Genomic DNA, 144,179 nt, shown 5'->3' with positions numbered 1-144,179 from the left:
CTTGGCAACGATGCCAGAAGATGTTGTCACTCCGAGAGAAAACCTTGGATTGCTTACAAGACCACTGCATGGGAACATTTAGATTTTGTGTGTCTCAAATGATTCTAAGGAAGATGGAGACATCACACACACACACACACACACACACATATATATATATTAAGAGAAATGGGTTGGTTCATTCATCCAAAGGTGTAAGCCATGTATTTCTAGTACTTCTTCACATACACAGTTCACACAAATATGTGCATAAAATGACGGAGGCCCAGTAGTTCGAGGACTTAGAGTTTTAAAACGATTTTATAGATAAATGAGAGAAGATAAGAAGAAAGAGAAACTCATCACATAGAGCTTAAAGAATCAATAATTCTACTCTTAACACATAGAGCTTGAAGCATTAAGAATTTCTACACTTATTTGAGTTACGGGTAGATATAATGGACAAAACAAAGACTGAATGCTATGATTCATGTAGCCCAATTTTAAATATATAATATCAATAATCCATACGTGAACATGCATGTCAATACAAATGAACCTGTGAGGAAGTATGAAATATTTCTAGCAGTTATGGTTGCATTAATACAGAGAAGAAACATGAACATAATGGCTTTTAAAAGGGAGATAACATACTGTAATACTCAAAGGGGGCATCACCACCATTTATTTGATATTCTGAAAGATCTGTATTATAAAGTAATATAGTCTAAAAATAACATATAGCGTTTTCTTTAGGATTTTTGAACGTTTGTAAAGTGTTGCTTTCCCCTACTTATCTGAAGATGGGGAGCGTTAAACATTCATTATAGAAAAATATCTTTCAGCCAAGTCTTAGTTGTCACGTTGACTAGTTGTCTCAACCAGGGATGGATTTGTGGTCCAAAAAAATACAAAATATTAATTGCCTCATTAAAGGGTGGCACATTACAAGATAAAAAATCAGTCAACAATCAAATGAACACGTTAATAAAATAACTCTGATCCCATCCCTGTGATTGCTTCTGCTTCAGGTTGAATTTTTCTCGCGATATGGCCTCGTGTGTTACTTAGCTGAATCCCATCGCTTCTTCCTATACTGCTTGAACCATTCCTCCTTGTGAGCTCGGAGTGGGAATTATCAGTTTCATGCTGCAGTGCTGAAGCAAAGGACCCCTTGGCGGTACTTCATCTTCCCCTTGAATGGAGGCACCATGCCAGATAATCAAGTCCTCCCACACTACCAAGTCCTTGTTTTCTTCTCTCAGTGTCAACCCTGGTTTCGTGTCACAGAGGACCTTTCTAGATCAGCCCATGTCGGGTATGAATGCTTCATATTCCTTATTAAATGTAAAAATTGTGACCAATAGCGCCTATAAAGTTCTATACTGCCTAGTCATGGAGTTCTCATATCAGGATTTCTCACTAAAAAGCCTTTACAGCATGGGGCCTCCAGATCCACTTTAGCCCTTTTTACCTCATGTGACCTGGGGCTATGGCGAGGTGCTAAGTCCTTAGGTGCTAGGACTATTGGACTTCCCTCCAAGGGCATTTTTCCTTTGTTACATAGAATCCCGCACTCCAGTGGTTTAAAATGATTGTCTTTGATATCTCCCCTTGACCCTTGCAATCACCAATCTGCACGATCAGACCCACCCAGGATATCGCAATCGTAATATGGGAGAGAGTGCGAGGATGAGTTGTTTTTAGAGGGGGGCACAAGCGGTAAGTGGTAAGTGAAGGGGGCTGGTGTGAAATGATATGAGAGGGACACGTAGTGGTAGCGCGTTGTGGGGGAAATCGTTTTTTGGACCCCCCCGCCCACCCCACCCCCCCCCCCCCCCCCCCCCCCCCACGTTGATAAAGGGAAACATGGTGGGGGGCGGAGAGGGGGGAATGCCTACGAGTCATCGATTTGGTGAAGTCAATCTAGTTCGTCCAAGGATTGGGGGTGTTTATTTGATGGAGGATGAGGGGCCATGGAATTGATGATGTCATTAGTGCCACATGGCATGTTCTGAGTGGTGACACGTGTCACCTAGATACACCCCCATAAGACCCCTGAAAATTCCAAATCTGCATGCCACATGTTCTCCATACTACCACATCATGCCGATGTCATGTGATATATGTATTCATTTGGACCAATGGTATTCCACCACATGGCCCCCTGGAGAAGAGAGAAAAGGCCCGCCTCCCTCTGGTTTTGTAACTGATTTCCTTTATAAATCGACATTGGCCCTCCCCTGCTTCTTTAACACTATTAGAGCTCTACCCCTTTGTACTGCGCTTTGAAATCTCATCGATCGCTGGTATGTCGCACCTTGGATCTTTAAATATTGCGATTGCGATATCGGCATTCGCTCCATCATAGGTTGTTGTGTCTTCCCCTGCTGCTACTACTAGGAAACTACGATTGCGATTTGCGATGAACATGACCCTTAGCCATTTTTCCTTTGTTTTCTTGCTTTGAAAGGATATCTTCAATCTTATCTAACTCCTAATTGAGGATTCTGTTTTTGGACTTCCACCTACTATTGGAAGGATTATTCCATACAATATCCAGTGGAGATGGTCTGATTTATATTTAAGAGCTTCTGTGGCTTGGAATATGGAACTAAACCTCTATGTTCTTTGGTACTTTTTCTAGAATTGGAACATTATTTTTAGAAGGTGACAACATAGGGCTAGGGATACCCCTTCCTCTCATTTTATTTATCACAAGGCACTAATAAAACATTTTCTAGAAATCCAGATAAGTAAGATTTGGAGGTTCTCAAACCATCTCCTCTTCTAGTGAGGGTTCTAGCCTCAACCTACCGGCAGGAAAAGAGGTAGATCCCAAAAATATCAAGAGGGTGAATGAGACTCAGACTCAAGTTCCTGTTCAAACTCCCGTCATGTGTGAAAACTCAAAAGCAACATCTAACTTAGCCTCCCTAAAAACTCCTAAGGTCTATCACAAGAAGCATGCTCGGATTCCCAAGCTAGAGCCTACATCATTGAAAAGCATAGAAGCTAATATTAGCCTCAGTACTTCTTCAACTTTACCCTTAGAGAGCACCCCTATAGACACATCTATTCCTAAAGATTTAAAGGGAAAGAATCTGATAAAAGAGGAAAGGGAACTAGCACCTGAGATTCTCAGACTGGGTAATAGGAACACTACGCCAAAAAATAAGCTAAAATGAAAAATCAAGTTTAGAAGCAACCTAAAGTTAACTAAAAATGTCATTGACATAGATTACGTGCCCCTGAAAGACTTAATCATAAATAAGAAATGTGTGAAGTCTAAGAAAATGTCAATACAGTGTAAGAATAAGAAAAACTCATGGTGACTAAAAAGGAAAAGAAGCATATATTAGATGAGTTGGATGTGTTAGTCAAAGCTGATAGTACCCTCAACTAATATGGTAGGGTAAAAGTACCATTTTTTTCCACTTGTTTAAATTAGAAACTTAGTTTTTACATTTCGTTCACAGTCATGCTGCTAGTTTTGTATACAATATGAATTTTGGGAGAGCTAACAATGCTTTTGTCTGCATTTTTGAAAATCTTGATAGTGTGTCTGTCAACTATTTTGAACAAACTCTGCATACTAGTTAGTAAACAAAACCTACACGAAAATGCTGACAGTGTGTGTGTTAGATATTTTTTCTAAAATGAAATGGCGAAAATGAAATCTCTATTGTCAGTGGTATTCAAAAGGATTAACCTCATGGTTGTGAGCTATATCTCATATCATAAAATTAGTGATGCCAACAACCCGCTTGTCAGTGATTTTTCCAGAAAATCTCAAAATAGCAGAAGACATCGAGGGGTAGTGTTGATCAAGTAGACAGAGGGACCTATTTTTTTGAAAATCTATAGGGGGACTTATTCTATTTTCCAGCCAAAGAGTTTACCAAGATGAGTTTATGTTTTCCTAGATTTTAGCATATTTGCCTATAGTTTTCTAAGATTCGTTAGATATTCTCTAAGTATATCTTTTTTGTGCATGAACGTAAACGATATTTTAAAATATATCATTATTGTAATTATGAGGATTCTATTATTTTTGAAACTGTTATGTGAAACTCTATAAAGACAGTTTATGAATAATGAAAAAGGGTTGGAAATATTTTTGAAAAAATTATTATAGTTTGGATATGTTTGAGAAATCTTAAATGTTTTTGCAATGTTTGATGAGAAGGTAGTATAAAAATCATGTATTTAATTTCCGTGTGAGTATTCCTTTGTTATTAATTTTCTCTTCCATGTCTGAAATGTTTGTTTAATGAGGTTGGATTTCATTTGATACTCCTCTCTTAAATTATCAATCATTAAATAATTATTGTTCTGAGCTCTTATAAGCTTTATTTTCTCTGAATCGACCCTTCTTCTAAATATCCAAAATGGTTAAAGGACATGTTACTCCCATTCATTGTGCAATTTTCTCATTAGATCTGTGTTTTCATTTGTTTGATATCTTGACTTCATGCCCAATAGTAGGTTTTTAGGATCGACCAACTTGTACCTAAACCCAAATCTGGCCACATGAACTCAATTGTGAAAACCTTCTACTATAGTGACCATAGATTAGTTAAGTTTTACAGAGAGATCCCCCCCGGGTTGAAGGGTGAGCTTTCAACGTAAAAGTGGTTTGAGGTTACCTCAGGGCTTCTCCCTGCAGCCAAGGTTTTCTCTAAGTGAGAACGCACTCATTGAAACTACTCTAGGGTAAGATTGTATGCAGGTCATGACTGATTATAATTGAGCATCGCATATTTTTTTTTGGAGAAGAAGTAACACATATACACTATAATCTCCTTTTAGTAATTGTACCTCTACACTTAAACAATGTTAAAAAAAATTCTAGACTAGAGTAAGTTTTGAATTTACATGGGAATGATTCTTCCTTGCTTGTGTGAACAATGTTTGGTTTTATTGCAAAGAATTTTCAGGATTGTGAATGTTTTCCTTCTTTTCAACATAGCAAGAAAATATTTCCCTTGTTGTTTATAGAGTGGATTATCAGCTGATGGTTTGAATGAAGCCTGCATCCCCTTGTCCAATGGATAACTGTGGCAATATTTTTGCAGGACTCACTCAACCGAGAAGAGGAGAAAAGAGTAGCATCCCTGTGTGCTATCCTATTTTGAATGTTTTGATTCTTGAGTGATGTCTTTAAATTGTTGGCAAGAGCTTGATTGATATCTCACAGATCTTTAAGGTATTCTTTTGGAATTTACTGTGTTGCGTATTGAAGCTTACGCAACTCAGATTGACATATTAAATGTTTGTATACTAACCCTACAGTTACATCCCCCAACATGATTCATAGAAATTTTTTCTAATATTGCATCTCCATTGTTTTCCCAGTAATGAAAGATAAAAAAATTATATGAACTAAAAAGTGAAAAACTGATTTTCTATAGCTCAAGAGGTGTGTCACAACAACTCCTATATTATGAGGACCAAATTGTACTTCATTCCAATTCTCCATGTTTTTGACACAACCATTGGGTAGGGTTGGGATAACAAGAAGGAAATAAACTTTATGCCATCTACTATATCAACAAGGAAATAACTAATGTAGAACTAAATTATATGGTAAATGAGAAATGATTTCTTTATGCTAGACATGTTATCAACAAATTTAGGCATTGTACCATTGTATGCCAAAATATTTTTCACACTAATCATTTTTCCATTAAGTTCTTAATGAGCAAACTAATCATTAATGATAGGGATACTAGGTGGTAATCATTACTGCGGGAATTGGATATCACCATTGTAAAAATGTTTTGGAGGGATAATGTTGTTGTTGATTTAGTTTCTATATTACCCGATAATGATGATAATATTCGTGTTGAGGATTCTTTTCTAGGTGAATATTTATTTGTAGTTTCCACCTACTCACCTTGGTATGAAGATATTGCAAATTACCTTGCTCTATGGAAACTTTCATATCACCTTTCTCTTACGGATAAATGTAAAATCATTCAACAGAGTTCGCGGTACTTTTGGTTAGATGGATATCTCTTCTGTAATGATACAAATCAAATTAGAAGGTGCATGTGAGAAGATGATATCCATGATATTCCAAAAGTTTTTCATGACGAGCCTTGCGTATGACACTTCATTGATATGAGAATAGGTCATAAAGTTCTCCAGATAGCCTAAATTTTTCCTATCATACTCTGGGATGTAAGGAGGTATTTACAATGCAGTGTCAACTTCTTGAGGATGGGACAACCTATCCAATTAGTTGAAATGCCATTAAAACCTCTATCAATGAGGGATCCTTTTGAGAGATTGACTTTAGGCTTTGTAGGATTGATCAATCCCATATCTCAGTAGAAGTCTTATATTTTATTATGCATAGACTACACCACCAAGTGGGTTGAAGCTAAGGAACTTACCAAGGCTACTGAATAGCATTTTTCATATTTTCTATTTGAATACAACTTTGTCGAATATGGAGAGCCAAAGGAGATAGTTATAGATGGAGGAACAAATTTTACTTCCTTGATTTTATAAAACTTTGGCAAGAAATACAAGATTCATCACAAATTTACTTCACCTTACCATCCATAGGCTAATGGGAAAGTGAAGAGTACTAATAAAGTGCTCAAAGCAATTCTTACAAAATTGTGGTAGGTCACCATCGATATTGGGTTGAAAGTCTTTTGGAGGTGTTGTGGGCTTACAAATATACTTTGAGGAATAACACACGTTTTTCTCCTTATGAACATGTGTATGATTAGAATCTTTTCTTTCCCATTGAGTGTGAAATTAATAGACTCAAAACTACATTTGTTGTGAATCTAGACTTGACAACAACACAATAACAGTGTCTAGACCAATTGAACAAGTTAGGAGAAATGTTCTTAGATGTTCCACAATGTAGTGATATCATCTAATAGTAGCATGCCAACTCTCATCATAGATTAATTAAAAAAAATTGTTCTTCAAGGGTGATTGGGGTCTATTACATGATTCCATATTCAAATATTTTAAGGGGAAACTTTGCACCATGTGGCTAGGTCATTAGGACTTGGACCTTCAACAATGGGAATATAAGATTAATGATCATTGATGGGTCACAAGCATCATTTCTTGCAAATTTACATCATGTTAGATTGTATTATAGTCCAAATTACAAGGATTCATTTATTAACATTGTCTTAGATTCAGACATTGATGTTGTTGGGGCAAGGAAAAACTTTCCTATATTTCCATTGAGTTAATTTATTTTCCCACTATCTAATAATAATAACAAAAAATAATAGATCATAAAAATAGGATAAAATAAAAAATTTCTAATGGTTAGAACTCCTTTGGGACACTATTAGACAAATTAGTGACTAAAAACTAGCTTTTTGGCCATGAGGATATCCCTTCTTTCGCACTTACAGTTCTCTCATCATTTTTCTATTTAACCTATAATTGGTTCACTACTACTAAATATTATATATTGTTATTGACATGAAATATCTAAAAATTTGTTGTTGATATAGAATATTGAGTGTTGTTATTGATACTAACTTAATGCACTAATGGACTCCTAAAATTTTTAGTGGATAAAGACTAGACCAAAACTATACCTACTAATCATTATAAATTATCCTAATATAAAACAAAGTGTACATATACCTAATGATCACTATAATTTATGTTTATACAAATGAGATTGTACTTATACCTTGTGATAACCACAAATTTTCATTGATACAAAATGGATGTACCAAAAACATGTATTATCTATAGTTTTGTGACCCATAGTGGTATATTCAAATAGGGAAAATTACCATGAATTTTCTTCCATGCATTTCAAGATGAGTTAGTAGTTCTCTCATAGTCATTGCATCATCATTATTTATAAGTCTACAACTAGTAATTTTTTTTCATTAAGTTGCATTGTTGTAATTAAGGTTGACACAATAATTTTATTACAGTAGATGAGGATGACCCTCATTTCCATGTCATGCAGTATACTCTAATCATACTATTGTACAACGTGCCTTCACTATCCTGATTTGGCATGTGGCACACTCATAATGTCATTTAATATCGTAGCATTACTACTCCAATGAAACCTAATGTGACTATTTTGGAATCCTTCCCAATATCTCACACCAATTACCAATTATGGCATAAAAAAGCAACTAATATCTTGTCCTAATTAGATCTTACCAATTCCAACGATCTCAACATTTTTATCTCAATAGGCATCTACATGAAAAAGTGTTGGACTTGTAACAATATCTTTGATAATCAACCTTGGAAGGAGAATCCATACTTCATGAATGAGACTCCATTCATGCTTTGATTTCTTATTGAAGAGCTTATGGGATATTCTAGGACATGGGTTGGTTTGCATGTTTCAACATGGATTTAACGAGCATATTTCCTTATAATTTGTATAAAATTTTAACTTACAATGTTTGGTGGTAAGGGGTGTACAAATATCTATTATAGAGGATGTTATTGCTAGAATAAAATCCTTACCTTAAACCAGGATACATTGGTTTCATAGGAAAGTTACAATTTCGATGGCCAAGGCTACATTTTTACAAGAAGGTGAAGAGATAAAGCACAAAGGGAGAGGAGTAGATAGCACTTCCCTTCTGCAACCCTAACAAAATGTAGCTTACCTTATCCAAGAAAATCATAACTTGTGAAGGATTGCTTGGGGTTGTTTTTAACTACCATTTCTAGAACTGGCACACCTATATACTAAGAAATTGATTACTTTGTTGTTGGTGCATGGTGACTAAAAAAACATCAAATTGGGACTCTTCTTTCCACTCAAGATGTGGGGACCAATGAAGATGTGAAATACTTGGGCTTTATGCTAAAGCCAAATAGTTTTCGAAAATAGATTGGCACTCATTACTTGAAAAGATAGAAAAAATAACTGAGTGTAGTGCAAAAATTATCTATCTAAGTCTGGAAAATTAGTTTTCTATAAATGGGTTTGCTCTGCCTCTTTGGCATGGATTTTTATTGGGATCCTTCATAAAATTATACAACTATCTTCTTGATTTCTATGGGATTGGTAGGAAGTAAAAAATAATTCTTTCTACTTTGGGGTGAAATTGCAAATCTAGAAGGCACTAGAAATTTGGGGAATAAAAAATATCCATTAGTTTTCAAAGACTCTTGTAGCCAAATGGATCTAGAAACTCATTTAGAGGAAAAGCCTACATGTTAGAGTCACATACCAAAAATATATAAGCCATGTTACATTAGTACATTGAAAATTCATATGTCACACACAATCCAATTATTGATGTGTTTACCACAGTGGCTATCAAAATAGTGTAAATCACATTCTTAAAAAAAAATCCTTTAATAGTAGGTTGGGGATATATTGTTAGAGAGGAACATAATCATATTTGAAGATAATTGAAAACAATTCAACTAGAAAGGACCCTTCCCACACATATACTCAAATGGACTCCTGCTGGGTTTTTTAGGATGTCCTTGCATAAGGCTCCCCTATTTACGTGGGGCTCGTGAAATTATTTGTATCTAAAATATTATATATTTATCATTTGTGGCAAAGAGTAAGATATAAAGAAATTACTATGCTAACTTAATTGTTTTAAAATTAATCTTATAATTAATAATTTCACAAGGAATAACATCTTTCTACATATAGGGTCTCACAAACAATTCTAAATTGGATAAAACTAGAAACAACAATTTGGAATTACACTCTTGTTCTTATTGTTAAAATAATTGAATAGCAACTATCTCTCATTATATATGCGGGCATAAAAACTCTACTGTATATACCCTATAGAAAATTTGAATCGATAATTGGAATGGATATGGAGAGACACTTTGAAAATCACAAAGAATGAAGAAAGCTAGTAGCATCAATTTATGTTTTTGTTTTTTTTTTTATATGTATATAGTAATATATACATATTTAGTTGGTTTTTTTAATATATTGTATATAATAATATATATATGTCTATTTTTTATTTGTTGCCCCAAGCGCTACACCATAGGGTGATGTGTGATTATGTAGGTGTTTAAAATAAAGTTTACAATTATTCCTTTTAAAATAAAAATTAAATATTCTCTAAATTAAACATAAATGTTGCTCTATTGATATTACAACTCATTCTAAAAGTTTTGTAAAAATATTTCTCTTTTAGGCATAAGCAAAATATTTGTGTATTCATATGAATTAACACAATCTTACACAAATTTTAGAAAGATAAATTAATTAAAAATAAATATATTTCACTTTTGAGTGTGAGAAGCATGTATCATTCTTATATTTTTAAAATATTTCAACAAAATATTTAAATAATATATTTGAATGCCTAATTATTTATTTTAATATTAACTTTTATATATATATATAGTAACATAATCTTATACCAATTTTACGGAAATAAAATAATTAAAAATAAATATATTTCATTTTTTTTTTTAGTATAGAGAGCATATATCATTTTATACTTTTTCAAATATTTAAATAAACTAGTTATTTATTTGGATATGAACTTATATAATATGGAGATTCATATAAAATAACATAATCTTATATCAATTTTATAGAAATAAAATAATTAAAAATAAATATATTTCATATTTCAAACACTTATATATATATATATATATATATATATATATATATTACTCATTTATTTTATATAAGTTGATATCCAAATAAATATATTTAATGAGTATATTTCAATATATCTGATTTAGAATTTTAGCATATTTCGAACTCATATATATATTATTCATTTATTTTTATATATAAGTTGATATTCAAACAAATAATTAATTTATTTAAATACTTTAAATATATAAAAATGATATATGTTCTCTACACTATTTAGTTTGATTTAAGATTTTATTCCTATGCTCAAAAAGCTTGGAGATAAGCCTCTCGAGCTCACTGTAATTTTGACAACGTAAAAGGCTAGGAAGGTCAGTATTGCAACAAATATTTTGAAACTGAGATCTAATGTGGTTGTACACAGGGCACTCTAAGAGGAAGTGATTTTCATCCTCGATGTTCGTATTCTCACAGAGATGGAAGAACCTTTCCATCCATGGTGTTTTAGGAACTGCCCAACGACCCGTTTCACTATGGAGCTCATGAGAGTTCGTTCTAATCTTAGCTATATTAATTTTCTTCTTTTAGCTAGCTAAAACAGAGAGATACTTTTGGGATACGAGATCAGTAGTAAGTATAGCTAAATTCTGGAAGCTTGGTGGATTGGACAAGGAGGCAGAGCTAGGGTTTTGAACAGGGGAAAAATCAGCGAACTGGTATCGATGGAAGGGCTTGCAGGAGGGAGCTCCACTTCCTCCTACAGAAATGTGGTTTCAAACAGAAACATAGAGGCAAGTCTGAGCAATTTTCGAAAACCAACTGAGGTAGAGATAAAATCAACAGAAACTCACAAACACGGAGGAAACAATTCCCAAGATAAGGAAGGGACCCACCTAAAAGCTAGGCAGGAAACAAACCCTGATGACAACAGTCAGAGAACTGAGAAAAACTCTGCAAAGGGGCCCTACAAGCCTAAAGCTAACATTAAACCTAGGGTGGTTTTAAATGATCCTACACTACAGATGCATAGAGAACATATGGCGACTTATGCGGTCATTTGCAATTTTATGGGCATATGGCCCACAGAGAAAGCATTTTACATATGGATAAGAAACAACTAGAAACCGAAGGTGGCAATAGAACTACATCTTTTCTCCAAGGGGTTCTTCATAGTGGTTTTCACTAACCTGGAAGACAAAGACAGAGTCTTCGAAGGAGCACCATACTTCTATACTACTGCAGGTCTATACATGCAACCCTGGGTGATGAACATTGTACCGGAGTGAGAAACGTTCAAATTAGTCCCGGTATGGATAAGATTATACTCCTTACCTTTAGAATACTGGTTGAAGGACTCGTTAAAAGCAATAGGTAACAAATTAGGACATTTCATAAAGATATCAGAGGTGACTCTATGAGGAAAATATACTTCCTTTGCCGGCATATGCGTAGAAATGGACTTATCAGGGGCACTCCCAGATGAAATCATTCTACAAGTTTATGATGAGGAATGGGTACACGCAGTCAACTATGAACACATCCCTTTCAGATGTTGTAAATTTCATGAACATGGGTACCTATTTAGAGAATGCCCACTCAACAAAAGGGAGGAACTTCCAAAACCAAACAAAGGAAAAGACTCTGAGGGTTTCACCAAAGTGGGAAGTAGAGGAAAAGGGGGGTGGGAAGTCCCAAAAGAAACCTAGAAAAAGCAAGATACCAAGTCATAATAGTTTCAAGATTTTAGAAGAGGAAGAAGGAGAAAATGGAATGCACAACAACACAGAGGCCTATCATACAGAGATGGAAAAAGATGACAACATGGAAATCATAAAAGAGAAAAAGGGACAAAAGGAGGACACACTGAGCATCATGGAACCTGGAAGGGACCAAGAGATGACCCCATGTGAAGGAGGAACGGAACTAGAAAAGTTCCTAGAGCAGGGAAACAACATAGGAATATACTCTTTACCATACAGGAGTATGAGAGAGTATAACAGTTATTCCTCCAAAGGTCACAGACAAAGGCTACAGGAGTCGAAAGAAACCATGACAGCCAGGAGAATCGAGGAGTTGAATCAAAGGACAAGATAACAGGAAACTCCACCAAAATTCCAGGAAAGAAATGAGGAAGAAAGAGACAAAATGAATTATTGATAGAATGTGGAAAACTCCTGATTAACTCAGGTAAGATGAAAGATCTCACCAGTTACTCCTTTACAAATCCTTCATTATGAAGCTTACAACCTGGAACATTAGAGGACTCGGCGATAAAAGGAAGCAAAGAAATCTCTATAACATAATCAAATAAGAAAAGCTAGATATGGTGTTTATTCAGGAAACAAAATTCTCATTAGAAAAAATTAGAGAAAAGCACAGTAAATGGATCAATAAATATGAGTACCTAGAAGTCAAAGAAAATAATCCAGTTGGTGGTATTCTCATTCTATGGAACCCACAGAAATTTGAAATCTTGGATGCAGAGGCTTCAAGGAACCACCTCTCAATGGTTATCCAACCTTTGGGGGACAAAGAATGTTACATGATTACAAATGTCTATGGTCCTCAACTTCTGGATGACAAACTCAGGCTTCTCACCTCACTAGAAGAACTAAGGGAGAGACATCCAACAGTGCCCTGGATTCTAGGAGGGGACTTCAATATGATCAGATCTCTCACAGAAAAGAAAGGAGGAACCAGAGCACTAGGAAGAGACTCAATAGCCTTTCATAACTTCCTTAACAACATGAGACTAGTGGATATGGACACAATAAATGGCATCTTCACATGGAAGAACAAGAGAGGAGGAATTGCCCAAGTTGCCTCGAGATTAGACAAATTCATAATCTCGGAGGAACTCCTTCTCACAAGCAATATAATGACTGCTTTTATCCTTCCTTTTGAAGACTTGGATCACTGACCCATTCAGCTGGAAGCCTTCTTTATTGGGACCCCAAGGAACAGACCGTTCAAGTTTGAAAATATCTGGCTTACTCACCCTGATTTCATCTCTAACATTGGAAATTGGTGGGCTGAAAAAATACCCTACCAAGGCACAAAAATGTTCGTCCTGCATCAGAGACTCAAACACATCAAGAGAAAGCTCAAAGAGTGGAATAAAAATGAGTTTCACAACATATTCAAAGCCAAAGGAGCACTGGAAAATTTTTTATAGGAAATTAATCAAATTCTCATCTCAGAAGGCTACACGGAGGAATGGAAGAAGCGAGCAAACTCACTACAACAGGAATGGGACAATAGATGCCAGTAGGAGGAAATATTCTGGAAATGGAAATCTAGAGTGCAATGGATAAAGGAAGGGGAGAGAAATACCAAGTTCTTTCACAAGTCTACCATGGACTACAGGGCTCATAACAGGATAACAAAACTCATTGATCCTAGAGGAATAACACAAAATTCCCACAAGGAAATGGAGGATGTTCTGGTACAACATTTTCAAAGTACAGCAGAGGAGACCATGGAAGAAAAATCTCAATTTACTAAGAGGTTTACTCAGCACATTCCAAAATTAGTAACCAGAGAAGATAATCATAATCTCAACAAGCCAGTAATAGAGGAAGAGGTCAATGAAGTCGTAAAAGAGATGCACATTGGAAAATCTCCAGGCCCAGATGGTTTCAATGTTGACTTCTTCAAAACATGCTGGGAAACAGACAAATATGACATTCTGGAGGTGGTGGAGGACTCGAGAAAATCAAAATCAGTTCTGAGAGCACTTAATGAATCCTTCATCACCTTAATCCCCAAACAGGAAAAAGCTCTGACTCCAGACGGATTTAGACCCATTGCTTTATGCAATGTGGTGTACAAAATCATTTCTAAAGAAATTTCTAATAGACTCAAACCACTCTTACGAACACTAGTGTCAGAAGAGCAGACTGGATATGTGGAAGGTAGACAAATTCTTAATAATATCATCCAAGCACATGAAGTGGTGCATTCCCTCAAGACTAATAAGCAAGCAGGCATGATAATACAACTGGACATAGAGAAAGCTTATGATAAGTTAAGCTAGTCTTACATAAGGGATGTTCTTAAAGCTTATGGCTTTAACCACAACTGGATAAGATGGGTTATGGAACTCATCACCACTACTAGTTGCTCTATACTACTTAATGGCTCTCCTTCCAGAACCTTCAAACCTTCGAGAGGCCTTAGACAAGGAGATCCCCTCTCCCCCTTCCTCGTCATTCTTATGATGGAAGGATTGGGCAGAGAAATCTCATCAGCCAAGCAGGAAGGCAGAATCCAAGGTCTTAAACTCACTCTGAATGGGGAATCAGTGACCCATCAACAATTTGTGGATGACACTATGCTGCAAGGCACTCCAACAGTCAAAGAAGCCAAAGCTTTCAAACAAATCCTAAAGGAGTTTGCATTGGCCACAGGTACTGAGGTAAGCCTCATAAAATCTAAAGGTTTCTTTTTTAATACTAATATTTCAATACAAAGAAATCTCTCCAGAATTCTAGGATTTCAAAGGGATCATCTTCCTTCGAAATATTTGGGAGTACCCCTCACTAACAAACCTATGAACAAAGAAGTCTGGCAGTCTGTTATAAATAAATTGAAGAAAAAAGTCAGCAAATGGACAAACAAATCCTTTAATTTAGTGGGGAGGTTAGTTCTCACAAAGGCAGTACTACAATCCATTCCTATCTATATGTTATCATCACTTCCGGCACCAAAAGGAGTAACACTACAAATTAGGAATATTGAAAGGGATTTTCTTTGGGGTAAAGTGGAAGAGAAAAAGAAATGGGCTCTGGTCGCATGGGACAAGCTTTTCAAACCCAAAACCCATGGCAGATTAGGTCTCCATGACCCAAACATTCTAAGCAAAGTCTTTGGAGCAAAGCTTAGGTGGAGATGGCTAATGGAAGCAAGAAACCCCTGGGCTAAACTCTGGAAACATAAATATGCAATGGATAGGTGAGAAATAGAACATATCAGAATGATAGGCCACATTAGAGGTTGCGATATTTGGAACGAGGCGTGGGAGAATAGAGACTTAGTTTAGAAACACATTTTCTGGGAGTTCACACATGGGAAGATGGTGTGGTTTTGGGAGGACAACTGGCAATAAGAACACAACCTCAGTAGAGAAGAACTGGACCTTATTAAAAATGACACCATTATTAAAGGTCTGGAGAAAGTAAGAGACTACTGGGATCAGTTAAGGAACACATGTAAATTGAGAATTTGGAAGGTACCAGACTACAGTGCAGAGACACCACTGAAGAATCAAGCAAAAGTTCTGGAAGCCATTCTAGAAAAGAGACAAATTTTGACCTCTACCTCAAATGATATTTCAAGATGGGGGAAAGAAATGAGGGCATATTCAACCTAAAAGAAGCAAAAAGAATAGCCACGAGACTTAACTACCCAAGCCCTGATAAGACATGGAAAGACCTATGGAACAACCCACACTAGATGAAGATAAAATTGTTCAGGTGATTGGTCTAGCACAGAAAGATTCTAACTTGGGAAAATCTCAGAAAGAGAGGTTTTGCTGGGCCATCAAGATGCCAGCTATGCAGTATGCAGGAAGAAACGATGGATCATCTTCTCAACCTCTACCCTTTCACCTCCTCCTTATGGAATTGGGTAGCCTATATCTTCAAGTAGATAGATAGGAATGGAAATGACATCAATGGTACTCTAAGGAATTGGAGGAAGAACTTATCAAAAAATGAGACAGTAAACACAACCTGGACTATGATTCCAAGATTCCTGATTTGGGATGTTTGGAAGGAACGCAACAGCAAGATCTTCAAAGATAAATCAAGCTCAGTTCAAAGTATGATAGAAAAAATCCAAAACCAGCTCAAAGAAACAGTCATTGCCCTTCGGACGTAGCCTCCAAAGAAACCCACGGGTCAATGGGATGTTCAAATTCTGGAACTGTTGGGACTCCAGTCTCATGTTCCTCAAGGAACTATTAAGAAAGCAAAGAAAATTTTTGTAGGAAAGGCTTTCTGGCAACCACCTTCACATGGCTTTTTAAAATTCATTATAGATTGAGCCTCAAAAGGTAATCTCGGGGATGCTCATTATGGCGGAGTCATAAGAGATGAAGAAGGAAACATAAAAGTCATCTTTCACAGTCATCTAGGAAGGGCCACTAAAAATATGGTTGATTTAATGGCTGCAGAACAATGCTTAGAGATTTTGATAGAGATAAATTTACATAATACAATTATTGAAGCTGACTTGGAACTAATAATTAAAGCAATGAAGAGGCTGAGTTGAGGCACTGCACCCGACAAAGTCTCGAAACACTAGAGACTTCTACAGTTCTATCACCAAATCCTATCGCACCTAAGAATACTAAGAACTCTTAGTTTTGTGCATGTTTGTAGAGATGCCAACAGAGTAGCAGACTGGCTTGCCAATGAAGGGGTGAGATGCACAAAAGGTAGCAAGTGCTGTGTGTGGGAAAGAATAACCGAAGGGCAACTACAGGAGAATTGCCACACTCTAGCCCTTACAAACAAGGAGAAATATCAACACATGAAGGGGAATCTGCCTGCTGACATGAGCTTTGGCACTATTAGGGCTCTGCAGGTGGGTGGGCAAGTAGGAATATGGTGATGATTAGTTACAAACTACAAGAAATCGGTTCATTTGGGTGGAGCACCAGAATGGATGGATGCAGTGCAGAGAACCAGTGGTTACCAGATAATCAGGAGTCAAGCGGTTTTCGGATTATCGAGAGTCATCAAAACCCGAAGAGGTTTCTTAGAAAAATCTCCGATGCTGCTCAACGAACAACATGTAGCTTATAGAGGAGAGAGAATACCATATTCATTGGGCGGGTATTCCTCTGGCTCCTTCTCCACCCGATTTTACCCTTGACCATTAGATCCAACAACTATAAATCAATGGCTTAGACTCACTGAGCAGGTCTATGGATCCAGGTGCTCCAAAAGCGGACCCAAAATTCTTATTCAAAGGATGCTGTCCCCCACATTGGGTCCACCCAAAGTTGTTTAGGGTTATCAAAAGTCAAGTAGTTTCTAGGTTATCAGGTGTCCTTTAAACCATATATGGTTTTTCAGATTTGCCTCTGATTCCATTCAGGAATCAACACGTGGCTCATAGAGGAGAGCGAATACCACCCTTATCGAGTAGGTATTCCTCAGGCTTCTTCTCCACCCAATATCTCCCTTGGCCATTGGATCTAGCAGTTGCAGATCAAGGGCTCTGCCTCGTCGAGCATGTTTGTGGGTCCAGGAGCTCCATAGCAAACCTGAAGCCTTAATTTTGTGGTCTCCATTCACCTTTTCGGTTTTGCCCAAAGTTTTATTTAAAATATTTTTGTGTTTTAATTCCATTTATATAGGACCACTTTGGGTGGAAGTTGTAATATGTTTTGGGTCTCCCTAGGCAATATGCTCGAAGTGATGGCTCATGCTATTGCCCTCTTCCTCTTTGGGAGCATTGTAATTTATGTATCATACTTCATAGTGACAAGATAATAGAAGGACTAACTCTTGCTTTAGCAAAAAAAAAAAACAGAGAGATACTTTTGATCTTCTAGGGTGGGGTTGATGACCTCCTTATAACATCTTAATTTTCTTTTAGCTGCTAAATCTTTCTCACACCACATTTTTTTTTTGAACTTAGAAGTAACAATATTTTTAATGTTATTAATGTTTTGCAATGCAACATTCTCGTCGATCTCCCAATGATTTAACCAGACCCTGGTGTGTTTATACCAACCTCGTTTGAGCCTTAGGTGGCTTTGACTGGAATTTAAAGCTAGCTTAGGAATTTTATGGTCTCCTATGTGTTTCCGGGAAAACTAGTGTCTTTTCGATCTACTAGTCCCACTAAGATTGGTAGCTATCTTAGAAACAAACAATCAAAGCAATTTACGATTTCCTTTATGTATGATAGATAAGAGAGAAGCACACAAATAACAAGATTCACAAATGCATGATTTTATGGAGGAAAACTCAAAGAACTTTATTAAAATAGAAGGGAAAATTACAACCCAGCTGTATGATCCAGCATCATCCTCCTAGCATCAAAGCCATCTTCACCTCATGAAAAGCAAGATCACCCAACAATACAATGCTTCTTCTCAAAGACAAACTATCAGCACCTCTTTACAAATTACAAAATTCCAGCCTCTAGATCTCTCAGATGAGGGATCCATTTATAGATGTTTGCAAAGGTGTGAGTCATCTCTAGGTTTTGATTAGTGTCATTCCACTTGTAGTTCTTGGTTCCACTTGGAGATTTCTTATATCTCTTACTCATCCCTGGGCGAATTCAGAGAGGCAAGTGTCATAGAGGAAGTTTCTAGAAGATTCCATGAGCATCCACTTAACAAACTGTCTCAGACATTTGTCCATTCCCGCTCATCTCACCCCATAGAAGGCTTCTTCAGTATGCATCACACCTGGCTAGTGTAGCAGTGAGTATGCATCGCACCCTGACAATGGAGCATTCAGTATGGTCCTGTTTTGGCCAGTTCTGAGTGGTTTTTAGGTGGAACTTCTGGGGAATGATGTAATCAGTTGACTATGACCCTTTAGGATATAAAAAAACACTTTTAGGGGTTAAAGAGCCCTTGGTTACGGACATATAGTATTGGGGTTGCAGTGCCCAAATATGTCTATAATAGTTTCCCCCCTAAAGCATGAAGTCATAAATCTTTTGATGTCGGGGGAAATGCTTTATCATGAGGATCCGAGGAATTCGAAGTGGAATGTGACCTGTATAAGATACAATACAATACATCATCATCATATTATTTTCATGATCTAGCTGAGGTGGGCATTCCCATGCTCAACTTTATAAATTCATTTTCATGTACATAGGACAGATAATCATCTGCAGTTGCAGACTGGTGATTCTTTATATGTAGAGTCATCATCCCTTAGCTTGGATGATCATTTGTGCAGCTTCTGTGTACATTTGATGTCTTTATATTCCTGGATATATCGCAGCCCGGATGGATGAAACTAGATTCGGCGTCTTCAATCTCGTTCAATCTTCGCCCGATGTACAAGTCGATCCATGTGAAAAAGATGTCCTAAAGTCGAACATGGAAAGACATCACCTGATTACCAGCCAATAATGTAAGCTGTTAACAGACACGAGAGGAATCATCGATGATGATGATGACCCTCAAGGTACTACAGTACAATTCACGTGGTGTCAATATATGACTCGATGTCGAACACCATGCAAAATCTTTCAGTCGAAGGCCATTGATGTAAACCTGTCGCTAGAAGTGAGAAACTTGCCATTGAGGCATGCAAGCTTCAAAGTACTGAAAGGGTTGTTTCTAAGTCAACTTCTTCGATAATGAGCTAATGTTGACAAGAAGTGACCCGTCGTAGGAGGGCCTTAATGTATCCCAAATCTACGACACAAAACGTAACAAATGATTTTCTAGAGGTGAAAACGATTTGATGATACAAGGTTTAGGAATGGCGGTGATGAAATATTGAGGGTGAAGGTATTGCAGTGAATGAGGCATTAACTGGATGGTGAATTCTCTAAATGACTTCTCTTGAACATATCGATGACACTGAGATGGATTGGTAGTGTTAACCCCAAAAATGGATGGTATGGAGGACCAATGATGATATGACTAGTGAACAGAATAATCCAACCCGACTCAATCATGGCGATGGAGTGAAAGTGTCATGTTCAAGAGCGACCTGCTACCAATAAAGTTCTTCAAGTTTTCTTCCCTTTTTCCCCAGTCATTGTTGACCAGTACCTCTTTATTTTTGTCAAGCTTGAGGAGGATAACATGTGCTTGTTCTATAATTTTCCCTTCGGGCAAACCTGTCGCTATGTTTTAGCGAGCCTAGTGACAGTGAAACTCGTTCTTGTCTGGATGGATAAGTTTGTCGCTAGTGTTTTAACGAGTTTAATGACAAGGATAATTATAGCTACATGCGAAGCCATATGGTTGAGGAGATTGCTTAGTGATGCAGGCGAAGGACAGAAAGAAGCAACCAGCAGCAAAACTGACAACCAGAGCACAATAAAGCTTGCATACAATCCAGTTTTCCATAAAAATACTAAACATATTGACACTCAGTTTCATTTTGTTCGAGAAAAGATACAGTCAAAAGAAATATGTGTGGAGTATTGTAACACTTGTGATAATTTAGCTGATATTTTTACTAAGCCTCTAGGGCGAGTAAAGTTTGAGTTATTTAGAGGGATGTTAGGAGTGCAGAATAACCCTTTCTCCATTAAGGGGGGGAGTTAAAAATAATGGAGAAATGGTTATATGGTTGTAACGCATCTCCTTAGTTTAGGATTTGTTCCTAGAGTTTAGGAGGTTGTTTACAACTACCTAATTTTCAGTGATGTATTTAATATTGTAATATTCATTTGATGTAATGTAGAGTGAACGAGAGAGAGAGTCTCCTCTTTGTTTGAGTGCAGTCTCCAGTGCTGTACACACCTGTGAGCTGTAACTCCTTCTTTTAATTCAAAGTTTGATTTTCATCTTAAATAACGTAAGTTTAAGAGATAGGGTATTAATTACTTCTCACCTAACTCAATTAATAATATTGATATCTCATTAATAAGATTGATGTCCCATGTTGAGATAACAAAGAAATACCTATATACTTCAAGTATATTTTTATGTTATGATATTATAATAGAGTCATTTAGTCTTGTATCTATTTTGAATTTTTAAACACATATAGGTAGAGTTAATAATTCTTAATTTTATAGATTTTTAACTTTAATACATTTTTTTACTATATACGCTTTTAATTATTTAAAAAAAACAATTATATTGATTTTGTAAAAATATATTTTTAACTCTATGTCTTTTTGACCTTAAAATACTAGGATATTTTATTAATTAAATATAATTTAAATGGTTACACCATCTAATATAGAAATATAATTAATTTAAATATAATATATATTTAAATATTTTTTTTATTTTATTTTATTTTAATGAAGTATTATTTTCTTTTCTTAAATATTATTTTAAAATTTATATAAAACCATTTATTTTTAATATTATTAAAATCTAAAATATATGTTGGTAAACAAGTTTAACTATAACAAGTTTTATTAAATCTAATGACACTAATTGACTTTACTAAATTTAATTATATTTCAATATTTATTTAAATATTATTCAAAATAAAAATAATTTATTTGGTTAACTTTGGAATTATTATAAATCTTTTTTTTAAATATATATAAATATAATTCAAAAGGATAAAATATTATCAATATACATGCTATTTTAATTTATATATTATTAAAATCTAAATTATTTATATATATAATTTTTATGAGAGATTCTTCGGCGTAAATCACATGAAATTTCATTTGTCGACACGTTTCGAATCAACCAGTGTGGTTCATCGTTAGGACAAGTTGAAGAATTAGACCAAGCTTTGCAAATTAAATAGTCAGAGTAGAACATCCAACAGCTATATAACGGCTAAATTTGACCAGGAGATGGTTAGATGGACAGGATTAAGGGCATGACCTATATTTTAATAAGTAAGTTAATTAAATAAATATCAAAAAGTTAATTAGTTATATTCTTATTAAAATCAAGGTTAAAGGGACTAAATAAAATAAATTAATTAATTTAAATTAATAGTTAGTTAAAAAGTGAATAAATAAATTAATTTAAATTACTAGTTAGTTAAAAAGTTATTAAATGTACATAGTTATTTATATATATATTAAAGATAAGAGGAATTATTTTATAAATTAATTATAAAATAAAATATCATAAAATTAATTTAAATAGATGGTTAGTTAAAAAGTTATTACAAAGTTAGTTATATATATATATAAAAGGGACTTATTAAAATAAATTAATTATAAAATTATTTTTAATTTAGAAGTTATTCATAGATATTATGGATTTTTTTTTTTGGTTAAATTATTCTTATTAATTAATTAATTAATATATCTATATCGATGATGATGATGATGATGATGATGATGATGATGATGATGATGATGATGGTGGTGGTGGTGGTGGTTAACGTCCCCTGAGACCAAACATTGGTCTATCGGACCTAAAAACAAATTATTTAATTTGATTTAAGATTTTATTCCTATGCTCAAAAAGCTTGGAGAGAAGCCTTCCGAGCTCACTATAATTTTGACATTGTAAAAGGCTAGGAAGGTCAGTATTGTAACAAATATTGTGAAATTGAGATCTAATGTGGTTGTATGCGGGGCACTCTAAGAGGAAGTGGTTTTCATCCTCGATGTTCCTATTCTCACATATATGGCAGATTCTTTCCATCCATGGCATTTTAGGAACTGCCCAATGACCTGTTTCACTATGGAGCTCATGAGAATTCGTTCTAATCTTTGCTATATTAATTTTCTTATTTGAGCTAGTTAAAATAGAGAGAACATATATATATATATATATATATATATATATATTTATTTATTTATTTATTTAAGTTTAATTAAGGGTTAAACTATCATATTATCCTAAACTGATATCAGGTTATAGAATTATTATTAGAGTTATGAAAGGATTAATATAATAGTGTTATCATAATATTTCATAAATAAAGATGTATAATTATAACCTAAATATCCTATATAAATATCTTATAATAAATAACAAAACCATGAGGAGCGACTCAAGAGGAGAGGGCCGGGAATCAAAATCACTTCAAAGACTAAAGGACCATAAGAAAAGGAAACGGGAAAGAAGATGAAAAAGGAGGGAGGGGAGGAAGGGAAGAAAACGACTAGGAAGAGAGGGCTAGAATCCAACAACTACTGATCTTCCATCTGTCTTCCCTATTGAGATTGTTTGGTCTTTTCTCAATCTCAAGGGCTTCCCTAAATTTACGGTGATGGATATGTGAAACCTTTGCAATAACACTCGCCTCCTCTATACAAACATGATGTTTGGTACTTTCCGCATGCTTAGCTAAAGTAGAAGACTTGGTTCTCCTATGCTTGAGGTCAGCTGCATGCTCACTAATCCTTTGATTAATGGAGCGACCAGTCTCACCAATATAGGGGGTCCCACAGGAACAAGGAATAATATAAACCCCTTTCATGTCCTTAGGGTCGATAGGATCCTTCAAAGATCTGAGGGATTTACGAATGGTGTTGAGGGGTCTAAAGTTCGAGGGGACATTATGCTTCTTAAGAATCCTAGCAATCTTATTAGTGGTCCCCTGCACATACAGAAAATGGACACCAGAAAATGCTCTTTATTTAAAAAAATAAATTATTTATTTAAAAAAATAAATTATTATGAATGTTGAATAATTTTAGAATAAAAATAAATATGATTCAAATTAATCAAATACCATGAAAATTATCATATTTAGATTTATACAAATGCATAAAATATTATAATATATACATTATTTATATTCTTATTATTTATATATATACATACATAAATTATTAATATTATCAATTGTTAAGTTTTATCATGTACTTTGTTGGAATTGAGTCTCAAAGAGAAAGATTTCATTCTTTTCTCCATTAACCCAAAAATAACCCCAATTAACCAATCATTCTACAAATTACTCATATTATTGTATAAATTATTGCATATTTGTGAAATAGAAATAAATTTAAAAATATTTAAGAAAAGTTAATCATAAATTATATTTTTGAATCTAAAATATTTAGAATATATATTTTAAAAAATTTAATATAATTTTTTAACATATTTGTCTAAATAAGTATATTTTTCTTCATTCCAATCAATAATTTAGACCATGACATCCATAGCATTGTTAATTTGAAATGATGTTACACATAGATGATATAAAGTGTGACTATATCTTCATTCCATTTGGATCCATTGAAAAAACAAAATTGTAAACATCAACATATAAATTAAGCTTACAATAATAAGACTTAGGCACTAACATATCTTCCCTGTTAATGTTAAGTGATAATGATATACACATGAAAATCTATGAGTATATCTTTATTCACCTTATATTTAATAATAAAACTTGAAATGTAAGCATCAAGACTTTATGTTATAAATTTCTAGAACAATGATTTTAACTTTAAAGCTCTTACTTTGCAGAACTTTGGATGCTTTATGAATGATTTTTTTAAGATGGAAACAAATGCATGGGTTCATGTGTTTGGAGCCACAAGTGGTTATTTTTCACAATAGAGAGTGATTACACTTTTTACATATTGCTACCAAATTTATGTGCATTTCAAATATGTAGTATCATTCTCCCTACAACGTTACAATGTATATGACAAACAAGAATATGTTGTAATTTATGTCTTAAAATATTCATCACTTGTATGATAAACAAAACCTTTTTGGTGACAATGTCAAAAAAACAAAAACAACAAGAGAAGCTGCGAGGCAGCAAGTCCCTGCATCAAGTTGGCTATAGTTCGTTATTATCCTTAAATAAGAGACAGAGAAGCACTTTTTATGCAGAAGGAATGTCTTGACTCATACATTGGTTCATGAGGCAGTGTATGCACACAAGGCAGGGAGGTTCATTAGGAGGATGAGCTGATATCTCCAGTTATAACAGTTGAAGTTCTTTTACGATAGCCCCTGCGCTCAGATCTAGGCTTTTTGAGTTTGAGTGATACAGAAGGGTAGTAAATGAAATGATAGCTACGAAATACTTCAATAGCTACTTTCACAGTTGCTTCGCCCACCGCCAAGCCCCTGACGCAATGAGGTTGGACCAGGCGTTATTCTCCCTTATAGCTACGATTAGCAAAGTGACCTTATGTACTAGATCATCTAGAACACTTCGTTAAGATAAATATTTTATAATCTGCCCTAGAAATACACCTCCAACAAATATATTATACTCTGCCCTAGATCTCCTCGTTAAAACAAATATATTAAACATGCATCAAGTGTTCTCTGTATATTAGCTACAGCGTCTCTTAATAGTACCAGTTACCACCTGTCAGTCAGTATTTGTTTGGAGTCTTTCTCTTGTCAAAATTTTAGATAGTTTCTTAACAGTATCAGGTACAACCTGTTAATCAATATTTTGTGTCACTGTTTTGCTCACAGAAAATTCAAAAGAAAAGTTTTAAGAGTGAGGCAGGGTTTACTAGCACTGTTGAAGAACGAATAATAGAGTAAACTCCATTGATAGGACTCACTTATGATCAGTATGTGATTGCACTGTTTTAGGAGATGCAAACAGGTAAGACTCAGGTGCTGGCCAATCTATCTGTAGAATTTTCAGAGGCCAATCTATCCGTAGAATGCTCAGAGATAGGTGATATTGGAGCCATTTTGTTCTGTGAAATTAAATTTCTTATGCTACAAAAAGTAGCAACCGGCGCTATTTATTGTGAAATTAAAGTTTTATTGCACAAAAAATAGCAATCGACACTATTTATTATGCATTGTGTTTGTTATTTCATTTTGATTATTTCTGTGGAATTGGAGTCATTTTGATTATTCATGTGGATTTAGAGTGAACTCGAGCGGTAACCCCCAAAGAGCCAGAGGGAAACAGTGGGTGTCTCGGCGCAATTTGCAGTGGGATAGAAAACCCCAATTAGCTGGTGAAATCCCTAGAATCATGGTAATCACATCCGACAACGGAGGCATAAAGGGAAAACATTGGGTTAGCCCTTGCGAGGATTGAATTCTAGGTGGTATCCACATCGGCTTAGCCCTTGCTAGGATGGAATTCAAAGTGGTATACATCGATGCTGGTGTGGACCTTCGAAACCTGGACCTGCATCGACAACAAAGTATACTACGCAACCATGGAGGTCTTAAAGGGTGAGAGCAACTTTGAGAAGGCTTTAATTAGGGATAAAATATGGATTAAGATTCTTTGCATTAACAAACCTGGGTATAAGATAATCTTAGGGTTTGGAGGAACGCATTGGTATGGCTGGTGGATGCCCTAGAAACTGGACCGAAGGGTCACCTGATTTTGTGTTTATAGATTGTCCTCGATGTTAATCAAAATGACTAACCAAGACTGAAGAGACCCGATAAATCGAATCCCGTCCTTCCTATGAGCACACAAATTCCCTAACGAGTCGAAACCACAACCCCAATTCCAATCTGATCAATCAACATTCACAAAGTTTCATTCTGTTCATGATTCGCCCCAAAATCCTATGCAAGATTGTAGTACAGACCTAGCTATTAAAGCAATTTCAAATAAATACAACTCTCCCCAATATTCCCAGAAATCCCAAATGAATATGCTTCTTAAAAAAAGCGTCTCAAGTCATTACCACAGGAATCTTTGAAGGACCCAATTCAAATTTTGAGGCCATGGAGACTGTGGTTCCAAATCTCTTCTCTAATGTCTTGGTCTTCAAGGCTGCCTATGTACAGCTACAGACCACCCACACTCCCTTAGATGTGAACAACATCTGGCCTCCAAGGCTGCCTTTGTATGACTACGTACCGAGCACACGCACTTTCATGTGAACAACATTCAGGCTGTGGAGAGGGCCATCATAGCTAATCAAATGGCTGCAATGAGTTTTTACAAAAATAGTTGCAACAAGCCCCAGCTTGACACCCACTTGCTCCTGCAGACTGCAAGAAGCCCTTGCCTAGAATAATGAATGCTAATAAACATTTCAGTTAAAGAGATAAAATGAGATAGATATCACACGACTTACCGAAGAAGTGAGATCATCTGCCTTAAGCAATTTGGCAAGGCCAAAATCACCTGCACATGCTCCACTAATTAATAGAAGCCCTTTGGTATAAAAGAATAAAACATTAAAGGTTCATAAATTTGTTAATGTGTTTAATCTCTTATTTTCCTTAGCCTTGTCCTCAAATCAAAAATGGAGAAATTGAAACTAAAGCTATGTATCCAACAAGAAAGTAAGTTGTTCTAACCAGAACATGCTGCAATTTAATTGGAGCAATCATAACTCTAGAAACCTAATGATTGTCATTTAACATTTGACTTACCAAGACGAATGTCTTGTTCCTTTGCTAGAAAGATGTTAGAGCACTGGACCGGCGATGGTTGTAATATCACATTCATCAAAGTAACAATCTAAGCCAAAATAACTGTCGTCCTACCTTGAGATCTCGATGGAGAACATGGTTTGTGTGCAGGTAATCCACAGCTAACAACAATTGTGTGAACCACCTGCACAATTTCTGAGGAAAACACACAGAAGAGAATATGTCATATTCACATGATAACCCTGATAGATAAAATAATAGATATCACGACCATATTGAAAAAATAGATACGAATCATCTAATCTAAAACAAATTCCAATTTTCCCTGTATCGATTATCATAGTGCTGGGTATAATCTATCAATACAAAAGCCTTCAAATAGTTGGATCATATATTAATTTATCCAAAGAAAACTAAACGAAAGGTAAACACCGTCTATTGAGTGTGTTATTTTTCAACCAAATAATTTATTATATTTAAACATAAATTGAAGTTCATAAAAATGATTAGTAAAGTGAATATGCCGGTTAGAAAAATGAATATGACAGGCTGCCAAATGTTGCATGCACAAAGAAACGTGGCCACATGAAAGTTGTATAGTGGACAGACAGGTCGAAAAACATGTAACCTTATCTACACCTTACCGCCTGATAGATATCATCTTCTTGCTCCCTGCCTTTGAACTTATGCATGCTTCTCCAGCCTGCCTAGACCTTGCCATTGATAGTTTGTCTTGCACAGTCACTCGCTGGGACCGATCCACAAGAAAAGCTCAGGTCATGTTGGCTCCTGTAGAAGGGACTATGCGGAGGGACTATGCAAAAGGGACTCAATTAGGTCGAAGCAAGCAGGCGGGAGAAGGCAACAAGATATCACCTCTCAGGCAGTTTGTCAGGTCGAAGCTGTAAGTTCGATGAAGGAAGCACGAGTTTATTCTCCCAGCCCAGCCTTCCACGGTTTCTTTCTCTCACCAGCTCTTGGATCCTCTCCCAACTAGCAAGCCACCCATACCCATTGGATTTAGTCCATCCTCCCAGCGCAGGGAATCCTTACACTCGACTAACAGTGGACAGAATGCTATCAGAGTGATAAGGCAACCATGCAGACAAGTAGGCCGAGACTTGCTTCCTACCATTGGATTCAATGCAGGCACTACACACACAGGGCATGTGATAAAAAATGGATGGTGCGTTATTACATTTATAAAACACACCCCCAGCCCCAACCGGCGGAAGAGCTTTACAGAAACCATGTTAACAAACTCCAGGTATGCCAATGACAACTGAATTTGGTGGATTCCATGTATTTCGGTTGCACAGGTTCAAGATGGGTTTAAATGGCAAATTTTGAGGCGGATGATCTGGCGAATTCAAATTAATGTAGCGGTGAGCCTTGAATTTTTCTGTTTGTTGATTGATGAGGGCGTTTGCATATATGCATGTAAACAGGGAATTTCCATACTGTAAGATATGATTAGATTGATGGGGATTTCTGTCAATCTGTGTAAAATTAATACAGCTTCCAAGACGATGCAGAATACAAAAACTGATCCATATGTTACTGAGAGTGTTTTGGAGACAAACGTGCAGGTAATTCCCAAGGTGGGTGAGCTAAAAACTGCCCCAGTTCCATTTAATGGTACATTTACTTAGAATAAATTCATTCAAACGTTACACATATTTGAGTAAGTGATTTTTGATACCAATTGAATGTCGGTTGATATATAAAATTTCCAATTTTCCTTGGAGTAAGTGATTATTCATGTTGAATTTAACTAGATTGTATTTCAGATTTCAGAAATATTTTAAGCATCCTTTCCATCTCGAGAACCAGAAGCAGCACCACCATCTTGACCAGGATACCTTCCAGGTCCAGCAGCTTAAGATAAATACCCATACCCTATAGCTGACCTTCGGATAGTTCCATATCCAGACCCATATCCAACAATAGTCGCATCGGAAGTAGCTTCGCCAAAGCCAGTCGTAGGAGAGAAGCAAAGACAGGAGCAGTTAGCTTCGTTATCACTCTTTTATCTCTTTCACTGATTTTATTCTTGACTTGTGATTTCAGAAATGGAAAAAGGACAGACACAAAGCTTTTTCTTCCAAAGATCGTGAAGAGAAATCGAGCACTGACATAGATGTTACCAGGCAGGTCACTCCGGGATTGCTGCCCAATATTGTGGCGAAGGAACCAAGTGCAAAGTCTGGAAATGACTGCATATACGTAAGAGCAGGAAGAGGACAGGCTACCGATATTCATAGCCTTGCAGAAAGGGTAAAACTACGTAAATAACACTAGTATTTACTCTTTCCATATATAATAATACATAGAAGTTTATTTCTATTAAATCCTCATCAAATGCAGGTTAGGAGGAAGAAAATCAGTGATCGTATGAATATCTTACGAAACCTTGTCCCAGGTTGCGACCAGGTATAACCTCTGCTTCTTCCATCTCTAGAGGATGCCAGGCCGAACACGAAGCTGCCTGAACAACAACATTAATCTGTAAGTAACAAGCAACCAACCAACGAATGTAGCGGAACAACAACATTTACCAGGTGACCTACAAGCAACCAACCAACGAAGCCAGCGGAACAAATCTACAAGCAACCAACGAACGAAGCCAGCGGAACAACAGCATTTACGAACGAAGCCAGCGGAACAACAGCATTTACGAACGAAGCCAGCGGAACAACAGCATTTACTAGGTGACCAGGAAGGTGAAACAAAGGGAGGCCAGCAAAGGGAGGTCAGGTTTAAAACAAGGAAGACCACGGCCAGATCAAATTCTCAAGCGAACAACAACTATCAAGCATGCACCATTGGGTTCTCATGCAAGCTGCAAATCTCTCAAGCGAACAACAACTATCAAGCATGCACCATTGGGTTCTCATGCAAGCTGCAAATTTGACACGGAAGCTGCAATGACATGTCAAACATTCTAGCTTGTTTCTCATACATGATATATAGTAACAGACATATCACTATAGACATTTAATGTCTATAAATTAATGCTAGCATTAAACCAACGTTCATTTATATGAACATTTATATGACGCGTTTACTTATTACTCTAAGCTTTAAAATGAAGAATGCCTCGATTTGAGGCCAAATAAGACTATGATTCCGTTGATTGGTTAAAATAAAAGATTTAAGTACAGTAATTGGTCAGAAGAAAAAAGAATTTCAGTAATATAAACAAACTTTGGTTAAAAGGGAAAAAAAGTCATTGGTTTCAGTGTCGTACTAATGCATATCCGATTACTATAGTCCCTGCCGGCCCTGTGGGCAGGGACTAATAAGATTACCACCACATGACTCTCTCTCGTTGAGATATATGATAATATATTGGCATATTGATAACTATATGAGGGGAAAATTAAAACTTATATACATTGATATATAAAAGTACCATGGGCTAAGGTTCGTGAGTGGAACCTCTAGTCCTTCCTCGTATGCGTTAGGTATTAAGTGAGTGGAACCTTTCGTCGACTAATTCCTCGTATGCGTTATGTACTAAGTTGTGATGGAGGTGTGGAACTATTCAAGTTACAGATTCCAGGTGGAAATTTGTTGTCATACGAGGCAGAGAGCATTTCATGTATGGTGTTAAAGTTCTACGAGCAATGGCCATTAACGACCATAAGACATGGACCTGAAATGAAATCTGAAGCCTTCCCGAGCAGGCTAGAAACCTACATTTGCATTATTTTAATGGTGAATGATATCTGGAGAGAAAAGGGGGCATGCTGGTACGCCACTTAATTAGGTGGTAAGAGCGATGGTTTTGGGGTGGAGTGGAACCACGATAGCAGACCCAGACCCCTTCGTTGATGACATCAGGGGTATCCCGACATTCCGTAGATTTGGTGGGATTAACCCGAGTAAAAAATTCGAACAACAATATTGGATTCCCCCCTATGATGTCATGGACACCCTGTGTTAATCCTAATGGTTAGTGTTTCTGTTGCAATTATTGTCATCGATGTACTAGAGCAAGCCCACGGTCTGGTTTATATATATATATAAAGAAATGTTAGCGATATATATATATAAGCTTTAAAGAAATCTTCTCACTAGAAAAATATGTACTAGAGCAAGCCCACGGTCTCGTTTATATATATATAAATGTTACTTAGTGAATGAGTGTTGGCTTTCAATTTTTACAGATATATATGAAAGCTTTTTACTAGAAAAATAAATAGGATGATCAATATTACCTTTTTTAAGTTGCACGAGAACGACACCAAGAGTAATACTAGATGTATCAATATGTATATGAAATTTATTATTCGAGTTAGGATATATTACAATCGTAGCAATTGCCAAATTTTCTTTTAGAGTATCAAAAGCAACATCACATTTTGTGGTTTATACAAAAGGCTCAGTTTTCTTCAAAAACTTCTCCAATAGCACAATGATTAAAGTATAGTTGCCAATAAATCTTTGATAATAACCTATATGCCCTAATCTAGATTGCACATATTTAATACTTGTAGGTGGTAGCATATTGAGAATTATAACAACTTTGGGAAGATCCATAGATACACCATCTTTGTAGACAATATGTCCCAATATACTTCTAAAAGGTACATCAAAAATATATTTCCTTAGATTCAAAGAAATATGCAACTTCCTACTTCTATCAAGCATAACCAACAATAGAATAGAATGTTTTTCCAAATGGCCATGAAACTATCCAATCATCAAAATAATCTTCAAGGAATTTATGTACATACTCTTTAAATGCAACAATAACGATTCTAGAAAATGCAATTGGGGCATTCTTAACACTAAAAGATACGAAATGATCATCATATGAACCCCACTTGGTGGTGAAAATAGTTTTCCTTTTATCTTCATCTACAACACAAAATTGGTTATATTAAAAAAACCCATGAGTGAAACAATAAGCTTCTTGACCCATGACATTGTCCAAAACTACGTTGCTAAAAGGAGTGGGAAATGGATCATGAAAAAAATCATTTTTAGGCTTTGATAATCTTGAAAAACCTTGATATCATCTGAATATTTCTGATCTTATATGACAATAGGACTAAATTATCCATTCATCTTCATCAACAAGGAATGTGTGACTTATGGCCAACATCTTATCAATTTCTCTTTTAACATTTTCTTTGACTTGCAGATTCAAATGATATGGATGATTCTTAACAGATTTAGAATCATGCTTCCAAAAAATCTTCAGTTGAAGAACATTTAAACAATATATCTATATATATATATATATATATATATATATATATATATATATATATATATATATATATATATATATATATCTATATATCTATATATATATATATATATATATATATATATATATATATATATATACACACACACACACAAACACACACACACACACATATATATATATATATATATATATATATATATATATATAACCCACCCCCTCGATCCATCAAGAATCGGCTTTTAGTGAAACAATCAAATAGGGAGGATTTAGTAGTGAGGGCCAACTGAAATTAATAGTTACCCAATCGGAAAAATTGAGATGGTGGAGGAAAATCATGGGGCCCTACCCAAATCAACACTTTAGATTGAGCAAATTAGATGGCCTTGCTTCTAAACTAGTGTGAGTTTTAACCTAAACCTACACTGTGATGGGATCTAATGGTTTATATCTCTTTATTCTAATGGTCATGATGGATATTAGGCTCTGACATGCATATCCTTTAATGGAATCCCACAATCGGATATGATCACGGTTCGACCACCATGGTGTGATTTCCTTAACCGATGCAAAAAACACATTGTCAACTATCATCCCCTCAAAATTTCATCAACGTTTCCATGTTCCATATTTTTCTTAGGGTCCCACCTCAATGATTTGAGGCATAAATTTAATAATTTTTGGCTCAACCTTATGGCACTAATCTGCCCTCGTGTTAGTGGCTTATGGCCTTATCTCCATGGCACTAAGGCCCAACCTGCATACTACTTCAGCACCAAGCTACTATAGTTTGTGGACAAGCTCATCTAGTTATTGTTAGCTCCATCAAAGCCTTGTAGCTGTTGAAAATTCCAATGTTACTCTATAGTGTTGTCAAGTAACACAACTCTACCCATGACTGTTCCATTACAACTCTGCCCACGACCTTTGTAAACTAGCACTATAATGTTCTTAGCAAGGCATCAAGGGTTTTCAACTTGGAATCTCACCATAAATAAACACTTGATTTTATATATCATATAAAGTTTGTGTGTGTAATATGTATATGTATGCCCTACACATGAATTTTAGCGCTTTGGGATAAAAATTAACAACTCCTTCTCAAATGTTTTTGGATATTGCACATATTTATCCTTTTTGTGTCCTTTCTCGGTACTCGTACTCATTTATGGGGTGAATTTATTTGAATCAAATCCACCACTATTAATTTCATCAAACGCTTAGTGGACAACCTATAATTTATTCAATCTACACCGAATTCGGCCTAGTTGGCCTAGTGTTGAAATCTAGGCCCTGAAATCATGTTATACTGTCCCCAACCACCCCTTGGAAACACAACTTAACCAACACTACTAAAATTTAGAAAAAAAAATCAGCGCAAAACTGATAATACCTTACCTTGTAGAGTTTCTCTTATCCCTAACAATTCCAGGGTTAGCATGAATGTGGTGCTAACATGCCGTAATGCAAGGATATCACTTAAATTACAAATACATAATTTTCACAAAGGAAATAAAATTTGATTAATGAAAACTACACAAAAAACTATGAAACTAGGGTTTTATATAAACTCGTGATTCAATGCAAGATATAAAAATAAACACTTATCTTGTGAAAAATGGCCAACTAGCTACAAGCTCTCCACATTCCACCTAGCCATAGATTGTGTGGTTCATAAATATCAACCATGAGCCACCTTTAAGTATGGGTTGTCACTCCACAGGAAATGGTGTAAAATAGATATTAGCAATACATCAATGGCGAAGGTACCAACCGAACAACTACTACTTAATCCATAGGCTATGATTCCCTCAAAACTATACCCAATCGACACATCCTTATCTACGCCTTGTGTTGACGGTGTTGGAAATCCATCAACCAAGGGGTCTCCCTGATGTGAAGTGCCAATTAGACCTCATACCATTTGGAGTAGGAGCCCCATCTGGCATATCAGCCCGGTTTCCATGTATTCTTATAGATTTTCCTTGGCTCTAACTGTCAGCAAGAGAGCGAAACATGTGGTTCCTTCGAAAGGTAAGAGGGGTGCGCTTGGTAAGTGTTTAGTCATAGAAGTGTCAAAGTTCTTCTACTGCAGAGGGGAGAGGAAAGTGATCCTCTAAGAGATAGGTAGTAGTACCACCTAATGAGAGTCACACGTGAACTAGAAGGATCTGTCCAACATCTAGCGAAACAACCTATAGAGGATGCGACGGTCATTAAAAAAATAAATCAAAAGTTATGTATAATATCCTTTGGAGTAGTCCACAAGGATGGGACAGTAATGACAACCATCATAGAAAATTCTCAGTAAGATAAGTACTAAAACAACCGAAATAGTTCAAATATATTAGCACATGTGAAAGCAAACATGAAGTACAAACATTCGTAGAAATGTCTTACAAATATTCATAATCCATGCATGAAGAATGTGTTGGTCTTGAAGGCTTATGTTATTAAGTAAAATTTCCAAGACAAATGTATACAATGAAAATCACTAGCTCCAATAGTGGAGCATTGTAGCCAGTCCTTTCTCCCCAAAAGAACTATCTTGTCTCCCTAATGCCTTGTAGGACAATTCAAGGTGAAAATTCCTTTACTCATGCAATGAGGTAATATATATAACCAAGGGCTGATGCTTCCCCTTCCTTGTGACTCTTTGACTACCCTCATGTGTGATAGAGTACCTACATCTGCAATTCAGTTATGACGAGACGACATTAGTTTGAAAACCCTCTAGTCTAATGTAATGCATTTTAATCCATTAACTGAGCCAGAATGAGGTGAAAGGTTGGGAGGGATGCCGTAGTGACTGCACAGTGCATAGTCGAGGAATGACGAAGGGACAAGACTGAATAGTTTTGAGAGCCATTGGGATAGGCTAGTGTATGATTGTGTAGTTCAAAGGATAAATGGATGATCTTCAGGTTTGTGATTGTGCAATGCACAGTGAAGGTCGGGCTGGGAGGAATGATTGTGTAATTATGGAGATCAAGGCCAAAGCTTGAGAGTAGAAATTGCATATTGCAGCAGTCATGGGACGTAGGAACCGTACATTGTGTAGTGTCCAGGGGCAAGTTCATAGCTATAGGAATGGAACTGCACAATGCATAGTTCAGGGAGGTCAAGTGAAGCCAAGTTGCCTATTCGAGAAGCCTTCTCATAAATGGCTAAGTTTAAGATCGGTTAGACTGATGTGAACATTGATAAGACATTGAATGTGATCTCACATTTACAATACTTGACGACACAACAACATAGATCACCTAAGATAAAAGAAAAATATAATTCCCTGTGTGTGACCGTTTTATGACCATTTACGACATGTGTGACACTTAATATAGAATTTGAGATGATTGTGATGACACTTGTGTGAGAGTGCTCAAAACTTTCTGAATGAGTGCGACATATGTTTACATAGCTAGAAAAACTCATATAAACAAATATATACCCTTGAAACCATCAAAATAGGCTTCTACACATTATGCAAGAGCCAATGATTCAAAAACATGACAATTTACGCAACATTTAAAAGGGGGCCAAATACTTCAAGAAATCTCATAAAATAAGCTTTGATGTTTACGATAGCAATGTATAAGACCAAGGAAGGCTCTGAAAATGAGTGTAAGCCAAAATGTTGGAGGGTTTTGTACCAGATACAACATTTTGTGACACGTTGGTAGAATTCAACTTCTCTGCCTCAATTAATTTATTCTATGTAGGGCCTTAGGTCTCCAGCGAGTATTGATTCATCATGCATATTGCTTTGGTATTCCTACTTACCCCATGAATGGACACTATCTCCTTTATTCCTTCTTGGTTGAACAAAACATAAGATTCAGGGATATCATAATATTTTGAGTTGGAAAGTCTAGTGTAGCTCGCGAGCTTAATATTTTAAGAGTATAATTTTCCATCTTTGTTGTTTCTCTGCTACCAGCAGGCCTGGACAATACTGCAATAGAGTAATGTAGAAGCATAAGCATTTCTTCGCTGCCAGTGAGCTTAGACAATACCCTGACAGAGTTTCTTACTTCACCTCTTTGCAAAGGAAGCCTTTCTCTTCTTTTTCCTTTATTTATTTATTTTAAAAAGATTGTGAATAAAAACTTATTCATTTTTTGGGCAGACGAGGGATCTTGACTTTGTGAGAGAGGAAGAGGTTGCTCCTTCATAGAAACATATAGAGACCTATGATTTAGGTTTTGTTGTTTAGATTTCTCTACTTCTCCTCTTCTACTGATTGGATAAGCATGAAAAAACTGAAACTAAAAATTGAGTGTAATGATAAGGTTTCCTAAATTGACATAGGTTAATGGTTTGACCAAAAACCTCCTTACAGACAGATCGTATTTTCCGTCAGAACTTCATTGACCAAAATATATAGCCAACATAAGGAATATGGACATGAGAATAGCCAAAAATTGAAGTGTCACAAGACTCTTTATACTTCAGCCACACACATACTAAGAAGCCAAACAAGTCCACGAACAAGACTTATTCACATGATGAGAAAAAAATGAGACAATTAACAAGAAAGAGAAGCAAAAGAACCAAAATGAAAGGAATGACAACACACAACAAGGAAGCAAAACCAAAATCCAAGCAAAAGAAACTAGACCAAAGCATAATGCAAGAGAAGGGTAATAAAGGACAAGATAGACTAAGGAGAACATGAGGGGATGGGTGCAAGAGAATGAAAACTAAGATGTAGCTAATCCTACTCCTAACCTAACAACTAGAAGGTTTGGATCAAGTATATTGGAATTTACAATGTAGCCACTGTAATCGTTCCCAACTTGCAATCACAAGCATACAATCAATTAAAATAGATATAAAGAAATGTGCAAGAGAAAAGATGATAGCTTGAATAATTTTCACAACAAAAGGAAGGTCTTTCCTGGGTATGTCACAACCACTACTTTCATCGAATTCAAATTCTTACCTTTTCGATGAACACCATTTTTCAACAAACCTCGAAACCTTCTCGTGGATGTGTCTTCATCTACAAAAAAATCCTTAGCAAGCATAAGGGAATATTGAAACTTTTTATTTGCGACCAAGCCTTCTAGGTAATATTGTTCCAACCATTCAACGATTGGATCGTAAACTTTATGATGATCCTATTGAAAACCCAAAATATTTGACAAGATAGATTTTCTATTAGAGGCACAGGATTACGAGAATGTTGTGAGCGAAAACAAATTTGATCATATTCATCAGTCATGTCGAGACAGTGTGGACATAACATAAACATCTGTAGAGACTGAAGTGCTCCAACTGCTCAATAAAAATCTAAATAGTGAGATGTTGAACGATGAATATTGAATGATGTAAAATGATTGTCATTGGATGTACTGATGGGAGAATTATAAAATGAATGAAATTCATTAAAGACATAATAATGATCAGATGGGTAATTAAAGTATCAACTTCTCATTTTTTAATTAATGAAGATAAATCAATTTGAACATTTCTTTGAATGCTCTAAATAATTGAACCAAGCTCCTTGCAAGCCAAATGTAACAAGTTGTTTTCATGTAACTGATGACAAACAATGCAAGCATCACAATCATGAAAAGAATTTAAAAAGGATGTCATCAAAAAAAATACATGAGACTAGTTAGGATAGGTGAATAGAGAAGAACTTGATTCGTGCCATAACTAATGCATTCATTATTACTCAAGAGGATTTCTAGTGAGATGAGAGGATAAATTTGCAATATAGCATTCGCAAGAAGAACCAGAAGCTAACTATTAAGGAATGAATTCGATAAGCATGATTCCTTAGGCCAAAGATAGTCTTTGGAATGATGAACTTAAAAATTCCATGACCCTATGCGAGATAACCATTCCAAACCCGAGTTTGATGTGAAATATTTTCATGAAGATGAATGAACTAAAATATATTCTTGAATCCGGTCAGAGGTAAAATCTTGAAAAATTGAAAGATGACATCCGACATGCAAAAAATATTTCAAAAATAAATTCACATCAAGTGAAATGATGCAAAGAGAAAGATTGTGTAAAAGAAACCAGATCTGGCTTAGTTTGGGGGGTGGTTACCATAGTCACGAGATCCTCAAATAACCATCAATGGAAATTGAAGTGCCTCAACTCCCTAGTAGGCCCCAAAAATTTCAAGGATCGTAAAATCACATTTTGAAGGCTGAATTAGATTGTGCATGATGTGAGGATACCTACTACCACTGGGTTCAATAAGACCACTGCTCACTGGATGGTAGCCAACTCTATCACTTATTTCACGAGATTTTTCAACTTAAATAACCAAATTACTCAAGTCAAAAGATTATTTTTATCACAAATTAAAAGATGAATAAATCGGGGAGATTTCATTAGCAAGATGATTTCAAGAGTTTTCTTCATACAAGAGAAGAGATGACGAGGGATAGGAAGAGTATTCAAATATTTGACCATTTTCATTTTCGTGATGGATAATCTCACGGCCTTATGTCAATTGAGAAGAAAAATCATCGAATGGAGAACCTGAAGATCATGGAGTATCCCTATCATAAGTAGATGCATCATAGATGGTAGAGCACAAGGGATAGTGAGATGAAGAGGAATTTTTTATAACAACATATTCCTTAACCTAATCATATTCTAGATCCAAAGTAAAATCTACATGAGAAACCAAAATTTCAACTGATACACCTGGGCGTTCATGATTTCATACATCAATAGAGTTGTCATCATTGGAATGAATGTTAACCAAGGCTACAAATTGATCTAAATAGTGAATTACATTTGATTCACTACCAAAATTGGGAGATTGAAAATCATCCAAGAATGGAAGTGCATCACTTCACATAGAGGATTTTAGAAAATATAAGAGGGATTGAAATCATCTTGACCTTTCTACTTCTCCACCTGTGTAATGTGAATTCCTTGTATATGATCACAATTTGTACTAGCAATGTGAAAATTAAGAGCACGTGGAAATGTTGGAAGAGATTTCTCACGCAGATCATGGTACAAAGAGTCCTAGCTTGTAGACAATAGATGATAATAGAAATATAAATCATATTCGAGACTAGAATTATGAACAGTAACATCATATTGCATAATGGAGTTAGTCTTCACCAAGGGCTTCATAAGCCATTCTAGGATCTTGTCCATTGAATCTGAGTCATGACAAGCGGAAGAGGAATGAGAAGATGGATAAGGAAATTGATTAGAAGATTTCCCAACTTTATTATCATCACATAGAGACACCCTCTTTGGAATTGGAAAAGGAGGAGGACAAATATCAAAGAGTGTTCCGTGATTTACAAGAGTTGGGGCAGGAAAAAGATTTGGTGGTTTGGATTCATCATGCAAAGAGATATGAACCAAACACTTGAACTTTTGTTCAAAGAAATCCCAAAATATATTTTGTTCATGAAATTCAGAAGAAAGGTGAAGCAAATGATCAGAGAAATCCTTAATTGATTCATTAGGCTTCATTCTTAGTTGATTAATTCATTTCAGAACATCTGAATAATCATACTTATCAAATTATTTACGAAGCTCATTTGCAAGATACTTGAGTGAGTGGATCAAAGAAGCAAGTAATGTATCATACCATAACTTAACAACTTTCAAATGTGAAGGTAAGCAATCTAGCCATAACATTCTTATAGTTTATTCCATTAGAAAAAAAAAAAGGAACAACTTGAAACAGATGTTCACGAAGAGTTAATTTACCCTCACCATCCAACTGAAATTGGGATAGGCTATGGACAACTTCCATAGGGATGGTAATATTAAGATATTTAGACAAACATCCAAGGACAATGATTTGAGGAAGATCCATTTTGGATTAATTTGGTACTTCATTTGAGGAGATTGATTTGGGACTTCGCATTTTGGATTAATTTGGGACTTCCTATCCAAAAAGGCTCTTCCTCAAATCATAATCTCGGGATGTTTGTCTAAAGAGCTTAATATTACCATCCCCGTAGAAGTTTTCCATAAACTATCCCAATTTAAGTTTGATGCTGAGGGTAAATTAACTCTTTGTGAACATTTGTTTCAAGTTGTCTTTTTTTTCCTTTTCTAATGGAATAAATTGCAAGGATGTTATGACTATATTTTTCACCCTCACATTTGAAGGTTGTGTTAAGAGATATTATCATACATTACCCATTTCTTTGATCCATTTATTCGACTAGCTTGTGAAGGAGCTTCATAAAGCATTTGAAAGGTATGATTATTGATGATCTAATTTAGAATATTAGTTTGCAGTGCTAAGATCTTTGTAACACCCCTCCCTTGTGTTCTAAATTATTTTAAACCTAAGCTGAGTTAAATCTAGGTATGATATCCTCCCTTGTGTGCTAAATTATTGTAAACATAAGCTCAGTTAAACCTAGGTGTGATATCCTCCCTTGTTTTTTAAATGATTGTAACCTAGGCTGAGGAAAGCTATGTGTGATACCCTCCTTTGTAGGTTAAACTATTCTAAACCTAAGCTGAGGAAAGGTAGGTGAGATGTAATATGAAAAGCAAATGTGTTATTAAATAAATTAATAAAATAAATCACTTGGATTATGGAGCACCAAGAGAGATGGGATTTCTTGCCAAATCCCATTGAGGAATGGGATAGAGATGAATCTTTCATGATAAATCTTCTAGATGTGATTCTAGATAAGCTTGGATGGATGGTAGATCCATCGGATGGATGGGAGATAAAGATCCATCGAACATAAAAGCTTTGCGGAAGATAAAGGCAAGATTTTATGAGGCAAAGCCTCATGGGAGATAAAGATGATATTTTCTAAAAAATACCTATGAAAATGGAAAAATCCATAAAAGAGGGATGCCACTAATGGAAACTAAATCACGAAAGAGTTTATTAAATACCCAGTGTATTGAAAAATTGAGGACAATGATCCTTAGCAAGAACATCGACTCAGGGGGAATCAGAGCTGATTCATGGTTGGGTGGGGGTGCTCCTCCCTCCAAGTGGTGTTTTAGGTGGCTTCGTATGCGTTGAATGTACTGTATGAGTTTTTACCTCTATATTTTATTTCTTTCCATTGAAATGGTTAAATCATGTAGCTTAGTTGTATAGATGAGGCAATATCTATATGGAAATTATTGTTGTCTTATGTATGTGACTTTTAATGTATATGAGAAATGGAGGAATCTTGGAATTTAGTTTTTGGTACTTGTGTCGTAGAGTTAGATTTCTCATGATCAACTTGCATGTGGTTTTCTAGTGTGAAGTTATCTGTAGAAGTATATTGAGTGGATTGATAGTTCTAATACCCATGCATGGTATCATATTTGAATTAATTAGATTACCTGTGTTAATGTATTTCTATGATATTGATGGTAGAATTATACATGTGACTCCTTTTACATGCAAGAATAGAGTTAGTATGTTAGGCCCCTATACTACTAGTGTAACCCCTTATTGTTATTAGTACAACCCACTTATTATATTGATGTACCCATGTAGTGCCCATATTGTTACTATTGTACCCCATAGAAGCCCACTATTGTTATTATTGTGCCCTTACATTATTATTGTTATGTCGGCTCTGATTATGTTATGACACCTTAGGCTCCTATATATAGAAAGGAGGTCTTTTCATTTGTATCATCCAAGAATTGCTCATTTATGTAATGTAAAGGAGGTTGCCCCCTCGAAGAGGCTAAAGTCTAAGGCGTGGATCTCTCTTTTCTATCTTTTTGTGAGCTGGTTTCATAACATTTGGTATCAGAGCTTTGGATTCTAGGGTTTCGCTGCTCCAAACAGGTCATCGTGTCATTTTTTCCATAACTTCTTTTCTGCGATGTTTCAGAAGCTAAACGGAAAACCCATTTGAGAAGAATTCGCGCTGAATCTTGGGTATGAATTTCAGAGCTTTTCGCACTATATTTGCAGAGATATGATCTGAGGAACTTGGTCTTTTTGTAGACTCCTGAATTACATTACAAACAGGTGACCTGGGGAAAATTGTCATAACTTTCTCTCTAAGCATCAGATTGAAATTTGTAAGAAGGTACAGAAAGAGGACGGACTGTAGTTTCTTGTATATATTTTTAAGAGCCAAAGGTCGAAACAGTGACACGTGGCACTTCATACAAATTCGCTCTTCTGGAAAGGTCTATAGTCATGTCATCTTGGGAGATTGTGCATAACTCTTTCTTGGAGAATCCAATTTAGATCAGACTGGTGGCATTGGAAAGAGAACACAGAGGGCTACTACAGGTCACAATTTTAGAACTTAAAGATCCGAAAGTACAGAGTTACAGTCGTTTCAAGATCGAGCTCCTAAAATCAAGAAAAAGCATGATGAAGTTTGATGGCAAGGATCCGGTAAATTGGATACTTCAGATGGAGCAATATTTTGATCTACATGGTGTACCACTATTACAAAAGGTATGTATTGCATCTTCATATTTAGAACTGGATCAATTTTTATGGTATGAAGGGCTTTATTCTCGTAAACAACTTGTTACGTGGTCAATTTTCACGGAGGAAATGGTAGCACATTATGAGGATACAAAGAGCAACACCTTCTTTAGAGCAACACCACAAAAATTGGAAATGGTAAGAGGGCTTTGTGACATAGTGGAAAGAAAAATTATGGAAACCAAGAAGCATACCCCTCACAACTATAAAGATGGAAGTGTTGTTTCTCCTAGCCTTCCACAACCTACAAGGGTTGCACCACAACAATTGGAAGAAAAAAGAGAAAAAAGGCTTTGTTACAGTTGTGATAGCAAATGCACTAAAGGTCATAAGTGTGCTGAGAAGAAATTATTTTACATAGAATATGAAGAGGAGGAAGAAAATGATCAAGAAACATCAAAAGAACAAGATATATGCCAGGACCCCACCCCAGAGAAAGAAGAAATGAATCAAACCATATCTTGTAAAGCATTGGCAAGAATTACCACTCCTCAAACTCTCAAGATAGAAGGACATATCAAGAAGAAAAAGGTGCAAAAGTGAAAGATCAAATCGAGAAAGAAGAAATGAATCCAACCATATCTTGTAATTCATTGGTCAAAATTACCACTCCTCAAACTATCAAGATAGAAGGACATATCAAGAAGAAAAATGTTCAAGAAGTGAAAGATCACATCGAGCATCAAGAAATGAATCCAAACATATCTTGTAAAGGATTGGAAGAAATTACCACTCCTCAAACTCTAGAGATAGAAGGACATATAAAGAAGAAAAAGGTTCAAGCAATGAAAGATCACATCGAGCATCAACAACAAGTTCTCCAAATTTTAAAGGATAATGCCACTTCGGTGCAAAATCAAAAGAAACAACAGGTAGATAAAAATTGTAGTGAAAAATGTTTTGATGTAGGTGATTGGGTATTTTTTTTGCTACATCTCAAGCACGCTATTTATGAGAAGGAAATGTTGGCAATACTACATGCACTTAAAAAATGGCGACCTTACCGAATGCGAAGACTCTTCAAGGATGAGGATGTGGAAGCATTGTTTTGTGCTATTTCTATTATCCAACCAGATTGGATAAACGAAGCAAGGGATGAATGGAAGAAGGACGAAGAAGTATGGCCACTTATTCAAAAGTTGCAAAAGATCCCAATTCAAACAATATTGCCACAAATTGAAGAGGAGCAGTCACAGAAACAAGAACCTGACAGCTATGAAATCGAACAATTTTAGAGTATCTCATCAAATGGAAGAACTTACCCGCTGAAGATTCCACATGGGAGGACAAGAAATTTATACAGAAGCATCAAGAACTACTCAAGCGTTGAGAACAACGCTTTTTGAAGGAGAGGGGCATGTTAGGCCCCTATACTACTATTGTAACCCCTTATTGTTATTAGTACAACCCACTTATTATATTGATGTACCCATGTAGTGCCCATATTGTTACTATTGTGCCCTTACATTATTATTGTTATGTCGGCTCTGATTATGTTATGACACCTTAGACTCCTATATATAGAAAGGAGGTCTTTTCATTTGTATCATCCAAGAATTGCTCATTTATGTAATGTAAAGGAGGTTTCCCCCTCGAAGAGGTTGAATTCTAAGGCATGGATCTCTCTTTTCTATCTTTTTGTGAGCTGGTTTCATAACATAGTAGCGGAAGCATGACATGAAGTTATGTATATATACTAACATTGTTTATGCGAAGATTGTGTATGAATATATGAGATGACTATGGATTCTCTAACTGATCATATTACATTTACTAAAGAGATATGGTATGCCATAATTCTCTAAAGTGATAGCTGCTTATGCATGCTGACCAATTGAGGAAATAATGTTTTCCATTGTATGGCTAATGTGTTAAGTATTTGTGTTTTCATGTCTGATCTAGCTAGTATTCATGGGAATGAAAGGTTGGTCAATAACGTAGTGGCTATGTGTACACGACTATGCTCATGAAATTAGTGTCCATTAGTGCTGGTATAAATTAACCCAGAGATTCTGATAGGGTGTATACCATTACAAGTTTTAATGGTCAATCACATACATCAGACATATTAATGAATCTAAGGTTCTATAAAAAGGAACCAGTAAAAACATTTAAGGAGAAATTTGGACTATGGTCTAATTGAAATATAGATCAGGTACTTTTATAAGACAAGATTTGCAAGGAGTAAATATTTAATTGTGAATGAATCAAAAATTAAATTTTATGGGATTAGGGGCTATACTTCTAGGTAGGCCATGGAGGTACGTTACAAATGGTATCAAAGCTTTGAGTTCAAAGCTTGTGGCCTATGGACTCAACTACCTCTAGAAAAAAAAAAAAAAAAATAAAAAATAAATAAATAAATAAATAAAAATAAATAAATAAATAAATAAAAAATTAAAAAATAAAAAATAAAAATTAAAAATTAAAAAAATTAAAAAATAAATAAAAAAAAAATTAAAAAATTAAAAAATAAATAAATAAATAAATAAATAAAATAAAAATAAAAATAAAAATCGTTGGCAAGTTTCATTATAAATTTTTTATAAGAATAGTTACCCAAAATCTATCGGGGAAATTTAAAGCCGATGAAATTCATAATGAATCCTCGGTGCCAAGGGAAACTGAGACTTTTCAAATATGAATCCAAATATTAATATGGAATTATTGAGGAAGGACTAACCTCCATATGTTAATTCTATATTTATATATATAACAATAAGGATTGTGGAAAGGTGTATGCCTTTTACCCCATCCAGATTCTATATCGAAACACTCCCTTCAAATAGCTTGTGCTTATACCCTCTCCTTTTTATGTTAAGATTTAATGCATAAATAAATAAAGTGGTTTAATGAATATGAGAATCTGAGATATGGTGTTGGTAAGGTTAAATTGACTAAGAATGTCATTAAGAAGGGTTGTTATTTTCACGTTTCAGGGTAAATTGAATGCCTAGTTATATGGGTACACGTGTAAAGAGTTGGGCCACAGTCCTCGCTATGGAAGATTAATACTAAGTGCGTTAGTTGGGAGCCATGGTTTTCAAACAGGAAGACATATCTTTTGTGCAATTTATATAATTTTTACTTTTGGAGTCCAAGAAGAAAAAGTAGGAGCATAAATTCTTTCGTGTTTTTCACATATATGGTCTATAAAATGAGTTGTATAACCACACCTTGAATGTGTTTTGTTCCTATTCTTATGAGATTTTAAGACAGTCAATGTTTCATGTGAACGATGGTTGTCTCTTTTCATGAAAATAACTTACCATGTGAGTGTGAAAAGTCAGTGTATCTTGTTAGCACTATGGTTTCTAGGCCATGTTCTCTACAGAATTTGATGGCGACCGTGCGTTCAGACAACCTCCGTCTCGAACATTTACTGTGGGTGATGTTTCTTGGGAAAGGATGGATCGGAGAGATGGTAGGATGGCTTGGCCTGCTAAAGTTAAAGATGCCCCAAAATCTATGTAAAGCGTTATTCGACATGTTCTCTTACCCCCTAAATGAGCTTTCTTTTGGATGAAGTTAGAAATTGTTGTTTTAATCTCCATAGCATGAAAGATGCACTGATGGGCTCAGAAACCACGCCTTTTCAAAGAAAAAAAAAATCAAATTCCCTTTGACACACTTCAATCATGTTGATCGCCAAGCTAAAGGTGGTTAGAAAATTAAGCATATAAAAACACATTCCTCAAAAGCATGCAGAGAGGCACGCATGATATGTTGGTAAAAGCTGACACGAATCACATCAAGATTCTACCAACCATGGTTATCGCCAAGGAGGAAAGTAATTATGATAAGCGAATGTTGTTTCCCTTGTGCACTGCCTTTTGGGCTGAAGGTAGAAACACACTCAATAAATAAGGTGAATTTTCCCAGCACGAAACCTTGGTTGTTGCATTTTCTAATTGCACTGCAGGAGCAGAAAGGATAAAAATAAAATGTGCAGAGGATATGGTTATCCAAAAAGGCATGAATGTCGATCGAGTGGTTGCACTGTTCCATGAGGATCTAAGAAAAGCCAAAGCTCGTTGTTGCTTTTGACAATCTGTTGTTTACTCATACTCTTTCCTTGATAAGATTTTTGTTTCTTTTTAAATACTGCTTTTCGGCCTGTTTCACCATAATTCGGAGGGATAAAGAAAGTCGTAGCATGGCTATTTCTTTTTGAGAAAGTGTGAATGCCTATCCATATATTTAAGACATTGAATAATGATTATCCTAATGGGTGGGATAGAGTTATTGGGGCTCGACTGTATCCATATGATAAACACATATAAAAATCGGAAGGAGGGATACTATCTTCAAACGAGTGCTCTAGTCGTCGATGCAGAAAAGTTGCAAGCTTGGTCTCTGTGGACCTCATTATGCTCTGCATACAACATGGGTAAGTGTATTCCTCTACTTGTTTGAGGTTATGAGAGTATTTTTGTTGTTGTGGACATAGCTGACATTGAATATATATCGGTTGGATTGACTTCCTTTCCTGATCTATGGTATGAAGGAGATATGGGAAGTAGAAAATTGAAGAAGATTTGATGGTGGCTTATAGAAAACTTGCATGCATCAATGCCCATAATGATGATACCAAGTGTTATCACTTGTTTTGTGTGCTCATTAAGACTAACTGTATATGATTAATGTCACTTTCTTCTCACAGTGAGAAGAATGCTCAAATTTAAGTCATGAAACTCGAGAGTCACCAGAGAGTACAATGTCTCACATTGTTTAGCTTTTGTTGATTTATTGCCTACTTATAAGCTTACTATTTCTTTGAAGTATGTACTATTTATTTTTGTTTCCGTAATGTCAATGATTTTTCTCTTTTGTTCCACAAAACCGCTCCCATTGAGGATTCACAAAACCTTTATCTCTAGAAAAGATATTCATAGGAAAAGTGTTATCCTGACCTCCACGGACCAATGTAATCCTTTTCTTAACCTTCTATACATTGTAGGCTGCATAGAGATAGGGATTGGTAAATTTTGTTAAATGCTTGAAACAGAGTGCAGAACACGACTTATACAGATTTCAACGAACATATTCCATCCTAATAAACTATTGGAAGTATGATAAATTATCATAGAGGGTGATTGAATAATGTAATTAAATTAATGAGGTGGGTTTTTCTATGTGCATTGACATATTTTAAAATTGTATTTTGTTGTTGCTATGAGGCTTGAAACTAGAACATATATTGTTTTACTAAAAAAGTTATCAAAGTCAAACTTCCTAAAGAGATCATTGATTCATTAATGGATTACCAACGAATAATGGAAAAGTCAATCTTGTGCTGAAAAAGAATCGCTATATTGTGGAGTCCCCATATCTAGCTGTCTAAAAGACCTTGCTCAAGGATGTTTTAATTGCTCGGTCAGGAATACATTCATCTGAGATACTTGAACAACTTCATAAGTTCAATGTCCCAGTTGATTCTTATGGGGTTGTCATCGAATCGAGATGGCAGGGTTATGCACAGATAAGAAATTTCGATATTCCCTTCCAATACTCATTCCTGCTTAGCATTCATTTTAAGTGAACTTGCACAAATAAGGGAGACACTATATTTAAGTAAGTTGCTTCCTTTTTGTAAATAAATATGATTTTATTATGGTAATGAAAACGATATTATTCTAAAATGTTGCAAATAAATTACTATTCCCAAATTATTTTGCATGTGGGACTCATTGTAGAGGTACAATGAGTTGTATAAATATGCTTACATAAGTGAAGGAGTCACAAACTAAATTAGGCTAAAAACAAAAATTGAAATATATTTTAACATGTTATTATATACCATGATCAGTACTCTTGTGTACCACAAATAAACTAGGCCAATCAATAATAAGCAATTCCTAATGATCTTAATTGATGGAGGAGAGATCATATTAAGTTTATAAGTATCTTCTTAACAATATGAAACTTTATGAATTAAGAGCATACTTTAATATATATATATATATATATAGATAGATATATATATATATATATATATATATATCTAGAGAGAGAGAGAGAGAGATAGAGAGAGAGAGAGAGAGAGATAGATAGATAGATATATATAAGGTTCTGGGGTAATATCTAACCAATATGAACCCTTCCAATTTGGAAAAGAAATGAAGACAACTTATTTTCACATGATTGTTGTGTCTTAATCTAGGTATTTGAATTTCAAGTTAAATCTTTCGAGATTGCTTGTTGAGTGCCAAGTTGTTAATATTGATTATCAATATTCGCAGACCAAGAAAAAACAATTATCTACTAAACACTAAGAAAAACTTTAATTGGAATTGACTATCACTATGTTTAGTATGGAACATAGTATGCTTCTAATGGATAACTAGATAAATATTTATGCATGAGAAAATAACTTATTATTTGGAATTTCATAGAAGAGTTAAATCCTTACGTATAATGATTTCAGTATATGAGCAAAGGAAATTTTCTACTTGCTAGTTTATTTTAGTAGGTTGATTTTTCATGTAAATATCAAAATTAGTCATGCTTGAGCATGTGAAAATTGTTCTTTCGAAAGTAAAGGTAAAATACATATATATCCATGATAGCAACTAGATGTACATAAATATAACTTGGAAAAAAATGAGTATTATGTTTTTAAATGAATGGCGAGGAGGAATTAGAAGGGTTTTGGTTAAATCTCTAACACAATTTCTATGAAGGTACCAAAATCCCAAATCACGACATCCATAAGATGTACCAGTTGATGACCGAGGTGGGAAACTATATTGGAATGAAATAAAATAAAAAATATGATTATTCCAATAGGTAGAATTTTAAATAGTGATTGGTACAATTTCTGCCTAGATGCATGGCTAAATAAAATCACCTAACACTAGAAAGGAGGATTATATAATAGAGAAAGGCCATGGTTGTATCATTGTTTTATTGTTGTGTAATGATACATATACCCATGCATTGTCATGAATTATTTGGTATGTGTTACCTTAGTCTCGCTAAGTGGTCATTCGGATAAATATGTTTTATAGAAGATCACGCTTAATATCCATGCATGGTAATGAGTTACATGAATATTCCATGTAAGGAGATATAGCCTTATAAGAATACTATATTTATCAATTGATTGATGATAGAAGGGTCTTGTTGTCATGCATCCATATAAGAAAGAGTATTGAGTCTAAATCAAGCTATACATGCATGGGCTGACATATATGTTCCAATAATAAATAGGCAAAGTGTTTATGAATAACTTATGACTATGTTTAAGAGTCAGGCTGGACAAGGAAATGGAAGGTTATTAGGGAAAATCTTATAACTAAGTTAATATACAATGGAATGTACCTTAGTGAGCAAATTCCTTAAAAGTAATGATGTTAGAATTTGTTTAAGATTAATAAGAAGTAATGCATATGGAAGGAACATATGATTACTTAAGTGGCACACTTACACATGTTTCCTTCATGTGCAAAAGAATCACACTTTTTCATAAAACTAAACTATGATATCACCAGAAAAGAAATTGACCATGCCTATTAGAGAATATGTGAGTACTTGATTAAACTATGGTCATCATGTTATAAAACAAATTATAAATTGTATAATTGCTATAAAAGTATTATACCATGGTAAAGGTTTTCAGGAAATAGTGTTATGATGATGAGAACAGGTTATACTATAAGACTATATAGCTATAGAAATTGTCGTTCAAATTAATCCTTTGATTAATGCATCTAATGTCATTTTTTCTTCAGTAGGAAGAAAGTATAACTAAGGGGAAACTTAACGTTAACAGATTTCTAGGAAATATGCATATGCATAATGGAACCTATAAGTATCCTTGAGTACAAACCATAGTAATTCATGAAGTAAGCACAAATTGTATGGACCACTGGGTCAACTAAATGGTATCTACAATCTATTTAAATGGATTGATATCATACAAATTGAAATTTATAATTTGTAACAAGCAATTTTGGGAGGTTCTCTCATTGGATTGCATTGATAATGTGTTTGGACAACATAAGAATGGTTGCATAATTCAAACAGGAATTCATAAAATGGATAACTACTCTTTTGGTTAAGGGTGATTTAATGTTAAAGAGAAGCTAACATGTAAGTACCCTGAGATCATAAACACTTACAACTAAAAGGGATGTAGGACTGAAAGCAGTAAAAAATTTCACGCATAAATACACTAAATTATGCATAGCCAACCAGTTGTTGAGGCATAAAAAGGGGCAATAGTAAATAATTCAAGATAAATTAATTAAGAATGAAGTATGATCTAATGAATATTAAACTTCAAAATCTACGATTAAGATGAAAATATGCATGAATACAATGTTATGCTACTGATATTGTGTTACACCCAAATGAAATCTGAAATTATTTTGCACTTGACATAAAACTTTCTTGGATTATAGAAATGAACCATGTTCATGGGAAGACCTTTTAAACTAAGCACAACTGTTGTATTTATCATAAATAGATAAAGGAATGTTTGACATGATACTATCATGGTGGAAAAAGTTTATGTCATGCAGATGATACCATGAGGATGGTATGATGGGTTGTAGCACAAATGGTACTATGTAGAACAGTACATACGGTATTTGTAGGATTACATGTGTTACATGATTGAAAAAATGGTGTGTGTATTGGTGTGTATAATATACCCTTTGTGCAGGTATGCATAAAGACATTGGATAGATGTGTAGCCAGGGGAACCAACCTGGAGGTTACCGAGAAGAAGGAAAGTAAGATTGGTATAAGTAACCATGGTTAATGGAAATTTGGAAAACATACAATTATGATGAATATATGTGATGAATATATATTGTTATATGAACTAATATGTTATGACCTTGTAGGCAGATTGATGTGGAAAATATTCTAACTGACATGTTGCATGCAGAAAGACTACAAGAGGTAGGTTTTCAATAAGAACACAAAGGCTTGGAAGAATTCAAGCAGAGAACATGCATTCTTCAGACAAAATAAATGATAATCAATAACTGCTTTAGAAATATTAAGTAACAGATTATGATAGTTATCATAGTTAAAATTCTGCATCTATAAATTCTCAAAAATGGTTTGAAAACAATGTTAGAGGTAGCTATGAAAGGAGAGCATTCCTTGAGACCGATGTAGCTATGGAAGAGGAGAACTCCTTGTTACATATGTATCTATGGAAGAGGAGAAATCCTTGGGACCAATGTACATCAGAAAAATTGCATCAAATGGAAGAGCCATGAAAGCTGTGGATTTAGAAACCATATACCTCTGAATGAGGACATGATGCAGTGATACACCAAGGACGATGTAAAATTTAAAGGGGGGAGTATGTAACACCCCTTCCTTGTGTGCTAAATTATTGTAAACCTAAGCTGAGTTAAAGGTAGGTGTGATATCCTCCCTTGTGTGCTAAATTATTGTAAACCTAAGCTGAGTTCTTGATAGACTAAACATAGATGGAACCTGATAAATTTCTTTTGAACTCAAAATAGGTGGGTTCCAGCTTTTGGGATCTTCGACTCTTTCATGTTCAATCTGATTACTTTCTATTGAGTGAGAATCGACTTCAGAAATAGTGTGTCTATCTATGTTAGAGAATGATCTTAAGAAATTCGACATGATTTCAGCGTAAACTAGACCAGAGATTGATTAAAGCACCTTTTATCTAATCAACAATTGTATAAAAAAAGCTTTTCGAAGGCTTCCTGGCTAGCTTTAGACTCTATAGGTGTGATATCCTCCCTTGTGTGTTAAATGATTGTAAACCTAAGCTAAGGAAATCTAGGTGTGATAGCCTCCTTTATGGGGTAAACTATTCTAAACCTAAGGCGATGAAAGATAGGTGATATGTAATATGAAAAGAAAATGTGTTATTCAATAAATTAATAAAATAAATCATTTGGAGGGTGGAGCACCAAGAGAGAGGAGATCTTGCCAAATCCCATTGAGGAATGGGATAGAGATGAATATTTCATCATAAAGCTTCTAGATGTGATTCTAGATAAGCTTGGATGAATTGGAGATCCATCAGATGGATGGGAGATAAAGATCCATGGGACATAAAAGCTTTGTGAGAGCTAAGGAAAGATTTTATGAGGAAAAGCCTCGTTGGATATAAAGACGAGCTTTTCTAAAAAGGACCTAGGTAAATGGAAAAATCCATAAAAGTGGGATGCCGCTAATGGAAACTAAATCATGAAAGAGGGTATTAAATACCCGATGCATTGATTAATTGAGGACAGTTGATCCTTGGCAAGAAGTTCGACTCAGGGAGAATAATAGGTGATTGATGGTTGGGTGGTTATTCTCCTCCCTCTAAGTGGTGTTTTAGTTGGCTTCTTATGTGTTGAATGTATTGTATGAGTTCTTACCTCTATATTTTATTTCCTTCTGTTGAAATGGTTAAATCATGTAGCTTAGCTGTGTAGATGAGGTAATATTTGCATGGAGATAATTGTTGTCTAATGTATTTGACTTTTAATGTATATGATAAATGGTGGAATCATGGAATTTCGTTGTTGATACTTGTGTCAAAGTGTTAGAGTTATCATGATGGACTTGCATGTGGTTTTCTAGAGTGAAATTATCTGTAGAAGTATAGTGAGTGGGTTGACAGTTTTAATACCCATGCATGGTAGCATATTGCACTTAATTAGATTACTTGTGTTAATGTATTTCTATGAGAGTGATTGAAGAATTATACATGTCACTCCTTTTACATGCAATAATAGAGTTATTAGTGGAAGAATGGCATGAAGTAATGTATATATACTAACATTGTTTTTGCGGATATTATGTATGAATATGTGAGATGACTATGGATTCTCTAATTGATCATATTACATTTACTAAAGAGATATGGTATGCCATAATGCTCTAAAGTGATAATTGCTTATGCATGCTAACCAATTGAGGAAATAATGTTTTCCATTGTATGACTAATGTGTTAAGTATCTATGTTTGCATGTCTGATCTAGCTAGTATTCAGGGGAATGAAAGGTTGGTCAATAACGTAGTGACTATGTGTACATGACTATGATCATGAAATTAATGTCCGTTAGTGCTGGTAGAAATTAACCCAAAGATTCTGATAGGGTGTATACCATTACAATTTTTAATGGTCGATCACATACATCAAACATATTAATGAATCTACAGTTCTATATAAACGAACCAGTAAAAACATTTAAGGAGAAATTTGGACTATGGTCTAATTGTAATATGGCGTACTTTTATAAGACAAGATCTGCAAGGAGGGGTAAAGCTTTAATTGTGAATGAATCAAAAATTAAATTTAATGGGGCTAGGGGCTATATTTCCGGGTAGGCCATGGAGGTACGTTACAATCTTCCTCAGATTATTAACAAAATGCTTTCATTGTGCTTAAGGATTCATCAATTTTTGCAAGTGAAATGAAGAGCTTTTATGTTAATTTTATGAGAAATTTAACGTAAACAAGAAACTGAATAGTAGCATAAACATGTACAGAACATCATCAAAAAACATATTACGAAAAGCACATGATAAAGGAGTTCACCTCTCGTGGACTACATCTCCTCCGTCCAGCTTCCAATGGCTTGGGTTTCTCTATTATGCTAAAAAGTGTAAAAATATGTGTTCACAATACTCAAATGCTTCTGGAATCTACTCTAATAAGTTCGGAATTTTAGAAAATGGCTATCTAGCCTATTTTTACATCGAAATTTATGAAAAGATGAAGAAATTCTGAGTTCTCAAAAAACGCGCTAACTGGGCAAAAATATCACTGTGTGGCGGGCCATAATATGTTGGCTGACTGTCTATCACAAATCAAAATTGGTGGAGTTCTATGGGCTTATGGTGTGTGAATAAGGTGGGAAATGCGTGATTGCAATATTGGCAAACCCGACGGGACATTAAACTACAACCTATAACCTTATCACATTCGGGATATTGCAATTGGCGGAAAACTTGTGGTCTTATACATATGCGGGACATGTCCTGTTGTGATATGCGATTGCCATATTGCATCACAACCCTGATCTTTCCAGGGGTTGATTCTATAACACATCCCTTTGCCGATGTGCGATTGCAATCCATCGCATCGCACCTCCGACCGATTCTTGAATGCCTTCTCACCTACCATATTGCATGGAAAGCTTTCCCTGCTCATGGGCCATTTTTTAACGCCGACCTAGCTGCAATTGTGATTTGTGACATGCAGGGGCCAATGGCAGCTTGCCACTCAGCACCTCCTCATTCGCTGAAGGACCTTGCCACATCATCCAATCCTGCCATGTGTCCAAGTCAAACATGAACTTTGACTTGCTCTAACTTCTACATATGAGATTAGATTTTAGTGTCATTCGCACTGTTGGAATCCGAATGATGACCTCTTCGATCTGAGGCTAAGTTTATCAAGATTTAGACACTTTGATTTTTAAGCCGAATTTAGAGCACCTGATCAACTAGGATGTCCTTAAAACAAATTAGACAACTAAAAATGAAGCCTAATGAATCAATTGAGTATTTATTTGATCGTTTCCTTCACCTTTTCTATCAATTTCCTAAAGAAAATATAGATTGAGATTTCTTTAAACAAAATTTCAAGTGTTTTCTTCATATCTCTTTGCACAACAAATCCATACCACATGATGTTTCTTCTTCCCAAACTATTGTAAATCACGAAACACCTCTAATTTTGAGAGGAGGAATTTACTGCTACTTTTTTTCTTTGTCCTCCTCCTTTTCCAATTCTGAAGAGGGTGTCTCTGTGCGATGATAGAAAAGGTGGGAAATCTAATAATGAAATTCCTAATTCATATTCTCATTCTTCTTCCACTTGTCATGACTCAAATTCAATGGAGGAAATCCAAGAATGGCTCATGAAGCCCTTGGCGAAGACTAACTCCATTCCAAAATATGATGTTATTGTTCATAATTCTAGTCTTGAATATGATTTAGATTTTTTTTATCCTCATCATGTGCGGGGCATGACTTTTTGTACCATGATCCGTGTGAGAAATCTGTTCAAGTAGCTAGTTTTCCACATGCTCTTGATTTTCGCATTGTTGGTTCAAATTGCAATGAGATAGAAGGCAGTCACATTACATAGGTGTAGGAGTAGAAAGGTGAAGATGCTTTAAATCCCTCTTCTATTTCCCAAAATCCTCTATGTCAATATGATGTGCTTCCATTCTTGGATGATTTTCAATTTAAATAATGAAAGTTCTATATATATATATATCTATATATATATATATATATATATATATATATATATATATATATATATATATATATATAATCTATTAAGTGAATAGAGATGAAATCACAAACCTTTTTTAATGTCTTTTCATTGTAAAAGAGCTTCACACCGTAAGATATTTGATATTTCTCGACGCTTGCTAGATCCATGGTTAATATTAATGTCTATTGATATGTATAGGGAAATGAAAAATCTATTAAACAAATAAAATTACAACTTTTTTATTTCTAAAAAAATCAATCAATAATTTAAATGCAATTTGTATTTAAACCAATAATATGACTTTGGAATTTTCCACACACAAATTGTATTCATTGAAATGATGTGTAATGCATGAAATTTATTGAGACTAATATAAATTCAGCTATGATTTTTGCATGATAGAACGTTGTTAGTAACAATCTCTATATTTTGGATACTAATTGATGTTAAGTAAACTTTAATTGATTTACTGGAAATGTTGTAGCATCCCAACGCTAGCCTTCTACTAAAATAGTACTAAAACATCTTAGAAGTGATAGCTTGAGATATGAAAACAATAGTAATTCACTACTAAATTTATTTAGACAACAAATTTGGAAACATATTAAAATTCGATGATGAACAATAAAGTCAATTATTTGGCCTACCAAAATTAGCAATCAAAACAATGAAATCAATTATTTGACCTACCAAAATTAGCAATCAAAAAAATAAAAAGATCGACAACCCACAAACAAGCCATGTCCCATAGACTCATTAAATATCACTTGCAATTCATATTTCTATATCTTCTAGTTCTCACATTGCTAATATTCTGGCATAATATATCTGTAACAAATGTTTTATGATATATATTTTTACAGTTCAAGGTGGTGATTGAATTGGTATGTTTTGTCTTTTCTTCTACTTTTTCATCTATTTTCAGACCAAATGAAAAAGGTGTGACCTTATCTATTTCTAAATGTTATTTAGAAATAAAATGACATTTCTAAAATAAAAACTATATAAATCGAAAAGTTTCCAACAGAGGCACCTCTACAGCATACACAAACCGAACTTCTTAGCTGAGCTCTTCCTTGATATGCGAATAGTCGGTTATTATTTTCATTTATAGGGTGTCTTTATGGTTCTTGAGGCTGATATATTTTTGCGTATCTCAAATGTCAAACATCGTAATGGCTTTATTCTAAATTTAAATTATATAAAAATACATTATTAAAACCCAATCTGACTTATATCAATCACATTTGCTAATGTAGTTGTACTAGTATACCCTCAAGAGAAGTATGATGTATGAAACTCATTGTCACCTTTTACCTAAGATCTTGGTGATCATTTCCATGAAAGTCTATTTATTTAAAGGAAAATAAACCTATAAAATTAATTTTTAATTTAAAAAATGATCACATTATCTAATAAATTTAAATATAATTTAGACCAAATTAAAAATATGACTTAATTAAAATTCCACTACCTAGTAGTATTAATTAAAATGATGTTTAATGCATGAAACTTATTATCATTTATATAAAATGGTTTATGATATTTACATGGTTGAAGGATGTTAGTAACAACTTTTATATTTTAGATACTGAATGATAGATTATTTAATTTAATTTTAAATATAAATTTGAGTAAATGGGAATGGAATGTGTGAAGAAGGAAGAGATTGTGAGATATGAAACCCTGATGAAGGTAATAAACATCCAAAAGACTAAGAAGAATTAACTAGAAAATCTCTTGGAAAAATAGGAATACTCTGATGGAAAATATGAAGACCCTTGACAATGTATATCTATGGCAGATGTGTCAACATGTATGCAGGATGTTGATACCTAGAGTAAGATGTCATGATGAAGACCCATATTGTAAGGTATGATTTGATTTAATATGATGTTTTTATTTCTTGAATAATATCTAGATAAGTTCATGCAGGGCTACTCAAACAAGAGTTGTAAATACAAGTACAACTAGCATTCAAATGGTGGATAGAAGAAGCATGACGAGAAAGTAGTCATATGACGAAGTTTCAAGATATGAAGAAGAACAATTTCCATGGGGAAAGGAATGACATGACAAACTAAGGAGGAAAGTGATTGATGGTTGTTGCCATATAAGGAAGAAGCTCATCTAAATTTCATGAAATCAACGAGAGAAGTTGATCAAGCAACTAAATGACCCATGAAGAAGAAGTTATTGATGTATAGAAGAGTCCCTAGCTAAGAGGGAGCTCTAACAAGTTCCTGATTAAAAGGGAGCTTTGCAAAGTTCCTGATCAGAGGTTTATATTCCCCAATTGAGAGGGAGAGATAGACACAACATTCTTCTCTTCACTTTGGAAGAAATAATGGATAGCTAGGGAATCATCTCGCATCTGATGGTCTTTGAGGATGTCTAGGGAATCCAATACAAGAGTAGGAAAGATGACCGATATTCTTTGAGGGCTGGGAACCCAAGATAGGAATAGTCCTAGAAGGTCATACTCAGTGAAAACCTAGGTGGGTATGTACCTTGAGAGACAATGATGAACGTGTCTATAGTCGTTGGTCTCGTCAACATTGTGCTCTGATCTAATGAGAGAGAGAGAGCTATCAGTCAAGGCCTTGTTGTGGAAATAATTTTGGTTACTATGATGCTTACAGATGGGTTACCAATTTGATTATTCTTATGAGATATTATTCAATTGAGAATCACCAAGTACCATCATGAATACCTCCCTGGTTAAGAGGTAGTGTACAAGAAAGTGTAACTAGGTTCAACCTTGACGACATTGTAATTATGATTTTTGTAAACAAGAAAATGAATTATTTTTGTATGCCTTGCTGCATGGGTTTCATGAGAAATAAGTTTATTTATTAGTGGCTCCCATTAAGAAGCCTTAGGATTTATTACTAAAAAGTAAGAGTGATGAAGAGCTTTTCTTGATAAGATATGAAATAGATATGAGTCAATCTAGTGTCTAGATCATCCCTCCAAGACAAGAACAATCCTGTTGCAGAAGATAGCCATCAAAATGAGGTAAATACAGTCATTTCGGCTCAAAAATGAAGACACAACAATTCACTTGGTCATGTCATCTTAATATGTGCATCAAAACCACTATAAATAGGTGTGTAATTTAAGAATTACAATGAAGAAATTTTGGCAACCTCGGATGAAGACAAAACCTTGGCATATCTCTAAAATCTCAGTCAAGTTCATGGGTATATAAATCTCAGATGAAGAAGTAGTACAATGTTTCTGTTAGGAGAAGGATCCCTATGGTTTTCGGATAGGTATTACATGGGTACACACTCTCAGCATACTTTCATAGTCTCAGTTAATGAGCTTAGTAATTCCACAGTGATGTCTTCTTGACATAGCCATGACAAGTAAGATCTCAGTGAACACAGTCACATTCTCAGTCAAGGTGCAGTCATGATCCTAACATGGTTATGATATCAGTGAAGGAATAACTATGATGAGGCAATCATGATCTCGGTGAATGAAAATGCAACTCTTCTATACATATCTCAATATGGAGATCTAGTTGATGAAGACCTCGATGAAGGTACAAAAAAGATGTTGCAGAAGTAATGAAGTGGTGCAATAGTGATGGCCTCAATGGTGTAGGAATGATGATGAACTTAGCATTGACAGAAGAAGATGATTGATGTCTTGCTATTGGAGTGGCATAATAGGTCAAGGGTGATGGTCTTGGTATTCGTCAATTGGAATCTCTATAAGAATAATTTTGTGTGGGTTTTCCTCTCAAAGAGAGAGAGGTTTTGGCACTAGCAGAAATCCAACATCGTGTGCTCTTGTCTCTTTGTTTTGGTAGCTATTTGATGAACTAAAGAAGACACACTCTAATAATAACAAATGAAGATTGTGCTAAGAAGGAATGTTAACATACCTCACAAATATTTATCATGAAAGAAGAATTACATTAACTCTAATTGCCCTAGATTCTTCAACAGTTAAGAAAATGTGTATATTATTGTAAATACGATATCAAGCTAGTTTAAAAAGCTCCAGAGACAGTATGGTTATTTGTTGGGTGAACCAAATGTGTATGTGTATATGTGGTCATTGTAAATATTGCAACTAGCTATGTTATAAAGATCCATGGGAAGTATGCTTTGTTTTCAGCAGTCTTCTTGGTTATAGGGGTCATTGAACACCATGGACGGTGTTCCCCCAAGTGGGAGGGTTCTATAACAACCCTAGTTAAAAATCTATGTCAAAATATGTAAGACCATGATCATGGGACATGTATTCCAAGATGAATGGTAGGAAAAACATCCTAGTAGGTGTTCATTTTAGTTTATTATGGCTAAGGAAATTGGAAAAGGCAATGGCAAAGGATTTGTAAAGGAAAAATGGCATTTTTGACACATTTCTTTATAAAATAATGGAAATTAGGAGAAAAGGAAGGTAAAAGGTCATAGGTTTCAAGTGAGGAGGAAAACGAAGGAAAATAATGGAAATTGAAGAAAATAAAGGCCCCATTAATAAAAAGGCTTATGAGGATCAGTGGGAAAGCTTTTTCTCGAGTCTTGGTAACTATAGAATTTTTTAATTCAGTTTTAGAGCTTTCTCTCTTTTCTCTCTCTTGTTCTCTTAGAAACTTGGAATTTTCTTGGAATACTCTTGGAGAGTGTGGCATACTTGGAGTTTTGGAGCAAGAAGGAAAAGGAAGAGAAGGAAAGCGCAAGAGGACCCCAGGATCAACAACTATAACGGGTTTTGCTTCCAGGTAACGAGTTGCATATATTCTTTCCTCACTATTTTTGCCATGCATGGCATATGCATGGGGTTTATTAGCCATGATTTGTCACTATCATGGAAGATTGCCTAGATTAACAGTGGATTTGCCTAGCCTTTCCATTTCTTGGATAGTCATGGTGTTGCGGCTTTATTTCTTTGTTTTTCTGGATAATTCTCATGTTTCCTTTAGCTTGGGTTGATTTACTAGTTCCTTTAGCCTTGGTTGGACAAACACTTTGGAGCCCTGTAACAACTTGGGTTGAGTTACTAGTCCTTGAGCCTTGGCTAGGCAAATGCTCTGGAGCCCTTGAAGGGTTTAGTTACTAGTCGTGGAGAATTGGTTGGAAAAACACTCTGGAGCCCTATATAAGTTGTGGGTTGAGTTACTAGTCTTGGAGCCTTGGTTGGAAAAACACTCTGGAGCCCTGTATAAGTTGTGGGTTGAGTTACTAGTCCTGGAGCCTTGGTTGGAAAAACACTCTGGAGCCCTGTATAAGTTGTGGGTTGAGTTACTAGTCCTAGAGCCTTGGTTGGAACAAAATCTTTGGAGTCATAAAAGGCTTGGGTAGAGACTAGTTTGGTCATGGTTTTTTGTTGTCCGACTATGAGTTGGAATCACTATTTGAGGGCTTGATGTGGTATGGCCTCTGGAAGCCCTCTATGGTTTTGATTGATGTGTTTTATTAGATCCCACATTCATGCTTGGAATATGACACGCAAGTGATTGGCTGAAGAGGGATTTAGCTCAACCATTTCTATGGTTGGGTGGTTCGTGGAAGTCCCACAACTTGTTGGCCTTTGAATAATGAATATGAGGTTATTTCTACTTGTTATTTCATGAGTATTATGCTAGTTTATAAGTGGATGATATGGCTATGATTTCCTTGGTATTCGTGTCGCTATTATGTTGGTTATGAACATGTATTACTCGAGTGCCTATGTATGGCTCTCATCATGTTTTGAATTCTAAATGAATGAACAATGTATCTATGGCCTAATGGATGAAATGGTAGATAATTTGTTGAGGCATGAATGCTTCTTAGAAATTTTGAAATGAGTAAAAGACCCCTATGTTATGATATGTTATTTAAACCTTTAGATTACATATTTGTGACATGTTTGAAGAAGTGTCTGTCATGGCCAGTAGGGGTTCAGTCAAGTCCTTGTTCAAGTAATTGTATGTGTATCATTATTCTGTTGTTATCTTGTAATTCTGTAGGTGTCATTTAGTTTTTGTCAGTGACCTGGGCTCTGGGCCTGAAAAATTGGCTCAAATCATGGGGACGCAGGGACAACACTGAGAAGAAAAGTCACTGGAAACTAGCATTCCATGTTGTTGGAGCGTCCAGAGCCCTATGAATGCATGCATGCCCATATCAAGGGAACGACCGAGAGTCTAATGGTATAAAAACTCAGTGGGACTTAGGGGTTGGTTAACTAAGAGATTGGGATGGTTCTTGAGAGTCTTGTTGTTGATGTGGAAGGTATGTATGGTGTGTTTTCCCCAGTTCCACTTCCTTAAGGTGAGTTAGGAGGTTGAATCATATCATTGTAAATTCTCGTCACATGTTTACCTAGGTTGGTTGGTTACTTGGATAGATGTGGGAGGAGGGTGTTAAACCTACATACACAACAATTCTATAAGTCAAGGAATCATTAAGCTATGAGAACCTATGCAAAAGAGAGCAAAGGAAACCAACACCTTCAGGATCATCATATTATGAGTCCAGCTCCAGGATGCAAGATTCTCCAGCAATTTGACATCAGAGGTAGGCTCATGTATGAAAACCCTCACTTATTCCCTATGCATATGATGATAAAATGTGTAATGGTTGAGAAATGAATTTTATGGGCTAGAGGTGGCTAGTAAAATTGACCACCTTTGAATATCAAACTAAATTTCATTTCAGTCACACATGCATGTGGAAAATCCAACTCAGGTGAGGTGGTGATTACGAGTAGTGAGGTGATGAGCATGAAAAGTGGGGTGATGATAGCAAGGAATGGGGACAACAATTAAAAAAGAGAATTTCATGCAAGATCCATGTCATCAAAGTGCTCTGAGACTTTACCACAAAATGAATATTAAGTATAAGGCTCGACTCCATTTGTATAATCGCTCATTTGAAGAACAAAATTAGAGAAGGAGGAGCTGGTGTTATCAGAGGCTGCCTAGGGTTCCACCAAGTTGCTTCAAGCAATGTTTTTAGTTGCTAGAGGAAGAACTACAAGAGGAACTACAAAAGGTTCTGAGCTACTATAGTAGGCTTTGCATTACTACATGAGGCTCAAATAGAAGCTAGAGGAGAGAATTGAAGGGAGAAAGAGAGCCAAAATTACCCAAAGCTGCCCTCAAACCCAAATGCACATGACATAGTTATCTTGAAAGGACTAAGTGGCTCTCTCCCTCTATAATTTCCATATCTCTGCATGGCAAATTCTGCTTGAATTAAGTGCCTGTAGAAAATAATTAGGTAGTAGTTCCTTTTCGAAATTGTCAAAGAAAATATTTTTTCTTAAAACAATTATTGGAATCCTTCTCCTCCTATGATAAAAATAAAAGTTTTGACGATACAATCGATACCTCTTTAAGGCTGAAATTTGAAATGCACCTAAATATCCTCGAGAAGGAATAGAAGAAGAAATAGGGGGAGGGTTTAACAGAAGAGATCCCACAAACACAAAGAGAATTCATCAACACCCACTTGTGGTAAATATTTTTAGAAGGCATTAGCAGATGGGCTTCTTTGAAAAATTGAAGGGGTATGATGATGATATAATTGAGGAATTTTCCATGGCACTAAATGCTCTGGGAGAAGATAGTGCCACGACTATTGTTATATGCCTTTCCATCTCTCTAAATGATGAGCTCATAAGTAGAGTGACTACCTTACCCTTAGGAATTCGATGGAGAAAGGAGGACAAAGAAGTTAGTCACGCAACGAGGAAGAACTTCTTCATTCTGAAAGGAAATTCTATAGAAGATAAGAATGGAGTGAGAAGGGAGAGCCTACCTTAACCCTGGGATGAAATGGCCTATCACATTCTAAAATACATATCCTATGAGGGGAGGTTGAGCATTGTATATTCCTAACATTTTAGGTTGATCCATGAGCTAAGATTCAAAGAAAAATTACCTATCCCACAGAGGCTTAGTGTTCCTCATTTCCTCCTCCAATATATCATTGAAATTAGCTAGAAAGTGAGGGAATGGAAGCACCAACACATTGCCAACCATAGCCTCATTAAACTAGTTTTTGTGGATGCTCTCAGTCACCTGAGGAACCTAGTGCCAAGGACTAATTTTGTAGACATGAGCAAGGAAATTTTTATTGAAACCCAAGCCATCACACATGAAGAAACACCAACCTCTAGCAATGGAGGCAGGGGAGGAATGACAGAGGAAGAAGAAGAAAAAATTAAGGAAGAAGATGGAGGGAAATAAGTAGAAAAAAAATAGAACCTTTAGGAGACCTCAAAGGCTCAACATACATAAAAACAAGGACATGAAACAAGTCTCTCTCTAGGGAACACTGAGCAAGAAGTGGCTGCAACATTGGACAAATTGGGCACAATTTTCAAGCCCAAAAGAAGGTAATGTCGTTGAAAATAAGGAATAGCACCAGGATAAGGAAAGGAAAGCCCCAGCCTCCTACAAATGTCCCTATCACCATAGAGGAGTCACCAAGAAAGAAGGAAGAAGTGGGACCTAGTGAGGGAAAAATTGAAGAGGTTACCTCTCCTAAGGCCAAAACTAAGCAACCTTTGATACCTATGGGAAGGTGCACCACTAGGGAAGCCACCTTTAAGAGACTCAAGACATAAACAACCATGTCAAAATGAGAGAGAGAAGAGCTACAAGATAAAACAAAGAAGCTATAAGAGAAACATGGGACGCTACAAGAGAAACATGGGTTGCTACAAGAGCAGCAAGAGGTGCTACAAGAAGGAGAAACCACCTTAAAAGAAGAAGAATATGGCCTCAAAGAGCATCAAGAGCCTGATCCACAGACTAGCCTAGAATCCTACCACAATTTTCTTTTAGGGAGGTAGGATTATACCTGAGCAATTCGCCATCCCACTATTTTTTGAGTTATAGAAGGAAAGAAGTAGTGTTGGCATTATGACACAGGTTTGGCGCTATGGCACAGGTATTGTCCTTGATGGCAACTCACTCTGGTGACAGATCTCAGTTCAGGCTCTCAAAATGAAGGAAAAATATATATACGCGGGTTCATCGTAACCAAGCCGCGTATTCACGTGGGTTAGACGTTCCAAAGATGCGTATGCGTATACATGCACTTTCACGCAAGGAAAAGCACGTACATATGGGAGCACTTATTTTTGGTCCGTGGTATTTAGCCCTTGGTATTTGAACCTATGGTTTTGGACCATAGTATCTCATCAGATGTGTCGATTCCAAGTATTGGGTCCATGGTATTGGTTTGTTATGGTTTTGGACCATGGTATTGTGAAAGGCCTAAGTCTATAAAAGAGGAACGACATCATTAGGCAATAATCATCTAATGTATTGAATATCTGAAGACGTGCAAGTGATTGGGTTGTGTGGCTGGATCTGAATCAAGGAGGAACCTGAGCATTACAAGATAGATAAGTTCTATTGATGGGTCGAGATCTCAAGGCTTGAATAGTAATATCTTTTGTGAATTGATCTATTATAATCGGCGCATAATTAGATCTATAAATCTAATAATATGAGTATAACTGAAGTCTGTTTAAGTGTAAATGGTGAATTGTCTTTTATATATCTATACATAGGTTCGGCTCTGCAAGGGCGCATATACACGCAGGTTCAGCAAGAGAAGAAAGTGTATACGCTCGTTGACCTTGATTCAACTGCATATGTATGCAGGTTTATTATTATCCCCCCTAGGTAATTTTAAATCGGTGATATCTCCCTCATCCGGACTCCGATTCGACTGATTTTTTTTTTTAAATTAGGTGTTTTTTCACAAAGATTCCAGATCTACAATTATATCTTGTAGATCTTGCACCAGGACTTCTAGATCTGCGCCGCAAAACTCGCTGCCCTGAAAATTGTCTACAACCCCACTGATTTTTAAATCAGCGATATCTCCTTCATCCAGACTCCGATTCAACTGATTTTTTTTTTGAATTTGGGTATTTTTTCACAAGGAATACAGATCTGCAATTAGATTCTACAGATCTGGCACCAAAACATACAGATCTGATCTGCAAATTCGCCACCCAAAAAATCCCTGCAAAAAAACAAATTTCTCCACGGTTTGCCCAAGAAAGTGCTCTGATACCAATTGTTGTAGCTCCGATACCAATTGTTGTAGATCTAACCCGGAAATATTATAGATCTGATATAAAAATATGAGACAATGCAAATAAACCCAGAAATAAGATGAAATGATTCTTTATTGATCAAACCCTTAAGGTAGGGCAACACCATACATTCACTCCTTAAGGAAGGAGAACACTCCACAAGCCATATGCCTATTCATACAAGAATACTTCTCTTCATCTTCATATCTCTCCATGTGGAGTCTCTAGCCTCTATATAGGCCTCATACATACAATACCATGCATCATTACCATGGTTTCCTCATACCATCAACTAATACCATGGGCCCATTACATTATTATTAACTACTTGTGGTCCCTTACATGACATGGGTTAACCACCTTATTTATTACTATGGCCCATCCCATTATTACATTATTACCTTGGGTATCTCCCTTGGTACCCCATATTATCCCCCTAGGTATATAACATTCCACCCCCCTAAGCATGTTTCGTCCCCGAAACATGGGAAGAACACAAATAATAAGATCTACTCAAAAGAGTAGTCCACTGATACCATGCACGTGCATCTAGCCATCCAAGAGAAAGGTGAACCCTCGATCTCACTGGTGCCTCGCTCGCTTGAGATGGAAGTTGACCGTGGCAGCTCTTCTGTGTTGATGTGCAATGGGTGGATCTTCTCTCCTCGTGATCCGTCATGTGACGACTTGGTTTCCATCTTGATGGTTGTCTCGCTGGGTGATGTGGGTGATGATATGTTGAAGTTTGAACCCACGATGGCTGTTTCTTTACTTCACCCTGTTGTGGTGTCTTCTTTTTCAATATGACTTCAACCACTGAGCCCTCCTCTGATGTATCATCACCTGTAACCTTTTCTTCTGCAGCCTCTGTTTGTGTTTGATTGTCGATCATCAAAGGCTCATCATCTGATATGTCAGTCCCTTGAACATCTTCTGCTTCAGCCTCCATGTGCTCTACCTGTTTATGGATGGAAATATCCTGTAATGTAATTTTCTTCTTTTTATACCATAGCTTTAGGAATTTCTTCTGCACATTAATATTGATAATACCCACGGATTCCATCCAAGGATATCCCAAAACAACATCCATATTATCCATCTCTGAAGCATAAAAATCACCATGCAACACATATTTATCCATAGAAATCTTCAAATCCTTGTACACTTGAACATCCTCATTATCAACCTGTCTATGTTCAATTTGTTTTGCTGGGACTTGCAATTTTTTTGCCAAATTAACACTGATAAAATTATGTTTACAACTAGGATTGATAGAAACAATGATCTTCTCTTTTTGAATGAATCCATGAATCTGCAATAAGGATATACCAGTAGGAAGTAACCCTTTAGGTTCCATAGTTTCCTTCTTTTCTGTAAAAATAAAATCTTTGCTAGGCAATGTGACCTAACGAGCTAACTGGCAAGCCTCCGTCCACGTGGAAGGGTCGTGAAGTAGAACATGAGCTTTGATGGCTTCTTTAAGACCGTTGATAAAACAGTCCTTGAAGAATGTATCTGTGAGACCCCTAGTACGGAAGGCTAAGTCATTCAAATTCAGATCTCGGCCTGCCATCACAAAAATTGGCGAAAATTTGAAATGGTCACAGTTTCGTCAATATTGCTCAGAATCCTTATTATGACCTGTTTTCAGAAATGGAACAATCATTCTGCATCTGCCCATGTGAGAGAAATCCTGATCCAGGCACTAGAATTCCAGATCTACGCTGCAACTCTCCCGCCGTAACCCAAAATTTCTGCAAAAAGAGCTGATTTTAAATCGGTGATATCTCCCTCATCCGGACTCCGATTCGACTAATTTTTTTTTTTGAAATTAGGTGTTTTTTCACAAAGATTCCAGATCTACAATTATATCTTGTAGATCTTGCACCAGGACTTCTAGATCTGCGCCGCAAAACTCGCTGCCCTGAAAATTGTCTACAACCCCACTGATTTTTAAATCAGCGATATCTCCTTCATCCAGACTCCGATTCAACTGATTTTTTTTTTGAATTTGGGTATTTTTTCACAAGGAATACAGATCTGCAATTAGATTCTACAGATCTGGCACCAAAACATACAAATCTGATCTGCAAATTCGCCACCCAAAAAATCCCTGCAAAAAACAAAAATTCTCCACAGTTTGCCCAAGAAAGTGCTCTGATACCAATTGTTGTAGCTCCGATACCAATTGTTGTAGATCTGATCCAAAAATATACGAGAACAGAAATAACCCAAGAATAATAAGATAGAATATAGATAGAAATGATTCTCTTTATTAATCAAACCCTTAAGGTAGGGCAACACCATACATTCACTCCTTAAGGAAGGAGAACACTCCACAAGCCATATGCCTATTCATACAAGAATACTTCTCTTCATCTTCATCTATGTGGAGTCTCTAGCCTCTATATAGGCCTCATATATACAATACCATGGGTCATTACCATGGTTTCCTCATACCATCAACTAATACCATGGGCCCATTACATTATTATTAACTACTTGTGGTCCCTCACATGACATGGGTTAACCACCTTATTTATTACTATGGCCCATCCCATTATTACATTATTACCTTGGGTACCTCCCTTGGTACCCCATATTATCCCCCCTAGGTATATAACATTCCACCCCCCTAAACATGTTTCGTCCCCGAAACATGGGAAGAACATAAATAATAAGATCTACTCAGGAGAGTAGTCCACTGATACCATGCACGTGCATCTAGCCATCCAAGAGAAAGGTGAACCCTCGATCTTGCTGGTGCCTCACTCGCTTGAGATGGAAGTTGACTACGGTAGCTCTTCTGTGTGGAAGTGTAGTAGGTCGATCTTTGTTCCTCTCGATCTATCCTGCGGGGTTTGTTGTCCATGTGGCTAATTGGTTTCCATCTTGATGGTTGTCTTGCTAGGTGATGTGGGTGATGATATGTTGAAGTTTTAACCCACGATGGCTTTTTCTTTACTTCACCTTGCTGTGGTGCCTCTTGTGGTGTCTTCTTTTTCAATATGACTTCAACCACTGAATCATCCTCAGATGTATCAACACCTGTAACCTTTTCTGCTTCAGCCTCTGTTTGTGTTTGATTGTCGACCATCAACTCCTCATCATCTGATATGTCAGTCCCTGTAACATCTTGTGCGTCAACCTCCGTGGACTCTACCTGTTTATGGATGGAAATATCATGTAAGGTAATTTTCTTCTTTTTATACCATAGCTTCAAGAATTTCTTCTGCACATTAATATTGATAGTACCCACAGATTCCATCCAAGGATATCCCAAAACAACATCGATATTATCCATCTCTGAAGCATAAAAATCACCATGAAACACATACTTATCCATAGAAAGCTTCAAATCCTTATAGATTTGAACATCCTTATCATCATCCTGTGTATGTGCAATTTGTTTTGCTGGGACTTGCAATTTTTTTGCCAAATTGACATTTATGAGATTTTGCTTGCAACTCGGATTTATAGACACAATGATTTTCTCCTTCTGAATCAATCCATGAACCTGCAATAAGGAGATACCAGCAGAAAATAACCCTTTAGGTTTCTTGGTTTCCTTCTTTCCCGTAAAAATAAAATTTTTGCTAGGCTGTGTGTCTGTCTGTGTGAGCTTATCCACAAGATTAGCTTTTCAGTCAAAGCGGTCCATAAGAGCTTTAGTGAATTTGTCTCAAGTCAAGGGCCAACGATAGCGACGTTGATGCCCTTGCCACCATTGCAATCTTTCATTGTCCAAGTACATTGTTCCCAAATTCAGCTGAGTCTCATCATTCATGATATAATTCAGTCTAAAACATTTCTCCATTTGTGTTAGCCATTTGGCTGGATGAGAGCCATCAAATGGATATAAGTCATTCAAATTCAGATCTCGGTCTGCCATCACAAAAATCGGCGAAAATTTGAAATGGTCATAGTTTCGTCAATATTGCTCAGAATCCTTATTATGACCTGTTTTCAGAAATGGAACAATCATTCTGCATCTGCCCATGTGATAGAAATCCTGATCCAGGCACTAGAATTCCAGATCTGCGCTGCAACTCTCCCGCCATAACCCAAAATTTCTGCAAAAAGAGCTGATTTTAAATCAGCGATATCTCCCTCATCCGGACTCCGATTCGACTAATTTTTTTTTTGAAATTAGGTGTTTTTTCACAAAGATTCCAGATCTACAATTAGATCTTGTAGATATAGCACCAGGAATTCTAGATCTGCGCCGGAAACTCGCTGTCCTGAAAATTGTCTGCAACCCCACTGATTTTTAAATCAGCGATATCTCCTTCATCCGGGCTCCGATTCGACTGATTTTTTTTTTTGAAATCGGGTGTTTTTTCCCAAAGAATACAGATCTGCAATTAGATTATGTATATCTAGTACCAAAACATACAGATCTGATCTGCGAATTCGCCCCCCAGAAACCCTGCAAAAATGAAAAAAAAATTCTCCACGGTTTGCCCAAGAAAGTGCTCCGATACCAATTGTTGTAGCTCCGATACCAATTGTTGTAGATCTAACCCAGAAATATTATAGATCTGATATAAAAATATGAGACAATGCAAATAAACCCAGAAATAAGATGAAATGATTCTTTATTGATCAAACCCTTAAGGTAGGGCAACACCATACATTCACTCCTTAAGGAAGGAGAACACTCCACAAGCCATATGCCTGTTCATACAAGAATACTTCTCTTCATCTTCATCTATGTGGAGTCTCTAGCCTCTATATAGGCCTCATACATACAATACCATGGGTCATTACCATGGTTCCCTCATACCATCAACTAATACCATGGGCCCATTACATTATTATTAACTACTTGTGGTCCCTCACATGACATGGGTTAACCACCTTATTTATTACTATGGCCCATCCCATTATTACATTATTACCTTGGGTACCTCCCTTGGTACCCCATATTACCCCCCCTAGGTATATAACATTTATACACAGTGAAGTAGTGTACATCTCTTGAAGTATGTTTTAGCTACTTCTGTGGATTACTGCAGTGTTCTGGGTTCAGCATTGGTGTCTGGTTACTAGCATTGTTTTCTGGTTACAACATTCTGAGAAGTTATTGGTTGATTCAGTAGTTGATGCACATATACTTGATGTTTGTTTTATATTCATGGATCCAGTCTGAAAATTGATGAAACGTGGTCCCTGGAAGAGAAGAGAAGGTTGTAGCCTTTTGTAGGTCAGCACCTACGTACTAGTATCTCAGCTAGTACAAGAGCTAAGGGTGTTGTAGCTCCCTTCCAGAAGAAGCTGGAGAATGAGAGAGGGTTGTAGCTCTCTGCAGGTTGCAGCCTGCGTACTAGTATAAGTCTGCACTAGTACAGAATCAGTGTAAAAAGAAGTTTCTAATTAAAAGAAGATAGAGATGAATTGCAGCAGGTGGTTTTCACCCACATTGGGTTTCCACCTTATATCTTGTGTTCGTGTGTGTGATTTTCTTCTACTCTATTTTTACTGTTCCTGGTTACTGTTCATATGACTCTGATGCACAGATTAATGATCAACATCTGTAGAATACATTAAATTATAAGTCTGCATGGTATACGTTGGTTTCCTTATTTGAAGTTGCGTATATACGCGGTTTTCTCTAACTGAAGTAGCATATATGATCCGGGTGTGAAATAAAAATTATTTGACTTAATAATACTGATTCACCCCCCCTCTCAGTGTTATTTCCAACAATTGGTATCGGAGCAGGTCCTTCAGAAGAAGCTTGATCGCTTGAAGGAAGATCTATCATCATGAGCAACTACGAGAGAGAAGCCTCCATCAGGCCACCAATTTTTGATGGGACCAACTTCGTCTATTGGAAGGTAAGAATTACAGCCTATCTTCAATCTCTTGGTACAGAAGTCTAGGATATCATAGATACAGGCTACACTTTCCCATCAGCAACTCCTACAGATCTGGCTAGGAAGAAGCAGTATGAAACAAATGCAAAGGCTGTCAATACTCTATTAGGGAGTCTATCTCAAACAGAATTCGTCAAGGTTATGCAGCTCAAAACCGCAAAAGAAGTATGGGACAAGATTGTTCTGAGCTATGAAGGAGATGAACCAGTAAAATGGGAAAAACTTCAAACCCTCAGAATTCAGTATGAAAATCTCAGAATGCACAATGAAGAAAGTGTGGCTAACTATTTCCTTCGTATAGATGAGATTGTTAATTGTATGAAAAATTTGGGTGAAGAAATAAAAGAGGTTGTTTTGGTTGAAAAGGTGCTAAGATCTTTGTCTTCTAAGTTTGAATCAAAAGTTTCTGCCATAGAAGAAAAGAAGAACCTACAAAGCCTTACCATGTCACAGCTGCACGGAATTCTAACTGCTTACAAAATGAGAAAAGGAGGACCATCAGACAGGAGAGAAGCTGCATTCAAGGCTTTAGGCAAAGGAGATTACTATGAGTCAGGACATATGTCTGAAGAAGAGGAAGAATCAAATTTTTTCAAGAACCTCCAGCGGGGAACTGGAAGATTCAGAGGTAAGCTGCCTTTCAAATGCTTTGCTTGTGGAAGAGTCGGTCATTATGCTGCAAAATGTCCTCATAAAGATAAACTAGACAAAGGCAAGGAACCTGTCAGATGGAACAGAAAGCAGAATAAGAAGAGCTATTACACGCATGAAGACAGTGATGGATTGTCAAATAGTGATGAAGATGAACGAGGTAATGATGATAGACTTTTGATGGCTTTTGAAGATGAGGATTTATTGGATGCTATAAATGAAGAAGGTCTTTATGAAGAAATTTCTAGACTTAAAGTTTGTTTAGAGGAAAAGAATATGATTATAGAAACTCTAACATTCCAACTTGTCGAAAAAGATAAATACAATGAAAAGTTAGAATGTGAAATTGTGGGACTTACAAAAGAAATTGAGAAAACAAAAGCCCTTAATCTCAGATTTGCTAAAGGATTTGAAACTTTAGATGAGATTATCAAAGTGTAGCATTCTCCACTAATCAAGACAGGTCTGGGATATAATGAAGAAGCGTCTCAAGCACAGGAGCCATCCACCTCCAAAAGTTATCTTGATGCAACAAGGAGGAGTGAACAAATTGACAATAGACAACAAAGGCACAATGGAGATCACCAGGTAAATCAGGGACAATTTACCTCAAGAATGAACAGAGACTACCAGGTAAATCGGGGGCAATCTACTTTAAGGATAAACAGAAGCTACAACCAGCCACAGGTAAAACATTCTCAATTTGCCTCAAGAACGGATGTCAATAGAAACTACAATCATTTGGTTGGTAGATTTGATAATCGCAGGAGTTTCTTCAATGGCCAGTGTTTCTCTTGTCATAACTTTGGTCACAAAGCAGCTCAATGTGTTGCCTATAATACAATCATGACTAGAGAAGCTTAGAAACAAAGAAGTATGACTAGGATCATGAAAAGGACCTACAATAACTTTTCTGCTCTTGAAAATGAAATAGAATGTTCTATTTGTAACAACTTCGGTCATGAAGATTCTGAATGCAAGAGCAGGTTTCGGCAGACAACTCAGAAGGAACAAGTCTCAAGTGCCAAAACATGGAGAATGAAAGAACCGCAACCAGAAATATGTGGGATAGCCTTATATGTAGAAGAACAGGAAAATCAATTGTATATCGACAGTGGATGTTCGAAACATATGACGGTGACAAAGAAAAACTTCAATCATATAGTGCTTTAGAAAAGGCAAAGAAGGTCTCATTTGGAAATGACACTCCTGCGTTCATAAAAGGTAAAGGTTCTGTTCAGTTGAAGGAAAAGGTCAAAGCTGGAAATGTTATGTATGTTGATGGCTTAAAGCATAATCTATTGAGTGTCAGTCAGATGTGCGATCAAGGAACTGAGGTAATATTTTGATCAAATGGATGTAGTGTTCGTGATCTTGATACAGGAAAAACAGTAATCAAAGGCATAAGAACTCCAAATAATTTATAAATATTCAAATAAGGACAACATCAATGCTATCTAAGAAAGAATGATGAACACTGGCTATGGCACAGAATATTGGGGCATCTTAGCTTCTCTCAGATAAGGAAAGCATGCAAATATTAGGCGGTTCGTGATCTTCCTGACATCAGAATTCCAGACAATACAATATGCAAATCATGTCAGTTTGGTAAACAAACCAGAACTAATTTCCCTGAGAAGGAAGGATCAGCTAGCAGGCCACTTGAACTTGTCCATACTGATATATGTGGTCCAACTAGGAAGAAGTCACCTCGAGGTGAAGAGTACGTCATATTGTTTATTGACGACTTTTCGAGGATGTGTTGGTTAGGACTCACGAAATATAAAGATGAAGCTTTCAAAAAGTTCAAATCATTCAAAGCATTGGTTGAAAACGAATCAGATCGACGAATCAAATGTCTCAGATCTGAGAGAGGAGGAGAATTTACCTCAGATGACTTTTTCGATTTTTGTGAAGAACATAGCATAAGAAGGGAATTTTCTGCTACAAGGACACCTCAAAAAAATGGAGTAGTGGAAAGGATGAACAGAATGGTTCAACAAATGGCTCGTGCTATGCTCGATGAATTTGGAACTCTCACAACCTTATGGGGTGAAGCCGCATTTGCTGCAGTAACTATTCTTAGTAAGACAAATGTTCGAGTAAACGGCACTCAGACTCCTCATGAACTTTTGTATGGTAAGACTCCCACGGTGAAATACTTCAAATTTTTTGGAAGCAAATGCTACAATAAAAGGACTGATGAAAATCTTGGCAAGTTTGAACCTAGAGCAGATGAAGGCATTCTCCTTGGTTACTCTCCCCATAGCAAAGCATATAAGTGTTACAAAAGAAGACTTGGAAAAATTATTGAAAGTATTGATGTAGTGATTGATGAAGAAGGAAATACCTCTAGGCAGGAAAGATCTGAAGTTTTCGAAGATGATGAGGACTATCCCTCAACGTCAAATCAAATTCATGATGAAGAAACCTATGAGGCACTAAAAGAACAAATAAGAATAGAAGAAAAGAATCCATCTAGATACGTTCAGAAGAATCATCCAGAATCTCAAATTTTGGGGCAGAAAGAGGCAGGTGTACAAACAAGGAGAACCATTTCAGAAGCTTCAAGCTATCTAGCATTGCTCTCCTCCACCGAACCACAAAATGTAAGAGAAGCATGCAAAGATGAATGCTGGGTCAAGGCAATGAATGAAGAACTTGAGCAGATTGAAAGGAATAACACTTGGGAGTTGGTTCCTAGACCAAAAGATAAGAATGTCATAGGGACAAAGTGGATTTTCAAAAATGAGCTGAATGAAAATGGAGATGTGGTTAGAAACAAGGCAAGACTTGTTTGTAAAGGATATGCGCAACAAGAAGGTATCGACTTTGAAGAAACCTTTGCACCAGTGGCTAGACTTGAGGCTATAAGAATGTTCCTTGCTCTCTCTAGCTTTCAAAAGTTCAAAGTATTTCAGATGGATGTAAAATCTTCCTTTCTGAATGGAGACTTGAATGAAGAAGTGTACATTGAATAGCCAGATAGGTTCATCCTTGGAAATGATCCAAATCTTGTATGCAGACTCAAAAAGGCTCTCTATGGTCTTAAACAAGCTCCAAGGGCTTGGTATTTTCAATTGGATGAGTACCTTCATCAACAAGGTTTTGCACAAGGATCAACAGACAACAATCTATATATAAAGATTGACAATGAAAAGTTGCTAATACTTGTTGTGTATGTTGATGATATCATCTTTGGCAGCAATGAAGAAGACATGAGTCAAAATTTTTCCTTGGTAATGCAAAAGGAGTTTGAAATGTCCATGCTTGGTGAGCTCACATATTTTCTTGGTTTACAAGTCCAACAAAACAAAGACGGCATTTTTCTATCACAAATCAAGTATCTCAAGCAGATCTTGAAGAAATATGGGATGGAGGATTCGAAACCGGTATGTACTCCTATGGTTACCAGATGCAGTCTCAGCAAAAATGATGAATCAGCAGCTGTACATCAACCTACCTATAGATCCATGGTTGGTAGTCTACTCTATCTAACAGGTACCCAACTAGACATTATGCATGCAGTAGGGATAGTTGGAAGGTTTCAGGAAAATCCAAAGGAAACTCATATGCAGGCAGTCAAGAAAATTTTCAAATACCTTCAAGGGACTCAAAACTATGGTTTATGGTATCCTAGAGATACAGATATCACACTTCATGCATATATAGATGCAGATTGGGCAAGTAGTGTCGATGACAGGAAAAGAACTAGTGGTGGTGCATTCTTCATGGGTCCTAGATTAGTATCATGGTTCAATAAGAAACAAAGTTCCATTGAATTATCTACAGCTGAAGCAGAGTATGTAGCTGTTGCATCTTGCTGCACACAACTCCTTTGGATGATGCAAACTTTGCAAGATCTTCAAATCACTTGTACTCCACCTATTTCCATTTTTTGTGATAATATAAGTGCAATCAGCATTTCAAAGAATCCTGTCATGCATTCAAATACCAAGCACATACCTATCAAATACCATTTTCTTCGGAAACAAGTGCTTGAACAAAAGGTCAAGTTGGAGTATGTTCCTCTAAGGAACAAGTTGCTGATATTCTCACCAAACCACTGCCCAGGGAGACATTTGAATACCTCAGACAGAAGCTAGGGGTAGTTGATGCATCATCTTGCTGCTGAAACCTGTCTGTTTCAGAGAAATGTGGTTGTACGCAAGTTGCATAAGGAGGATCCGCGTACATACGCCAATTTATGAAGATGTAGTCACGTATATGGTGGTTTGAAGGAAATCAGTCGGGACAGACTCTGGTTGAAGAGAGTCTGATATGGGTCTGACGAGAGACCATCTGGCACAGGTTCAGGGGGAGGAGATAATCTTCTAATAATGCCTTGTTGGCATTATATTAGAAGCTCTTGGTTCAAGTACACAAGTTTTTTTGGGTTCAGGTGGATCAGCTGCAGAAGGGGTGCAGAAGGAGAACATGGTTGCTGATTTGAATAATGATGCTACTGATATTTGTTATTTGTGTCTTTCATAGTCTTGCTCTAAATTTTTCGTCTCTATGTCATGTATGTCTTTTATTGTCAAGGTCATGTAACAGCCTATTTTGGTTTCCCCACTATGTCTGGGATGAATGATGTAATGTACTTGGTTGTCATATGTAAACTTCTGATGTATCCCCACTTGTTTGGGTGGATGATCCCCACTTGGTTGGGCGAAGGATGTTTGTATAGAGTCTTTTGGTGATAGGAAGGTCTTTTATGATGTATAAGTCATTGTTCTTCTTGAAGAACATCTTTTTGCAGATCTTGCCTACAGTCAGGGGGAGCATGGCCAGCACAACAAAGCAGAGATTTCAGCAGGTACTCAGGGGGAGCATAACCCTTTTCCCTTGATGACAAAGGGGGAGAATGACTTTGAGGATCTTGGGGTTGCCATCAAGTCCAAAGGGGGAGATTGTTGGCATTATGACACAGGTTTGGTGCTATGGCACAGGTGTTGTCCTTGATGGCAACTCACTTTGGTGACAGATCTTAGTTCAAGCTCTCAGAATGAAGGAAAAATATATATACGCGGGTAAGATGTTCCAAAGACGCGTATGCGTTTACATGCACTTTCACGCAAGGAAAAACGCGTACATATGGGAGCTCTTATTTTTGGTTCGTGGTATTTAGCCCTTGGTATTTGAACCTATGGTTTTGGACCATAGTATCTCATCAGATGTGTTGATTCCAAGTATTTGGTCCATGGTATTGGTTTGTTATGGTTTTGGATTGTGGTATTGTGAAAGGCCTAAGTCTATAAAAGAGGAAGGAGATCATTAGGCAATAATCATCTGATGCATTGAATATCTGAAGACGTGCAAGTGATTGGGTTGTGTGGCTGGATCTGAATCAAGGAGGAACCTGAGCATTACAAGATAGATAAGTTCTATTGATGGGTCGAGATCTCAAGGCTTGAATAGTAATATATTTTGTAATTGATCTGTTATAATCGGTGCATAATTAGATCTATAAATCTGATAATTTGAGTATAACTGAAGTTTGTTTAAGTGTAAAGGGTGAATTGTCTTTTATAGATCTATACACAGGTACGGCTCTACAAGGGCGCGTATACACGCAGGTTCAGCAAAAGAAGAAAGCGTATATGGTGGTTGACCTTGATTCAGCTGTGTATGTACGCAGGTTTATACACAATGAAGTAGCGTACGTCTCTTGAAATATGTTTTAGCTGCTTCTGTGGATTACTACAGTGTTCTGGGTTCAGCATTGGTGTCTGGTTACTAGCATTGTTTTCTGGTTACAACATTCTGAGAAGTTATTGGTTGATTCAGTAGTTGATGCACATATACTTGATGTTTGTTTGATATTCATGGATCCAGTTTGAAAATTGATGAAACGTGGTCCCTAGAAGAGAAGAGAAGGTTGTAGCCTTCTGTAGGTCAGCACCTACGTACTAGTATCTCAGCTAGTACAAGAGCTAAGGGGGTTGTAGCTCCCTTCCAGAAGAAGCTGGAGAACGAGAGAGGGTTGTAGCTCTCTGCAGGTTGCAGCCTGCGTACTAGTATAAGTCTGCACCAGTACAGAATCATTGTAAAAAGAAGTTTCTAATTAAAAGAAGATAGAGACGAATTGCAGTAGGTGGTTTTCACCCACATTGGGTTTCCACCTTATATCTTGTGTTCGTGTGTGTGATTGTCTTCTAATCTATTTTTACCGTTATTGGTTACTGTTTATATGACTTTGATGCACAGATTAATGATCAACATCTGTAGAATACATTAAATTATAAGTCTGCATGGTATATGCTGGTTTCCTTATTTGAAGTTGCGTATATACGCGGTTTTCTCTAACTGAAGTAGCATATATGATCTGGGTGTGAAATAAAAATTATTTGACTTAATAATACTGATTCACCCCCCCTCTCAGTATTATTTCCAACAAGTAGAACATATAGAAGGTTGCAAATTGCAAAGCCCAAAAGTGTAGAAGATGTGGGCCTCATGGAGGAGAAAATAAATGAAATGGGTAAGGAATTAAGTGACTTGAAATTAAAGGAGTCAATCATGAGAGAGCAGCTACAGGTAGAGAACATAAGGCTAAAGGAACAACTACAAGAAAAGGAAATACAACTTGCTACTATGACAAGTTTATCTATGGAAGACATATAATGTAGGCAGTCATCCAAATCCTATGTTATTTTCCTCAAGGAGTAGTGGTTGTGATTCTAGAGTTAGAAAGAGATTCTTGGAAGTGACATCCATAAGGAGTGAAATGATCCATGTATATCTGAACAGATTCATGAAGAAGTTCAACAAAGGGAAAGTAGCAGGGGCATCGCATATACTGAATGTAAGGACTCTATAGGAAAAGGTACCCCAAGGACATGTAATGTGGTCTTATCTTGGTCCTTAGGTCTGATCTACATTTGGTTGTAACCACTAAATCCATTTAGGAAGGAGAAGAATTTCTTTCCTGAAAGGCCATCTAGAACTTGGTCAATGAAGGGAAAAGGAAAATGGTCCTTCTTCGTAGCCTTGTTAAGTTCTAGGTAATCAACCCATATCCTCCATGTTGGGTGTTAGGGGGGGTCATAGACCCCCTGGAAGGGGTCAGAGGCAATGCCCTGATGTTTTTTTTTGGACCCTATAATAGGTAGGCAGGCCTGCCTATGGTTTTGTGCACGAATTTTGCACATGATTTGGGGCATGATGGTTTTCCTCCCATGATATCTTGTAGATCCGGTCAAGGGAACTATTGTTATGTTCTAATTTAGGGTTAATGGATTAGGGATTATAAATTCTTCAACAACTATATATATGTATTGTAACATTGAAAGGAATATAATGAAAAATCAATCTGGTAGCCTCGGTTTTGGGATCCAGGGGAAACTCTCTATGTATTTGTTTTATGTTCTCACCATTGTATAATTTCTATTTTAAGAATTTTCTTGTAGGAAATTTTTGTATAGGTTTAAAACCTACACTCCACTTCCCATCCTTATTGTGGACCAAAAAAATAAGTGACATCGACTCACTATCTGAAATGTGGGATATGAACCCTGCATCTAGTAACTTCTGCAACTCTTCTTTCACAATGTCCTTAAGAGTTTGGTTCATCCTTCTTTGGGGATGGCACACATTATTTCATATCTATTTCATGAAATATGATGAGGAAAAACTGAGGGATGCACATCTTTCATTTCCTTGTAATCCCAAGAAAAATCATCTAGATGTTACCTGAGCACACTACATAACTATTCTTCCTGCTCCGTAGAAAGAGAGGGGTTGATCTTTAAAGTTCGCAATGGGGCTAATCTCCACAATATTGGTAGGTTCCACGTTAGATTCAACATAGCATAAGATGTGGTCAGTAATTTCATCTTCATCAGGTTGCGCCACCCCCACCTCCTATAACAATGTTTATAGTGAAATTTGGGTAGAGGGATGTCTGATAAAATTCTTCCTCTTCCACCTCGTCTAACCATAAGGGTATATCATGCTCAACATAAGGTTGAACAAGAGGTTGCAACACAAGTTGTTTTGATAAATGTCCATTTTTAATAGTCATGTTCCCATCCCTACATGTAATTTATGGATCAAAAATGGCCAACCAAGGTCTTCCTAGATTGAGAGGATAACCATTAAACTTGGTTTTGGGCTGGAGGACCAAGAAGTTAGTGGGAGACTCCTAGATTCAATGGAGACCATGACATCCTCAATAATTACTTTAGGAGCTACTATGGATCTGTCTCCAAGTTGTACCACTGTAGTGGTCTTCCTCAAATCCCCTTGGAGGTTGAGTTTCCACATGGTTTCCCTGGTTATTACATTGATTGTATCCCCCAGATCAATCAAAATATTAGGAACCATAATTCCATAAATTTTCACATCCACTACTGGGATACCAAGATCTAAGTATTTATGAGAGACCACCCTCCCAAGCATCAGATCAAATAGTTTTGTAACAAAATTGATTGTGGGGGTATATCTTCTCCTTCTCCCAATACTTTTAAAACATTCCTCCTTGAAAATCTTGAAGTAAATGGCAACATCTTTGATGGCTTGGAGAAGGGGTATATTGACACACAACTTTTTCAATTCTCCCAAAAGTTCAACCTCTTCTTGGGTGTGTTGTTTAGAGTGGACCAACCTTTCAGGATAAGGAGGTGCATTGACTTGACAGACACTCTCCTCCTCTTATTCAAGCTCTTCAGGTGGAGAACTTGTGTGATTATCTGGGATCTCCTTCTTAGATGCAAGTTTTATCTCTTGTATTTCCACAACATAAGCATAGTTTGATATCTCCCCACTTGTTACATTGGACAATCCCTCTAGCAGACAAGAGTGATCTCCCTAGATCCTTGATGGAAATGAGAAACAAGCAGGAAAATTGAACTAACTCTTTCCCTAAGTCAAACTTGTTTGAATTATAAGAATTAAAGCTAATGGATGAGCATCTTACCTCTTTCATGAAATTCTCGATGAAGATCCTTTGTTGTGATTCGATGTAGGTTTTCAATTCTTGATAAGACCTGCAAACATCGACCATAAAAGGAGCAAAAGAACATGTGATACAATAATCCAAACAAATGAACCTAATGATCAAGGAAATTAGGAATTGAATTTGCCTTAATAAACATTATAAACAATTGTAAACTAGTCATCGTTCCAATAGGACAAATCAATGGGAGAAATTGTTCATTTTTATTAATCAAGGATTAAGAGGAGCCTTACAACCTATTAGCACTCCTCAGTGTCCCAACGTTGAGAATGGAAGACAAGGAGGTAACCTCAAACCAATCTTTAGACTTGGCAACTAGCCCTGCCAAATCAGAGAAGGCTCTCTCAAGAATCTCACAATCAACAAAGTGACTCGAGAGGAAATAAGATGTTAGGCTAGATATTAAGCTCATTGTTGTTTTATTTTTTGGGTTTGTTGGAACAGGGTCAACAGGGCTAGGGGACTAGGTCAGGGTTTCCAAAAGATGAGTTTGCAGAGATATAATGGGGCAATGTAGGCATGCTAAGTTAGTATTCTTGATTTGTCATTTTGTATCGAGTAGAAAAGTAAGGTTTCAAAATGAGCGTGAGTTTCATGAATTCATTTATTAGAGGAAAATGCAACAAAAATATGAGAATTTCATCAAAACAGAGCATAAACATATGAATTTTGTTTAATACTTATGAAACAATCATAAGAAAGCATTAAGCTGGAAGTAGAGAACAAACAGAAGAAAAAACACTGCTAATGAACATACCACATGAATGCCACTATAATAACTGCAACTCCTGTTTATTACTCCTACAAATAATTACAAATACACTAGCTCCACAAAGCCTTGACTAAACAACATCCAACCCCTAATACTTCAAAATTTGAAGTATTTATACAATCATTTACAAAAATAAATATCTTGAAACATAATTCAAGATTTGTTACAAAAATTTATAAAAATAGTTCTAAATTGCTAATAATATCGGTTGGCTAAGCTATGGTATTGTTCTTGCATTCTGGTAACAACTGAGGCCTTGAGTAAACATTGTTGTTAGTCCTGCTGGTTGATGAACTGATTTTTTGTTCCACTTTTCACTCCATTTTGTTCTAACAACCATTGTGATAAATATGCAATGTTGTCCTCTAACCTTTTGCTTCTTAAAATGTGATGGAAAGGTCCTGATTGTCCTCTAAGTGAAGGTGAAATGGATGATTTGGTGCTCTGTGAATGGAGGAAATTACATGAAAAACGATGACCAAGAGCGTCAAAATGAACTGATTTTGACCATTCGGGGGAGGGTAACGGGAGGATTATTAACTATTGATCTGGGCCTTCTAATCCAGGACGATAAAATCTAGGTCGTCGATCTTGGCCATTGTATTATTGCAATCGCACTAGGGAGAGGGACTTTTACCATGTTCCGTAGTGATTTTCCAACGAGCTGGACCTAAAACTTTATCAAGAACAATGTACAAAACATCGCATCCACTAGCTTTATCGCATCACAATATGGAGGGGGTTGGAAGAGTTTGTTGACATATAGGAATTGTGATTGCGATCAAAATTGGTGGAATGAACAAGAGTAATAGGGGATATGACATAGAACTTTGCGATATGTGATAGTGAGATTGTGCGATATGCAATTGTGATAATGCATGGCTGGTGGGTCCCAGGTCTATTCCATTGGGAGTGGAACCATAAAACTAGACCTGAAAACCTTTCAAATCCAACCTATAAAATATCGCATTTGCCGACATTCGCCTGACCGCATCGCAAACAGAGAGGGGCTCTATAGTTGATTTTTCATGTGAAACATGCGATTGTGATAGCGCAATCGCAATCAATGAAGGGAAAAGGTTTGGGCGCAACGGTATTGAAACTTGTGATATGGCAAAACGTGGTCTGCGGGCCCAGTTTATGCCTTGGTGTGGTGGGTTATATATAATTCAATATATATAATAAAAGGAATGGGGCATGGTTTAGGAATGTTTTATAACATATAAAAATGGAATGGGGAACATGGCTAGAGTTTAGTGTGTAATACAAAATGGAAATACGGCTAGAGTTGGACTATGAGATGGATTTCGGCTAGAGTTTGAAAATGGGTTTTGGCTAGGATGTAAGGATTTTTCCAAGGAAAAAGGGGTTTTGGATGGAATGAGGGGATTTATGAGGGAAGGTTGAGGGAGGTATATGGAGTATGAATGAGAATGTTGAAACAAGCTGAAATCTCCTTGAACATTTTTTCCCTAATTACTACTCCCGTGATGATTATCTAGGTGATGTCATGACTTTTTTCGACCATTTTGATGATTTGGCCTTAATAATGACACCTAATGGATCTATGAACTGATGATTTGGACCTTCAACCTTGCAATATGACTCACCATGAGATGATCACTGAGATGGTGATCACGACATTTTATTGATGACTCATCACAAGGAGTGATGTCATGACCAAGATGGAATTTGGTCCATGAAATGAAGGGAGTTGTAACATACCTAGACATGCTAACCAATGACCAAATTTTTATTTCAAAACCTATTGAAACTATAAAAATTTTACTTAAGACTCTATCAACCATATTGAAAAAGTACATTTGATCACTGATGACTGGAAAGCCTAACATACACTAACACAACCTTCGCCTTGATGCCATGGGGTCCCTCTGAAATTCCTTTAATATCCTCCTTAGATGACAAGATTTCCAACCTCAAACCAATAGCATAAGTTTGTCTTCTCTGTGTTTTGACCTCCCCAATCCCTCTACCCTCTAGCCATTTCATAGGCCAAGACGAGGAAGTTTCATATCCAAAAGAGGAGGATGAGACTCCTTCATTGAGGGATTAGGTTACCATGAGAAAAGGGGTGGAGATGCATCATCAAAGGGTTATAATTCAAATAGTCATCACCTGGAAGATTTAATTTGGGAAATATTCCAGAAACTATGTTTCTAGAATGTACTTTTTATTTTTACTTTCTAGAATTCACCTGCGCGGGTTTATAATGGAAAACAGAGTGCATATCTGTGTTGTTCTCAGAGTTAATTTCAGTGCATGCACAGGAAAATCTAGAGAAGTCGACGCAGGAGGAACATAACAATGTGTGACAACTATTTTTCTCAAATTTCTCAAATTTCTCATCGAATTCAAAATATTTTGGGGTTTTTGACTTCTGAGGGAGATGGTTCAAACATGTTCACGGATCGTAAAAAGACCCATAAACTGATCAAATGTCATGGCGAAAAATTGACATGTAACACCACTGTAAACATGTTGTGCCTACTTGTTGTTTAGTTTTAGATTGGTTTAAGCAGGCATTTGAATCTTCTTAGGTGTATTTTGGTGAGGAGGTTGTGGTTGAGGTTGAGGTGGAGGAAGTAAAGAAGGAGGTTAGGTGGTTTGAGGCCTCCATCCTAGTGAGGGGTTCCCCATTTGAAAGGTTGGAGAAAATATGGTTAGAAAGGAGGGTTGATAGGCTAAGGAGGATATTGGGAATTATAAGATCAAGGAGAAGGTGTGGACCATGATGGATGACTAGAAGGGTACCAAGGCTGGAAATGTGCATTTTATTTTGTATTGTAGTAAGGATACTGCACACCTTGCATGCCTTGTTGATATCCCCAAGGACCTGGGGGTCTCCTTTGGTTAATCAAGCACAAATGCTCGGACCTACCTTCTACCCATCCTTCGTATATAGCCTTTAGACCTAGAAGAGAGGGACATTTACCTATTGCATGATTCTCTTCATAGACTAAGCATACTTCTATGACATTGAGTGGACATTCATTCCTAGAATGTCTTTTAGTACACTTAGGGAAAATGATAGCTAGTGCCCTCTTTGCTTCCTCTTGATTTATTTTGATTTGCATAACTGTATCCATCTACAAGACAAAGGTATGCAACATTTCACTCTTAAAATTTTCTAACATACTTACTATCTCATGCTTGATGGTTGTTGTGGAGGGAGAGGAGTTGAACAAGCTTTCGCTAGACGTACACTTCTTCCTAGCAGCCCTAAAGTGATTCTGGAATACAGTTTTGATGTCATCATAAGGAAATTGGTAGATATCTCCTCCAAATAGAATTTTGAGGGTTTCTTTTACCTCGTCACTCATCCCTCAAAGAAGAAATAGCTTGAGTGACTCAGGATGAAGGGTACAGCTGGCCCTTATATAATTGAGTTGAAACCTTCCCTTATAGTCCTCCAAATATTCATCAGGTCCAAGGGTCATCCTAAATATTTCCTCCTTTATTTATTTGGACCTACTATAATCCTGATATATGTCATTGAAGCCCTATTGTGTTTGGGCCCAGATAGTGATGTTGCCTCTAGGTACACTCATAAAATAGCGTAAGGATGCATCATGCGAGTAAAAGGAAATAACTTCAACTTATTCTCATCAGAGTCATAGTCATAGGTCCTACAGGCAATAAAAAACTCAAACATGAAGCTGTCAAGATCCTCAGAGGTTGGGCCATGGAAATGTGGAAGGGCATAAGGGCTTATATTTTTCATCCTATCCTCTCCATTGCTTTCTCCGATAGGGAAAAGCTCATTATTCCAATTTTTGACAATAGTTTGGGTAGGTGAAATAGGTTCCTCTTCTCTTGTAGGTTCTTCAAAAATTTCAGGTGGCTCTCTTAAAGGGTTTTCCAACTCCTCTGTAGTCACAAAGATAAGTTCATAGTCACCGAAGAAGAATAAAGTTTGACTATTTGAGGAGGTGGGGGTTTTTGGCAAGAATTTCCCTTAGTTTTCCCTAGTTCTATGAGGCATGAGTGAACAAGTTTTGTTTTTCAATTTTTCACTTTTTATTCAAAGCAATAAGACTGATGCAAAAAAAAAATAAAAAAAATTAATAATATTAAGAAGAAACAACACCTACTTAGACCCCTCCCTAGAAACGACACCACAAAATGATGAGCCCTAGTATTTCACGAGGAATGTTTCACTCCTAAGGGCTTATCAACTCAAATTATCAACCTAGGGTTCACATAAACTTAGAGGTGACAATGATACATGCATAGTAGGTTAAGTTCTACTCATGCCACCCTTAGTCATGAAATCAAATCAAGGTGTTGAGAAACCACTCCTCCAATGAACTATAGTGAAAACTTCTCATGAATGCATAAATGAACTTGATTCTAACTACAAAAGTGAAAATGCCATTCATTTAAATGGAAATGCTAATTGACATTACATGAAAGGAAAATGCTAGTCTATTTGCAGAAGTAGATCATGCTACTCTAGTGGCACATTTAACCATATCAATAACCTATTTGTATGCATCATTTATTTACTCACACTTTCTTGGAAATAAGGAATCCAATTTTTGACATGCCTATGAATAAAAATACTAATTCTAACTCTGTTTTGTTATCTGATGGTTGCAGTGAGGAAAGGATGAGGTTGGAGTAGTCTTAGAGTCTTCCTTAATTAACAAAAATAAGTTTGGGGTGATTATTTGGCTTAACCATGCTAGGATCAACGTTGGGAGCAAAATATGTTTAAGAGAACACTGCTACAAGCTTGCTTCAGGAGGTGATATAGGATGGTCCGTATCACTACAAGAAGTTCGTTTTTTACTACAAGAGGGGGTCTGAGAGCATTTTAAGGAGGGAAGTGGTGTCTTAGAGATGGATGAAGGTAAAAGGTGATGAGTGAAGGGTGTGGGAGCCCATTATCCAAGCCTAGTACCCCCCAGAGGTCTATCTTGCACCAAAATTGATGCCCACAGTGTCCTTCATTTTCTTTAATAGATTGAATTCGAAGGTAGAATTTGGAAGCAAGGTGAGGTACCTAAGAAGAAGATGGAAAGGTCCAGATGGATTTGGGAAGTTGTTCCCACCCTTGTAGATTAACACAACCCTTCAGCTAGCCAGATACGTGCATCAAGTGACCAATAATGGAGTGAGACAAACTATCATGGAAAAGATTAGTTAAATTTGATTAAGATCTATTCTATCCCACAACACTACTCTAATCACTCAAGCTAATGACACTATCTCCTAAATTGCAGAGAATAAGTAGGAAAAATAATATATATCCATTTCCCAGAAATCATATTAAAAATATATTTTTGAGTTGTTAGTGTAGATCTTTCTAATCAATCTTCCCACAAGAGAGTTGACAGGCAAGCTTACAATTTCAAGTTTTTATGATATAAAATCTACTGAAACAAGAGAAGGATTGTAATTCTTTGAAACAAGAATAAGAAGGAAATACAAGAGAGGGACTAAATCCTCTGGGTTGAGCCCAAACCTAAGGGTATCAACCCTCCAAAATTAACTCAGATGTAGGACAACGGTAAACTTCTCATTAACAGAAAATAATAGTCTGATACATCGTATGAAAGTTAAGGATAACAATGTCAAGGACTAGGCTTTCAATATCTACTCCTAGCTGCAGCAAAAATTCAAATTGTAATGAGCCTTTTAGTTGGTTTACTTATACAAAAATGATTGAGGGGCAACTTCTTTGAAAGAAGGAAGGCTCCACTCCAAAATCTCGAGATTTGTGGTTATGGTTCCCTTTATCCTTGTCACGCACTTGGAGTTCCTCAGCTACTAGTGCATTTAAGTTGTTAGAGAGGGTTTTGTGATCTCAAGTCGAGGTAGGGAGTTAATGAGTTGGGAATGATCCATATATTCTCTCTAGGTGTCTCCATCAAGAGCTTACATGGTAAATATCTCCAAAAAGGCTTCTTTGACCTACATATAATTATTCACATTCAGTAATACAATATGGAAAACACCTTTTAGTATTCCTACTAAGCATATTATGGCTAAAAATGTGAATTAATGGGATAAAATGAGAGTTTTAAGGGCTAGAGGATAGCACAATGGACTCCAAAAGATACCTATTCATGGGACCCATCACCCACATTTCTTTTGATGTCTTCCAATTTATGATGTGCAAAATTATATTTCCTTTTACAGATATTCACAACAACATGTTCACTTTCAGTTCATGTTTCTCCCAATCTAAAATAGTGAAGGTAACAATGGGTTTGAGCTCATCCACACCTACAATTGAGCATATATTATAACCTTCCAATATTGTTGAAAACTTAAATTCCACTTCACATCATTCCTACTATCAAGCATAATTGATTCATTCATATATGTATCACCCAAAGGATTTGACATTTTTTTAAAACTGTCCCCAATTAATAAAATGCACCATATCTCAAATAAATACCAAATTCCAAATACCAAATAATCCTAGATCCAAAAACCAAATAAATAAACACTTTTACCACACCATAAAAAATTCTACCAAAAACTCCTTTTTAACCAATTCACAAACAAATCCTTTTTTCTAACTCCTATTCACCGATTATGCCATATAAATCTAAAACCAACTTTCACCACTCAGTTAACTGGAATAACAGAGAGATGCACACCAAGAACATATAACTAAAACCACAATCAGTGTTGGAGCTCTTATGCACCGTGGACTAAGTTAATGGTGAAATTCTGACATGTTGCAACCGTACTCAATCATTGTTAACTTGATATCACCCATTAGTCATTCTGACTTTATGTGTTCTATTATTCTACTTCCAATCCATGTTTGTGATCCTCCTCATGATAGTTACCCAATCTCCCGATACTTCTAGAAAATAGAACTAGTGCCTTAAGCTAAAATGTTGTTTACTTCCATGGTCAAGAATTGTAATGGTGGTAGATACTCACACCAACACCTCTTGTTTGTGGTCATGACATATGATTCTAGACAATAAACATGGTAAACACTCAATTCGAAAAACCCAGATCAAGCCTCTCATATCTCATTCTTATGGCTCTAATACCATCATAGAAAACAAATAACAATAATAGAAAAAGAAAGTAGAATAAACAGCATGCTCTCACAATATGTGTGATCACACTCTATTACCCCAATTCTTGACCATACATTACATATATAGAAACTCTTAGAAAAATATTGGACATTCTATATCATAAGAAATTAGATCTAATATACTAAAAATAGACAATCGCACAAACAACAAAGAAACCAAATCATATCACTAACTACAAGGTAAATCAGCTAAACAAGCTTCAAGTACAACTCACCATAGGATAACTCATCAACCAGACAAATCACAATTCTAGAATACTCTATTTCCACATTATTTTGACACACTTGTGATTTTTTGCATGATGGATGATGTTATTAACAATCTCTATATTTTGGATATTAATGAAAATTATGCACACTTCAATCAAATAATTGAAAATATCATAGTTTTCCAACACCATCCATCCTACTAAAATGATGTTGTAATGTCTTAGAAGCAAGAGCTCAAAATTTGATGATAAAAGTAACTCACTACTAAATTTATTTAGATCATAGATTTAAGAAATATCTTAAAATTCTATGAACAACAATGTAATCAAACAATATACCTTTTCACATTTACATGATACAATTATGAAATTTCCATACAAATTATCAAAATAACAAATGACATCCTATGGATATCTATGTCTATAAAATAAATAATTGACGTGATCTTATAAAAAAAAATTAAACAAATCATCATGTGATCCTATAAAATGGATTGTCGTGTGATATATGCATTATGTGTTTTGTAAAAAAAATTAATTTTAAAGGAAGAAAATGATGTCGATTGGCATATATCAACCACATTTGCTAATGTAGTTTTTCTTGTATATACCTGAGAAAAGTGTGATGTACCTGTTCATGCATGATGTTGGTGGTGATTTCCATGTACATTTGTTTTTTTTATTGAAAATAATGAACATACAGAATTAATTTTTAATTGAAAAAGAAACCGCATTAATTAATAATTTTAAATATAATTTATATTTAATTAAAAATATGACTTAACTAAAAATCCACACACAAATTGTATTCATTAGAATGATATGTAATGTTTGAAACATAGTCTAATATAAATTGATTTATGATGTTTGCAATATGGAAGGGTGTTAGTAACAACTTTTATATTTTAGGTAATAAATTATAGAATAATTTACTTTTAGATTTAAATAAAATTTGAGTAATGAAATGATTCCCTCATTTACTTTATTTCTTATTTTTCAAGATATCTTAAATCTATAATTAAATTCAAATTCAAATTCAGTTTTAGTTTCTTGGATAATTCAAATTTACAATTAAATTAAAACTTATTTTATATTTTTGAACAACCTAAATTCACATTCTAACTAAAAATGGAAGATTATTTGTGAATATGAAATTGTTATAAAACACTTTTGGAAGATTAAATATCATAATCCTTAAAATTAAAATTAGTTGTTGAATGTAAAATGATTCCCATTTCAGCATTTATCCTTCATAGACAATGCCTTAGTCAATGCTAATAAATGAATGGGCCAAATTGATTAGAATTTAATTTATTTATTCTATATGGAATAGAACGATGATGGTAGATTGCTAATTCTAGATTCATACAAATACACTATGTTTGTGTCTCGAAAGCCAAGTGATTGGAATGATGAAGGAAAGAATCAACAAATGGAAGAAAATGCATATACATCCATTGATTTATTTAAAATATCTTATTTTTCCAATGCGAATTCCATATTAAAACATTAATGAAATGGATTACAAGTGACACCCTATTGAGGCCTCGAAAATCGTTGTGTCAACACAAGTGGAAAACCACCCGGTCCAAACCTTCAGACAACTCCTTTTTCATTTAGGTAGTGGCTCCAACTGGGGATAATGAGACTAGTTTCCCAATGAAATGTTATTGAATGAATGTGTAATGCTTATAGTGAAGTGAAATAGATGGATTTGCAGTAATGAATTACATGGAAAACATATGAATTAATCTACTCTATAACCCAGAATTGTTTAACATTTATCTAGATGCGATCTATAATGATTTTCCTTAGTAAATGACAATATAGATTGCTCAAAGACTAATGGAAAAAATATATTTCAAGATGATTACTTTGATTAAATAGTTAATCAAAATAATGTGTATAACTCATATCGCATGCAGAATATCAAAGCAAATTGCGTAACATGTAAAAAAAAACATCAATGGTAGCATGATTAGAAATGAATACATGTAACATTGTTCTTTAAATATCATGTAATAAGAAATATGAAAAGATAAATTCATTATTTACTTATTAAAAAATTAGAGGTACAATGATAAAAATACCAGATGCACATTGCTCAGCTCATAAAATAAATTGCTACAGTTTGGTCCTTCTCACAAAGATGACTTTAGGAGTACAGAAATGCAACTTCTCAAAATTCTTTATGAAAATTCCTAAAACAATGTTTGAGTTGTTCTATTGAGAAAAGTATGAAAGTGCAGTAGTGCGAGCTTTTGTAAGCCTTTCTTCATAAAATTCCGGACCTTTATTTCATACCAAAGCTAAGCTTAAATAGCATAAAGCAACTAAATCTATTGTGCAGAGCGTTGAGGGCATTTAAACAGATTCTTTCAACAATGCTTAAAGGAAAACAATATTTGGTAGAAATTTATGAATGTGATTTGTTGTCTTCATCAGCTTTGTTTATTCCATCAGATTATCTAGATGCTTGTCTGTCTATTTGAACTGAACTATGGCTTATCAGCACAATTGTCCTCTTCTGTCATGAAACTGAACAAGGAAAACAGGAATTGATAAGCTAGAAATAAATGAGACTGATAATCAAGTTTTATTTGAAACAAATCACTTTTGCAGGAAATTAGGAAAAATGTAGAGTGTAATAACTCCTGACAGAAACATCATGAAGAGGAATGTGGAGTGAGCTCTATAGTAAGAGAGGTGGATTTTACAGTCTTATCGCAAATCACTTTTAGATCAAGGGTAGACTCAGAATAATCACAATCGGTTGGAGACAGTGACTACTTCAAATAATATCACAATCAGAATCATGGAAGGGTGGATGGCTAATGGTTTTTTTGGAGGGGGTCAGAAGAGGCAGTTTGTGAAGAGGGGGGTCCAAAATAATAGAGGAGTGAGGCATGGATATATGGTTTTGGATGAAAAACCGCTTTTTGGATCCCCCCTTGAGAAACTTAAAATGAGCGCAGGGGGGTCCGAAGTCTTCTCTATCGTTGGTCTGGGCAGGTGATGTGGCATGCGACATGACAACTGACGTGGAGTATGATGTCGATCTAACCTCATTGATGATGTCATATCACAATGGGTATGAGACTTTATATCGCAATCAGTCATGGAATAAGGCTTGACTCTTGGAACTTTCTGATTGTGCAGCCCCGATATTTTAATGAATCACAGTTGAATAATCTTGTAGGGTCTAGGTATATCTCATATTGCAATCAGTTAAGGCATGATGTAGGACCCTTTGGTAACTACGATAGATGTGGATGCAGGAGATTTATGGAATGGATTGTATAATTCCATCAGGTCCAGGGTTAATCACATTTCGAAATTCAGAGTTGGCGAGGGGGTATTTGCCTTTGGAACTTTGTTTATTTGTGATGTGGGGAAGTCTTAGCCTTTAGATAAGTCATAGTTTTAAATTATAATTTGTATTTTAATTGAGTTTTGATTTGTTATTTTTATTTTGATAACCCATATTGTTTAATACTTAAGGTTTTTTGAAGCCTAAGTCTAGTTTTGGTCTCAGGGGCTATTAAAATTTGATTTTTTTTTTATAACCAAGGTTTAATACTTGGGTTTTAATTAAAAAGCCTAAATATTAAACTTTGGTTATAGTTCTTTATTAACAATTTTTTATGTTGATTTTCTATTTTTTAATTTTTTGGTTTTCCAAAGAAATAAAATCAAAGGTTTTTCTAAAATTAAAGGGTACCTATTTTAATATAATAAATTTCATAGGAAATTTATAATATATTAAAATGGGGGTTATTGAAAAGTACAACACATAGCTAAATGACATACATAAAATGGAGGATAAATGGAGGAGTCCATATTGGCCTTACAAAAGCGCATATAACTAAATGACATACATAAAATGGATGATTTTTCGGTCATCAAAATATTTATAAGTAAAAGGATGTGCATGGTTGTTCTTTTGAAATGGATTGAGACTAATCTCTCCCCTGTTTTAGATTATTCACCTTGTTATATGGTTTTGGATAAGGGTGTCGAACAGTTGCCATTTTGTCCATGGCCAGTGGCCTAGAGAAGGCATCTGCAAGTGTGTTGGCATTGGTGTCAACAGTTGTTCTATGGAGATGTGTTCGGAAGTTGGCAGGAGTGTTGGTATTGATGTCAACCAGACAAGCTTGGTTGCTTGTTGCAGCATATGCTGGCAGTGATGGCTCAGGGGGAATCTCTTGGTAGTTATACACTTCATGTAGAGAATCATCATAGTAGCAAGATTATTGGAGAAGCCATCAAATGATAATTGTAGTGATGGCCCATGATGGAAATCGATGGTTGTTGCAGGCCTCATGCTAAGGACACATTGTGGATTTGATTCCTAGCTATCTAGAGAGCTCAGGAGAAGAATATTGGTAGTGAGGTTGAAGCCATATTTTTAGGTATCAGATGGGCTCATTGGCTAATAGGAACACTTACATTGAAAATTTCTCTAGAAGATATTTCCAACAGTATGTGAAAGTCCAGAAATGGACTTGTGGGTCAAAAGTTATGACCTGCTAGAGTTCAGGTTGTTAAATCCCTATGTAGGGAGAATCACACATATTGCAAGTCCAACAAATCAGAGGTGCAATGAAATTGGAGATCGAATATCCCACATATCCAAAATCCCACCGATATCGGTGATCCCACATATCGAGGGTCCTACTAATCGACAATCAAATATTTGAAGGCGCGGTCCAATAACTAAGGCCATTCGTCGATTAATGTTTGCCAATGTCATAAGTGACAAGAATTGGGAATTCATCGATCTGTGAATGCTGATGGAGTTAGAAATTTCAGGGATTGTGCATCCTTTGTTAATTTGATGGGATGTCCAAAAGAGAAAATACAAAGGATTTCATTGAAAAACAGGGAAGGAAAGGCCTCTTTCTCTCTCCTCTAGCAGGACACCTAGAGGTGTCTACTTGTCCTTGATAAGGACATAAGGCAACATCGAAGGAGCTCTGATGAGAACACATGGTAGTTGATGGTAGGCTCTAATGAGGAGAAGAGGCAGGATCTTGTTGGCTCTGATAAGAATAGATGGCATCATTGGAGGACCTCTGATGAGGTTAAGTGGTAGGATCTGATTTGTACCGATAAGGGACACATGGCTGCTTACATCAGCATGACATCATGGTACAGAGGGACATGTGGTAGGTTGTTTCAGTGTTTATGGATGACCAAATGGGAAATATATGAGTGACACATGTCACTAGTCAGAAGATGCCATGTGGCATGAGATGACATCACTTCTGCAATCAACAATCAGAGGTTTGCAATGGTTGGCTAATGTACGACAATTAAATTTTTTCAGGATGCAAGATAGCACATGGTCACAAAGGCTTAAGGGAACCAAGGGTCAAGGCTTAACATATGGTTCATATTGCCTATCGAGAATTGATGATCAGAGGTTTGCAATGGTTGGAGCATTGGGCACATTTGGAAATCATTGATTAGAGGGCTCTAACATGGGGGATAGCACATGGTCATGAAGTGTTAAGGAACCAAGGTCTACGGCTGAACAAAGGGGCCAATCGACAATCAATGATCGGTGATTTTTTATGGACAACACATTGCCATAAAGTGGAAATCGCCCATAAGGGGTTCCGATGTGGTAAGTGAATGGTTTAAAGGAAATATAAGAAACCAAGTCTGTGGCACTTTATAAATGGAAAAAGGCTCCTGGAAGGAGTCTAAAAGCTTAAGAAGCTTAAGGCTAAGTGATTAGTCACAGCCTTTGGTCTAATTGTGAGAAATGTGTGGTAAGAGTTGTGAAAGGATATAGGAAATTAGAGATCGATTATCAATAGTCTATGGTTGCTCACAGATGGGCAACATATGAAAATCACCGATAAGGGGGCTATGATATGGTTGGTGTTTGGTCACAATACCCACTCCTATGGTTGAGATACATCAAGGTGCTAACCAAAAGAGGTTTGAATATCAGAGATCAGAAATTGGTAATATGTAACATTGCACCACTGTAAAGATGCGATGTGGAAGCTCTGATATAACACTGTGGTGTGAATTCTCTGATAGCAGAGTACAAGACTTTGAAAGTAGGATGGGTTGGTAGCTGAAGAGTAAATGCAGAGGTAATGGAGTTGGTAGTTGGAGATATCCTATGCATATATTATAGGAATAAATGCAAAACATAAAGGCCATGCTAAAGTATTGTAAGACATGAAGAGGCATGGAGAGTCTCAGTGGAGCGTGCAGGTGGACTAAGATTAAATTCTCACCATGGAGAGGCTTAGTGATGTAAGAGTGGTAGAAAGAGAGGATTGTGCCTAGTTTGAGTGTGCGTTGGACTGAGAATTAATTCTAGGTATGGAGGAAACTGTTAGGTAGGTGCCCATTCTTAATGAATATAGTGGTAGAGACCAAGACCAACATATACAACATAGTGCAGGGCCATGCTGAGGTACAACACATAGTGTTGAATAAGAATAGTGTGATAACATTGATCAGGGAGACAAAAGATGAACAAAACCCATGAACACGAATGAGAAAAGGGGGGAATGCAGTATTGTTTACATAGATCCAAGAGGATAGAGATATGAGTAAGTGCACTACTGTGAGAGGCTATGCAAGACCCAGTTCTGTGTGTAAAGGTTGAGTGTGCCTAAGCAGAAGAAGAGACAAGACCCTAAGAGAAACACTCTGTGTGTGAGGCTAAAGTGTATGTGTGCTCTGTGTGTAAAGGTTGATAGTTTCCTCTTCTATGTGCATTAGGCCAAGAGTTTCCTATGAGTTGTGAGACAAGGCTCAAGTGCCTGCACTCTTTGTTAAAGGGATAAGTTGCCTTAGAAGTGTGTATAACTTTGTCAGTGTGCCTTAGAGATCAGGCTGTGTGTTATGGAAAGAAGTGAGGTCACAATAAGAGTGACTATTGTTGAAAGCAGAGAGTGACTGTTGTTGAGAAGATCACAGGGTTGCTGAAGAATGTTATAGAGAGATGCCAAGTGTAGCAGAGTGAGAAGAGATCAAAGTTGAGATCCGGCAGAGTTTCTTCCAAGTCATAGATGACTACCAATTCCTAATTGAGTGTGGGTTGGTGCCTATAGACAGGAAGTTGCTGCTTCCATCTCTAGTGGAGCTTGGGAAGTCTTGGGGGTCAGTGCCTCCTGCAATTTGTTGCTTGCATAAATCCAAGGAGCTACAAATTAGTGCTTGCAAAAAATCCACGAGGTTGGTGCCTCATATCGTGCTTTTGGTAAGCTAGATAGTGTCTATAAACATAGGGAGTTGGTGCTCCCTTCTAGTTGGTGCTAGAAAACATAATAAAGGGAGTTGGTGCTTCTTGTGAGTGGGTGCTCACAAATAGATTGATGTAATAGAGTAGGTGCTTCTATTTACATAAATAACAACAACAAGGTTTGTGTTTTTTTCTGAAAAGGGTTTCCACATGAAAAACCTGTGTCTAATGTGTATGATGCTTATGGTTTGCATTCTTGTATGTTGAGTTAATGTTGCTTCTACATTATATATTTCTATTGGTTATATGGATGAATTCCATGTTTATATAAGGAATGTAAATTGGCATAAAGAAGTAAAAATTAACCTTAATATTGATTCACCCCCCTCTCAGTATTAACATTGTTTCCAACAATTGGTATCGGAGCCACGTTCCTTTAGAAATAGCTTAATCGCTAGAAGGTAGATCAAAGGGAAATAATGGATAATGAAGTTTGGCTAACAATAATAGGAGTTCCATATTTAAATGAATCAGACCGTGGGCTCGATTATGAAGTCTGGGAGGTTTTAATGATGGAATGTTTATTGGCCTTGAATGTTGACATGTGGCACTCTATTCAGTATAGAGAGAAGAATGAGAAGAATGTAAAAGCCAAGGAGGTCATCATGAGAGGTCTATCTAAGCCAGATGTGGAAAAAGTGAGGCATTGTAAGTCAACACCATATGTGTTGGATAGTCTACAGTGTCTGCATAGTGTAGATAGCCATGTGGCTTGAGAAGAGGCTGAGGAGCCCTGCTACTCTAGCAATGAACCGGAAAGTGGAGAAGTTGTTTCTCATCGCACTTTTGTTGATGAGGTAGAAGTATCATAGGGGAGACCATATTTCTTAGAAGGTATGCTATTTCCTTGTGATAAATGTAAAGAAGTACATCATTCATTATCTAGATGTTCATGTGAAGATAGAGATAGCCATGCATCTAGTAGTTGTAATGAAGATAGACCCAGTCTAGTAGAAATAGAATATATGGGATCCTTAGATGAAGAAGAAGGAATAATCCTTAGACCTGTGAAGACTCCATGAACACAGAGATGGGCTTAGATCTATGTGATAACGCAACTAGCACCTTTGGTAGAGAAGAGAAGTATCTAAATAAAAGGATCTTTTCTATAAAGAAGTTGATCTTTTCTCTAAAAGAGATCAAGGACCTATCAAAGGAAAATCTCAGGCAAGAGGAGAAACTGGAAGTTTATGAACTTGAGAATGAGAAGTTGAACAAAATAATACATGAACTAATTGCTCAAAAATAAGAGGCTAGTAGTGTGACTGGGAGGTTAACACATCAGCTGAGTATAAAGGAGGCTTGTTGTGAGAGAATACAAGTTGAGGTACTCACATTGATACATAACTTAGAGAAGTCAAATAGAGAGTTGTCTCAATATCAGAAGCTCGAAGGTTCCAACAAAAACAAAAGAAAGTTTGTTGGACAACAACAAAAGCAAGGAAATCAACAAAAAAAGAGAAGAAAAGGCAACATGAGAAGGGTAAAGAGAAGCAACCTATAGTGAAATAGAAGGCTATGAAGCAATAGCTAGTAGCATAGTAGAAGCCCAAGCAACAACAACAACAAGTGCAACAAAAGAAAACAAAGTAGTTGCAAGGGAGAGTGCATGATAGCAATGATTACTATCATAGAAGGCACAAGAAAAGCCAGTAGAGGACCCCTCCTCCTCAATAACAAGGCCTATAAAGAAAAGGTAATCTCTATCAACATAAGGCTTTTCATGGATATTATTTTTCTTGCAATAATTTTTGACATAAAGCCATAGATTGTAAATGGCATGCAAGAAAAAAAGATGTGTTAGGTAGCAAGAGCCGAAGATTGCACAATAAGGCTAGAGGTAGGCAAGATGTCCATGAGAGGAGTTTTGACAAAAGAGTTGTTAAAAAGGGTAAATCATGTGCCCAGTATTAAGCCATGTTGAATGCTTCAATTCTAGCAATCTTTGGCATAAGAGAGTTGACTGCAAAAATAAGAAGAAATGGAATGCTTCTCAACATATGCATGTGAATGTAGTAGCTCAAAATTTGAAGATAAGGAGAAAGAATAGAGTTGAAACATAGTCATATGTCTTCAATGTTCTGTGTCAATAGAGAAAGGTGGATAGAGGAAGAAGAAGTCAAAAGAGTAATCCTCCTACTCTTGTAGAAAACCCTTCTCAAAGGAAGAGAGGCTCCAAGTGGATTTGGGCAAAGAAAGAGGAGTTGAATGAAAAAGTTCCTCTACCCAAGTGCAGCTGAGAGAAGAACCAAACATGGGTAAAGAAGAAGCAAGAAAGGAATGATTATGGTATTACTCAAACTTTAAATTTATGTAGGAAGAAGGAGGATGATCTGATCAGGGGTAGTAGATCATTTGTTTCTCTTAAGTGAAGGAACAAAAAGGCGTCAAGGGAGATCGTGTATGTCAGATGTAGGAGACCATGAAGGATGAATAGAATGGAACATCTAATTGATGAAGGTGGAGTGTAGCCAGTATGAGGAAGACACAAAATTAGCTTTTGGTGTGGGAAGAAGATGGGCTGCAGTGGAAGTGTGGAATGACAGGAAGCTCAAAGTCTTGTCAGGTCCATAAGACTAGTCCCCAAGCAACGGTGAGATAGATTTGCAGGAGATAAGGGAGAATTGGCTCAGAGGGAATTTCTTTGATAAGAAGTAGCATGCAACATGGGAAGCCTCAGAAAGGAGGATTGTTGAGAAAATGAAAGGCTTTCATATTTAGTGAAATACTCTTATTTCATTTAAGTTGTAAGTCTGACTATGCATAACAGTCAAGTGTTTATGAAACACAATTGGTGTAATATTTTCATGTCCCTTAATGATTAATTGGTATAGCTATGTCAATTGGTTGTGTTGGGATCATGTTGAGTAACCTTGCATGCAAATGGGCATTTCTTTTTTAGAGAGAACTAGAAGAGTTTTCTTGGTACAATGTTCGATTTATATCATTTATTTTTATGCAATTGGTATGAGCTATGAAGCAGTCGCCATAGTATGAGAATGATCTCAAGGGGAGAAGTAGAGATGCTCAAGAATGAGAGGAGTCTTGGAAGCAACAACAACAAAGTATAAGGGCGAGCCAAAATGCATCATTACAACTTGGTATTTGTAGCAAAACCAATACCATGCGCAATTTAATTGGTGTGAATATTTTGATACAAAATACGCATTGGTGGACAGAGTGCTGAGCCAACAACCATAAGGTGTCCAAAACTGGAAGGAAAAATTAGAGGCAGTATATGTTCAGGGGGAGCATATCACATTTGACCAGTTTATGGAGTAGCAAAAGTGGCAATCCTGGAAGCAAGGTCTGTGAGGTGAAATGCTCATCTTGACAGCTAGACTCTGGTCCTCATAATTGGTGATTGCATAAGGAGAGTAAGGTAGCTTTTGGCCCTTTTCCATTGATGTCAAAGGGGGAGAAAAGTTATGGAGAAGATGTGATGGCAAGAATGCCATTGGTGTCTCATGAAATGAGATGTGTTGAAGTAGCCTAAGGTTTGGCCATCACTTGTAGAGAAGGATGGTGTGTTTCCATTAATGCCAAACAGGGAGATTATTAGACAATTGGTATTGTGTGCATGACTAGTCACTAGGGAAGGAATATACAAGTGTGTTGGCATTAAGGTCAATAGTCATGCTTTGGAGATGTCTTGGGCAGTTGACAAGCCTAATAGTTGTAGGAGTGTTGGCAGTGATGTCAACTAGACAAGTTTGCTTTCTTGTTGCATCAGATGCTAGTAGTGATGGTTCATGAGGAATCTCTAGGTAGTTGCATGCTTCATGTAGAGAATCATCACAGTAGCAGGCTTATTGTAAAAGCCATCAAATGATTATTACAATGATGACCCAGGATGGAAGTCCATGGATGTTGCAGGCCTCAAGCTAAGGACACATTATGGATGTGATTCCTAGCTATCTAGAGAGTTCAAGAGAAGAATATTGGCAGTGAGGCTGGAGCCACATTTTAAGGTATTAAATGGGCTCAATGGCTAATTGGACCCCTTCCATTGGAAATTTCTCTCGAAGAGCTTTCTAATGATATGTGGAAGTCCATAAATGAATTTTTGGGTCAAAAGTTATGAACTACTAAATTTCACGGTGTTAAAGTGTTATGTAGACAAGAATTCTGCATATCGCAAGTCCCACAAATCGGAGATGCAGCAAAATCCGAGATCAGAGATCCTACATATCAAAAGTCTTGCAAATATCGATGATCCTAGAAATAAAAAATCATAGGTTCCAAAGCGTGGTGCAATAGCTAAGGTTAATCGTTGATTAGTGACTTGTAATCTCGCATATCGAAGGATAAGTCCATATCGATGTTCAGGGTTCAACTGTGTCATAAGTGACAAGCATTGGGAATTTTCCGATCTGCAAATGTCCATCGACTTAGAAATACTGGAGACTATCCATTCTTTGTTAATTCACTAGGAAGGACAAAGGGAAAATACAAAAGATTTCGCTGAAAAATCGGAAAACTGAGGCCTCTCTCTCTCCCCCCTCTAGGAGGACATGTGGAGGTGTCTAGTTGGCTCTGATAAGGAAAACGGGCAACATCAGAGGAGCTCCGATAAGGACATAAGGCAGTTGGTTGTAGGATCGGATGACGACAAGTGAAAGGAGTTGGTTGGCTCTGATAAGGACATATGGCAACATCAGAGGAGCTCTGATGAGGACAAGAGGTAGGATATGATTAGTTCCAATGAGGGACACATCATCTCTTATGTCAGCATGATGTCACGATATGGAGGGACACATGGCAGGTTGTTTCAATGTTTATGGATGGCCTAATGGGCCATATCTGAGTGACACATGTCACTGGTCAGAAGATGACACATGGCAGGAGATGAGATCACTTGCGAAAACAACAATTAGATATTTTCAATGGTTGGCTTATGTGCCACAATGAAATTTTGTGAGGCACGGGATATTAGGTGGTAGCGAAGGCTTAAGGGAACTAAGGGCCAAGGCTTAACATATTGTTCTTATCACCTATCGGCAACCGATGATCAGAGGTTTGCAATGGTTGGTACCTTGGCCACATTTGGAAATCATCGATTAGAGGGTGCTGACATGAGGGATAGCATGCGGCTACAAAGTGTTAAGGAACCAAGGGCTAGGGATGGATAGAGGGGGAAATCAGTAATCAACGATTGATGATGTGTGATGGACAACACATTTTCACAAAGTGGAAATCACCAATAAGGGGCTCCGATGTGGTAACAATATCATCTAGAGGAAAGAAAAGAAACCAAGGGTGCGACATCTATAAAGGGAAAAAGGATCCTGGAAGAAGTCTTAAATATTAAGCACCTTAAGGCTAAGATACTAGTCACAACCTTGGGTATCATGGTGAGAAATGTGTGGTAAGAGCCTAAGTGAAAGGAGCTAAGAAACCAGGGATTGATGATCGGTGGTTTGTCGTTGCTGACATATGGGCAACAAATGAAATCTACCGATAAGGGGGCTTTGATATGGTTGGTGCTTGGTCATAGCAGCCAGTATTATGGATGAGATACATCAAGGAGTTAATATAAAGGGGCTTGAATATCAAAGGTTGGCAATCAACAATGTGTAACAATGCACCACTCTAATGTTGTGATGTGGAAGCTCCTATATAACACTGTGGTGTGAATTCTATGATAGCATAGTACAAGACTTTGAAGGATGGATGGGTCAATAACTAAAGAGTAAATGCAAAGGTAGTGGATTTGGTCACTGGATATATCTCATGCACACATGATAGAAATAAATGAAAAATAGAAAAGTCATGCCAAAGTAATGTAATCCATGAAGAGGAATGGAGAGTCTTAGTGGAGTGTGTAGGTGGACAAAGATTAAACTCTTATCATGGAGAGCCTCAATGATGTAAGAGTGGTAGACAAAGAGGATTGTGCTCATTTATGGAACAAATGCACTCAGAATAATGGAACCCCCTTTTGTCTTAGTGGCCTAGTTATAACACAACCCAATATCATACTAGTGGTTAGGTTTGACTACCTTAACTCTTAACCAAAGTTACAATACAGATTATTCTACACTCTTTAACATAATAATCATGTGGTTATACCCATTTCCATGAATAAGGGGGGTTAACATGGCATCCTCTCGAATTATGGTGGTGAAAACAGGAAGGTCAACCTATTAGTGGCATAATTTTTGCATATGGACTGTGATTGATGTGATTCTTGCATCATTGGAAAGGTATCTATGTGTAAAAAAGGAAAAGAAGGCGTGACACTAAAGAAAAAAATATTTACCCTTGGAAAACATTATTTGATGCCACAAAATGCTCCTGAAAGGTTTCAGACCTGAATTCACCAATCTGGGTCCCAGCGGAAAAATTGGTCTTGATAGTGGTTTCCTTTACTTTTTTCACTTTGAAAGCATCAAGGCAGATGACAAGTAATATAATGATCCAATACAGATAACACCTCCCCATTTTGGGAGGATTTTGGTCCCCAAAGCTTCTACTGAATGAGGTGGGGAAAACTTTCCTCCACCTTGTCTTGAGTGTACCATTTATATTTTCCTCAAAGTTGTCCTTTCAACCCAATCTATCATAGGTCATGTTTCTCTTGTCTTGTATTTTTAGACCTCTTATGTAAATTTTTTCTTCTCTCCACACTACTTAAGCATTTGGTGCCAAATCCTCCATAAAAGGTAGGACTTGTTCCTCTTCCTTAATTGGTATGGAAGGCTCATATAGTTTTAAATTATCTACATTCACAAATATGTTAATGTGCATGTATGGTGTTAAACTCAGTTGATAGGCATTATCACCGATGTTTCCTAGCATCTCGAAGGGACTATACCTTAGAACCTTTTTTTTCTTACCACTCCCCTATATCGTCTCCTTGTTTAATTGTAGCCATACTCTATCTCCCACCTTGAAATATTTCGCTATATTATGTTGATCATGCTTAGCCTTATATTTATGTTATGACTTCCATAGTGTCTCTTGTACCTAGATATGGATATACCTAATATTTTCTATAAAATTTTCAGCCCTCAAGGTGACTCTTGTAATATCTCCCTTCATGCCTCCTTGCTTCCGATACACAATGTTTATAGGTGAAGGTGAAAAATATCTAAAACAAGTTTCAAATGGGGACTTTCCTGTAGAACTGTGGACTTATCTATTGCAAGAATGTTGTATATACAATTTTTTATGGTGTTGATCCAACTAATATGCAAGGGGTCTCCCTGATATGTTGTCCCAATTAGACCTCACACCATTTGTGATAGGAGTTCCATCCATAATATGGCCTAGTTGTCGATTTCTTAAATATTTTACTTGGCTCTAACTATCAGCAAGAGAGAAATGTAGGTGTGCCATCAAAAATAAAGTAAGTGTTCTTGGTGAGTGTTCAGTTTTAGTTGTGTTAAGGTTCTTCTACTGCAAAGGGAAAGGAAAGTGAGCCTCTAAGAGAGAGTTCATAGTACCACTATGTTAGAAACACACACAGGTGAGAGACATCCATCTAACATCTAGCTGAATAGTCCACAAATATGCAACGAACATTGCAACCATTACAACAAATTCTCAATATGATAAGCACTAAAATAACCGAAATAGTTTAACTACTTTAGTACAGGTGAAAACAAAAATGAATCATAAACATTCACAGAACAATATTACAAACATTCATAATACATGCATGAAGAATGTGTTAGTCATTAGGCTTAATATATTAAGTAAAAGTCCCAAAACACATGTATACATCAAACACCACTAGCTCCAATAGTGGAGCGTTGGAGCCACCACTTTCTCCTCAAAAGAACTATCTAGTCTCTCTAATTATTTGTGGGAGGATCCAAGGTGAAATGTCCTTTGCTCATACAATTAGAGTGTATATATAACCAATGGGCTGACGCTTCACCTCCTTGTGACTCTTTGACTACCCTCATGATTATTTGACTTCCTATGACTTTTCTTTTTTACATGACCCTTCATATTCTATATGTTTCCTTTGGAATTCCACTTTATAATACATTTTGAATAGATAATTACGTAATCCACAATAAACATGTGAGATATGATGACTCATGACATGACATGACATTGTTGTCATGGACTGCATGATGACACAGTGATGTCAAGACATTCTAGTTGTTCCTTCTATGTTTCTTCTTGAATATGTTCCTCTGTCCACCGCCATTTGACATAGAGGTGAGAAGTCTCAATGATATCAAGTCTTAAGCTTTGATCACAAACTAGTGTCCCTTTGCTTTGTGTTGATTGATCATCCTGCATAACCAACTACAACTATTTATTTCAACATGTTTCCTTTCTCCATATCCTTCTTCGTCATATTTTCATGGAGTGATAGAGTACCTACATCTACAGTTCACTCATGACAAGATGCCATTAGTATGGTAAAACCCTATTCTAAGATGTTGCATGTTGATCCACCAACTAAGATAGAATTGGGTTGCAGGCTAAGAGAGAGACTTAGTGACTGCACAATTTCACAACTCCAACACTCATGGGTGAAGATTGAGCCTTCATACTGTGCAATATGTAGTTTAGGATGGACTAGATAGGTAGACTACACAATTTTGAGACTTAGTAAGATGGGCTGATGGGTTTTGCATTGTTTCAGGAAACTGCGCTATTTTTGGAGGAAAAGAAGACCTAGTGATTGCATAATTGTTCATCTCAGGATCTTAATGGCTATGATTGAGCTTAGATATTGTGCAATGTGTAGTGGGATCCAGGCTAGAGGATTGAATTGCGCAATTTTGGAAGTCAAGGTTCGAGTTTGGGCACTAAGATTGTACACTCCACAATCATGGGAGGCAAGAACCACACATTGTGTAGTGTCAATAGGTATGGATGTAGCTTGAGGGTTAGAGTTGTGTAATTCATAGTTTAGGAGGGCTAGATGATGCTAAGTGACTTGAGATTTTCTGAAATTTGACTGAGTGTGGGATCGATGAAGCTTATATGAATAGTGATAAGACTTAATTATGATAAAACACTTAGACTACTTGATGACATAAAAATATAATCCATAACACATAAATACATACATCACCATAGTACAACAACCTTTGCGACAACTGACAACAAGTGCGACACTAAGAATACACTTTGCGATGACCATGACGACACTTGTGTGACAATGCTCACAATGTTGGAAATAAGTGTGACATATGTTTACATTGTAATACCAAATAATTCACACGAATATAACCCCTTGAAACCACCAAAATAGGCTAATATACATTATGCGACACTTAACATGTGAAAATATGACATTTTCTTTTCTTGCAAAATGGACCAAAACACTTACAGAAAACATATGGAATGTATTTCAATGTTTGTCATGACAAAATACAATATCGAGGTAGTCTCTAAAATTTGGTGCAAGCGAAAATTTTGTAGTTTTTTTTAGCAGTGACAATACTTGGCGACACACTAGTACAATTCCAGCTTCTCTATCTTGGTTGACTCTTCTGTGCAGGGTCTCAGTTCTTCGGGGAGTATTGATTCATCATGCATATTACTTTGGCTTCTCCAATTAACCCATGAATAAACATGGTTCCCTTTGTGCCTTTTAGGTTTGAACACAATTATAAGATTCAACAATATCCAAATGTTTTGAATTGGAAAAGGTAGTGTAGTTTCCGAGCTTTAGATTTTCAAAGTATAATTTTTCATCTTTGGTGTTACTCCGGTACGAGCAGGCCTAGATAGTACCTCGACAGAGTCACCATAGGAACAAAAACATTGCTCAGATGCCATCGAGCCTGAACAGTACCTCGGTGGAGTTGCTTGCTTCACCTCTCTATGCAGGAAGCCTTTGTCTTCTTTCACCTTTATTTATATATTTATAAGGGACTGTGCATAGGCACTTATTCATTTTATGGATAGAAGAGGGATCCTGTATTATTGAGAGTGGGAAAGGTTGTTCCTTTAGATAATCATATAGAAACCTCTGATTTAGGTTTCCTCGTTTGAGCTTTTTCCCCTTTTCCTCCTCCACAGATTGGATAAGCATGAAAACACCGAAACATAAGGAGCCGAGTGTGGACATAAGGTTTCTAGAATAGACATACGTATCATGGTCTAGCACAAAAATTTCCTCATGGACAGATCATAATTTTTGTCACAACATCATTGACCAAAAGATGTAAGCAACACAAAGGAGGAGTAAAGGTAAGCCAAATGTTGTACTGTCAAAAGACTCTTTTCAACATAGCCACACATAAAGAAGCCATAAAACACGCTCACACACGATGCTTATTTACATAAAGGAAAAAAAAAAAAGGCAAAATAGATAGAAAACAAGAAAACAAAATATGTACATAGGGTAGGGCACAATCCCAGATCATCATTGAAAATATTATTTTAATTCTTAGCCATTAACAGGAAGAGAGACAATCTTTTCATCTAGCGATTAAAGACAATATGTGTGTTGGCCAAGATTTTTTGGACAATGAATGGTCCAATCCATAGGGATTGTAGCTTAGTTTGTTTTCCTTTGTCCTCATGGGATTTGTCCCACTTCAAGGCTAGGTCACCCACACCAAATTCATTTTTCCTTGCAGAATTCTTGTCGAACCACCTCTTAATACAACTCTAGTGAAGATAACTGTTTTCCTTTTCCTTTTGTATTTATTCCTAAAGCTTGTGAAGGGTGTCTTTCCTACGCTGAACCAAAAAGAAAGGCTTTCCCTGGGATTCCCATGAAGGATGAAGGGTAGGCAAGTAGATGTTCGGGGGTAGGATGGCTTCTTTCTCATACACCAAGAATTAAGGAGAAGTATTGAGAGATGCTTTTAGCATGACTCAGTCATCCCATAACGCATTCACCAAATTGGAGTGCTAGTTCCTTTATTCGGAGAAAATGGTCTCCTTGATAATGTGGATGGGCTTTTTATTTGTAGACTCAGTAAGAAAATTCCCCTATGGATAGTAATTAGCTGAATTCTTTAATACAATTCCATTTTCCAATGCAAAATCATATAATTTTAATGATGAAAAATATGTTTCATTATAAAAAACAGTGAAATCAAAATGTCGAACCTGAAAATGATATTCTTCTTAAGGAAGTTGATGACTTCCTGATCATTCGCCTTTTTGACTAGAACTTCTTGCCCCCATCGCGTGAAGTAGTTTATAGTAGTATGAATATAATGGTGTTGCTTTGATGAGTGCAAAAAAAACTTCACCAATCACATTTAAGCCCCATTGTTGAAATGGTTCTTCCACTGCAGTAGCCTACAGTGGGGCAAATAACTTCTTTCCTCTGCCGACACACTTTTGACACACTGAAACTTGTGTGCATAGGACTGAACATATTTAAATAATTTTGGCCAACAAAAACCAAGCCACGTAACCTTGTGCATGGTTTTCTTTCCCATGAAATTTCCCCCAACTTGTCCATTTTCGAGATCGTGCTATAGTTTCTCTAAATCATGTGCTTCCAAGCACCTTAGCAGTACTCCATTATGGTTCTTTCTAAAAATCACCCCATACACCAACTGATAAGATAATTCTTTTAGCCTAAGTAACCTCCTCTATTGTGCTAATAATTATGAGGGAATTGTGTCGTGATCAAAATATTGGCTCACATCAGCGTACCAAGAGTTTGCCATGATAGTAAGAAAATCTCGCTCAAAATTATACATTTCAATCTCCTACTCCCATCTGGAAGGATCTTCTTCATTTTCATCTATCGTTTTTATTGCTAACTGACATATACCCCTTGATCATGCAAACTCACTTGAACTATAACTCACACTCTTACAAACCAGTCATCCAGTTTTCTCTTCTTTCACCCAACTCTTGTTGAACAAACAATGATCTCACTATTGGGCATGGAACAAATATAGTGCAATGATTTTTTAAGAGATAGGGACAAAAGGCTTCACCGCCTTCTAAAATGCATACACTTTCTCATAAATGGCATGATAGTTAAGTTATGATCCTTGTAGGTTCGAACTCATGAAATATATTGGATGCTCATTATTTTCATAATCATTTTGAGTAAGCAAAGTAGTGAGAGAAGTGTTTGAAGAAAAAGTATAGAGAAAAAATCCTTTCTTAAAATCAGGGACGTATGAAGGACATGTGCTTCTGTAATAAGTTGCTTAATACAATAAAACACAGCCCTTTCCCTTTTTTACCACTTGTATATTGCATCCTTTCTTACCATGTCCTCCATGGGCTTCACAATTTGAGCATAATCGAAGACGAACTTGCAAAGAAAGTTAATCCTCCCCAAGAAGGACTCCATAGGTTTCTCATTTATTGCGAAGGGAATATTCATAATACCTTTGAACCTTTCGAGGTTTACCTTAATCCCAGTCTTTGTGATAATGTGGCCCATGACATTGCCCTCAGACACTAGAAAAATTCTCTTCTTGGGATTAACAAATATCCTGTATTTCCGACATTGTTAAAAATTTTGCTTCGGATGGCATAGGTGGTCAGATCTCTTCTTGAGAAACACCATGACATGATCAAGATAGACCAACACATTATTCCATATCAATCCATGAAATGTGATGTCCATGGTGCATTGAAATGCCACATAGCATTGACCAACCCAAATGGCATTATTTTGAATATGAATGTTCCCCACTTCATGTGAAATGTAGTCTTTAGTCTGTCAGGCTCTGAGACCAGAACCAAGCTGTAACCTGAATAAATATCTAGCAAAGAGAACATCTCTGACACTCATACTATTTGCAATATCTATTCCATAGATGATACAAGGTAGTTATCTTTGTCTGAGGCACAATTCAAGTTGGGGAAATCATCACACAAGAGGATTTCCCCAAAATTCTTCCTCACTGGGACCATATTTGATACCCAATTCAAATGTCACACTTTATATATGACCTAAGAGTTTAGCAGTTTCCTTAGCTCCTTTTGAATCAGAGCCTCAAGCATCAAATGTACTTTCGATAACATTTTTTAGAAAGGCTTGTCGCCTTCTTTGATTGGAATGACATGTTGGACTATTCTTGTGTCATAAGTTTTGAGCTCATCATATGTCCATGCAAAAACATCTCAGTACTACTTGAATAAGAAGCTAAAGGATTTTCACTCCTATGGTGTTCAATCAGTATCACAATTGACAAAATTCAGATATTTTTCTTTTCCAATATTTATTTGTTCATGCAACAACGTTGAACTATGGATTTTGGCATTGAATGGCCTTCAGAAGCAATTTTGCAAGTCATACAAATTTTCCAAAGATACCACACCTTTTTTCACAGGATTATCCTTGTTTGCACGAGATGAATCGTGCAATGATTTCTCATGCTCTTCTTCATCGATAGCTACATCCTTGAATACATCAACATTCGCCATAAAGTACAGTATTAATGGGTGATCATTGAAAACACGTAAATTAATAATATTATCAGGGACATATGGATTATAAATAATGTTTACAAAAAAACGATCTCTAAGTGGTGATAACCTAGTAGAAGAATTTGCTAATGTACCGACAACTACGTTATGTATTGTAGCAACATAAATAATATTGAAAACTTGGAAGTGAGAAATCAAACAAAATAACTCTTGTCGATAACTAATAAGATACGTTGACACATAATGGATATTATTTTGTACTTGTGGTACGATGATTTTAGAATCACATACAACTTTAAGGATCCCAACATTGAGGTCAATGGCCCTCTGTAAGGCCAAGATGAGTGCTTCTTATTCTGTAGTGTTATTCGTGCACTCTAATTCCAATCACCTTGACATTAAATGTTTTCTTTGTCATGAGTCTACTAAAACACAACCAACTCTCGAGCCCTCCTATGTCTTCAAACCATAAAAATACAAAATCCAAACATCATATCTACAAGGACTATGCACTACACTATGACTACTAATACTTATTGTACAAATGCCATTTTTTCCATATGGACTACGAAGGCGTTCCAACTATGTGTCAAGTGAGACTGGGGATGGCTAAGCAAGTTAGCACCCCAAATTATTTTATAAGAAGAAATTTCTAAAGATAAGATCTATGAAGGAAACTGGATCATTTTTCCCTCGAAGAGACTGACAATATGTTTCATGTAAGGCTTTGAATTTACCCAGATTTGATTGTTTCTTCCTTTTTACGGAAGTCGTAACTGTGACTAGTCCATAGAAAAGTAGCCTTGTAGTTTGCTATAGCATTATCTGCTCAACAGAACACCCTACGCTTCTGGAATTCCCACAATTACTATATTTATACAATGGTGAACTCGTTAGTTGGATGATAAGCAGATAAGAACATTTTTTAGTTCACCTATAACATGGAAAATAGTCTCATCTAGATGAATTATCTTTGCATCTATCTTATCCCATTTTTCATTAATTTTATTAGCTACGAACATGGGAATTTCATTTACTGAGGCATGAGAATAAACCAAGAAAATGTGTACATTATAATTGAAATTTTTGAATGTTAACAAAAATGGAGGGCAGAGTATGTTTGCATCTAATGTTAAAGCAATAAGCACAGACTCTAGGGGACTAGAGTGCTTACCAGATCCCTTCTATGAAGAGTTGTGTTACCTGAGGTGGGTTGTCTATGAGCATGGATAAGTAGTTCTTGTTGGCTCACCAAGTTCAAAGAGAGAAATTTTCTCACGATATTTCTTCATAGCCTTAACTGTGTTGTAATATAGTGCGAGATTCATTGCCGAAGTGTCTGGAGGAGAAACTTTTTTCTACTACTTCTGGGATAGTGGACTTAGTTTTTCTATTTGCAAAAGTAGCTTTCGTTGTAGCCACATTTCTAGACTTACTCTGAGTGTATTTGATAAGTTGACAGATGGTGCAATCCTTCTCAGCAAATTCTCTTTCAATTTCTAATTCGTCAACTCTTGTCTAGAGACTAGCCCTTGGATTCTCAACTTGTATCGAGTATTCAGTTATTGGGTTAGAGCCTGACTGAGTGGATGTTCTTTGGCACACTTCTTTTCATCTAAGTAAATGAAACTGAATGTATTCACTACATGTATGACACTTAAAATTTCTCCAGCTTCAACATTCTCTTCCTTCTCTTTTTTCGTCTTAGTCTAGTCATCTAAAATAACTGTATTAATGAAATCCAAAGCAAGAGAGTTCATGTTGTGGCTACATTATGGGCATTTTTTTTCTAAATGATACTCTTGATGAAATGAACAATATTGGTACATGCCCATACTCTCAACATTCAAAAAAATGTTCCAACTCTACGCAGATTTGGCTGTCTAGTTTCTGATGTTTCTAGAGTTAGACGCCCTTCTCAGAATGTTGAATCTGTGAGGCTTGCTACTCATGGTGGTCTTTCTTGTCCTTTATTTCAACTCTTCCAACTCATTTGAAGGATACTTGAAGGTGCGGGTCAAGCTGTCAAGATTGGTTGCTTCCTTCTCCTTCCCCTTACTTACAGAGGCCTGGGACCTTTTTCCCATGTCTTTGGAGTCCCTTGATGACACATCATCTGTGATTAATATAATCACACACAATTCCTTTTCAACTACAATTGCTTCTTCGTAATTTTCAGCCAAAGTTGGCTTTGCAATTCTCGTCATGATCTGTGCAATACTTGTTGGTAAGGAAGATGTGTAGTAATAAAAAATGATGGATTCATGAGGTTTCTTGTTTGTGAGAAATCTCTTCAGTAGAGGATTAAACCTCTAATTGAAATCCTTCACATTCTATTTCTTCTACATATTAAGACTACCCAGCTCTATTAACAGCATGGCAGGCTTTTTATCATCAGTAAACTTGTCAAGAAACATTTTCTTAAAACCCCTCCAATTCTAGATTGTTTTGGGGGAGGTTGTTATACCATACAGCTACTTTGACATCTAAGGTACACAGAAAAATTATACATGCAACGTCATCGTAACATACCTCAAGCATTCGCAATTGCAAGTAAAAGTTGTCCAAGTGGTCCCCGGCCTTCACTGCTTTGTCTAGGTCATATTTTGCTAATGGCTTCTCTGAGTGCCTCAACCTATTGTGTAATACACCCAGCAATGCAAGTGGGCCCTAAGTGATCCAATCCAGCTCTTGTTCTACCATATCTTCATCTTCGTTCTCCTCCTCTTCATCATTGTCTGATGGATATTCTTCTTCTTCTCCAGAGTCTGATGGATCCTCTTCTTCTTCTTCACCACCTAACCCGTGGAAGATATTGTCTCGGAGTACAATGTTATATGCGTCAGCTCTATTAAAACATGGAGGTTTCTCTCATTTCTCTATGCTTTTTGCAGTTTTTACAAGTCCTTCAAGAGTGGCGAGAACCATATCTTAAATCGTTGAAGCCACTATCCCAGTTGGAGTGGTCGCATCGTTATCTGGGAAATAAGGAATATTATGTACTCCAAGAATCAGTCTGATAGCCTTTGCAAATTTATAGGTTATAGACTGGATGTGCTCGTAAGAGATTTCATAAGTTTTTTTCAATACAAGGCTGAGAATATCCACCAAATTCAGTAATATGAACAAGGGAGTTGTTGGGAATATTGTTGCCTGGATTAGAAGATGTATGGTTAGGGTGGGTGAGCCTATCAGCCACAAAAATATGGCTACGCTACTTCTAGCACCAGAAATGATGATGGTGTTGGACCCACCAAAATTGAAGGGGTCTCCTTGATATGTTGTCCCAATTAGACCTCACACCATTTGTGATAGGATCCCCATCTGGAATATGGCATGGTTTCCAGTTTCCTGAATATTTTCCTTGTCTCTAACTATCTGCAAGAGAGGAACACGGGTGTGACTTCAAAAAGCAAGTGTTCCTCATGAGTTTTCGATTGTAGTTGTGTCAAGGTTCTTCTACTACGAAAGGAAAGGAAAATGAGCCTCTAAGAGAGAGGGAATAGTACCACTTTGGTAGAAACACACTCAAGCAAGAGATATCCATCTAACATCTAGCTGAATAGTCCACAAATATGTGATGGAGATTGCCACCATTAAAACACATTCTCAATATGATAAGCACTAAAATAACCAAAATAGTTCAACTACTTTAGTACAGGGGAAAACAAACATGAATCATAAACATTTATAGAACAATCATAAAAACATTCATAATCCATGCATGAAGAACATGTTTGCCATCATGCTTCATATATTAAGAAAAATTCCCAAGACACATGTATACATAAAACACCACTAGCTCCAATAGTGGAGCGTTGGAGCCACAACTTTCTCCTCAAAATAACTATCTTGTCTCTCGAATGCCTTGCGAGAGGAGCCAAGGTGAAATACCCTTTTCTCATATAATGAGAGTGTATATATAATCAATCGGGTGATGCTTCACCTCCATGTGACTCTTTAACTACCCTCATGACTGTTTTACTTCCTATGACTTTTTGTCTTTACATGACTCTTCATATTTTGTATGTGTCAATTAGACTTCCACTTTACAATAAATTTTGAATATATAATTACACAATCCACAATAATTAGGTGGCATATGAGGACTCATGACATGTCATGACATGACATGAAACTGCTGACATGGATTGCATTATGAACATTCTTGCTGCTCCTTGCTATGTGTCTTATTGAATATGTTCTTTTGTCCACCTACATTTGGATACAAGATCATCCAAAACACATAAATAAATACATCCCTCAGTGCAACAACCTTTCTCACAACTTACGATAAGTGTGACACTAAAGATACGCTTTGAGATGACAATTATGACACTTGTGCAATAGTTCTTACCACCTTAGGAGTGATAGATGTTTACATGGTAAGATAAACTCATCACAAAAAGATAACCCCTTGAAACCACCAAAATGGGCTTATATACACTGTGTGACACTTAACATGTGAAAAGACAACATTTTTCTTTTCTTGGAAAAGGGACCAAAACACATGGATGAAACACATGAAATGGATTTCTATGTTTGTGATTACAATATACAAGACCAAGGTAGAATCTAAAATTTGGTGCAAGCCAAAATTTTAATGGATTTTGTAGCAGCGACAACAATAGTATATTTTCATCCCAGGTCATTAGATGCTTCTAGTTGTATCAACTTAGTAGTTGCACCAAAGTTTGATTGAATACTTTTGTATACCTATCTGTTTGTGGATGGAATGTTGTAGATATATTCAAATTTATGTCCATATTATCCCACAATATAGTCCCAAATTCACTGATAAATATTGTGCCCTTATCTAAAATGATGCTCCTTGGTATCCCAAAGCGCACCTAGACCCGTCTAAAGAACAAGTTTTCTATTTATGGCCCATTGATGGTGTTTTTACAGGGCATGAAAACAACATCTTGCTCAACCTTTCAACTACCATAAATAGGTAGTCATGTCTCAACTTAGCTGTTGGTAAACCCCCTGCAAAGACCATGGAAAGGATTTTCGAATGATGAGTGGGTATAGGTAAGGGATGAGATAAACCCTGTTTATTATTGCTAGGCTTGTTGTTACAACAAATAATTCATCCTCTTATTAACCTAGCTACTTGTTCTTGCATCATGGAAAATACACATACCTCTACAAGTTGGCCTTAATCTTCCCTACAACAAAATTCCCTACAATCTGGTAGGTGTGAGACTCTCTATTTAGCTACAACTACTCACCTTTAGGAGCACATAGCTTATCTAACTTATAGAGTAACCTGGTGTGGAAATGGTAGTCAACTATGTTGTTTCCATTGTGCACACGACTCTAACAATACAGATGGTGAAACATCTCCTTCAATCCCTCATCCTATGAATATTCCTCTATGTATGCATGATGAGTGGATGGCCCCATGTGCACAAGTGTTCCAAAAAATATGATATTTCATGTGGGTGGCCTTGAAAGCATGCTAACCAACCTTTTTTATTTCCCTTCTTGTACTTAATTACTAAATGAAATGGTTGTAGAGATCCCACCCACCGGTAATGCCTTATTGTTTTAGCTTAATCTAGGCCTACTGTTACTATAGTGGCTACTGATCTGTGTTGGTTATTTCCTCCTATCCCATTATATAGTGCCTCAACTTCTTCACATCTTAGACCAGGGCATAGAGCTCGTTGGCATAGGTAGGGTAGTTAAGAACTACCTCATGAAATAATTCATAATGGTATCTGTTACAGAGCATTTTGTCACTATCCTTGTACTCCCCGTCTACGATCTTGGAGGACCTCTACAATGTACCTGACATGCTTTCCCATCATGAAGAAACTCCCAGTATGTCCCTCTTCATGAGCAGAATAATTCCCCTTTACACCATTTCCCAAGAATCTTTCTTCTATCTCAGTTTACAAGACTGGCGCTATTGACTAGTTTTCTCCTCGTGCCAATTTATAGAGGTTAAAACTAGCCCTCATGCCAATCAGAGAGAATGAGCCCTTTTCCAGTCATGCTGATCCTCTTTCGGAAGGTTTTTTAAATAAGGATCTGAAGCTTCCATTTCTAGAAGTTTCGTAATAGAATTTTGGTAGATGGTTGGGTTGGATAGAGCCGAGGAAGTCAGTTTGGGCTCCTTTCCCCTATTAGGATGGAACAACCTCAAGAGATAAGACCTTCCCCCATGATGAAAGGAACCATCTCCCATCCATCCAAGCTATATAAACCTCTCTTTTTCCCAAGCAAAAGCTAGTGGGAGTTTTGGAGCAAGTTTGAATAATCAGCAAGTCATCTATAGCTTGTAGCTTTCTATCATATGTTTGAGGGAGAATAGTGTGATTTTGGTTTAGTTTGAGACTATAGGGAAAGAGGCCTTAAAACTTCCATTGTTGGGGCTATCCATGAAGTGCTAGCAGAAGTGTGGGAACCCGGATACGTTGGAGGAGACCAGCAATGTCAAGGCACTGGTTGTAATCTCTTTCTGATTTATATAAATGCAACTATTGATTGATTTCATACATCGAGTGTCATTTTACATCATTATGGCTTAATGTTCCTTGACCTATTAATAGGACGAATACAATATTGTATGCTATCAAGTGTGTTGTTGTTGTTGTTTGCTTATTTCAGGTATTCGAAGGAAGGAAACAAAAGATAGCTAGAGTGAGGAAGCAAGAACATCACCAAGTGGAATAGCGTTCTAAGAGGTAGGCCCTCTTAATTGATTCTAGCTTAAGGAGATTTCCCATAGATTGTTTGTTTGTGGCTAGACCTGCTCTCTCGAGGTAGAGGAATTTTTTGTGTCAGCACTGAGAATTTACCTACACCACAAATTGGCGACTCCGCTGGGGAGCCAATCCTTCTGTTCGATTGATTGTCATTTTATGGTTTTGTGTGAACTTTTCTAGTATCACCATTTCCCTTTAGTGTTCTCTTCTTTTCCTAGTTTACTGCTCTGAGCCTGAAATTTACAGTGGTAAGTCTAGTCGTAGCCTTTGAAATCTTTTATTTTTTCCATTGAATCCTCGGCCAGCGTGTTTATTTTTCTTACAGTCGTGTTGACCCCCTTTTGGTGTGTGTTGTTAGTTAGGAAGTCACGTTGATTCCTATAGGTGAAGATAAGGGTTTACCCTAGATCATAGCTAGTGTGTCTTGCCCTTCTGATTTATGCCTCTTAGCTTGTTTTACCTGTGTTCTCCCTGACTGGAAAGCTTTATTAGCTTGGTTTGTGTGCTAGTTTGGTTTTCCTTCTCTTTACTTGATTTTTTGAGCCTTTGGATGGTTTGTGGCCCTAGGGCATCTAGGTCATTGTCCATTCAGTTGTTTGTGTGCTCAGCAAGTCAAGTTGTTGGTTAGTTGCTCCTTTGCATTTCGTTTTTTAGTCCTTTTATTGCTTTGATTTCAATTAAACAAGTTTGAAAAGTTTTGTTTCTTCTTCTCTTGATTAAGCGTCTCTTTTCAGGCATAGATCACATTGCTCGTCTTGTTCTTGATTGAATTGTTGCATCATTGGTTTGGAAGGATTCCTATTTTTGTGCTTTCCATTTGATTGATGTTGATTGTTTTGAATTTTTTTCATTAAAGTGTTTGTGAAAGATTCATTTTATCATTCCATTGAAAAATACATAATTCTAGTTGCTAAATCAATATGTTACATTAGTTAGCATCATTGAAGACTAGAGTTGCATCATCATTTCTATTCAAAAAGAAATGAATTCTCTTTACTGTTAAAAGGACTAGTTGAAGTGCATTTGATAGGAAGCTTCAGTGCATTTTGGATATTTATTAGTGAAATATTTTATTCTTTGATTGTGCATTGATTGTGTGTTCTCTATCTCTCAATTAGTGTTAACTTTCATCGAAGACAAATATCTCTTTTCTAATATAGTTGCATGTAGGATTTTTTTTAGTTGACATCGGTAGGGCCTTGTAATTGAAACCTAACTCAAGATCAACTGTTAAAATATATTGAATTAACCTAAGGAAGCATTGAAACATAACACTTATATTTAGATGTTTAAGCTAGAGACATGTTCCGACATCTTTAAATCTGGCAGTTGTCATTTGCTTTGGCACTAGACAACGCTAGTATAGACTTGTGCTCCCCGTACCATCGAGTATATAAAGGGAGACCCCACTAGGTCTGCAATCCTTTATCCATTGGAAGCTGAGTCTGCTGCCTTATAAACGTGATACACTGAACACAGCATTCGGGGAGATTTCCTGCATGTACTTCTCAGATCGCTGGGAGGTATTTTGCAGTTCATGGTTACCTGGTAATCCTTTTTCTGAGATTATCCTGTGCAGTCATTTTTCTCTTTTTGACTCTTTAAATTTAAAATATCATTGAGAAATTGTCCTTCCAAGCTCATTAACTCTGAAAGAGACTAGAGTCATCTTTCATCCTTTTCTTGACTCTTAAAATATGAAAAAGCAAACTTGTGTTTCAATGTCTAAAAATTAACTACCCACGAAATATTCCTGGTTAAAGTTATCATCCTTAGTGATTCTTTAGGTTCGATTGCAATGGAAGCATTTCCATAGTCTACCAGTCAAGGATTCCCCTCAGATGGGAATCTTGGTCTTTTCCCTTCTTTTGGAAACATTGGTGTTCATTATATGGCAATGTTGTCCCTCCCTGGGTTAACCATTGGTTTACCTATCTAGTTATTTTCGACCTCAGTGGTCCCGAGTGTCCCGACCCCTGCCCAACCATCTCCTTCATTTGAACCACATCATGTTGATTCTAAGATTGACCTCTCACCTTCTTCCCCTATTTCTTCACCCTCCTCCTCTACATCGCCCGGTGAAAGTTTGAAATCCAGTAACCAGGAGGCTAAGAAGAAGAATAAGAAGACGAAGAAGAAGAATATAGATGAGTGAGAGGCCAACCGTGCATTTGCTACTCCAAATGTGCCTCCCGTCGACAAACCTTCCGATCCTCCATGGAAGGTCAGATTCCCTTGCAAGCTGTGTAAGGGTGACCATCTCCTTCGAGACTATCCTGGAATTCCTAGAGTCTTAGAGTTATGGTCTCAAAATATGGATCGACCATCCTTGTCGACCTCTAGAGATCATGTCGATGCTACACCTTTAGCTAATGATGGTAAGAAGAAGGAAAAGGTTAGATCCCCCTATAGGTTATGTGAAGGAGAGCATCTTCTTCACCTTTTCCCTTTTATGGATAAATCTTCCAAAGTTTTGGAAAACCTTACAACTCCTCAACCCCATCTTCCTGTTGGTTATTAGAGGATTACTTCTAACCCTTTCCTAGTTGGTAAAGAGATTGACTTGGATTCATCTCTTGCCCTTAATGCTCTTCCTAAGCATGACTCTCTTGTGTCTGTTCCTAACCAACAATTGGTCAGAAAGAGTGTTGACTTGGCTCTGCCTTCAGCTGTTCACTCTGTTCTCAAAGAGAGTAGTCATCATACTACTCATGTTATTCTCATCTCCTCAGATTCTCATGAATCAGAGAGTGACCCTCCCAACCCAATTGTTCAGGAGAGTCTTTCTTCTATTCCTCTAGAGCATGGGGGCAATCATATGTTACCCCCACCAAGTAGTTTTGTCGCCTCTTTTGATTGGAGTCAATTGAATTCTTTCCGCCTCCCATCTTATGTGCCTTTCCAGATCACAGTACAATCCTTAATATGGTAGTACATGGCACTGTATTAGATGAAGGCACATCTGTTAGCATCATGTCTTCTACTACTTGGCAAGCTTTGGGTTCCCTAGAGCTTGTGCTTGTCACTTCAGAATCTATTGGCTTTCAACAGAGGAACCAGTCAACCCTTATGGATCCTTCCAAAGTTCCCTATTACTTTGGGAGGAAAGTCCATCTATATAGATGTGATGGTAGTCCAAGGTCCCTTAGATTTCAATCTTCTCCATGGACACGACTATGTTTATGTCACGGGAGCTCCCGTTTCTTCACTTTTCCGTGTGTTTTGTTTTCCACACGAAGGGAGAATTGTGACTATTGATCAATTGTCGTTCATTGGTCACTAGGCACCTCCTTTGCAACCATTGTCCCCTATCAGCTCTTGTTTGCAAGAAATACCTTCCCTGCCACAGGTCAATTATGTGGCTACCCATTCCATCTCTGCATCTGCTGAGGATCACACAGATGGTATTGTACATTATGTACTGGGGGCATTGGAACCCAATCTGTCTTTGGTACCAAATGACATGTATTCCTCCCGGAGTGTGGTTCTTCCCTCTAGTAAAGACCTCTTGGGAGCCATGTTCTCGAATGGTTCATGAACATATGTGTGAGCATAGTTCCTTGTCTTGTGTCAAGCCCGTTAAAAAATAAAACAAGGGTCATGAGGATGGTTCCTAGTCTTGTGTCAACCTCATTAAAAAATGAAACAAAGGGTGTGAGCATATTTCTTTGTCTTGTGTCAAGCTCGTTAAAAAATGAAACAAGGGTCATGAGGATAGTTCCTGGTCTTGTGTTAACCTCGTTAAAAAATGAAATAAGGGATGAGCATAGTTCCTTGTCTTGCGGCAAGCTCATTAAAAAATGAATAAAGATATCTGAGGATAGTTTTTTCCTGTATCAACCTCGTTAAAAAATGAAACAAGTCCCTTTTCCAAATCGAGTCTTTGATTAAGATCTCGTAAAATCTGAGTTGAATCTTTCCTCGATCTCGAAAGTGAACCTTCATTCCATTCACCTAGTTGAATGAAATGAAGATTGGGGGGCATGTACCTGGGATTGAGTCATTATGTCGGGGGCACGCAAACTTATCTCAGGCATAGTTTTTCATTTCAAGCTTATGTAAACATGAAACTAAATCCAAGCAGAGTTCTCCATGGTTCAAGCTTGTGTAAAAATGAACCCATGCCCGATTTACATCTCGTGATTTCCATTTTAATCAGCTGATTTCTACTAGATGAGCCTTGGTTATTTTATTCCATCACCACCATCTCTTTGGTTGATCATATGGTTTCACTTAATTGTTTTTCTCCTTTCCTGAGGAACCGTAGTGATGAGTGGTTTTTTTTTAGCTAACCTCTTGACCGTTACGTGTTTTGAGCAGTTTCACCATTGTTGGAACCTGTCGCTACCCTTTATACCACTCATTCCTCTAGGATGAGTCACCTTTAAGCTCTTTTCTAACTTGTAAAAGATGAAAACATTGCCGAGTATGTTTCCCTTTTTGACTCATTAAAGAGAATAAAAATGGGGGATCTGCTTTCAGCTCTTTTCCGACTCTTAAAACATGAAAATATTGTCAGGCTCTTCTCATTTTTGAACTCATTAAAGGTTGTGAAATGTCTTTTACCCAGTATACATTTACCCCTTTTTTTGGCTGGGATGCACTATTTACGAGAAAGGTACTCCTTGATTGAAATGGTTAAGCGGTTCTCTCAAGTATCATTTTCTACCTTTTTGGGCTTGGGAGACACAAATGTAAGAAAATGGACCATGTGGAGTTTTATTTTCCATGTCTTTTTCAAACTCTCTAAACATGAAAATGACACCGAGTTACCCCTTTGTCAGACTCATTAAAACATTAAACGACATTGGATTCGTCACCATGATGAACATGAGCTTCTCCTTCCTAGGGCTCATTAAAATTTACTAGGTCAGATTTGTCTAAAGGATGGACTTATATTACAAGCATATGCTATCCCCATCAAGCTTGTGTTAAAATAACTGGGGTACATGCTAGAAATGGTGGGGGAAATTTTGGAAATTCTATCAGTCATTTCGGTAGCTCACTCTTGAACATGACACATTCTGCTTTGTGTCGGGTTGGGATATCCTCCTTTTCATTTGACCTTCCTGGGTTGGGCTGCTCATTTTTGCCTTCCATTTGCTCTCTGCTACGTCATCATGACCACCGATCCTATGGATCCAAAAACTGCCAAACTCTAGAACTATGTTGTCGATATGTTCAAGAGTCAGTCCCTCTGCAGTTACACTTACTCCTGATTCTCTCTATCATCTGAAATCATTTGCATCCCTTTGTCTCATGTCGATGATGTGGGATACATCATGGCCCTTCGTCAACACAGTCGCTTCATGTCAACTTCAACTGATTATCCAGGAAGCTGGCTGAGAGACTCCCTTCTAGTACATTAGAGCTTGCATGCCCTAATGGCAAGTTCTTCGCACTCAATGACAAGTTCACCCCATTGGCTTTCGATCAGGTGATTTCACGGGTGTTCGACATTAATTCCTTTCTTCACATTTCATGAACTATGCTGCCAGTACCTTGAGAGACATTGTCATTATTAGTGGCTTCTCTCACACTTGTTAACTGTTCACATCATTGATCAGCAATGAAGTGACTTCCTAGCATGTTCGACTTCAACACTTTCATTCACATGTTTAGATTTGTACTTTGATCGGGTCATTTGGAGAGCAAGACCCTGGGCTAAGATTACACAAGTCCAAGTTGTGAGGCGATGTGACATGGTCATGTTGATATATATGTCTCTTTCAGATGGATGGTTGCGACCATACCATGAGTTTTTATATGTGATCCTTCTCATTGTTGGATGGCTATGACCATACCTTGGTTTCGTTATGATCCTTTCTACTGGATGGTTGCGCCCATGCCTTAGATCCATCTTCATGATCATTCTCTAGATGGTTGCATCCATACCATGATTCATGTATCATTATTCATAGTTTTCAGTGATGTATATGTATCTATGCTTTCTTGCAATTTTTGTGATGATAGACTCGGGTTCCCCGCTTCAACTTGTAAAGAATTTCACCCCTCACTCTAGTTTGGCCTTTACGCTTTATGGGGCATCTGTTACACAATATTTTGTCACTATCCCTGTACTCCCCGTCTACAATCCTGGAGGACCTCTATAGTGTACCCAACATGCTTTCCCATCATGAAGAAACTCCCAGTATGTCCCTTTTCATGAGAAAAATAATTCTCCTTTACACCATTTCCCAAGAATCTTACTTCTATCCCAGTTTACAAGGCTGGCGATACTAACCAATTTTCTCCTCCCACCGATTTATAGAGGTTAAAACTAGCCCTTGTACCGATCACAGCGACTAATCCCTTTTCCAGTCATGTCGATCCTCTTTTGGAAGGTTTTTTAAATAAGGATCCAAAGCTTCCATGTCTACAAGCTTCGTAACAGAATTCTGGTAGATGGCTGGGCTAGATAGAGCTGAGGAAATCAGTTTGGGCTCCTTTCCCCTATTAGGATGGAACAACCTCAAGAGATAAGACCTTCCCCCATGATGAAAGGAACCATCTCCCATCCATCCAAGCTATATAAACCTCTCTTTTTCCCGAGCAAAAGCTAGTTGGAGTTTTACAGAAAGTTTGAATAATCTGCAAGTCATCTATAGCTTGTAGCTTTCTAGTGTATGTTTGAGGGAGAATAGTGTGATTTTGGTTTGGGTTGAGACTAGAGGGAAAGAGGCCTCAAAAATTCCATTGTTGGGGCTATCCATGAAGTGCTAGCAGATGCGTGGGAACTCGAATATGTCAGAGGAGACCAGAAATGTCAAGGCACCAATTGTAATATCTTTCTGATTTATATAAATGCAACTATTGATTGAGTTCCTACATGAAGTGTCATTTTACATCTTCATGGCATAATGTTCCTTGACATATTAAGTAGGCTGAATACAATATTGTATGCTATCACGTTTTTTGTTGTTGTTGTTTGGTTGTTTCAGGTATTCGAAGAAAGGAAATGGAAGATAACTAGAGTGAGGAAGCAGGATCGTTACCAAGCTAAATACATTTCTAAGAGGTAGGTCCTCTTAATTTATTCTAGCCTAAGGATATTTTCCATAGATTGTTCGTTTGTGGCTAGACCCGCTCTCTCAGGATAGAGGAATTGTTTGTGTCTGCACTGAGAATTTACCTGCACCATAGTATCATATAGGCCTTCCTCCATGCATCAAGACCACTTCCACAACATACCCACTCGTATACATCTCCAATTCAAAGGGTTGTTGTAAATTGGGTAATTCTAAAACTAGTGTTTGACTAATATTCTTCTATAGCTCCTCGAATTCCCTCTACTGACTCTTTTCCCATTGGAAACTCATGCTGCTTGTTGTTATGGCATGTAGCGGTGCTACTACCACTAAAAATGAGGCTATGAATGTCCTCGGGTACTATGTTTCCCCAATGAAACTTCTTAACTCAAAACAATTAGTAGGCACTAGCCATTTCATGTTGGCCTCCATCTTGGAAAGATCTATATTTAGCTCTCCTCCACCTATCACATGCCCTAGATACACCAAAGACTGCTATGAAAACTCACACTTCATGAGATTTTCTATTAGTTCATGCTTCTTTAATGCCTCTAGATCCTGCAACAAATGTGATATGTGCTCCTCCTATGTAGCATTGTACGCTAATATATCATCAAAATAGACAATAAAAAATGAATCTATAAAAGGGTGTAGTACATCATTCATTAATCATATAAACAAAGTTGGTGTATTGCATAGTAAAAGTGGCATGACAAAGCACTAATACAAATCTTTCATAGTTTTGAAGACACTCTTCCATGTATCTTCTTATTTGACTCAAACTTAGTGATATCTAGATTTAAAATCCATCTTCGTGAAGTATTTTATTATTGCAATTGACCCATGAAATTATCTATCTTTGGTAGGAGGTACATACTTTTGAGTGTGATTTGTTGAACGAACGATAATATATACACATCCAGCAAGTCCCATCCTTCTTTGGCACAATGATGATGGGTGACCCATATGGTAATTTACTCAGTTGAATGGCACCCTATTCTAGTAGTTGTTTCAACTATTTCTTCACATCACTTTCTTTTATTGTAGACTAACTATAAAGCCCAATGTTTGGCAATGGGGAGTCTAGAAATATCTATATCTCTTGCTTCACTTCCCTCTTAGGTGGTAACTGGATATGCTCTTGGAACACATCTTTGTATGCTTATACAAACTCTTCCAATCATTAGTTATGTTTCTTAGTACACCCCTCCATGTATGATATACCTCTTACTGACTCTTCTACAAGTTCATTTTCTCTTAATAACAGCAAAACATATTTCTTACTGGAACAAATCAATTTCTTGGCTTGATTGACAGTCACCAATGAAATTTTTAACTTTCCATTCTGTGCATTGATTATGAATGATTGTGCATGCCTTGACAAGTAAATATTTTTTGGCTCTCTGCATAAATATTTCATCTCACATGTACATGTAGGGACTCCTAAACATCACTCCACATACGTCAAGGGGACCACATCTAGTTCCACTTCATCAATAAAATCAACACTAATAGGAAATATAATCTTTCATTATTCTGTTACCTTCAACTTTGTATCCTGATTTACCCATCCCAATGGATATGGGCTTCGATGATCATGAAATTCCAACCCCAAATTCTTGATCAACTCTACTACAATGAGTTTTTCATGTGATCCTAAGTCAAACAAAGCATCAACCTTGGTGTTCTTGACCTATATTGTTATATGGAAGATTTTTGTCATTTCATTCTATTCTTGTTTCTAAAGGCTACTTAAGTTCAGCTCCTTTTACATGAAATCTTCTCATCCACATTTGAGATGCTTTCAAATTGGTTTCTTGAATCAGTGGTCATGAGATTCTTCTTCTCATTGTCTTTCTTTTTTATCTTCGAGTTCAACTCTCATTGCAACTTCCAACATTTCTCCATTGTGTTGCGGTCCATGATGTAGTGATTGCAGTGGTTTCTTGGATCATTGCACTAGTTTTTTATGGCTATCGTATTTTTATCCTTTCCCCCTTTATTCTTCTTCTTCCCTTCCTTAGAAGTGTCCTATTACTCCTGCTTCTATCCACTTGATTTTTCTTTCTTGAGGCCAATGTTCTTCAGGTATTGTGCCTATACTGTTGGGTGAGGAGCTTGATTATCTTCCCAATTTAGAGGTCTTTCTTTGAACCGAATGTATACAGCAGGAATATTGTACACCCCTACACACAGGGGTGTGATGGGGACTTCCCCCACATGGGGGTCCATGGGGGGGCATCCTTCCTGGGTGAGGGGTTTTGGGGTAGTGCCCCTGAAGCTAAAAATATATGTGAATTTTCCTTGTAAAATATTTTAATTTCATAGTCACTCTAGGTTGTTCATTAGGCAGATGATCTCACAGTATAACTTATGTTTAATTTAGGGTTTTTACCCTAGAACGAAATCCCTCTATTTATATGATGGAATTGTATTGTGAATATGTATATGTGTATTCTAAGTGAGAAGTATAGAGGAGTCTATGTGAGAGAGAAGAGGAAATTATAGTGGATCTATTGTAGGTTGTATCTCTTCATTTTGATGGATAATATGAAAGGAAGGACTGGCTATTTCTTCATGGACGTAAACCCAGATTGGGTGAACCACGTATATCTTTGTCTCTTTTGTTTTATGTGTTTTCTGTGTTTGTGTTTCTGCAATATTTTATGTGTACCATTTCTCTATCTAACATATGCACAAGCCTCAGCCACCAATTTTGGCTTGAATAACATCACTTTCTCTCGCATATGGTGTTGTAAACCCCCCTATTACTTAAGGAGTATATCTAGGTTCTTTGGGGACATACCCAACATTATGACCATCATTCTGAACTTTGTGGTATAATCTTGCATGATTTTCCCCATTGTTTTCCTGAAGTAGTTCCACTACATCCATTAGTACTCAAAATACCCAATAGGGTGAAGCAGTGACATAATGAGGGTGGCTTTCCCACCAAGTGAGGGCATGAAGCTCTAATTTCAACAGTGCAAATGAATTTTTTTTGTTCTTCCTCAATTTGATGGACATTGAAATACACTTCTAGTTGTTGTAACTAGTGATTTAACTCTAGAGAATAAATCTCATTGTGATATGACTTGATAATGACATTTGATTCCATTTTGAATAGGGATTGTGATTGATTCACAACACTTTGGATGGGTTGATATTTGTTGGGTTATTCCCTAAGCTTTTTCTCCATTTCTTCTTGATCTCCTTAACCCCCTTTTAATTTTTCCTCTGCAATAGAACCCCCATCTTCTCTAAATATCACAAGATTATTTCTCAAGGTTTCCATGGGGAGATTTACATTATGATTTATATTTGTGACTTGTTTTTCTAGCCAAGAAAATCTCTCCTTTGTAATATTAGGTGGGTTATTCACATATTCATCGACCACGATTAGGGTTTTACCACTTCTGGTCCAACTGATATACATCCCGAGAAAATCTCCACAATATACCCAAAGAAACCTGTTGGGATACCAATGTGATCCATAAAATTTCATAAATATTCCTTTGGATTATTTGTCACAAGAGTTTTGATAACATTATATATAAAGTTTGAAATTATACACTATTACAATTTTATTTCTTTTTCATTTTTTTTTTTTAATTTATCAGATATCATCAATTGTGCATGCATAAAAATTAAAAATAATGCAGAAAATAAAGAACAATAAAATAAAAGCTCACACATACGTTTTCCATTTGATATGACCTAGGAAACAATTTTAGGAGAAAAACCCGATGAGAAGGTGAGTTTTCTCCACTCTCTTTCTCTTACTATAAAGATTCCGCGAGTACATACAAGTATGGCATGTGGCCCGTCGGATACTATAGTGCATAAATTTTCTCTACGAGCTTTATTTCCTATCCCTCTCAGCTATTTTTTTCTCGACTATGCAAAAAGATGCACTTGAAAGAATGGAACCTCCTTTCTTCCTAGTGGCCCGGTTATAACGTAGTCCAATATCATACTAGTGTTTAGGTTTGACTACCTCAACTCTTACCAGAATTAAATATCAAATCTTCTCAAGTCTTCTACATCATAATCATGTGGCTAGACCTATTTTCATGAATAATGGGGGTTGACATGGAATCCTCTCAAATTATGGTGGTCAAAATAGGAACGTCAAATTTTAAGTACTATAAATTTCACATACGAACTCCAATTGAGATAGTTCTTGTGCCATTATGAAGGTATGTATGTGTAGGATAAGGAAAAAAGTTTTTGTGCTAAAGAGGTAAATTTTTACTTCAAAAAACATCATTTGGTCCCTCAAAATTCTCTGGAATGGTTTCAAATACCAATTTTCCATACTGAGCCCTACTAGTAAAAATGGTCTTGAGAGATTATTCCTCCACCATTTCCAATTTAAAAGCATCTAGTTGGATGAGAAACAATATAATGATCCAATATGGATGATCTAGGAGGATTCTAAATGGCCTAAAATTTAAATTCACCAAAGTTTAATGGAAATAGCCTCATATTTAAGAGCTTGATGATATGTTTCCAATGCAATAGTCATTATGTTGTAAATTTTATGATTCTGAAACTCTTTTGAGCTGATTTCAAGCTGACATTTATTATTTTAGACAAAGTGTTTTTGAGATCTTGTTTTTGTAGTAATCAAAAGAGATTTTGTGGGAACTCGAGGCCACTTCCTAGTAGTAGTAGCTCATTTTGTATCAAGCTTTGAGAGGAATTTTGGTGATGTACTCAAGAATTTGAGGCTTAGCATCATGTTTTCCTTATTTTCTTCTTCTCTTGATCTTGTATATCCCATTTTAAATTGCAAAGTCATTAGAGAATTTCATGATTGATTTAAGTTAATTGATGATTTAACTTTTATCATTGAAGCTTGAACATTTTTACAAGCCATGTCACTTTAAAAGATCCTAGGTCAAGCTAGAACAAGTGGTATTAGAGAAAGTTTGATGGTTGTTTGTGAGTGTGCATGATAACTAGGAGAAAATTCAAGCAAGGCTAAGGAATTCTTATTGAAATCAATCTGGGAATTAGATCGAGAAGCTTTGTTTGAAGAAGATAAATGTCATCGCACGAGAGAGAGAAGCATCCTTTTGGCTTTGAGAAAGAGTTTCGCGAAGATTCAATGTCGATGAAGGTGATATTTCATGAAATATATCAGGATGGAATAAGTTTTGAAAAGGAAGATCATTGAAGAAATTCAAAGATAACAATGAGAGAATTGCTCCTCATTGTTATCACATTCCTCCTCATTCTCTTTGTGGTTTTGAGAAACAAACTAAAAGTGTTGGATTAATGTTTTTAATCAAGATGGGTTATGAGGGGAATGGCCTTGGAATTCATTGCTAAGTTATACATGAGCCTTTAAAGAGGGAATAAATACTTCACCATGCAAGATTTGGTATGGTGAAGGGGAATAATTCAAGGTAGTAGAAGCAAGGAATTCTCCAAAGCAAGAACCCTTATAAGAGCGACGTATGAGAAGTGAAGGAACATCACTTTAAGACAACGGTAAAGCACACAAGATGTCCAAGGGAAGAACGAAAATAGATTCTCCTCAAGAGGCACACACCAAAGATAACTGTTGAAGGTATAATACAGTTAATTATTCCGAAGTTCCTTTTGATTATAACAAGACTGTCAATGTAAATTTGTGGTATAAGAAACCATGCAAATTTTGTGGGTTGAATAACAATGGTGTTTCCAAGTGTTGGAAAAGGATGGATTTGTATAGGAAAGTTATGTCCACTAGGAAGGGGATACATCATGAAGCCCCATCTCCACAGTGGAAGAAAGAGAAGGGTAAGAAACATTGGATATTAAAGATCCTTTGCACTTACTAGAAGAAAGGTGAACATCAAGAATCTAATTGTTGGAAACTCCATTCAGAACTTCATCCAAAGGAGGAAAATAAGATTGAAGCTAATTCCTTACTAGTGAAAACAGGGCAATTAGGGAGGTTCATGTACATGAGAAAAACCTCTTCCCTCATGTCTAAAAAGGTGGATAAAGTAAGTGATCTAAAGCATGGAAATGAAGTAGCTACATGAAAGTCTAACTATCACGTGTTTTAGGAAACATCAACACTACAACATGGGAATTTTCCCTGGGAATCTATCAAAAGGATTAAACATGTTTTTAGTTCATTTACATTAGCATTCATTTATTTTTTATTGCTACTAATTTTTTGTTCTTAGGTAGTAGCTTGAGAAATAAATGCAAAAGGAGTTGGGAAAGTATAGATGGCTAATAGTATGGTTTTAGTTGTCATAATTGTTTTGCAACTTTATTATGATGAAGCACGCAGAAAAAAAAATGGTGGATAGATATTAGATAAGTGGGGAGGTGTTTCCCTCACTTAGCATATGATTAATAAATTTTTCGATGTCCAAAAGCCTCTCAGTGGGGAGGACTGATCTAGGATCATCCTAAATGGCATAAAATTCAAAGTCTCCAAAGTTTTATGGAAATAACCTCATATCGAAGATCTTGACAAGACAATTCCAATGAAACATTCATTGTGTTGTAAGGTTTATGATGTTGAACTTCTTTTGAGCTGAGTTCAAGCCTACATTTATTTTTGTAGATAAAGTTTTTTGAGAGCTTGTTTTTGCAGCAACCAAAAGAGGTTTGGTGGAAATTGGAGGCCACTTCCTAGTAGTGGTAGTTCAATTTGTAGTAGGCTTTGATAGGAATTTTGGTGATGTACTAAAGAATTTGAGGCTTAACATCATATTTTTCTTATTTTCTTCTTGTCTAGATCTTTAATATTTCATTTTAAATTGCAACTTCATTATAGTATTTCATGCTTGATTTAAGTCAATTGTTGGTTTAAGTTTTATCGTTCACACTTGAATATTTTTACAAGCTATGTTTCTTTAAAAGATCCTAGATAAGTTCATATCATTGGATCAGAAACAAAAGTATATTATTGAGTCCCTTAGAGAACCAACCCCCCATATGGTTCCCTATTGATTTTGATATCCTTGAAATATAGGGGATTGGCTAATCCCTCTAATTTTTTTTGTTAAAAAGACTGAAAGTGGTGCACAAACCTCATGTAATAGTTCTTCAAGAAACCATGATGGAGTGGTGGAAAGGTAAAATCTCTATTATGAAGTCATTTCCCCAACTAGGACCTTCTTTCATTAGATGCATTTTGGAATTTAGGAGGGCTCACAATAGGTTGGAATAGTCACACTATGTATTTAAACTTGATTTGGTCTAGTTTATGAGGGTGAGCTCCACACCTATTCTCATATGATATTGATATGTAGTTCATCTGATATAATATCTATAAATCCTATCTCGATAAGAAATTCTATTGAGATTTCTTTTCAAGATGCACCTAGTTGCTCCTAAAAACACCATTATGGGCATTCACCTCAATTTTACCCTAGTGAAATCCAAGATCTAGGGTCCCTTATTCACTCATGATCCCCTCTTAGACTTTCTTATTGAACATTTAGATGATGTTGGACCTGTTGACATAACCCCTCCCAAAAAGAAACTCCAATCTTTCTACATAGATAATTGTCTTGGGATGGTTGGAGTCTCAAAAGGCCTAGATAGTTTCCTAGTTTATGAATATCTACTCAATCTCTTCCTTATAATGCGCTAATGGGTCAATTTAGGTGGTTATTCTGGTCTCGCTTTGATTCCTCTCGCCTAAATCCAACCAATCCGTATAAGTTAAATGATCATTGGTTTGAAGAACCCTCCCTTCATGATCTTATCAAGTAGGCCTGATGCTCCTACATCCCTACTTCCCAAGAATCCTTGTCGATCTAGTTCCAAAGGAACTTAAAATTTTCGAAGGAAATTATATAAAAGTGGGGAAAACAAAAAAAGGCTCATTATGCACAATCCCTAGATGATATCGAAAAGAAAAAAATGTTTCCCTTGATTATATGATTTCAAAAAATGAGTTTGTAGACCATCAAGAGTATATTAGAGACCTTGAAGAAACAATCAGGAAGATCCTTCTAGATAAAAGGTAGAGTTGAATGAAGAGTACATATTTTTGGCTTCAATCTAGCATTGAAAATACATAATATTTTCTTAAGAATACAAATCACTAGAAGCATATAAGCACCATTTGACATATTAAAAGACAAGGTGAAGCCATAGCCTCCACTTTCAAGAAAATTTCCCAAGAAGGTTGTAAACATTTCAAAGATATGTTTCATCAAAAAGCCAAAGTAACTATTGACCAAATATTAAGGATGGTTGGACTCTTCCCCGCATTTGTAAATAAAGAGCAAAATGAAAAGCTTATGGCTCAGATTACAAATCTTACTCAAATATGTGCTTCATATTTTTCAAAAAGGGAATATCCTTTGGTAGGCTTATTTCCCTATAAAATTCTATTTGGAATGTTTTTATTTCTTATGTGATGATCCAATAAGGGTCATCAAGTTCTCCCACACATTTGGGTAAATTGAGGCACCTTTCAACACTTATTTCATTTCCATGATCCCAAAAGGTGACCATCCTAACTCCTTTAATCTATTTTCACCCATTGATTTGAAAGGCATCCGTTTGGAACAAATCACCCTTGAGAAATTCAAGTTCCTAACAAGAAGTCAAATGCTTAAAGCTACCAATTTTTCCCAAGAATTACTCCACTCAATCCACACAAAGCATGGGAGAGATATCCTATACAAAGTGGATCTTTCTAAAGCCTTTGACAAGGTTATTTGGTTTTATATCAAACTTCTCTTTATTCTTTTGGGGTTTTATCACTCCTTCATCTCTTGGGTACTAAATTGAATCAAGATTTTTTTTCTTACTCTTATGATAAATGGAGTCGCATCCCTTTTATTTAATGTGGATCAAAGTAATTAGATTAATAATGTGCATTGATTTCAGTGTAAGCACATCTCTACCTCCTCCATCTATATCTCTATCTCCCATTGTCTCTCCTTCTCTATATCTCTATCTAAGCCCCTAAACATACATACTCTCTCTCTACATCTATCTATCTATCTCTCGCTCCCTCCCTTTCCCCTCGACATCTCTTTATTCCCCTTCTCTCTCTCTCTCTCTCTAACATTTCTCTCTCGATATATATATCTCTTCCTCTCTCCCTTCCTTTGCTCTCTATTCTTCCCTCTCCCCCCCATCTATATCTCTATCTCCCCTTATCTCTCCTTCTCAGCCCCAAAACATAGACACTCTCTCTTAATGTAAGCACATAAAAATTATTCAACATTAGATAAAATACTTGAATTTTCATCCTATATAAAAGGTTTTCTTACCCCAAATGTTTGCTTCTTGAAGCTATAAACTATTTATAATTGGCTACATTCTTATTATTACCATTTTCCATCATTCAACACTATTAATTACTTTGCATTCCAACGCAATAATAGAAAATGACTACCACCCCAAATGTTTGTTTCTTGAAGCTATAAACTATTTATAATTGGCTACATTCTTATTATTACCATTTTCCATCATTCAACATTGTTAATTACTTTGCATTCCAATGCAATAATAGAAAATAACTACCATTGAAAATTATTTGGGGTTTAACACTCCATAAGTCAGAATGATTGACTTTGGAGAAAACTACTATTAATATTGGAGAGAAACAACGACAAGGTCTGTTATAGATCGAGTTAAATATTTGAATGGTCTATGCTTCCAACTACTCTTTTCATATGATTGATAATAGAAAATGGAAAAACTAATAGGTGTGATAATAGAAACAATAGAAGAAAATAGTTTCAAATTGATTTCAATGAAGATTGTTTGTAATAGAATATATTCTTAATATTCACATTTTCTATCTATCAAAATTGTCACATTGACACTTTGCACTCAAAATTTGTATTTCATCATTTTTCATCATTAGTTACTAACAGTAGCTCTCATCTCAACAAACTTAGGTAACTAAGAAAATTTTATATTAAATTGACAAAATTAATCTTAGACATATTTAGCATATTTAAAATGATCAAAATAATTAGATGTTTAGCAAATTTTGTATGACCACACAGCTAGATCCATAACGCCATGAAATATTTACTGGGTTATTATTATTATTATTATTATTATTATTATTTAAAGTAACTTTCAGCATATACAATATATATTAGCCCACACATATTTAGTAACTTTACACATATCTTCAGCATATACAATATATATTAGGCTCTTTAATATATACAATATATATTAGGCGACTCATATAAATTTACCTAATTATTATTATTGTAGAAATCACAACCTAAGTAAATAATTTTAAAATTAAACAAAAATCACACAACCGAAAAACTAAACGTAACGAAATATAAATTTACCAGAAATCACAACCTAAAACCTGAATGCCACGAAATTTACCTTGTTATTATTATGGGATATGCCCAATTGAATCACCCGCTTCCTTTAACTAATTTTCTTTATTATTGCATGAATAAGCTAATGGATCTCTTTTTAAATTGTATATATATCGTTTTCAAAATTGAGTTTGTTAATATTAGTTTTTTTATTTTAAAGTAACGGTACACATATATTCAACATATACAATATATATTAGCCAACACATATACAATAACATTACATATATCTTGAGCATATACAATATATGTTAGCAGATACATAATTAATATCAACATATACAATATATATTAGCCAACACATATATAGTAATGGTACATATATCTATAGCATATACAATATATGTCAGTAGACACATAATTAATATTTTTGTTTTAATGTAATGTTCTGTTACGTGAAAACATCTCCTTCATATTTTTATTTTGTTGTTTTGTTTTAATGTAATGTTACGTTATGTGACAACATCTCCCTCATATTTTTTTTAATATTTTTTTTGTAATGTAACGTTACATAAGGTGACAACATCTCCCTAATATTTTTTATTTTATTTTTAATGTAACGTTAAATAATTTTACATAACGTGACAACATATCCCCATATACTCTGCTGTAGAGCACCGCTCGGTGCAATAATATTAATAATAATTTATTAATATTAATATTATAATTAATTAATAATATAAATTAATAATAATAATATTTTTATTATCATAGTTACTTTTTAATATTATTATTATGTTTAATATTATATATTTATCAATATGAATATTAATTTTATGATTAATATTAGATTTATACCATTAAAGCTTATCCATAATTTTCAATTACATTTACTAATGTGGTTGGGTTTACAATATTAATAATCATGTGGGTTTATTAATTATTTGCGTTTACAATATCAATCCCTTTGATCTAAAAGATTAATTCTTCAGTTTATAAATCCCTTGTATTTTTAATATTAATCCCCTCCATTTGTTGATCGCTTACGTTTATAATATTTATCCCATGGGTTCACTAACTTTTTGGGTTTATAATATTAAAAATTTGTGTTTATTATTCCCTTGGATTTATAATATTAATAATTCCTTGGGTTTTTAATTGAATTGCTTGCTTGTATTAATATTTTTAGTTTAAAATATTAGTTCCTAGTGTTTAACAACCTCTTAAGTTTAAAACGATAATTGTTATGGCTTATTAATCCCATGTGTTTTTAATATTGATTCCTTCGTTTATTAATAATTTAGGTTTATAATGTTTATCCCTTGGGTTTACTAATTAGTTGGATTTATAATATTAAACCCTTGGGTTTATTAGTCACTTAAGTTTATAATATTAATAATTATTTGGGTTTATAATTAAACACAAGAGATTAATACTAATAAACGTGTGGATTCATAAACCCTAAGGTTTAATATATGAAGGTTTAAACTGGAAAGTTTAAATTTTATAATATTATTATATTATATTAAAGATATTGTTACTTCTAAGTTCAAAGAAAAAATGTGGTGTGAGAAATATTTAGCAGCTAAGAGAAAATTAAGTTACTATAAGAAGGTCATCAACCCCACTCTAGAAGATCAAAAGTATCTCTCTATTTTAACTAGTTCAAAGGAGAAAATTAATATAGCAAAGATTAAAACGAATTCTCATGAGCTCCATAGTGAAACAGGTCGTTGGGCAGTTCCTAAAACGCCATGGATGGAAAGGATCTACCATCTATTTGAGAATAGGAACATCGAGGATGAAATCCACTTCCTCCTAGAGTGCCCCGCGTACAACCACATTAGATCTCAGTTTCATAATCTTTGTCACACTACTGACCTTCCTAGCCTTTTACAATGTCAAAATTATAGTGAGCTTGGGAGGCTTCTCTCCAAGCTTTTTGAGCATAGGAATAAAATCTTAAATCAAAATAAATAATTTGTTTCTTTAGGTCCGATAGACCAAAGTTTGGTCTCAACAGACATTAACCATCATCATCATAATATTATATTATATTATATTATATTATTATATTTTGTTTCCTAGTAGTATAATACATTTTAGTTTAATATATAATTTATATATAGTTAATATCATTAATATACTCCAAGTAAATACATAAAATATTTTGACATTTATTAATATAAATGTATAATAATCATTAATAATAACATAATAATAGAGATAAATACATATTATTAATAATAATTAAATGTTATTATTATATTATATGTGAATTATATTGTAGTTTTAAATATAACTATTAAAATATTAGCAAAAGTTAATATAATAAGTGTAATTATATAAATACGAATTAACATGGCTATTATTATTTATATAATTATTAATAATGAAATATAGCTAGCTTTTAAAAAAATACACTGAACAATTATTAATGTGGTGGGTGGTCGATATATGTTTATCTGAGTATATCAACCACATTGGTAAATGTGCTTGTAAATGTGTTTCATACGACATTGATAAATGTGCTTGTAGACGTGTTTCATATAGCCCTATCTCAATATATCAACCACATTAGTAAATGTGGTTGTGCTAGTTCATCCTATTACTAATACTAATATTCATATTTTGTAGCTCTAACTAAAATATTCGCTTTATAATTAAAATATTTAGAAATATTTATATGAAATAACATAATTTTATATTAGTTATAAAAGTAAATGAATTAAAAATAAAAATAATAAATATTATTTTCCACTATTAAATAAATATGTATTTTTTTATAATTTTTAAACCATTTCAATACCATATTTAAAAAAACTATGTCAATATCTATATTAACTAATTAATTTATTTGAACATCAATTTCATATATATAAAATTAAATAAATTATTTCAAAATATATTTTAATTAATTTCTTTCTCTACCAATTTCATATATATATATATATACACTAAAATATATATATATATATATATATATATATATATATAATCACAAATTTTTTAAATATCTTAAAATTCTAAACATAACATCTAAGTCAATTATTTAATGTAACAAAATGTGCAATAGAAATATATATAGATAGATAGATTATTTATTATGAAACATGTCTGTGTTTTATATTATATTATACTATATGCATAATGAAACATGTCTCTTTTATATTATAATATATTATATGCACATTTCTCAATATGTCAAAATTCTACCCAAAATTTGCAATCATGAGAATAAGAATGCAAGCAATCCATAAACAGGCAAAGTATGCCTATAGTCATTAAGTGTGACTTAGTTGACAGAGATCCAGATCCCTGGCTCCCGATTCCACAGAACTCGGCCATACACATTCGGGGCCTGTCGCTTCCAGACGCCGCCGTAATGTTAACTCATACTAATATTAATATTCAATGTTGCCCTTTGATATTCAATGTCTATGTTTTTTTTTCAGCACTGATATTTAATGTCTATGTTACCTAATTCAGTTCAGTTTCAACTTCATATGTATCGCACATTTCGTAAATAACTTAAAATACTTGCATCATTTCAGTTTCAACTTCATATGTATCGCACATTTCCTAATTAACGTAAAATACTTACAAGAACAATTAAGTCAATTAATTATTCTCTGGCTTTATATCTGAAAAAGTATCTACTTTTATATTAATGAAAGTCATTTCAGTTTCAACTTCATATGTATCGCACATTTCCTAAATAACGTAAAATACTTACAAGAACAATTAAGTCATTAATTATTCTCTGGCTTTATATCTGAAAATGTATCTACTTTTATACTAATGAAAGTTCAATGTTTTTTACAGGACAATATATTTATGTCAACAGAATTGTGCCTGGAGCTCCTGTTCCTTGCATCCAAGGGCTTCACCCTACTCCTGGTTGCCATCCACTAGTGGGAACTCCTGAAGATTTGGCCAATTTTATGTCAGAACCAAATTTGGCTGAAGGGAAATCCAACAACTTGGAAAGCAGCTCCAATATCTCTTCGCCGGACAGAAATGTAAAAGGTAGCATCGTTTCACATAGGGCTCCATATATAAATTTAAGTTATATTTACAAGAATTTTTTCAAAACCCTATCCATATTTAAGTTACATTTACAAGAATTCTGTCAAAGCACATGCGTGCAGATTGACATTTATCCTTGTATACCCTCAAAAGCTTCTGGGTATGGTGATTAGATAATACTAGTTTGTGCACTAACTTTGATGTCATAGTATGTATATGCTGAACAATGGTGCTGGATTCAACCCTCTTCGAGGGTTTTATAATCTGCGTTTGTAAACCCTGTGGGTATAGAATTTCTTCCGAAAATTGTAGCTGGAAATTTTGAGAATTTGACATCTCCAAGAAATGTGGTTTAAATGTATGTTTTGTACCCTATTTTTTGCTGGAAAAGAGTGGTGACATTAAAATTGAATTATTTATTTATTTACGAGTACTGTTACTACAAACACATCTCATTAAATTTGGAATTACTTAGTAGATTTAGAATTAGAAGTATAACTGGATTGAGTTTTAAAATTGGTTGGTTTATTACTTTAAACTTATTTATTCATGGTTTTTTAAATCGGTTAGTTTCTTACTTTAACTGTATCTCTTTACTGTTTTGTTCTGATAAAATTATCCTGATAAATTATATAAAATAAATTTGAATAATGTTGCAGAAGTCAAAGATCTTTGACATGTTAATCTTGACTCCTTGCATAATTTCTTCTAATATTATTTATGATGTTTTATGTTAAAAATCTTATATATTATTAACCAATTTAATTATAATTCAATATAGTAAATATCACACTAATTGTGTTACTGCAAGTTGGCACAATTTTATATTGTCCATAAAATTTATTTAGTAATAAAATTATACCTAACATATTTGATACGGTAATGGTAACAATTCTAATTCTAATTCTAAATACTATGAGTAATTTTGTTTACATTGAATATCATATTTATTATATAATTTAGAAATTTAATAACATTTTATAATCAACCATATATATAAAAAAAAAAAAAAAAAAAACCATATTATGTTTACATCAATTATTTTAACCATCAAAACTAACACTGCACAGTTCCACACCGCAAGATTAAGCCAAAAACAGTTGCCAATATGAAGGCCAAACCCTGCACCTGTACCCTAAAACAACCATCCATTTCATCTCCAGATGTTGCTGTAAACGCCAGTCATGTTGCTCATGGAAACGCTGTTCCTAAATCTCTTACTGGAAAGTTTGGCACCATAGGAAAGGTAAGCTATCCTCTGGCTCAAGTTTTGTAACTGCAACTTCTGTTTGTCGTATATTTGGAAAGAAAAAGAAAGAAAAAATGTTATTGGGAGAAATGATCAGGATAGGATCTAAGAAGTTTAACATAGTTAAAATGGAATACCTAATACGTATCCGGTTTTAATTTAATGGAAAAGGGGAATGGCAAACAAAACAGCTTAAAAATTACGACCCAAACGTATTTATTGTTCTGTTTTTTCTTTCGTATACTTTTTCTACAGATTTGAGAGTTTAACCTATGTTTTTTATATTACTTTGTGATTGAAAAGAAGTGAGTGTAGCATAGATTTATTTTAAATACGGATTTAACATGAGGGGAGAGATCTAATTTCTGTATTTTAAAACCAGCATAGATTTATATTAAATACTGATTTAATATGAGAGGAGAGGGATCCAATTTCTTCACATGTAAATTTTTTTATGAGTAGACATTATTTAAATATTTTGTAATTTTTTTTATGAGCAAATATTATTTAAATATTTTGTATATTTTTTATCAACCAATATTATTTAAATGTTTTGTATAGTTATTTATTTATTTTTTTTAGATTTTTAAAACTTTTATTTTGGTGGACATGAGTAAAATTTCAACTTTGATGACAGACTAACAGAGTTACACATCATACTGAACTGTAGAATGAGCCTCTTTGCTCAATAACCATAAATTTCCACAATGGAAAATCCAATCGCTACAATGGAGTGTCTATAATGTGATTACCCAGAGCTTTAGTTTGTCAACAGTGAATATTACCTTTGTCCAAATAGAATTTATTTCTTCCCATATATCTGCAGAGACTATGAAAGAAGCTTGTAGAGAGTTCCTACAAACATCTGACATTAGGAATATTACTGCAGGAAGGTTTGCGGAGCCGTGATGCAGCTGTTGTTGTAGCATCTCTTGCGCAACAGGCAGCATCTGCAATGGAGACTCTGGTGAAAATAATGAAGTACGTATCAAAGTAGAGCACAGTTTTTCTTTCTAAGACTAGTTAATTTGCTAGAAAATTGAGTTGAGTTTAATATTTAACCATGGTGCAGCAAGTTTGCAGATCCAAAAGCCCCTGATACAGCTATAGAACAGTTCTTAGATTTACATCGTCAAATTTTGCAGACTCTGACTGAATGCCCAACTCTTTTGAAGCCAAAGCAAATTCGTCAAATACCGTTCGCTTGTTCCTCGAAGAAATAGGATGCAATTTAAATCCCCAAGAACAACCGTTGAATTGATAAAAAACTTTGCTTGGAAAGTCATCTCAGGATTTGTCTGGGAGTTCAAAGCCAGGCCTTTTGTCAAGAAGCTCAACTTCTTGTCAAGCGCATGTAACTCCTAAAAAATTCTCGCCAAGGGGTTCGTTGTCCCGAGGAGACGTGAACAATACCATCCCCAAAAAAAAGGCCCACACACTACACGTCGAGCCTACAAAGCTCGATCAGATTTTCCAATCAGGACATTGAGAAGAAATGTTCATATCCAGCAGATCAACAACCCCTCCATGCCCAGGATTCCAGGAGAAAGAATGGTTTCTACCGGATGGCAAGACTCGCAAAGAATACCATACGGCAAGATTCGCAAAGAAAACCAGCCTAGGTTCATTTAACAACAGATTTATATGCGTCTAGAGAGATAGAGAGATTAATTCCATCCATGTGTAATTTTTTTTTTAAGTATAAAATTTGAGGAGAAGTTTAGAAGTTTAGGGATTTGATTTGATTCCTCTTGGTACAGGATAGATATCTGTTATAAACAGATCTGGTTTCCATGGTGAAAAGCAATGTCAAATTATCAGATTATTATTATTATGTATATTTATGTACACCATACTTTGAAATTTATATATAATAAGATTTAACACAAAATTTATTCAATATCTTATTAATATAATTATTTTATTTAAGATGATTTGGTTACTTTATGTTTTAAACACATAAAAATAAAAATAATAATGAGTAGAATAATGAAAAATGATGAAATAAACATTTTCAAACAATATTACAATTTTAAAAGAAATCAATAATAATAAGAATGACAAATAAATTTTAAAATTTAGGTGAAGAAGAAGCCGCGCGATGGCTAGGGTTTCACAGTTTCTCGGCTCCCCTTATGCTGCCTGCGTTCTTCAGCTCTCAAATTCAATTTCTGTGTCACCTCCAGGGCAAGGTGAAAGGTATCAAGGTTATTCCGAGATCATAGACCGACACTTCTCGCCGCTACTGATTAGGAGGTATTTTATTACTGATCTCACTGCTTGAGGGATATTTAAGGGAGATTGTGACTGGTCTAAACCCTGGTTTTGACATCGTGCGCTGGGAAGGAGAACGATAGCCAGGGTTTTTATGAATATCATGCACGATGCCTCAGACGGGAGTGAAAGGCGTCGTATTCATGTATCGGGATAAGATTTGTATAGGAATGTGACGACCCCTGATCATAAATCGATTCCCTGTCTGCTCTTCGTCACAAGGGAAGTATTGGCCAGATCGGAAGGCAAACGCTCGGTTTCTGAAGAGATTTTTTTTACCTGGAACCTCTCTTGTCGTAGATCTGTTGTTCAAGCAACCAGATCTAGAAGTTCTCAATCCTCTGAGCAATTTAAACTGCCGAAAAGGAGGAGCAAATGTAGATCTGCGGCGCCTGTTCTGCCTCTCGTCAGATCAGTGTTTTTCTCCACCAAATCAAGTGGATTCGGTGGTTTGAATATCGTTTATGCAGAGATTTTTTTTCTGCTGCAACTCTTTCCACTCCTCTCAGATCCTTACCTCGATTTGGATCTGACTGATGATTTGCGCGATTGTCAAGTATGGGATACAGATCTGGGAACCAAGCCATCTATCAAAAATTTTATTAAAATCCCAGATGGCAAATCTATATTATTTTGGGTTTGGGCCTCAGAGCACGTAAACTAATTGAAGCAAAATATCCTACACATTTTGGGTATTCCTATGCTCCTAAAAGGCTTAATATGCGGAGAAAAATCCATTCAAGATGAATGAAGTTACAATAATATAATATTCTTCTGTCATCTACCATCATTTTAAATTTGAGGTTTCGGGGAGGCTTTCCTAGGCAAAGCAATCAAAAGGGAGCAAGGGAGTGTTTGGATCTAATCTCCCCAAAGGAACAAAGTCGAATGAAAGACAATTGAATAGATGTCCTTTGTTCAAAGGTATCCTCAAAGGGAAGTTTGTCGAATCATCAGACACACAATATACCCAACCCTTATATAGTGGAACAAATGAATCAAATCCCAACGATGACTATAGATTTTTTGGAAACAAATTATCTATGTACAACCTATGAATCTCAAGTAGTTATGGATCTTTTCCACTGGATTTTCACAACTTGGACAATAAATTGTGAGATTCACCTCTTCCCTGGGGCTTTTTCATAGTAAAGTTTGCATCATCGAAAGAACAAGAATATATATTGCGAGAGGGCCCATGGTTTTGGGGTTATGCAAGACTTTTTGTCACCCCATGGTTCCTAGATTTCGATGCCAATACAATGGTGGTATCAAGAATGACGGTTTTGTTAGATTGCATAATCTCCCCCTATATTTTTAGCACCATAAAGTGCTAGAAGGCATTGGGGACCTCTTAGGGTGATACATAAAGACAAACACACAAAGAGTCGAAGAACAAATCTACACTTTTGCCATAATTTGTGTGGAGGTGGATCTCAACAAAGGATTGTTAGATCGTATTCTCTTGACACATAACAAGCAGTATTGGACACAGTTTCTAGATTTTGAGAACATGGCTTTTAGATGTCGAATATGCTGATAAACTAGACATTTACAAAACTCATGTCCTCATGCCAAGAAAGCGCCTCGAGGAAAGAAGAAACCAAGGAAGCAACCCAAGGGATGACAATTCCCACAATAGTGGCGTGAAGAAGAAGAGGATAATGAAGAAATGGAATCCCCTACCAATGAAGAAACCCAAAATCCAAAAAGACAACGTAGAAAAGGAGGGAGTTAATCATGAAGTTTCATGAACTCCAACACATACATTATGGCAGGAGATGATCCCTGAAGCAAAGGAGACAGGGGGTTCAAAACATCATCATGTATCAGAAAGTTCGGATTCAGATAAGGAAAATCCAAGAAGGAATTAAGAGACCCAATTAGCACTTGAAATGACCACTCCATCCCAAGGAGAATGACAATAGGTAGAAAAGAAGAAATAGAGAAAAGGGTAATTTGCTTCTTCCATTTTGGAGTATTTTTTCGTCTATGTGAACACAAATTCCGACTAACATGATTGAATGT

The sequence above is a fragment of the Pinus tabuliformis genome, chromosome X, assembly GCF_031772625.1.
Source record: "Pinus tabuliformis cultivar Carrire ecotype Pingquan chromosome X, CPIR1, whole genome shotgun sequence".
Lineage (NCBI taxonomy): Eukaryota > Viridiplantae > Streptophyta > Pinopsida > Pinales > Pinaceae > Pinus > Pinus tabuliformis.
Note: the sequence above shows the minus strand (reverse complement) of the source record.